Source organism: Molossus molossus, unplaced genomic scaffold (assembly GCF_014108415.1).
Source record: "Molossus molossus isolate mMolMol1 unplaced genomic scaffold, mMolMol1.p scaffold_m16_p_19, whole genome shotgun sequence".
NCBI classification, from domain to species: Eukaryota; Metazoa; Chordata; class Mammalia; order Chiroptera; family Molossidae; genus Molossus; species Molossus molossus.
In genome coordinates this window covers 26,221,517-26,365,695 of record NW_023425354.1, presented here as the reverse complement: position 1 = coordinate 26,365,695, position 144,179 = coordinate 26,221,517, and the positions used below count along the sequence as shown (strand labels likewise).

Sequence of the window (144,179 nt, the reverse complement as noted above, 5' to 3'; positions counted from 1 at the left end):
GGTGCGGGTGCAGCTCCGGGTGCGGGGTGCGGGTGCAGCTCCGGGTGCAGGGTGCGGGTGCAGCAGCACAGGCCGGGAGGTGGGGTCACTGGTGGCCTGAAGTAAAGAAGGGGCCACAGGGACGACAAAAAGAGGGCATTCTGAAAAGTTCCTCAGAGCACACAGGGTCGGTGAGGGGTTCAGGGGTGACTAGCCCTGGCCCAGAGCTCCTGGGGGTTGGGAGGCAGAGAACCTTAAAGACATTATACCAGAGATTTGCCCCGCCCCCTCAACTGTGGAGAAACCCCGTTTGCCTTCCTCCAGCTTAACCTCCACCCCTCTTGCTCCATTTCCCCTGTGAGGGCTAATGAAAAGGCTTCGCACGCTTCCATCTTTAATGTGGCCTCCGAGGGCTGCGTGGGGCCCTGCCAACTCCTCCAGCCACCCTCCTCCTCCCCCCACCCCGCCATCTGACGACTCTTCAAGCCTCCATGACCCACAGGCTCAGGCACATGCTGTCCTTTCTGTCTGGAACAGTCTTTCCCCCTCTTTTCCAAGTTACCTCCCTGTGCAGCGCGCCTTGGGAAGCTCTCCCCATGCTCGGGGCCCACGTCGGCCTTCTTGATCCCAGGTCCAGAGCACACCACGCCCACTGCTTTCCTTCAGACCACTTATCTCTCTGCAATTAGGCACCCGTCGGAGCGATTATCTGATTACTGTAAACTCCAGGCAACCAGAGACAGGGTCTGGTTTTGCTCACTTTCTAATCCTCAGCACCTCGCCTGGCATAGAGCTAGCACCCAATAAAACTTGGTTGACCAAATGAGTGGAGTGCTCTGAAGCAGCCCTGTCCAATAGAAATAGAACGCAAGCGCCATGTGATTCTCAACTTTTTAGTAGCCACATCACAAAAGTAAAAAGAAGCAGATGAGATGAACTTATAGTACACTTAGCCCAGGATGTCCAAAGTATTGTTTCCACATGTAATCAATATTTTAAAATCATTAATGAGATATGTTACTTTTTTCCTACAAGTTTCCGAATTTTTTGTTCTTACAGTACATCTCGGCTTGGGCTGGCCCGTCGCAAGTGCTCAGGGGCCATATGTGGCTGCAGCTGTCACATTGGGCAGCTCCGGAGCCATCCTCCCAGAGTGGGACTCGGTCCCCAGTGGGCTTGGAGGACAGATAGATGCCCTCTTGCTTCCTCCTGTGTCATCAGTCTCCTCGGGCCTGAGGCCTCTAGTTCTCCCTTTCCACCCCACCCGCCACCCCCAAGGCCTCTCTCCTCTGCTCAGGTTGGGGAGCCTTTCTTTGTCTCTTTCATTCTCTAGGCTAGAGGGCGAGACCTTTCATCTTAGCTGGCCCATCAGAGCCCCGTCTCTTCCCCGAGTATCTCTGCCCTCTTTCGTCCAGTGCCACGAAACCGAGATGAGACTTGGAACGATGTGAAAACCCTCTTCATCCAGAGAGAGGGGTGTGGTGGGGGGCACTAAATGTGTAACTCTGTGCTCCAGGGAAAGAAGGGGCTGGGCCAGAGCTGGGGTCAGGAAGAGACATTTCCCATGATGCTCCTGGCTTGGGGGTCTGCTGACCATATGTCTAGGAGACGGGCTTCTCTGATAATGCAAAGCAGATTGCTCCCTAGTTTTGTGGCAGCTGGTGGGCAGAAGGCCAGAAAACAAGACTGAGCTCTCAGAAATCTGGGTACAGGGGAACTGAGGCAAGGAGAACTCCTTCAGCTTCATGCCCCACATCGCTGACTCCCCCCAACACCCTAGCCCCATGTTAACCGCTCCCAGTTACACCAGGCTCCAGTTCAGCAATTTGCCTGCCCTGGGTCTTTCCCCAGACCCCGGGTCACTCTCTAGCTCCATCCCAGACCCCCAGTGCTCAGCACAAATCCTTGGGGGTCTCTGATGTAACACCTTCATTCAGATAGACACCCAGTTCTCTTCCCAGGGCCGACTGAGCCGCCCTTTCATCCCCACACGCAGGTGATTCCTCCCAGGTTCGTCTGAAAGTTCGGGCTCCCCATTCTGCACCTCAATTCTACCCATTCTGGTCCTCCGGCCATGTCAGAGGAGAGGCCAGGAACATTGCCCTAAGGCTCCATCATGAAAGACCATTCAGGAACATTCCAACTCTCACCCCTCATCCCTCCCAGGGAGCTCAGTCCTGCCGTCTTCTCCCAGCATCCGGGCAGTTCCCAATCCCTGTGCTCCCTTCCCGGCAATCCCTGCTCCAGCCGTTTCCAGCTACATCCCCCAGGGGCTCCTGGGGAAGGTGGGAGTGGGTCTCCTCCCTGTGCTGACTGCTCCCTTTGGAAAAGTCTGGGAATGTTCCCTTCCCTCCTCCCATATTTAGGCAGCGCTTCATCCTGACGCCCCCCTGAGAAGCCCTCAACCCTCTCGGGCCTGGGCCTGAGGTCAGCGTCCACATTCCGGGGAGCCAGCCCTACCTCAGGGCCTAAGGCTTCAATCAGCAGTGCAGGTGGTTCTCGTCTGCTCCTGCGGACGTGGGATGCCCGCGGGCCACCAGGTATGCGGGCCAGGTTTCCATTCCTCCACTCGGAGCTGAGGGAAGTCACACCATGACCTCCGGGAAGACGATGCCAAGACCCAGAAGCCGGCCGCCTGGGAGCTCCCCTCTTCTCAGCCTGTGTACCGGTTTGGAGTCTTTGTAAGGCAAGAAGGAGAAAGCCCAACCCAGGGTGGTCGAGGGAATTTACTGTCGGCGGAAGTGAAAGTCCAGGGGGTTGAGCTGGCTCTAAGCCCAGCTTGATTCAGAGGCTCAAACAACACCCCAGTTTCTCCGTCTCCATGTCTTGCCTGCATCTCCTCCCATAGACAATTCCCGGAGGCGGTAAGAGGGGTGCACAGCTTCGGGTTCCAGCTGAGGGGAAGAGAGCCTCAAGCCCTAGAATCCCAGCAAAATTGGTTGAAAAAGGCGTCCTTGGTTCTGATTGGCCCATCCCCAAGGATGTCACTCCTTCCCAAGGCTTCACTTCCAGGGCGAGAGTACGAGAGTGGGAGAAGTTGAGGTATAGTTATGAAAAGGGGTCCCTCCAAACAACAGATGTAGCCCCATCCTAGATCAACAGTTGGGCTCCTTCCTCCTCAGCAGGCAGTCCGAGCGACACTCCACCCCAGACCCAGGTGTGTCTTTCTAGTAAGAATTATCATGAAACGGCACAGACACAGGGGCACACGGGCATCCAGGAGGCACTGGGGAGCTGAGGAGGAAGTCCTCAGGGCTGCAGGACCTGGGGAGAGTCCTGGACAGCAGGCCTTGATCTGAGTGTTGAAGGATGGACAGGAGTTGGATTGTGGGGATGGAAAATGGGTGGGGAGAATATTTCCAGCAAAGGAAACAGCTGGAGCAAATGTACAAGACTGGGGAGTGAGGAATGGTTAACTCTGACCAGCATAAATAATGATGGGAACAAGGTGACAATCAGGCCAGATCTAGCAGGGACCCGAATGCCAGGCTGAGGAATTTGGACTCGGTGGGTTGATACTGAAGTTGTTTGAGCAGCAGAGTGTTCTGGAAGGAGGAAGAAACTAGAGGCAGGAAGTTGGTGCTTCAGGCACAGAAACTAGCAGTGGGGAAGGACAGAGGGAAGCGGTTCAGGACACAGGAAGAAAGGAGAATGAACTCGCCTGGGCACTGGATCAGAGAGGAATGAGCAAGATAGAAAGGAGTCTCCGTGCCTCCCAGTCTCCGGCTTTGGCAGCTGAGGAGAGACAGAGCCCTGGAGGAGGAGCAGGCTTTTGTGGAGCATCAAGAATTCCCTGTTGAGTTTGAGAAGAGCAGGAAGCATGGTTGTACAAGTCAGGGCCTCGGGAAAATTCCAGGGCTACAGGAAATTCCCAGGATGTTTTATAATCATCTGCCAGCCACTGGGTGAGGTCCCCACGGGCAGAGGGAGAGAGAGCCCTTGGGCGAGGCCTGCTTAGGTGACCAAGGAGAATGAGGCGGCAGAGATGATCAACAAGGGCCAGTCACTGAGTTGGGGACCTGAATCTTGCAGAATCCAGGCAAACTAAGAAAGGAGCAAGGTTCCAGGAGGAGGCAGCAGGTGATCCCCAGTGCAGGTGCTGCGGGGGGGTCTGGGAGGGAGAAGGCTGGGAAGAGCCCCTGGATTGGACCATGGTGGGTACAGGTGGCAGATGGCTGTGGTTGGAGGAGAGGGTGGTAGGTGAGATAGTAGAGACACCCCTGTATGTGAAAAGTTTCTCCTTGAAGCTTTGCTGAGAGGGGAAGGAGATAGGGCATGCCCCAGGACGAGGAGGACTTCATGGGGGAAAGAGGAGGGCGGGTGTGAGCTCCGTGATCAGGGAGGTTGAAGGTTTCAAGCTGGATGACTTGAGCCATCCCTCTCAACTAGGACTTCACAGCGCAGTTCCAACTAGCCAAGCCCCTCTGTGTGAAATTCCACAGCCCTGAGGGGCCACGCCAGCTTTACAGGAGGTCAGCCCCGGTCCTCAGGGTCCCACCTCTCGCTGTCTCAGCCATCTCGCCCTCTGCCCCACCCACTCTGCACTCCCCTCACATCCACCTCAGGGCCAGTGGTACAGGACTAATCAGCAAGGACCAGGGCCTTGTCCTCAAGGAGCTCAACGTTCAGTTAAAATGAAGAAGGAAACTGTCTGAAAATCTAAGTGCGATTGGATTCTACCAAAAGAACCACAACCTAGGTCTCTTGTCCAAGTGCCACCTCTGAGAGTTTACTAAGCAACACTTAGGCCCTGGGAGTGAGACCCTCTCTCCATCCCTTCCAGAGGAGGGGCTGAAGGCCAGTGCAGAACTGAAGAGGCTGCCAGGACCGCAATGGGTGCATGCAGAAGCCACCTCGGCAGCTCTGGGCACCAAGCCCCCCTTTTGCTGGGGTAACATATGGGCTGGGCACGTGCCCAGAGAGTGCCACATGCCTGTCAGGCTGGGGCCTGTCTCATGCCTCCCCAGGGAGACTGCCAGAAGCCCTGGAGCAGGGCAAACCCAGAAGAGTGACTCAGGTGAGGAGCGGGGGCTGGGAGGGAAGGCTACAGGCCAGGCCAGTTTGTGGCTGCCCCCCATCCAAGGTGTCTGATTAGTCAAGGAATAGGGGAGGGAGCATGGGTGCCAGGGGTGAGGGCTCAGCTCCCCCATCTGGGAGCATGGCAATGTCTCTCTTGGCAAGAAAGAAATTTGCTCGGCAGAGTGGCATAGAGACTGTCGCAGGTTGACCCAAGCTCAGATTTGATGCCCAAGTGCCAGGCAGCCCTCCATCAAGGAAGGGTCTCCTTTAAGGACAAAGGGGCAGCCACAGTCTAAGGCCTGCAGTGAGGATAAGGGTCAGGGTGGGGGTGTCCGTGGGAGCCATAGCTTGCTTTCTTGGACTTTGGCCCCTGGTTTGGCCTCAGTCATGGAGAGGACCTGGAGACCCTAGGGGACCCTAAGGGACGGGGACTAACCACAGCCACTGAAGTGGGTGAACCAAGCAACCCAGCACCTATTAATTGGGCCTCTGGAGACACCGCCGAATGATGGCAGAAAACATTTAAAACTTTGCAAACACCGTCACCGCTTTAGTTTCACAGGACGGTCTCACTAGCCCTACCAGACAGGTATTATTGGACCCGCTTTATAGATGAGACAGCCGACACCCAAAGATTTGCCCAAGGCCCCCTGACAGGAAGTGGCAGAGCCAACCTGGGAGCTGTGTCTGCCCCCCCCCCGCACCCTCATCTCCTGTCCCCCCCCCCCGCACCCTCATCCACCGTTCTTCCTCCACAGCGGCCGAGTTTGCTGAGGGTGGGGTGGGGATGAAGGGCAGCACGAGGGGCTGGTGTGAGCAGGCAGGGAACCCGGGGGGGTGGGGGGGGCGGAATGCAGATGGGGAAGGAGGTTAAAGATAAGCTGTCCCCACTTGGGTGTTTCCAAAGGTTCTTTCCCCTTCCTAAATCCCCTGGCCCCTCCTGCAAAGAGTGGCAGGGACAGCTGGAACCCACAAGGGTAAGAAAGGGGATCCCAGTTCAGAGCCTGGCGTCTTAACCTTGGTGCCACCACCAGCCCCCCACCCGGCTGCAGGAAGCCCGCGCTAGTGGGAGCCTGGCACAGAGCCACACGGGCCAGGCCTGCTGAAGGTCAGCATGGCCACACTGTAGCTGAGTCTCATCCTGGGGGCCCCTGGCCTGGACCCCTGCCATCCCCAGCTGCCCTCCGCTCTGCCCGTCCACGGAGATTTCTCAGGACCCGAGACCTCAGTCCAGGATTCAGACGGGCCTGCTTTCCCGGGACACTCCCTGCTCTGAGCTCCGCTGGACCCTCCGTGTCCTCGAAATGGAGCTCCCAGGTCCACCTGCGAGAACACGTCCCACTTCTGCTGCTGGTTGTTCCGGCCTCATCACCCAAGGACACAAGTGGAAAGGATGTGAGCTTAAGAGTCACACAGTCCTGGGTTCAAACCCTGGCCTTGCCCTTCCCAGCTCTGGGGTCTTGGGCCAGGTAGTCACACATGGTCACCGAGCCTTTGTTTCTCAGTAGAATCAAAGGAAGAAATGGTAGCTCCCTGGGAGATTTGCTGTAAAACTCAAAGCTTTAAGGGTAGACTAGCACCACCGTGCATCACAGTGGGTATTTGAGTCATTGTCATCCTATCCTGGCATTAGAGACCCCGTAAGAACCCCCACATGCTCTTCCAGCCTGTCTCCCACCCTGCAGCCAGAGGGGGTGGCTTGTGTCCCTGAGCACAGCCCGCGCTTCCCACTGGGCCTGTCCTGCCGCACCTGCTGCCGTGCGGCCGCTCCCCAGCCCTGTGGCCACAGCCTTTCCCAGCTCCTCCGGGAAGCCCTCCCGGATCCCCTCTCATATTTCCATAGGGTCTCCCCAGCCCTTCATAGAAAGGACTCCATCCTGTTTTGAATCCTTGCTTTATTAAATTATTAAATTAAATTTATTAAATTATAAGCTGATTCATCTCTGCCACGCTCTCCCCCCATCCAGCGCCTCCCCCAGCCCCCGTGCACATTGGTACTCGGGAGCCCATGGATGCTGACTGCGTCCCTCTTCCGTGGAGCAAGTTTCCCGGCAACCTGCTCGGGCCCACTTGCCCACAGAGCCTGCACGCCGTCCAGCCAGGACAGACACTGCTAAGGAAGGAGAGCCTGGGGCCTAACTACTCAGACAGAAAGATGGAGAGTGGGAGTGTGCAGAGAGAGAAGCATATTAATGGGGGACCAGCCCTGTGACTTAATCTAGCTTGACACGGTTTGGCAAAGCCATTCACGTCGTCCCTCTGACTCCAGCCAGACCAGCAGCTCACGCCTTCCCCCACTCCTGGCCGACCACGTAGAGAAGGGAAGCCACCCACAGACACCGACTGTGAGACAGACACAGCTTGGGCCCCCAGGCAGGACTTGGAAGAAGGCTGTGGGGGGGGGTGGGCGGGGGGGAGTAAAGTCAGGACCGATGGCTGAGCTTCGCTGCCGCTGACACGGGGCTGGAGACGAACGTGTCAGACACCTGTCTGCCTTCTGGGCTGTCCTCCTGTGCACACCCCCCCCCCATTTAGATTTCTAGTAAAGTCTCTTCTTCATTTCACCCGAACTGTAAGCTCCTTGAGAACAGGGGACTGGCTCTTCCTAATTAACCCCCCACACCCCGGGCTGTGCCTGATGAACAACTAGTAGTATGATCATCCCGCTGTCCAGATGAGGAAACTGAGGCTCAGAGAGGGTCTGACTCTCAAGGCCGCACCATGACTGCACAGCCGACGTGACCCATTTGAGACCTTGGGCCCCCAAATACCCTGGACAGTCCCCTGGCAAGAGATCCACAAACAAATCCCAAAGCTCAGCACATTCTGGAGGATTCAGAGCAGAAAGCAGGCTCCTTGCTCCCCACCCATAAACGCCCAGGTCACTCCCAAAGCGACCTCCTAGCTTAGGAGGCCCTGGGCAAGGTTCCTTGCCACTGACCAGAGGAGCTTCTCGCCCAGTTTTGCAACAAGCCCCTGCCTCCCCACTTCCTTGGCTGTCGTGGTTCCACCAGGACCCCAGGCCCCGGTGCAGTGAGGCGGCCAGTGGAACACACGGTCAGCAGCTCAGGGGTCTGACTCCCCGGTTCCAGTCTTTCTCGAACTCTGAACCATCCGTGTATAAATAGCAAAACTCTGCAGTCTCCCTCTGCCTGCTTGGGTCCGACTTCAGAGCCTTCAGCTATTTAGAGCAGATGAAATTGCCCTGAAGAAGCCCCTGAAGAAGCCCCCAGACTGATGGGAAAGGCACGGCTCTTGTCTGCTCAGCTCCCAGTCTGATGGTGGAAACAGGGCACACTTGGGGGACAGTAGAGGGACAAAGGGCAGTGGGCATCGGCGCAGGGCATTTCTGGGGAGGCAAGAGGAAAGTGACATGTCTGGGCAGGACTGGAGGGGAAGAAAGGCTGGTTGAGGGGAGAGCTTCTGGCCAGAGGAAAGGCCTGGGGGAGAAGGGGAGACCCCTGGGGGTGGGGGTGGGGGTGGAGGCCGCCTGCCAGGACTTGCAGAGGGAATCCAAGTGGCTGATGGGGTCGGGTGTGGGGCCAGGACCCCTGGAGGCCCCAGATCCTGGACTGGGCTGCAGCAGAGAAACCTAAGCCTGTGGGCCCTCCCCCTTCCCAATCCTCCAGTGCTAAAAAGCCCACGACATTTACGACTTCAGGAGGGTAAAGAGCCTGAGAAACAATCGCAGACCATATGGGTTTGTTTCCTGGGTTTTTTTTTTTTTTTTTAAATCCCTCTAATTAGGCCAGGGAAACGCCATTGGCCTCTGTGGTAAGGCCCCTGGATTCAATTACCACTCAGCCCCCCACTAACTCTGTGGCCCTTCCCACCCCCTCCAGTGGGGCTCAGGGTGGTTCCCTGCTAAGGGGTGGCCCAGGGAAGACAACAGGAGGGGTAGGGACCAAGGCCAGGAGCTGATGAGGGAGGTGGGGGAGGGGCTCAGTGTTTTTACTCAAAGCTGATAAATTCGATATTAAATCCCCCTGCGGCTGTGTTGAGCCCTCAGCGCCCAGCCCCTCTCCTCATCCTTCCCAGGCATCAGGTCTTGGGACAGAACTCCTTGTATTCCCTTCTTCTCTCTGCCAAGAAAAACTTTTTTTTTTTTTAAGAAAAACTTCTTGACATCAGAGGAAAACAGAATTGTTGAAAAGGTGAGAGGTGGAATTACAGGTGTTTCCAAAAAATTTTTATTGGTGTAATGCTGTTTCTACCATAAATGGAAACAATCCATGAAAAAGTCCTCAGTCCACCTGTGCTCTGGGTCCTCCCTGAGGACTCTGTCCCCTCAGTCTAGAAACAGCCTCCCCCTTCCTTCGACCCATAAACACCTTCTCTGAACCTGCCACACTCTCAGACCTCAGTCCCCTTGCCTCCCCGGCCAAACTCCAGATTCAGGGGAAAAGAGGTTCACCCCTCCCCCTCCCACCCTCACCCAACAGCACCCTGCTCTGCTCCAATCCCCTACCCCTGCCACCCACGCTGGCTTCCTTCCTGGTGGGACCCAACTCTTCACTCCCAGCCTCACCCTCCCTCCCAGCCCTCCGAGGAAAGAGAAGCACACCTCCCCAGGAGAAACACTTCCCCTTCTGTGCCCTCCCCTCTCTCAGCCTCCCTGTCCCCCACCCGCACTCTGACAGCCCAAGTCTGTGGCCTCAGCATCCTTCTCTCCAGACCCCGCTTCGGTTGCCCCCCAGACCTGCCGGCGGAATGTTCCACCCACGTCGCAAAAGCAGCCCGCTCAGAATGCAACAAGAATCCATTCTTTATCAGCACCGCGCCTCCCCAACCAAAGCAATAACCAAAGTTCCTCCCCCAGTGCTCTGTTTTGTGTTTCGTTTTGTTTTGTTAATTAATAAACTTTATTTTGTAGAGTAATTTTAGATTCTTAGCAAAATTGAGTGGAAAGTGCAGAGAGTTTTTGTGGGGTTTTTTTTTATCCTCACCCGAGAAACATCTTTTCGGGTTTTTTTGTTCAGATAGAGTGGGAGGGAGAAAGGAAGAGAGAGAAACATCCACGTGAAAGGGACACATTGAGTGGCTGCCTCCTGCACGACCCCAACCAGAGCTGGGGACAAATCACAACCAAGGTACGTGCCCTTGACTGGAATTGAACCCACGACCCATGGGTCCGTGTGCCGACACTCTAACCACTGAGCAACCGGCCAGGACACAGAGTTTTTATAGGTCCTCTGTCTCTGTCCCCCAACGCAGTCCTCCCCCCCCATGTCCTGCACTTCAGTGGTACGTTTGTTACAACTGATGAACCTTCACTGACACATTGTCACTGAAAGTCCATGTTTACATCAGAGTTCACTTTTAGCGTTGTATAGTCTATGGGTTTGGACAAACATATACTGACATGTATCCACCATTGTAGCATCATACAGAACAATTTCACGGCTCTAAAAATCCTCTGTGCTCCCCTGTTCACCCCTTCCAACCCCACCCCCTGACAACCACTGGCTCCATAACTTTGCCTTTTCCAGAATATTATGCAATTGGAATCATACAGTATGTGGCCTTTTCAGATTGACTTCTTTCACCTAGTTATGTGTATTTAAGACTCCTCCATGTCTTTTCGTGATTTGATAGCTCATCTCTTTTTAATACTGAATAATATTCCATTGTCTGGTTATGCTATGGTTTATTCATCCATTCACCTACTGATAAACACCGTGGCTGCGTCCAAGTTCTTGGCAATTATGAATATAGCTGCTATAAATATCCGTGTGCAGGTTTCCATGCAGATGTAAGTTTACAATTCACGTGGGTAAATACCAAGGAGCACAACTGCTGGGTTCTATGTTAAGAGTATGTTAGTTTAATAAGAAACTGCCAAACTGCCTTTCAAAGTGGCTGTACCATTTCGCATTCCCACCAGCAATGAATGAGAGTTTCTTTTGCTCCACGTTTCCCCACATTTGGTGTATCAGTGTTTTAGATTTTGGCCATCCTAACAGGTGTGTAGTACTCTCTCATTGTTTTAATTTGTAATTCCCTAAGAACGTATGATGTTTAATACCTTTTCATATGCTTACTTGCCATCTGTATCTCTGCTTTGATGAGTCTGTTATTTTGCTCATTTTTTAATCAAGTTGTTAATTTTCTTATTGTTGAGTTTTTAGAGGTCTTTGTGTATTTTGGACAATAGCCTCTTATCAGGTATGTCTTTTGCAAATATTTTCTCTCAGTCAGTGGTTTGTCTTCTCATTCTCTTGGCATTGCCTTTCACACAGTAGATTTAAATTTTAATGAAGTCCGGCTTACCAATGATTTTTTTTTCTCTGATTGTGCCTTTGGTATTATATTTAAAAAGTCATTGCCATAATTAGCATAACAGATTGATTCATTCAGAGCCCTATATGTCCCGGCAGTATGCTAAGCACTTGTCATGCTTTATCTCATTCAGTCTTCTCAAAAACTATAGGCAGGTAATGAATAAATAAATAATTTGCACAAGATCACACAGCTAGTCAGTGGTGGGACTAAGATGTTTAATTTTAACTCCCATATTTCTTACTAACTGGAAAAAAAAGGTAGGCAACCAAGATATTATAACAGTGTTTCTTAAATATGAAGAATGTGTGAACTCTGTTTAAAGTTCTTATAGAGCCCTGGCTGGTTTGGCTCAGCAGTAGAGCGTCAGCCCTCAGACCAATGAGTCCTGGGTTCGATTCCAGCCAAGGGCACATACCTCGGTTGCAGTTCGTACCTGGCCCTGGTCTGGGTCATGCGGGAGACAACCAATCAATGTGTCCCTCTCACATCAATATTTTTCTCTCTCTCTCCCTTTCTCTCCATCTCTCTCTACCTGAAGATAAATAGAAAAATATCCTTGGGTGAGGATAAAAAAATAAAAATAAAATAAAGTTCTTATGGACACCCCCATCACTCTATCCAGGGTCAACCTGTGACTGTAAAGGAACAACATAGTAGACCTGATAAGCTCCGGAGGCCACATGACAGGACTGACAAGCTAAGTGACCAAAATTAACCTCACAGGATGTTCCGATTATAAATTTCTAACTGGGCAGGCCATGGTGGGTGGTCACATCCCAGGCCTACATCTCCCTTAGCAAAGGTCAGTCAGCTGTAAGTAAAGCTTGTCCATTGTTCCTATGCATCTAAAATAACATACCTTTGAAATGTCAAAGTAATTTTCGCTTCCAGACCCCTCAGAGGCACAACCACGGGCACCAAAGGACAAGACCATGAAAGTCCTCATAGTTACCCTGTAAATGTTCAATGTTAACTGTCTTATCCCCCACCAATGTAAAAGAAATATGTGTGTGTCCATTTTTACTCAATCCTAGAGATTACCCCACTCTGCTTTCCTCTGCCTCTCCAGTCCATCACCAGTGGATTTCACGTGCCTTCCTTATGTCCTCTCATTTGATTCTAAATCCATAAAAGGAAATGCAAAACTGCCACACACCAAAAAATAAGTAATTGTCATAACCAGTCAGTTAGGTTTTCTGCTATGTTATCTTCTAGGAGTTTTTTGGGTTTTTTTTTAATCCTCATCCGAGGATATTTTTCCATTTATTTTCAGATGGAGTAGGAGGGAGAGAAAAAAAGAAAGAGAGAAACATTAATGTGAGAGAGACACATAGATTGGTTGCCTCCCGCACTACCCTGACCAGGGCCAGAAACTGAACTGCAACGGAGGTACGTGCCCTTGGCTGAATCAAACCGCAGACTCATTGATCCGCAAGCTAATGCTCTAACCCCTGATCCAAACCAGCCAGGACTTCTAGGAGTTTTACAGTTTTGCATTTTTACATGTAGGTCTATGATTGATTTTGAGTTAATTATTGTGAAGAATGTGAGGTCTGTCTAGATTCAATTCTTCGCTCATGGATATCTAGTTGTTCTGGCACTATTTATGGAAAAGACTACCTTTTCTCCATTGCATTACTTTTGTTCCTTTGTCAAAGATCAGTTGATTGTATTTACATGGCTCTGTTTCTGGGTTGTCTATTCTGCTCCTTGATCTATTTGACTATTCTTTCATTAATGCCACACTATTTTGATTACCATAGTTTTATAGCAAGTCTTGAAGAGTGATATCAGTCTTCCAACTTTGTTTTTCTCCTTCAGTATTGAGTTGGTTATTCTGGGTCCTTTCCTCTACATATAAATTTTAGAAACAGTTTGCTGGTACCCACAAAACAACTTGTTGGCATTTTTATTATGATCACATTCGACCTATAGATCAAGTTGGAAAGAATTGAGATCTTGACAAATTTCATTCTTTCTATCCATGAACATGGAATATCTCTCAATTTACTTAGGATTTGTTCATATTTTTTATCAGTTTTGTGGTTTTCCTCATATAGATCATGTACATGTGTTGTTAGATTTATATCTAAGTATTCTACTTTAAGGGATGCTAATGTAAGTGGTAAAGTGTTTTTTAGTTTCAAACTCTACTTGTCCATTGTTGGTATATAGAAAAGTGATTGCCGCCCTGGCCAGTTTGGCTCAGCGGTTAGAGCATCGGCCTGCGGTCTGGAGAGACCCGGGTTCGGTTCCCGCTAAGGGCACGTACTTCGGTTGCAGTTTGTCCCCGGCCCTGGTTGGTCGTGTGGGTGGCAGCCACTTGATGTGTCCCTTCACGTCGATGTTTCTCTCTCTCTCTCTCTTCCTCTCTCTCCCTCCCACTCTATCTGTACAAAAAATGGAAAAATATCCTCGGGTGAGGATAAAAAAAAAAAAAAAAAATAGAAAAGTGATTGCCTTTTGTAAATTAACCTTGCTATAATCGCTTATTAGTTCCAGGAGGGTTTTTTGTAGATTTTTTCAGGTTTTCTGTTTAGATGATCATGTCATCTGTGAACAAACACAGCTTGATCTTTTCCCATTCTCAATAACTTTTATTTTCTTCTTTCATCTTACTGAATTAGCTAGGACTTCCGGTACAATGTTGAGAAGCAATGATGAGAGAGGCATCCTTACCTTTTTCCTCATTTTAGTGAGAAAGCTTTTAGTTTCTCACCATTAAGTATGATGACAGCTATAGGCTTTTTTGCAGATTTTTATTATCAAGTTGAGGGTATTTCTCTTTATTCCTAACTTACAGATAGTTTTTTGTGTTTTTTTTTTTTATCATAAAGGAGTTTAATTTTGTTAAATGCCTTTTTTCTACCTACTGATAGGATCATGTAATTTTTTTTTTAACCTGTTAAGGTGATAGATTACATTCATTGATTTTCAAATATTGAACCAGCTCTGCATGCTAGGATAAACCCCACTTGGTTTTGACACTGAACCTATCTGATTTCAGTTTTTTTATACATTCTTGGATTCTATTTGCTAATATTTTGTTGAGGATTTTTGCATCTATGCTCGAGAGATTTTGGTCTGTGGTTTCCTTTTCTTATAATGTCTTTGTCTGGTTTAGCTACTAGGGTGATGCTGGTCTCAGAGAATGAGTTGGAAAGGATTCCTTCAGCTTCTATCTTCTGGAAAAGATTATAGAGAATCAGTATAATTTCTTCCTTAAATATTTGGCAAAATTCACCCACCTGGGCTTGAGACTCTATCTTGAAAGGTAATTAATTATGGATTTAATCTTTAAATAACATAGGCCTTTTCCGATTGTTTTTGCTCTGATGACACTTTCACTCATGCAGGCTGAGAAACTTGTTGGTCACTGACTACATTTCACCCCAATTTCTAACTATAAACCAAATGGCAACTACCTTAGTTCAGGTCTCCTCCTTCCAGAGTGACTGAGGGTTTACAAGCCAGGCTCCTGGAAAAGTGTTGCTTCAATTTTACCACTCACCAGCTGTGTGACCTTCAAAAAGACACTGAACCTATCTGATTTCCATTTTCCTATCCATAAATTGATGAGGGTTGGTTGTCATGGTCACATTGTATCATAGCACACCACTGGGCTGGCAGTGAACTATATTTACAAGGCCAAATGCTCTTTGTTGGTTGTTGTTGTTGTTGTTTTAACAAGGATCAACTTTTAGACAAATCACAGAAGACTTGTCTATGGTTATAGCCTAGAAGGTAAATATTAATGACTTGATGTCAAAAATATAGTTCACAGTAGCTGAGGAGCAGAAGGAAGAGAAAAGAGATGGGGACCAATGTTCTCACCTCCAAAGTGGAGAATCAAGAGATACCATCTACAGTGGGCTAAATGAGTAATAGACATAATCCTAATGTGTGATGTTTGATGTCACAGGAATGACTTGTGGAGGGTCTGAGAACAGTGGAGTGTAACCACATTTGGGAGGAGAAGAGGAATTGGTAGATTGAGAGCTTAATTCTCATCAAACCTAAAAGGCAATCAATTGATAATGTCTAAAGTTGACAAGTCAAGGAAGAGGAGTAAATAAAATATTTTAAAATAACAGTATACAATTTAGAGATAAAGGCATGGAGCTTTCCCCTGGGCATCAAAATATCTAAAAATAAAAATGGTTAACACACTTACTTGCCAGAATGGCTGCCATCAACAAATCATCAAACAGCAAGTGCTGGTGAGGTTGTGGAGAAAGGGGACTCTGGTACACTGCTGGTGGGAATGCAGACTGGTGCAGCCACTATGGAAAACACTATGGTGTTTCCTCAAAAATTAAAAATGGAACAGGCATTTGATCCAGTGATCCCACTTCTTGGAATATATCTTAAGAAGCCTGAAACATCAATCAGAAAGAATATGTGTACCCCTACGTTCATAGCAGCGCTATTTACAATAGCTAAGATCTGGAAACAACCCAAGTGCCCATCAGTAAATGAGTGGATAAAGAGATGTGGTGCGTTTGCACAATGGAATACTATGCAGCTGTAAGAAAGAAAGACCTCTTACCCTCTGAGACAACATGGAAGGACCTGGAGAGTATTATGCTGAGTGAAATAAGCCAGTCAGAGAAAGACAAGTGCCATGTGATCTCATTCATTTGTGGAATATAATGAACAAAATTAGCTTATGAACAAAATAGATTCAGAGATATAGCAGTAGGGAACAGACTGACAAACCTCAGAGGGAAGGGGGGTTGGAGGGCAGGAAGAGATAAAACCAAAGAACGGATTGCATATATGCACAACCAATGGACACCGACAACAGTGGGGGGGAGGGGTCAGGAGGAGGGTGTCAATGGGTGAAAAAGGAGGGACACCTGTAATACTTTAGACAATAATGATAAATTTAAAAAGATAAATAAAATGTACAGAAAAACTAAAATAGCAATGCTTAAAAGGTTTCCCTGGGGAGCAGGACCCCAGGTGGGAAAGGCAGAAACTTTTCACTTCGATCTCTTCTTTGCCATTTAATTTTTTAATCATATGCATATATTACCTAGTGTTTCAATAAGTTGTTTTAAGTATAAATTTCAACACAGGGTTCTTTCAGTTATAAGGTTTCTAAAAAAAAATCAGTGAAGTATATTTTACTTATAATAAATTGCACATATTTAAAGTGTACAATTTGATCATTTTGACATGTGTACACACCTGTTCACATCTGTGAAACTCTCACCTTCACTCTGCCTCTCCAGGAGCCTCCCAGAGTCTGCCTCAGTCTCTCTCCTTGTGCCAGAGGCTAAAGCCCTCCCCAGAGGGAAGCTGGGGGCGTGGGGCCCAGCTCATTGTTCCACCTCTCAGGGATTACTGACCTTCAGTCTGCTGTCCGGTGCCTTGATACGCTCATTGCACATTTTCCGTCTGATTATTATTATTTTTTTATTCTCGCCCAAGGTCATTTTTTTCCATTTTTTGTTCAGATAGAGTGGGAAGGGGGGGGGGGGAGAGAAACATTGACGTGAAAGGGACACATCGAGTGGCTGCCACCCACACGACCGACCAGGGCCGGGGACAAACTGCAACCGAGGTACATGCCCTTAGTGGGAACCAAACCTGGGTGTCTCTGGACCGCAGGCCGGCCCTCTAACCGCTGAGCCAAATCGGCCAGGGCTGATTATTTTTTTATTATCTTGAGAGAGAGGGCAAATGCAGTCCCTGTTACCCCATCCTGAGCAGATACTGAGACTAAAGGATTTTCAAGTCTCCTCCAGCTTCAAATCTTGCAGTCAAGTAGACTTCTGGTGGCTTTCCCTCTCCACTCGTTTCCCTGCTAAGTCTAAGGTGACCCTGCCAGGGCACAGGGGGCAGGAACACATCGGGCAGAGCAAAACGTGCGGGACATGGATGAGGGACTGCAGGACAGGGTCTGTTTGGAGACAGTTGGGCAGGAACAAGAAAAGCAGAAGTGAACTCAGGGGAGAGAAAGTCTCACGGCTGGAAGGGCAGATGGAAGAGGAGTGGGACCCTGAAAGGGCCAGGGGGTCACCCCAGGGCACAAGCCAGGGCTTGGCGAAGCCAGACTGAACCTGGCTCTGTGTGAGCCGGGAGAAAGCTCTGAGCTGCCTGCAAGCCTGCCTGCTGCAGCTGGGAGCTGGGAGAGACGCAGCGGAAGGGGCCGAGCGCGGGGTCCAAGCCAGGGCCCCTGCCTGAGGCTCACAGTCCCCAGGAGCAGCAGACGGGGAGAGCAGACCTGGATTTCCTGGGTCCGAGGGGCTGCTTCTCTAGGGGGCTACACGGAGCGCCGGAATCCTGAGAGGCTCAGCCCTGGGGGTCTCACAGGCATCCAGGGCTCTTCCCGGTGTCCTTGTGGTGCTGGGGGCTAGGGGCAGGGGGCAGCTCACAGTGGGTACATTACTGTTTTCCTGGAGATTCCAGGGCAGGGAGTGGTATGGCCCTGCAGTGTCAACCTGGCAACTTGCTGAATGTGCCTACCTCCCCTCCCCCCACCCCGGATTCCCATTCAGGTCGCTGGGCTGGGGCTGGGCCAGGTGACTTGCTGCAGCTGGTCTGGGATTCTGTCCTGAGAGGCAGTGCTCCATGCAGTGGGCGTCTTTCCCCAGATTGTTGCTGGGAAGGTAGAGCCTGATCATCTCAGGGTTCCAAGAACCCCCCAGGCAGGCCCCACGGGAATCGAGAGCACTGGCAGGGGTACGCGAGGGAGCCTAGGCAAGCAGGCAGAGGGGAGCTGGGGGGGGGGCTGTCGGCACCCCTTTAAAGTCCCTTGTGCCCTGGGCTCCCTCCCATTCCAGATCTTATCTTTGGGTACCTGTCCCTGGATGGAACTTTCTCTGGGGCACCTCAGGACCCCCAGAGTAGGAGGAGGGGGCAGATCAAAGGGCAAGCTCCCCAACAAGGGAACCTGAGATGCCTTCTTTGTATCCTGCAGGGGCCCAGCCCGAGACAGGACGGATGGGAGCCCTGGGCCAGCGCTGGGCTGGGGGTGGAGTGTCAGCGGAGAAACCAAATCCTGTTGTATTCATTGTGGACAAAAGGAAGGGTTTGAGCGGGGGTCCGGCTCCTCTCACCAGCTGCTCTGGCTGGAGGCTTCTGGCAAGGTCTTGGGACATCTGAGTCAACTTCTCTTCAGGGGCAGAAAAGACTCAGAGCAGGTGGAGTTTTGTACCTCTGCCGGCTGGGGACCTGGGTCCACTCACCAAGCCCCACTTTAAGCTGATTCCACGTTACTCACGTCCAGGAGGGGGAGCCCAGGAGCAGAACTAGGGGGGGGAGGGGGCAGCAGGAAGTAGCCCCCCCTTCTCCATTCCCAGACACCCCCTGACATTCCTATGCCTCCTGGGAAAGCAAACTTACCACTTGGGCGTAATACTATCCGCAGACTCTAGGCTCCCCCACATCTGGAGCCCCAGCTGCCAGCCTGCCATGGAAGCTGTGAACTCTTCCCCTTCAGCCTGCCTGGTCCCAACAACCAGAGAAGAGCCATGGGGAACAGCAGCTGTCTGTTGGGGGCTGTCTGGGCCACAAGCAGGCGCCTGGGCTCCGTGGAGGGGTGTCAGCGGGGAGGATCTGTGTTTCCCCTGCCTCTGTGGTAATTTGGGGCTTTACGGTTGGTGTTAGGACGGGAGGGGGGTGTTTGTGATATGGTTAGCTTTATCCCAAATTTGGTCTGAATTCAAAGACACTCAGAGACTAGGAACCCCAGACCACATCTCCCACAAGTCACCCACTGAGACCAGTTGGATTCCACGTAGACTCACAGGCCAAGTCCCCGATATAGACAGGCCAGGTTCAGAGGTGGAGAGGGGTGGGTACCGAGCCCACCAGGGTGGCGGGCATGTGGAGGCCTGGATTTAGCCTCCCAGGGTGCTCTCACGCCCCAAGACCCTCCCTCAGCATTGCGTCCTGAGGCTAGTTGTCTCAAGCCCCTCCGGTTGCCCAGTAAAAAATCATCATAGATTTAGTAGCTTAAAACAACACACTTTTTTTTTTTAATCTCATAGATTCCATGGGTCAGAGTCTGGGTCCAGCTTAACTGGACCGTCTGCTGAGTCTCACAAGGCTGTGGTCAAGGTGTCGGCCAGCCTGCATTCCTTCCTGAGTTCAAGGTCCTCCTCCCAACGCACAGTTGTTGGCAGTATTCAGGTCCTGCAGCTTCGGTACTGAGGTCCGGTCTTCTCACTGGCTTGCTCTCGGCTCCCAGAGGCTGCCCACGGCTCCCTGCCATGTGGCCGTCTCCTAAGCCCTCTCACTACAGGGCAGGTTACTTCTCAAGCCCAGCAAGAGGGTCTCATGACCTCAGGAAGGGTCTTAGTAACCCTTTTAAGAGACTTCACCTGATTAGGCCAGGCCCAACAGAATCACCTCCCTTTTGATAATTCAAAATCAACTGACTTGGAATCTTCATTCCACCTGCAGAACCTTTCACATCTGTCATATCTGTTGGCTAGGAGTAAATCACAGGTTCTGCCCACGCTCAACCTGATTATATGAGGGTGTGACCCGCTGGGGAACACCTTAGTGTGCCTCCGCCACGCCAGCCACTGAGGAGCTTGGTAAGGTCACTGTGCTTCCTCCCACAGACCTCTGCCGTCTCTGCACTGTGAGACAATGAGTCTGCTGATAGACTGGCGAGGGGCCAGGTACGGCCCTTTCTTTTTCCACTTCCACTCAACAAAGGGCTGCTGAATGTTTGCAAAGCATGCTGGGAATATGCAGGTTGGTGAGGCCGTAACACCCATTCTCAAGAGGGAGGCCAACCCTACATAAAGAAGCCACTTTAGACCTTTAGGGGAGTCCAGGAAAGCTTGTCAGGGGAGGGATACTCTGAGCTGGCCCCACTGGGATTTCAAAGACAACCACAGTGGGGGTGGGCAGGGGAAAGGGCTGTTCCGGCTAAAGGACAGCTTCGGGGACATGAATTTGGGGAACAATGTGGCTGTTGACTGCAGGCCTTTCAATCAGAAAGCCGATGAGGGAGGCTCAGGGAGCCATGAATGTGAAGTTGTGTGAGCAGGGGAAGCACATGATGATATCTCGTCATGGACACCTCTTGAGAGCCCTGTCTCCCTGTCTATACTGAGCTCCCACTGCGAGCCAGACACTGAGTTTGGTGCTGGGAATGCACTATTAAATCAACAGAGGGGGGACCTCGGGGATCTTAGAGTCAGGGACACAGACATTAACCAAATCATCAATTACATCTGGAATATGAGCTGGAAAGAAAGCGCAGGGTATTGTACGAGCAAAGAGCAGGGGCCCTGACCTAGTCTGCAAGTCCTCGGGCCTGGGGTGGGGTGGGGTGGGGTGGGGTGGGGTGGGGGTGGGGTGGGGTGGGGAGGGCCGTGGCTGTGGCCAGTGTATCACAGCCCAGCAGCGAAAAGAGAAAGCACCTGCGGGCGCCTCGCCTGCTCCCGTACACGCACATTCAGTCTGAAAGCAGCCTCCCTGGTCTAATTCTCATCCTCTCTCAAAGCAAGGACCACAGACACGTGCCCCTGTGCGCCCAGCTCCGAGCTCTCTCTGCCTTCACATGCTGTAAAGGAAAAGCACCCTGACTCTCCTGCAGACATGGAGACCCTCAGTCAGCCGGGGGCACATCCGCGTGTCCTCGTGATGAGAGCTTCCGTGGACCTTCACCCCTCTGCTGCCACGGCAGGCCCAGGGGAGCCTACCCCGCTGCCTGGCCGCTCTGCACGCCCAGCCCAGATGTTCTCACGCCCCATCGCCCCAGACACAGCCCCAGACAGCTGCACAGCTGGCTGTCCGGCTTGTGGAACAACGGGCTTGCCAATCGCCTTGAGAAGGAGGGCAAACAGAGGACACCTCAGACAAACAGTGGACTCCCTGAGCCAAAGCATGCACCCGTCAGAGGCCTGAGCAGGCAGGCTGGTGGTGGTGAGGGGCGACTGCTTAACCCCTTCTCTCCCAGCACAGCTCCAAGGAGTCCCCTGTGTACTCATCACTGCCATCACCTTGCCCTCCAGCCAGATGCCCCTGCCCCTCAACCATCCCAGCAGACTCTTCTGTTGGACAAGAAATGTCTTTCTTTGCTCCCCAGGGAATACAGTGATACCTCGGTTCTCGAACGCCTCGGTTTTCGACCAAATCGGGATTCGAGAAACTTTTGTCTCGGAATCCGAACAAATATTTGGAACTCGAACTTCCGAGATGAGCCGAGTTGAGCCGAATGGCGTTCATTCGGCCCAGCGCGCCTTGCTCGCGTCATCAGTGTGAGTGCAGAGAGAGAGTCACGCTTTGGGAGTCCGCTTTCCTATTGGGTTTCATTGCTTCGGTTCTCGAACAATTCGGTTCTCGACCGTCCTCCTGGAACGAATTATGTTCATTCATTCATTCATTCATTCATTCATTGTTACAGAAACAAGACACAAGGAAACAGGGTCTGGAAGTTCTTTCTGTTGATGGACTTTGCTCCCACTCTGATTTGGCCACCACTGTTCATCTGCTTTGGCAGCAGCTGACTGCCCTTCTTTGATCTCCTGTCCCCTCTCAGCTTCTCCGCAGAGAAACGAGAAATGGGTCAGGACCGGCAGGAGCAGGAGAAATGCTGTTGGGAGGTCTGGAGGAGGCTCTAGCACCTTCATGTCCCAAGGGTGTTGCTTTGCTCCGGGAGCCATGCTTGAAGCCTGGGCTCCCATCACAGCCCCGCACCACTAACCTCGCATCCCTGGACAAGTCACTGGGGTCTCTGCAAATCTGTTTCTAAGGGGTCGGTGAGTGTAGGAGCTGCCTCGGCTGGGCTCAGAGGATGAAAGGAGGTAGCCCGTGCAAAGGCCCTGGCTGGTGCCGGCGCACAGACCTGCTGCGTCAGTGTTACCAGCTGCTGTCCTGACAGCCCCGGCCAGGCAGCTCCAGCTAGAGACAATGCCTGAGCCATCCTGAACTCACACTTAGTGGCCCAGGCAGACAATGAGTTTGTAAACAGTCAGCAAACAACATCATCCCAGGCTGTGACAGGTGACAGGAAATAACTCAGAAGGGGTGAGCCAGAGTCTGGACAGATGGATAGGAAGCAGCGTGGGAAGGGCTGGGCTGTTCAGAGTGGCTGTTTGCCTGTCTCTCTGCAATCTGTGTCTTGATGTGCAGACAGGTTCAAAGGTGAGCAGCAGCCAGGCCCTGCACCCAAGACCTTGCAGTCTGACAAATGTTCGGAAAGACCCAGGTTACAGGAGCACAGCGCAGGCTCCCTTCATCCGCGGGCAGGCAGAGGGAGAAGAAAGCCTTGGGGCTATTGGAGAGAATGTCAGAGGCTGGGGTGAGGTAGGGAAGCCCTGTGGGACCACATGTGAAAGGAGTTGGGACATTCTCCTGGGGCACTGGGGAGCCAGGGAAGGTTTGAGGTCCAGAAGTGACTTGTTCAGAGGTGGGTTTTAGAAAGATCACTCTGGCTGCAGTGAGGAAAAGAGATTAGAAAGGCTGGCCCAGGGGAGACAGGGAGCCCAGGCAGGGGCCAAGTCTGTGTTTAGGAGGAAAATCCGTAGCCGTTGGTGGCTGTCTGGACCTACAGAGGTGCGACTGGATTCTCCCTGGGAGCTGGCCTGTGAGTCACCCTGCACCATGCAGTTCAACACATCTCAACAGTCTGCTGGGGGCCAGGCATCGAGGCACCATGAACAAACCAGATGAGGGGTCTCAGAGAGATGCCAGCCAGTGGCAAAACAGACATTAAACACCTCACGGGGAGAGATGTCTTACGAATTATGAAGGGAAAGTGGACGGGCTGTCTGCTTTAGATCTGAGCTCCTGAGGGCAGGGTCTGTGTTCCCCTTGCACCCTGGAGATGTCTGACGTCAGGGAGCTGGAGGCTCCGGAAGAGAGGGTCCGTTCCACCAGGTGCCTGCCGGCTCCCACATCTCCAGGAACAGAGGGGAGCTGGGCGTGTCATCCTGAAACACTCACTGGCCACCCGCCATTTCCTGAACTGAGCCCACTGCTCCCCAGCAGCAGGGTCCCCTGCACCTTCTCAGAAGCACCTCTCAGGGGTGCGGCTCCCACAGAGGGTCTCCCTCGGCCTGAGCCCTGCTGCCGTTGCCCTCCCCCGCTGTGGACTCACTCAGCGGCTGAGGTCAGGGATGACTGCTGCGTGGGGCTCCATGGGCACTGGGCAGAGGCCAAAGGTCCACACTCACCCTCAGGAGGGGCCTGAGGGCAGCACCAGGGTTGGAAGAAGACCCAGGAGAGGTTGCTAGAATAAGCAGGGCCTAGAAAAAGGGTCCTTAGCCTCTGCCCTTAATTCCTATGGGCCTTGAGCCAGTCCCTTCTGTTCTATTGGCCTGTTTTCCCATCAGTGATGGGCCTGGGACAGTCACTGCAGACCCTCTGGACCTCACTTTTTTCTTTATTCCAGTGGGGACAATACATCTTGGAAAACTGAAAGGTCAGGAGTTAGTTACCACATGTGAGAGTCCGATGAAGTCAAATGAGAGAAAATGCCACAGCATGAGATAGTCAAGGCTGACACTAAGAAGGACTTCCAAGAAGGAAGGGATATAGGCCTCTGGACAGGCCCTGTGTCACTGTTTTCCGTGGCTCCATCTGGCTGGACAGCAGAGTGGGAGGGACCTGTGGCCAAGGCAGCATCAGGGGATACCTCCTGCCCTTGTAGCCAGGATGGGGACTGTCCTGGGTTGGTTGGATTTCCCTTCCAGGCGCTCAAGAGGTCTGACTTTTGACCTATTCATGGAGCAAAGCTGTTTGTCCACTCACCCCGCACCACTAGGACTGTGCAGAGCCAGGTGCTGGCTTCGAGGGTGGCGGCAGTTTATCTGATGGGCAGACACAGCCCCTGCCTGCAGGAAGCTACTGAGAGTGGGGCAGGCATGGGCCCCAGGGAACTCCAACCTGATGGGGCACACAGCTCTTGTCTTCAGGGACCCCCGGGCCTGCCTCAGGGAAAAGACCTGTCACATGGAGAAATGACCCAGAAGGCAGGGAAACCCCAAGTCCCCCACTCTGGAGGCAGCTGGACCCCCAGCTGCGTGTGAATCTGAAACTGGATCAGGGAAGCAGAGATGGCAGCATACCCCACAGTATGTTGGGGAGCTCATGAGGGTGAGAAAACCATGCACACCCGGCATGTGCATAGGTGTAAGAAAGAGGGGTGAGTCAAAGCCCGGTTGGAGCCTGTGTGCACATCTGTGGGCAGATGTCCTGCTACCTGTGCTCAGGCCTGGAGGGGAAGGGAGTGCCCCGGTGCATGGTCCTCAGTGCTAGCGAGCATGCTCCACGCAGACGCTACGCAGTCTGCAAGCGTGTGAGGTGCAGGTGTGCGCACTACACGAGCAGCACATGCGTGAGTCAGGATGCCGACCCCTGGAGAGGGAGCCTGGGCCTGGTCTTTGTCAGGGTCTCGGCCCCAGGAAGTCATGCTGGGCGATCTGCAAGCCCTCCCTGGGTCATAGGTGCCCTGCACACAGGAAAGGGTGAGGGCCGAGTGAGGGCTCCCCGGCTCCATCCCATCGGTCTGTGCTCTGAGCCCAGGGGAAGCCCAGGGGTCCTGAACACCCACCTCCAGGCCTTCTGTCTGCCCTTAATCCCTCGCCTTGGCGCCCAACAACTGCGCCTGACCAGCGAATGCAGGCCAGGCCAGCTGTCACTGTGACATCCATTCTCCATGGTGAGTCTGGGAGCTCCCACCCAGCTCTCCCAGCTCTCCCACCTTCTCCCTCACAGCTGGGAATTAGGCGGGTGGCACCTGGGAGCTTCTGTGGCCATGACATCTTTCAGGGGTTTGGAGCCTTAATCCACAAACTGGGAAGGACCAAGGTGACAAGGAGGAGTCCTACTTCCAATTTCCCCTGCCCCCAGGGCTCCATGAGGACTCCTGGGGCCTCAGCCCAGGATAGGAAGTGTGCTCATTTGCATATCACTTGCATCTGATTTGCATATGCCTCCTGTTTGGCCATTTCTAAGCAACCCTGGAATTCTGATCTCACAGGATGCTGAGCTTTTTCCCAGGGTTTGCTTCTTTCCATGCCCCCCTAGACCAGGATCCCTCCTAAGGGCTACCACACACGCACACACATGCATGCACACATGCTATTTCTGTCCCTACAAGTACCTGAACTTATGTACACGCATGAGAGTATACTGGCCTCCACCAACATGCAAAAACTCAGAGTCCTGGTCCTATCCCTGGGCTCTCACCTATGCCCTGTGGGAGATGATTATACACTCACGCGCGCAACTGCACAGATGTCCACACACACTAAAATTTACACACATTTGTCTACACTTGTCCACACACATGACCCCACAGCTCCAGTACATTCTGCACACGCAGATTAGTGCCCAAGCATACACAACTCAGTTTCACCTAGGGGCCCAGGACTTGCATGGTCTATGAGCCGGGCTGGCTGCCAGTGAAGTACTCTAAGCAGGAGATGGCATCCAGACCCCCAAATGGGCAGGACTGGCAGGGGTCCTCCTGAGTGCTGAGCAAGTGGCTATTTTTAGTGGCTTTACCACCAATGGCTCCTGGGACACCACAGTCAGAGTAGCGGTCCTTTCGGTCAGAGCTGTTTCCACCGAGATATGCCTTCACCTTCCATTTTCTCTCAGCTCAGAGCCTCCCTCCCAGGCCTCCTGCTGTCATTAATCTCCAAACACAGCTTCCTTGGGTGGCCTTGCCTTCTGACTTTATTCGCCCTGCTCCCCACTAAGAACACCTCCCTGACTCCCTCCACTATTAACACTCACAACTCTTTGCCTTTGCATACTGTTCCCCCTTCCTAGCTGGCTTCCCTCCCTCTCCACTGGGCACACTCCTATACATCCTTCAAGTCCCACTTCAAATGTTACCTCCTGGGTGAATTCTTCTCCAGTCTCACCAGGCAGAAGTAACTGTTCCTCACCCCACACATCCAGGGCAGAGCAGTGAGGTGGAAAGACACGGCTGGCCCTGAGTATCTGTACAGGAGTTGGGAGCTGCAATCCTTCATTTGTGAAGAGGGGCCGAGAGACTTTTCTGAAAACCGTAATGACATAGCAAGCACTTTTGTTTAAATTATACCTGTGTTTATTTGGGGAAGAAAAGCATGGGCACCAGAATCAGACAATGCTGCTTCTATCCTTTGTGCTGTGTGCCTTTGAGTGAGTATTGCAGCCTCTCTGGGCCTCAGTTTCCTTGCCTGTAATATGGGCTCACCATGGGGGATTATGTGGACCCAGTTAGAACTTGCACATTTATGGCCTGAATTCTCATTTCATTGACAAGTTCAGATTAATTTGGCTCAAAGGATTTTTATCTCCACGCTGGACTGGAAGTTCCATGAGAGCAAAGGCAATGTCTCCATCTACAAAATGGGGATAACAATCGGGTGGACCTCCTATGCTTATCATGAAGATTAAATAAATTAATTCATGTCATCGCTTAGAAGAGCTCCTGGCACTACATACTGTGTTTGCTATTATAGTTATTATTACATATTCTTATCATTTAATTGTTACAACAGCCTCGTGTTGTTGGAGATATTGTTATCCAACTGCAGAGGTGGGGAAAGCGAGGCTTGGGGCATTTAGGGGGTTCCTTCCCAAAGATGCACTGTGAGCAAGTATCAGAACCCACATTTGAACCTGGATTTGGCAGACTCTTAACCATACGTCAGAATGTGACAGTTCTAGGCAAACTGATCAAATGTTAGGCCCAGGACTGCCTGATACCACTGATTGACACATGGCCACACCCCTTACTGTGTCCCTATAGCACATAGACCTGTGCTCCATCTGGTCTCAGAAACTGATGACAGCATGGGACACCCTGAAGAGGAGTTGCCCGTTGGCCTGATCCCGCAGCCAACTGAGGTTCATGGATATCATCTTGAGAACAGGGTTCCATACGGGGAAGGGGAATCAGGATGGGGGTCTGGGGTCTGGGGTCTTTGTCTACACTGGCTCAGGGTGCTGGTCAGTCAGACCCTCCCCACATATCCATTCGACATCCCAGCCCAGAGCCCCGGCTGGAGAGACACTCTCCACTCCACACTCACACAGTGATCGAGGGGACCCTCCTCCTGGGAAGCTTGCCCTGGAACAACTGGCCAAGCCTCACTCACACCACCGCCCACCACAGACAGACCCTGGGCCAGCAGCCTAAACGGGCCCTCTGTCCAGCTGGGGAGAGCTCTGGGGGCAGCAGAAAGCCACAGAGGTGGGGACACGTGCATTTTCCGTGGCAGCTGGGCAACAGCCAGGCCAGAGAGTGATTCCTTCACATCACACACAAGTCTGGGCCTGCCCAGCTTCTGGAATCAGTGGGAGCCCCCTTCCCCTAGGGCCTACCGGGGGCTTGGCCAACAGGCAGCCCGAGTCCTCAGTGTCCTCCTGGGGGCCTAGTCCCAGCTGTATGCCCAGTCAGCTTCAAGGGAGGGTGGCCCGAAGAGCCAGAATCCCAGGAGGGACAAAGTAGACATCTAAGAGGCTGCAGAACTTCCTCTGAACCTGGGACAAGACATGCCCAAGAGCCTGCCAGGCCTGAGATGGCAGAGTCAGAGAGGCATGGAACAGGGAAGGAGGAACTGTCTTGAGACGAGATGAGGCAAAACAGGAGTGAGAGGCATGCAGCTCAAGGATGATCCTGCCCACAGATGTCCCGGGCTGGGCCCAGCAGGGGAGGCCTGCGGGGTTGGGGGTAGGGGGGGGGCTGAAGGGGGTGGGCAGAGATTAGAGGCAAGGGCATGGCAGGAATGACTCCTTGAGCTCCTTCAGGCTCCAGATCCAGCCTGCCCTCTTCAGCCCAGACCCAGAGAAGTGGACACTCGAGTCCCACGGACACTCTGGCATACCAGAGCTGCAGAGAGAAGGATCCCATGGACAGGGAGGCAAGCGGTGGACGCCAGGGCACACCCAGGACCGCTACAGCCGCGAACCGCTCAGATAGGTAGGTTCTGAGACCGGCCGAAGCGGCGCTACCGCAGCGCCCTCTGTTGGCCGGAGGTGGAGGCCGCCAGTTCAGAGCTTCATGTGGGTGGAGGGATGGGGCTGCCTGCAGGGCTGGCAAGTTCCCTGGAGTCTCAGGAGTCAGCCCCGACTGGGGCGGTTATCCGAGTCGGGAGGACCTTGGAGACTCCCGTGTCAATCCCTACTTTATTGCTGAGAAAACTGAAGCCAAGAGAGGGGAGATGACTAGCCCCAAAAGGGGCTGGGGCCAGGGATTGGACTAAGGGGTTAAGTGCCATTGGTGGTGCCATAGGACGGACGGAGATTCCCTAGTCACCCCACCAGCCATGCTCCCCACCAATCACCCCAAATCAACCCACATCTAGCCAACTCCAAACAGGTCTCCCAGCCCAGCCTCTGTCGCCCACCCCTTCTACCCAGATCCGTCCTTTGACAATTCTAGAACCTCCCTGTCTCCCTACCAACCCCCTCCCAGCTACCTTACTCCCAGGCCTCTCCAGCCCATCCCAACCTCCCAGCCTCAGACACCTGTGCTCCCAGCACGTCAATTTCCCACACAAAGCCTTCTGCTTTTTTCTTACTTTTCCCCAGGAAATGAAAACCTTAATTTCTTTCCTTTTTTTTTATCCTCACCGGAGGACATTTTTTCATTTTTTGTTCAGATAGAGTAGGAGGGAGAGAGAGGAAGAGAGAGAGAGAGAGAAAAAAACATCGATGTGAAAGGGACACATCGAGTGGCTGCCACCCACACAACCCAACCAAGGCCAGGGACAAACTGCAACCGAGGTACATGCCCTTAGAGGGAACCGAACCCGGGTCTCTCTGGACTGCAGGCTGACACTCTAACCGCTGAGCCAAACCTGCCAGGGCATCTTTCTTTTCTTTTTTAAATTAACTTCATTGGATTTTTTTTTTTTAATTACAAACCATAGTACTACATGTTCTTTGCGCAGCTTAAACAAACTAGAGGTATCTAAAGAAAAAGTGGATCATCTCCTCTCTCCTCTTCCAGCCCCACAACCCCAAGATCACTAACGTGGCTGAAGGAGTGTTGTTCTTCCTTGTTTAACACAGTTCACTCAACAAGTAAGAAGCTTTGAGACCTACTATGCCCTGTGCTAAGCCTGGCTACTGGGGCAAATAACACAACAGCTATGGTGCCCACTGCCCTCATGGGGCTTACATTCTAGTGGGGGAGGGGAGGCAATAGACACTGAATTAGAATATTTCAAATAGTAGTGCATGCTCTTGGGAGTGGGTGGGAATGGTGGGGTGAGGGGCTGGAGTGATGGGGCCTGGGGAGGGACCAGGCTGCTTTCGGTGGAACTGCCTGAGGTGGGACATTTGAGTTGAGCCCCAGTAGAAGGCACTGTGGGCCACTGTGAGGGGTTTGAATATTATTCTAAGGGCACCAGAAAGCCACTGAGAGCGGGCAGAGGTTGCACAAGGACCCTTGGGGTGTCCACTGGGTGGAGAATGAATTGAAAGTAGGCTAGTGTGGATGCTGGGAGACAAATGGAGATGGGTAGGTAGGGAGGTAGAAAAATATATAGATAGATGATAGATGATAGATGATAGATAGATAGATAGATAGATAGATAGATAGATAGATAGATATTCCTTCTTTTTATATAAAAATGGGCTCAGACATCACACATGGCTCTGCCCCTGCTCGGTTCCCTGCAGCTCTGCCTCCAGGGGGCAGGCAGCTCACTCGCTGGGTGGCCAGCACCCACAGCTGCCTCAGCCCTGGCTGTTAGTCTTTTCATTTTTCCAGTCTGAAAGGTAACAAACTACATCACAACAATTTGAGGAAAAAAATAAATAAAGTGGTGGTATTGGATTATAACCCAAAGCATAAAATAAATATTCATGAGCCCATGTTGATTTAAATATGTGGATGATCGCCCTGGCTGGTTTGGCTCAGCTGTTAGAGCATCAGCCCGAGGACTGAGGACCGAAGGTTCTGGGGTTCTATTCCCGGTGAAGGGCACATGCCTCAGTTGCAGGTTAGAACCTCAGCAGGAGATGGCTAATTAATGTGTCTTCACCTCTCTCTCTCTCTCTCTCTCTCTCTCTCTCTCTCTCTCTCTCCTTCCTCCTTCTGTCCCTCCCACTCTATTTAAAAATCAATGGAAAAATATCCTTGGGTGAGGATTAGATAGATAGATAGATAGATAGATAGATAGATAGATAGATAGATGATAGATAGATAGTTGAGCCCGTGTGGCCCAGTGGTTGAGTATAGACCCATGCACCAAGAGGTCACCGGTTCAATTCTGGTCAGGACACATGCCCAGGTTGTGGGCCCGATCCTCAGTGGGGGGCATGCAGGAGGTGGCCAATTGATGTTCTCCCTCTCCCTTACTCTCTCTAAAATAAATAAAGGGGAAAAAATGAAAAAATTATATATACATATATATATATATGAATGATTGAATGCATTAATAAATGGGGGGAGAAGAAACAAATCTCCCTTGCAAAAGAATTCCAAATAAAGGATGTGGAGAGGGGGCACATAACGCCCCCCCCACACTGATTGACTGTGGGCTGCACCTAACGATTTCCTTCAAAGGAAGACAGTATAGAAAGAGGTGGGCTGGGAAGGTAGGGGAGACTTTTACAGGGAAGAAACCTGACAAACACTACTTCAGCAGGTGATCAAGGTCAACTTCAGTATCATAAAGCATATTGACGGTAGGTAGCCTGAGATGATGTGATGAAAGTGGAATTTTATCTCTGTGGTCACCTTCCCCAAAACCCATAACCCCAGTCTATGAAAAAAATACAGCAGAGGAGCATTCTACAAAAATACCTGACCAGTACTCCTCAAACTGTGAAAATCATAAAAAATAAGACAAGTCTGGGAAAAGATCACAGGCAAGAGGGGCCTAAAGAGATTGTAATGAGGTATCCTGGATGAAATCCCGGAACAAAAAAGGACATGAGATAAAAACTAAGAACATCAGAATAAACTATGCACGTCAGTTAATAACAACATGTCAGTATTGGTTCTTTAACTGTAACAAAAGTACCATTTGTAAGTTATTAATAGTTGAGGAAATTGTATGGGGAAGTAGACTTTGGGAACTCTCTGTACTTTCTGCTCTATTTTTTTCTGTAAGTCTAAAACTGTTCTAAAAGAATAAATTCTATTGATTAAAAAAATACACATCTCATTTTTTTTATTTCTCTTTCCCTGACTCTTGCTGAGACTGAGTCTCTTTTCATATGGATGTCAAATGCTTTTTATACTTCTGCACATTCTTTATTTGTCTTTTCCTTATTTTGTAAAAAATGTCTCACAGTAAGGGTATTAACCCTTCGTTATACATGTTGCAAATATTTTTTCAATCTATTGTTGGTCTTTTTATTTTGTTTGTGAAAACTTACATCAGTCAAAAATACTTCTTTTCCATAACCAAACCTTTCTTTTTCTCTTTTTTATGGTTTCTGGGTTTCCTGTCCCTTTAGATTAAAGAATTATTCTTCTAAATTTTCTTCTACTATTTTTAGTTTTTATATTACTTTACATTGTTAATCCATCTGGGACCTGTTTTGGCATGTGGAAGGGGAGAATTTGGCTTTCTTTTCTTCCAGATGGATCACCAAGATGACAGCATGGTTTATCAAATAAAGCAATCATCCCCCTCAATTGGCACTTCTGTTTGACAGATAATAAACTCCCGTGTAGATCCTTGGATCTGCTTCTGTGAGACCCTCTTCCCCAGTTCCCCATGCTGTCATCAACATCCAGCTCAGAAGTCCACACCCACCTTCTCCTTGAAGGCTGTAACCACCTGCCCATTCCTCCGCTGGACTTGGCCTTTCCACTTCCTGCCCTCCCCCATGGAATTCATTCACTGCCCACACATCTACTGACCTCCTCCTGGGTGTCAGGTGCAGGACCGGGGGAGACTGTCCCTGTCCTCTGGGGAGGAAAGAAAGAAGAACAAAGTGCAATAATGTGAGGTCAGGTGTCTCTGGGGGTACAATGTTAGGAGTGGTCCATTTCAGGAAAGTGTCAAGGAAATGATGCCTGAGCTGGATGAAGTCACCAGTGGTGAGCAGATGTTCGCCAGACAGCCAAGAAGAACGGGGAGGTTGGGTGGAGAGTACAGCATGTCCAAAGCACAGAGGCAAGGCAAAGCCTGGTGTGTTTTGGGAGCTGCAAATGTTTCAGAGGCCACAGCAAAGGAGAAGGCAAGGGAAAACGAGAGGCCGGCCAGCAAGGTAAGCAGAACCAGAGCTCTTGTAATCACCATGAAGACGTTGAACTTTCTCCTAAGAAGCAGTATGCTGCGGAGAGTGTGTCAACAGTCATTTCTCCATATCTACATTCCACCTGTGTTATCATCTTACCACTTTTCTTTCAAGTAGCTACTTTTTTCCCTAAAATAAATTCAACTTAAAGGGATGCATGTCACTTCCATAAATGGGAAATCAGTACCCCTTGCTAGAAATCAAAGAGAATAGACAAGCCTCAAAAGAAACATATTTTCATACAAATTAAAATTGTTCATCTGTAATAATAAAAGGAATCTCCCAGCCAACACAACAAATACCTCACTTCAGGATACGCTGGTGCAGTGGCTAAAAGCATGGGCTCGGGAAGCCTGGCCTGCTGGGTTCAAGCCTCAGCTCTGAAGAGTATTAGCTGTGGTCTCTGGGGAAGTCATCTTGTCTCTAGAGGCCTCCATTCTCTCATCGGTAAAATGTGGCAACAATAGAACCTACCTCATTGGGTGACGCAATAAATGAGAATTTGGCTAACATTCAGTGAGTGCTGTCAGTACATCTTGGCAAGTTTGGGGCCACAGGAAGCCTTCTAAGGATTTGAAACAGGACAGGGACACCATCTAGTTTGCATCCTAGACATCGGTCTCCCTCTGGCTGTGGGATGTGCAGGGACAGCTGGGAGAGAGCAGTGCAGGACTGCTGTGGTCCCAGTGACAAGGATGGGGTCCTGAAGCCTGCAGTGAGATGGAGCAGATATAACTGGGTATGGGGGACGAGGCCAGAGGCAAGGCTGCCACCAGGATTCTAATGAGGTGGAAGGTGGGCTCTTCCTGGAGTGGGGAAGCTGGGAGACCACAGGTCTACGGGGCAGAATGTGCCGAGTACATTTTGTGTACCCTGAGCTGGCGGAGTCCGTGGAATCCTGTTTGGAGGTGGCCGACTTTAGGCCTAGCGTTGAAGAATCAGTAGGTTAAGGTGAGGCCCCCACCAGCCTGCAAGGGGTCCTGGAGTGGGTGGGTGCTGAGTTGGCAGCAGGTGCGGGCAGCCGTAATTCCATGGTGGTCCAGGCGGAACAAGGGTCAGAAAAGCATTTCCAGGTGGTGTCCTTCCTGCTGCTTCTCCGCGTCTTCTGCTGGGCTCTAGGCCTCTGTGGTTGCAGATGACCCTCCTGGGAGCAGCCAGGACTGAGACTGTGGCCATCCCCAGGCTCATTTCTCCCCATGTACTGCCCTACATTGTCCCCATTGAAATCCTGGGGTGGAGGGAGCTGGGGCATCAAAGTGAAACAGCCATGACCCCAAATGGGGTGGAGGGAGAAAACTAGTGAGGTCTTCCTCCTTAACTCCCTGGTATGTCATCTGTCTACACCCCAAACCCTGGCCCCTCCTCAGTGGGCCTTGACTCCCCCCTGCTCCATCTTTAGTCTGATTTAGGTGTAAGAGCCTAGATTCCATCTCCCCAACACAAGCCCAGGTCAAGGTGCCTCTAGGAATCCCTTCTACCTCCCGGATTCCCCTGATGTGTCTGCTCCCTCCCTCCCCCCTCCCCCCTCCCCCCTCCCACAGGTTGTGAAGGGCTTCTCAGAAGGGGTTCTTCGAGGGGTGGAGGTCGCGGTTGTGCTTCCCTCTGCCGCCAGGTGTCACCATCCGCCTGGAAATGGAAGGCGCAGCCGGGCACAGTCACCAGAGAAAGAAGCCGGCGGCGTGGAGACGGAGACCGGGACGCTCCGGGAGGGAAAGTTGGACCTCTTGGAGGTGGTTGCCACTTGGGGCTTTAGCCCCAATGTCCACTGGGGGTTCAGAGGGGCGCAAGCCCCTGGATTCGGGCCTACGTGGACGGGTCTCACAAGGTAAACCCGAGAGCCAGGGGTGCGGGACAACTTGCGGACCCTGGGGTCCCTGCCTCTATGCCCATCCTGCCCCCCTTCAGAGAAGAGGAAGCGGAACGTCTCACGACATGTGTTATATTGACTCGCTTTACAAATAACGGACCCAAGGCTTGTTTCTGCGCCCCGGTTTGCAGGCACCCTCCTATCCCCCTCCCAGCCGAGGCTATTTGCACTACAGAGCTGCTCCCCACAAGCCCCTGACGTTTGAGATCTGTGGTTGAATGAGTGGCAACGCTAACAGAGTTTACTGAGCACTTACTATGTACCAGAGGCTGTTCTCAACAACCTTCTACGGGGATACTTTTATTATCCCCATGAAGAAACTGAGGCACAGAGAGGTGAAGTAATTTGCCCAAGACACTGGCAAATCCAGGATTATGACCCTGGAGACCTGGCTCCAGAGCCATTCGTTATTTTAAGGAATCTTTACTAAGCGCCTCAGCGCCGGGAGAGTGGAGAGGATCTGAGCCCCGGCAGACTCTGGGGGACCGCGCTGCGGTGGGTTCCGCCTCTCCTCCTGGCTCCAGCAAAGCGCCTGCAGGAGGCGCCCCAAGTGCTCACCAGGTGGCGCACGAAACCCACTAGCTTCCAACGTGCCACGCCCGAGCGCCTCTCCACCGCCCCCTGTGGGAGTTGGCGTTGATCACAGCGACCTGGGCACAGCCGACTGGTGACGGACAGGCCGGGTGTCGGCTCCAGGCCAGGTATCAGCCTCTTGCCAGGTCCCCTGCAGTCTGGTGGCCCAGCTCAGGCCCTGCTTTCTCGCCCCTTGCTTCTCACCTGCGAGGCAACCTAAAATGTAGCAGGAAGGAGCACGACCAGACTTTTTTGTTCTGTGTCACTGTTTAAAGCCCTTTCTACCAGCACAGTTCAGACAAAAGACCAGGTGGTACTGTGTGCCCAGTAGAGAGCCAGACGCTCTCACATTTAGCACGTCCTTGCCCTGAGATGAGCAGTATGACCCCCCTTTACAGACAGGGAAGCTGAGGCCCAAAGATGACTCACCCAAGAGCACCCAGAAGGCAGATCTCAGAAGCAGATTCCCAATCCAGGGCTGTTGGATCCCACGTCCTCACCCTTCCCACTCTACAAGAACACGGGTGGGAACCTTGTAGGCAGGTCCCTCCTGCTGGTGACTCCTGTGAGGGGCAGAGGCACGGACACACGACCTCCCAAAGCCTGAGGTGTGCACAGTTCAGGATGTTAGTGGGCAGCTTCCTTCTGGACCTTCAGTCCAGGGGTCTCCCCTCTGCTTCCTTCGCTCCCTTGCCCCCTCCCCATGCCTCCTCTCTCCCCTCACTCCTTTCTACATGACTGGCCCTAGCAGCCCCATCTTGCACCCTCAAAAGATGGGTCCTTTGCAAGCTCTTCACATTTTCACCTCTGATGATCCTTGAGGTCCATATACCTTCCAGTCTGGCCTGCAGTCAGAACTGCACTCTGCACCCAGCCATTCAGCTATGCACCTGGGCTGCCTGAACCACCTACACTCCACCCGTCAGGATGGGGTGCTGCCTCTCCCCTGCAAACCTGTTCTTTGTCCTGTGTCCGCAGGCCAGAAAGCTGGAGGTCATCTTGGACAACTCAGTACTGTATCCTGGAGTCAACCCCTCTCCATTCCACCCCTTAAACATCCTTCAAGGTCATTGCCTCCTCCCATCCCGATGGTTTCTGCCCTAATTCAGGCCACCGGAACCCCCGCCGCCACTCTCACCCACCCTCTCAAATGTACCCTCCACACTTCAGCCTGGGTGATCTTTATAGCGATTGTTCTACAGTGTAAATCTGACCCCTGTTTGAAACTTGAAAAAAGAAAAACACCTTAATCTCAGGATGAAACCCCAAATCTTAACTAGATCCATAAAGCCCTAGATCCACTCCCCAACCACCTCTTTGGCTCTCTATCTCACCCTCCACCCCACCTCCTTCACTATACTCAGTTCCTTCACCTCTTCCAAAGCACTGCCGTCTTCCTAGTCTGGGGTCTTAGCAAGCACTGTGCCCTCCGCCAGGAAGGCCCCTCCCTCGGCTCTGTAGCCTCCTTCAGATCTCAGCTGAGGTGTCACTTCTCTGAGACTTTTCCCGGACTCGTTCCGGGTAAATTAGGACCCTCCTTGGTTTCTCAGGCTCAGAACTTGCTGTTCTTCCTTCATACCACTTGCCAACACCTCCGAGTCTGTGTTTTCTTGTGCTTAGCTGTTTAATTTCCGCCTCTCTCAAAGCCCCAGTTCTTCATGCGAACAAGTACTGCAGCCTCTTTGTTCGCAGGTGTACCCCCACACCCAGCCCGGGACCGACATAAAAGTAGACACCTGATAACTATTTGTGGAACAAATGATCCTTACATCTCGTCCTCATCAGAACCCCATTCCCAGGCTTGCTTTCATCTCTAGCCTTTGTATGAATTGCTTCCTGTCTGGAAGGTTCTTTCCTTCCCCTCCCATCTGGGCCGATCCACATATCACAAGATAATTTCTCTGGGATTCGTCCTTGGCCCCTATTTGAATTAGGGTTTCCCTCTGGGCTCTGCTGGTCCCCTCTGCATAACACTCTACAGTAACACTTTAAAATTGCAGATTGCAGGTAAACATGAATGGCTATTAACAAAAATGACCTACTCCCACCTCTCCCCCTGGACTTCGCTGCTCCAGCTGGCTCAAGGGCATCCACTCTCTACCTTTCAGACCATCAGGAACTCCATTTTCCATTCATTAAATAAGCACCTACTGTGTTGTTTTCTTTCCCGCGGCACTGGAGGCACTGGAGAGGCAAAGAGTGGGGGGAGGGGGAGGATTCTTCTAAGGGTGAGACTGAAGCAGGTGAAGGCATCTGAAATGCTAAGCAAATGCTCAGCCAGTCCACACCCAGGGTGCAAATGGGTGCTGAGGAGGCTGGGGGTGGGCTGAGGGGTGGGACTGGTGCACTGAGTCCCATCGGTTCGTGAAGCATCTGCTGCAGGGTGCAGGGGAGGGAGTTGGGGGACACAGAGAGGTGAGCCTGAATGGACCTGCCTGGATTTACCTCCAGCACAGCTGTGCTCTGTTTTCCCACCCTCGGAGCAGCTGGAGGGACTGAGATTGGGTACAGTTGCTGGAGGAGTCTCAGCCACACTGTGTTCTCTGTTCTGTCTCTACCTTTCCAGGCCACTCTGCTCTTTTGAGCTGCTTCTCATTCCCTCTTTCCTGATGCTCCCCACACACCAGTTCATCAAAATGAAAAGTCCAGAGGCCTCCTCCATCAACATCACCTGGGATGGGACAAAGGCTTATAAAAATACATGGTTCTGGGCTCTTCTACTGACTAAGGTGCCCTGGGGTGGGGCCCTAGAATCTGTGTGTGCAATAACTCCCACTCTACATGGTACACTTTTGTGAGTGTGTGGTTGTTTTTTTTATTGATTGATTTTAGAGGGAGAGCGAGAGAGAGCTAGAAAGATGGATGAAAGAGAACATCGATTGGCCGCCTCCTACATGCCCCCCACTGGGAATTTGGCCCACGACATGGGCATGTGTCCCGACCAACCAGGAATCAAACCAGAGACCTCTCGATGCATGGGTCGACGCTCAACCACTGAGCCACCCCGCCGGGCTCTACTTGGTACACTTAAATGGGAGAGCCCCCTCAACCCACCTGCCCTCCTTGCCCCTGACGGCCTGTTCCTGCCCAGGGATCTTTTGGGAGTTGTTCTTCCTTAGCTCACCCCTTAAATGCTACAGAGCCTGGGGCTCCCCCATCCAAGCCCCTTGCTCCTGCATATCCACACCCTGAGCACCCAAGGCTAGACTTTCTTCTGCCCTGGAGTGGCTGACAGCACCCAGACCTGACATGGCCAAAGTTGACCCTGCCACCCTCTCTCCAGAACCCACCCTCCTTTCCTCACCTGCGGTGCCCATCTCAGCAAGCACCCGCCTGTCGCCCAAGCTAGAAACGTGGGTATCACACCCGACTCTCTTCCTCCCTTCCTCCCTCATCTCAGCAACAACCAGATCCTGATTATTTTACCTCCTAAAGATGGTTTGGCCTTTCCAACCCCTCACCCCAGACCATTGTATTTATCTCCTAACTGGTTTCCTCCCTCTAGTCTCTCCTCTTTCCGGTGAATTCTCCAAAAGCTTTCTAAAATGCAAATCTGACTATGATCACAAGCCCCCTTATTAGAACCCTTCAAAAAATCCTAATAAACAGTAGTCCTAAACCCTTGACCTGACACATAAGACCCTCCATCAGCTGGCCCCAGCCTTCGGCCCCAGCTTCCTCTTCTCTCTGCTCCAGTAGCAGCAAACTGCTTCTGCTTCTGACGTCCAGACCTTTGACCAGTCAGTGTCCCCTGCCAGGAATAGTCCTAGCCTGGCTGATTCCTCCTCACAACTGTGCATCACCTCCTCCAGGAAGCCATCCCTGACCCACCCTGCTCCTGTTACCATCCTTGGTGTATCCACAATGCCTGGTACAGAAATCTGTTAGTCCACTCACCACACTGAGTTATAATCATTGATTTCCATGTCTCGGTTCCGCACTAGCCAGTGAGATCCTTGAAGGCAGGGATGGTGTCCCATTCATCTCTATCCCAGCCCCTGGCCTGGTGCCTGACTCTGAGGACAGGCTTGGTTAGTGGTTGATGGATGAATGCTGAGGGGCAACTTGAAGGAAGTGAGAGCCAGGCATGGCCAAGAGAGCAGTGAGGGCAAGCCTGGCAGGAGCGACAGACAGTAAATGTGTGGGAAGTAGAAAAGCAAGAACTTCCCTTTATTGCACTCCCACGACTGCCTGCCAGCCATTGTGCCCGCGCTTTGTTTGTACATCTCGTCTCATTTAGTTCTTGCAACAACAGATCAGGAAACTGGCATCAGAGAACCAAAGCAACCTGCCCAAGGTCACACAGCTGAACCTGGAATGGAATCCGGAGCTGTCTGGCCTGCAAAGCTGTTCTCTTTCTTCTGGCCCACACTGCTCTCCTGGGGGCAGGGCCTTCTGGAGACGTACAAGGAGTGGGCCCAGCTATGCCTCTGCTTAGCTGTGCGCCGGAACCAGCTGCCCACGCTCAGGCCGACAGCTTCTTCCTCCCAGCCGGACCAGAGGCTCTGAGGCCGACAAGGATTTAGCTGTTCCTTCCGCCCCTGGCTTTTGGGGTCTTTAACTAGACATGCACACTCCCACTAGGGAAGGACTGCTGCACCTGGTACTGCCCAGGGTACCTGAGGAATGCAGGGGGCTCTGTGGTCCTGTCTGGGTTCTGCAAAAGCTGTCTCCCTCATTGCATTTGGCCCAGGCTGGCATTAAGATTCATCTGCATTCTCAGCGCACCCGCCTGGCAGATGGTGGGGGAGGAGGCTAGGTGCCTGCTGGGGGTTGCAGCTAGAGACCAAGCTGGTATTCGAGGGCCACAGAGTAGAGTGCCCACCGATCCGACCCCATGGGCCCAGCCCAGATTAGGGCCACTCCAAATGCGGGGGTACTTCCTTGCCCTCACAGCCTTCAAAGGGTGCTAGGACCTGACGTTTGCTTTTTCTAAGGACTAAAGGGGCCCTAGATTCCAGGAAGGAAATACGGAGATTAGCGGGGGTAGAGAAGGGTCCCACCTTTGGGAATCTCATATCAGGGTCCTGTTCTTCCTTCTTGCCCTGGAAGTTTGTAGAGACCAGAGGTAACCAGGGACCCGCTGAAATAGGAGACCCATGTCCCAGCCTAGTGACTGCCTGGGTCACAGGGTTAATAAGGAGTGAAGAACAGAGGAACAGCCTCCACGGAGTCCTTGCCCACATCACTACCCAGCTTCTCAGGAGGCTTACCCCTGACCCAGCCCCAGAATCTAGCCTGACCCTTAGCAGCGTTTTCAGCACTGGGCTTTAGCCAAAAGTGAGTGTGTGTCTGTGTGTGCTGGGGGGCGGTGGAGAACAGTTATACCAACCCCTCGGAGTAAAGTAAAAGAGGAAAGGAACTGACATTATAACAAAAGGAGTACAGGCTAGACACCCAGAAGAACTTCCTTCAGCACAGAAGCTGGACTTGCAGACAGAAGGTGGACTTTCGACTTTGGGGAGAGGTTGCAATAAGGAAGTTGTTTTGTTTTGGTTGCTGGAATGGGTTTGGAAAAAATGATCTTTCCAAATTCCAGGTCTCTTGGGGTTGAGGACAGAGCAGCAGATGCCTAATGTCCTGCTAGAGGGATGGGGAAGGTAGGGTCCCTAACTCCGGGCCACCACCCTCCTGCTGCCTCTCTGCCCGCCCCCCCCCCTCCCCCGGCCTGCGGGCCGGCAGGGTAAGAGTTAACTCCGGAGGTATGGGGGGTGGGGGGGCAGCTCACCGTACCTGCCGCCGCCTGTAGGAGGGACGAGGAAGCGGGAGCCGCCTGGGCGCCTGGAGCGCTCCAGTCTGGCGGGTACAGCGCGGGGAGCGGCAGCCGGGTTCGGCGCAGCCAGGGGCGTCCGCCAGGGGGCGCGCCCCGGCGGGGCGGGAGGGGCCGTCTGGTCCGGGGAATTAGCACTAGGGACGGGCGCGCGCGCGGGTCCCCATCACATCTGGGCGAGAGCGGCGCCGCTGGAACTGAAGGGGGCGCCGAGCGCAGATCCAGAGCGGCAGAGCCACCGTGCAGCTGGGGCCCCTCGAGGCGCTCGAGGCGCACATCTGGGACCTCGAGAGGGGACCGTGAGGCGCTCAGCGGGACCAGGGAAAGGGGGCGGCGGCTGCACAGCTGGACCAAAGGGGGCGGGGTCGGTCCCAGGTGACTGGCAGAAGCCAGGGCCGCGAGTCCCCGGCCACCGGAGCATGGGACGGCGCGCCTGAAAAGAGCAGGGGCGAGGCAGGGGCCTGGGACCCCGAGAGGAAAAGAGGCGAGAAAGGGGCACGAGAGCAAAGGAGGAGGATGCAACTGACTCGCTGCTGCTTCGTGTTCCTAGTGCAGGGCAGCCTCTATCTGGTGAGTGGTCCGTGGGGAGCTGCGCGGGGGGCAGGGGCTCAGAGGACTGGGGGAGAGCGCGGGAAGCTTCCGAGCCCGGAAACTTTCTCCCTTCCCCCCAACATCCCCGGGATGGAGGGAACGCCTGGAGGCTGGGGGGAGAGGGCGGGTCCGAGGCCGAAGAAGGCACAGGAAGCGTTAATAGGGGCGGGGAGCGGGTGCTTGGCTGGCCCACCCATTCGGCCGCTGCGGGCGGGAGGTGCGACCAGCGGGAGGGGAAGGCTGGCAGCCGGGCCGCCAAGGGTCACCCGACCCCTGCTAGGCGCCCGTGTCGCTTGGAGGGGCAGTGAGGATGGGTTGTAGAGCTTGTGACCCGCCAGGTCCGGGGGCTCGGGCTTCATCCTGATCTCGGGGACCCAGAGAGCCCCGGGCTGTGGGTCCCCCAGCGCGCGGAGCTGGTCCAGGCGGGGTCGGCCCCCGCGTCCCTTGCTCCCGCTCCCTCCTGCTCCCGCCCTCCCCGCCTGTTGTTTTCCTCTCCTCTCCCGGCTGCGCGCAGCCCGAGCCCCACAGGACCTGGGCAGGCGGCTCCCGCCCCGAGCGCTCGCAGCAGCGAGGCGGGCGCCCAGAGCCCGCTCCCCATGCTCTCGCTCGCGGCAGCCTGGGGGCCCAGGACACCGGGGAACCCCACTCCAGGCCCCAGCCCAGGCTTAACTCCCCACCGACCCAATGCCCGCCGTCCGCGCCCCACCCCCTTTCCTGGCGTGGAGGAGCTTCAGCCCCACATCTGGATCTGCCCCTTTCCTCAAAACAATAATCCTCTGCCGTTCACTGTGCGGAAGAACCCTTCTCCGCTCGCATCCCACCTGCGGCCCTTCTCCCCAGCCTCCACCCAGGCAGCTGTGATCCTTCGGGCCAAGTGCACGCAGGTCTGCAGCCTCCAGTCCAGCACCCAGGAACCTCCCCTCCTGCTGCCCTACCCTACCCCTAGCGCCTGCAGACAGGACCACTGCACACTTCCGCGGGCATGACCAGGGCCAGAACAGGGGGCACCAAGCCCCCAAGCCCCTTTGGAGCCCTCCAGACCCTAGTCCTCAGGCATCCCCCGTCCTCACCCCAGGGACGCCAGCAAATCCAGATGCCACCCAGCTGTGAACTGGTGCCCCTCGTGCTGGTAACTTAGACACATAGGGTGAGTGGTCTGGGCAAAGCTGAGCAGACACACAGCCGGCGGCTGCCCTCAGGAAGCCTGTCTATCCTGGATGCCCTTCAGAGCTGTTCGGTGCTTGAACGTGGTCGGGCTGTCCTGCTGGTCCTCCCACAGCTCTTCCAGGAAGCCTCCCGGGGTGTCATCTGTTGCCAGACCTGGTCCAGGAGATTTGGGGTGGGGATGGGGCTTAGATAAAACCTCTATTAAAGGACACATCTGGTCTGTGAGGCTGGGAGTGTGGTGGTGGAGTGGGAGGACTGACCCTATGTGGCTGAGCCTTCCAGTGATGTAACCTTTGAGTGCTGGTGTCCTCATCTGTGAAACGGGAATAATAATAACTCCTACCTCATGGTGCAAGTAATGTTCTGGCATGTCATCATCAGCGGTCCCTGTGGGAGTGTCAGGCGTTCCACGTCCTTGGCCATCCTCAGTGTGAGATTCACGCCAGGTCTCCCCCTCGTCCTCTTGCATTTATACTTGAGAGGAATGTCACTGGGCTCCGTTTTCTTATTCCATTGTCTGTTGGTTCTCACTGCCTTTGAGGGTAGAAACTGTCCTAGGATAGCATGGTGTCTCACCCAGCAGACTAGGAAGTCCCAAAAGTCAGGGGCTGTATCTCTCCTGTTTTTGTTTTTGTTTTGTTTTTTTGTTGTTTTTTTATCCTCACCTGAGGACATTTTCCCATTTTTGTTCAGATAGAGTGGGAGGGAGAGAGAGAAACATCGATGTGAAAGGGACACATCAAATGGCTGCCTCCTGTACAACCCCAACTGGGGCTGGGGACAAACTGCAGTGGAGGTCCGTGCCCTTTAGCGGGAACCAAACCCGGATCTCTCTGGACCAAGGGCTGACGCTCTAACCGGTGAACCAAACCGGCCAGGGCTATCTCTCCTGTTGAATGGGGGGCTCTCCCAGCATAGGGGTGGAGCTCTTCTATCTGACTTGGGACTCTGAGGGCAGAGACTATGCCTCCCCTGTCAGCTGGGATTTCAGAGGCAGGGACTACCTCTCCTGCATCTTCGGGCTGTTAGCACAGCTATGCTTCTGAAATCAGACAGTAGCTCTTCCAACATCAGGAGCTGGGTCTCCCCCATCAGATGGGGCACTCCGGTAGGGGCCACGTACCTCTGGAGCCCTGGCACTGAAGACACTTCTCCTCCATCCTTTTAGACTTTGAATATGACCGGAGGCAAGACAGTGAGGAGAGCAGGTGGGGGTGGGGGTGGGGTGTGACCTTCATGTCAGAACATGAGATGGGACCGTGACACAAGCCAGAGTGTACACCCAACTCCCAGCATAAGTGGGCAGTGTGCAGGGGCCCCTCGCCCCAAGTCAGTGGAAGAGACAGGAAGAGAGATGATGCTGGCAGTGCGGAGCAATGGACCAGAACTTCTGGGTTCTCTGGGGACAGAGCACTCACACTCCTCTCAACTCCCTCCACAGGTCATCTGTGGCCAGGAAGATGGTCCTCCTGGCTCAGAGGACTCTGAGCATGATGATCATGAGAGCCAGCCCCGGCCCCGGATGCCTCGGAAACGGGGCCACATCTCACCTAAGTCCCGCCCCATGACCAACTCGACTCTCCTAGGGCTGCTGGCTCCACCTGGAGAGGCATGGGGGGTCCTAGGGCAGCCCCCCAACCGCCCGAACCACAGCCCCCCACCTTCAGCCAAGGTGAAGAAAATCTTTGGCTGGGGTGACTTCTACTCCAACATCAAGACGGTTGCCCTGAACTTGCTTGTCACAGGGAAGATTGTGGACCATGGGAATGGGACCTTTAGTGTCCACTTCCGGCACAATGCCACGGGTCAGGGCAACATCTCCATCAGCCTCGTGCCCCCCAGTAAAGCCGTAGAGTTCCACCAGGAGCAGCAGATCTTCATTGAAGCCAAGGCCTCCAAAATCTTCAACTGCCGAATGGAGTGGGAGAAGGTGGAACGGGGCCGCCGGACCTCCCTCTGCACCCACGACCCAGCCAAGACCTGCTCCCGAGACCATGCTCAGAGTTCGGCCACCTGGAGCTGCTCCCAGCCCTTCAAAGTCGTCTGCGTCTACATCGCCTTCTACAGCACAGACTACAGGCTGGTCCAGAAGGTGTGCCCAGATTACAACTACCACAGTGATACTCCCTACTACCCCTCTGGCTGACCCTGGGCGGGCCACAGAGGCCAGGCCAGGTCTGGAAGGACAGGCCTGCCCACACAGGAGGCCATCTGTCTGGACGCTGGGCAGAGAAGGGGAGGGGCCTCAGGCAGGGAGTGGGGTGGAGAGAAGGAGATGCCAAGTGGAGCCAGGACCAAGTCTCACATGTTGGGGAAGGTGTCCCAAGCGGTGGCCCCATCCTGAGGTTGTGGAGCGAGCAACTAGGACACAGGTGCACTGGAAGGGGAGTGGTTCTCCACACAGCCTCACAGGGAGTCACCACTGAGCGACAAGCTGCTGCTGTGTCCAGGAGGCCCCTGGGGCTAGCAGACCAATGTGGCCTCAATAAAGTCATGGAGAGGAGCCTAAAATCTTAGCTCCCTCCCTGCCATCCTGAGACAGGACAGCAACAAGGAGAGGGGTGTTTCGTCAGCGTGGACACCGAGCAGTGGTGAAGGATGGCTGAATGGGGCCTCCTGGGAGCCAGCACTGGGGGGCAGAGGCAGGGGGAACTCTCCAGGCCCGCTCCGTGGGCAGCCCTGAGCCCCTGGACTGTGGACTGAGCTCAGCTTGAGGCTGAAGTGGCGACTTTGGAGTCTTTGATGTCGTGACAAATAGATCATCTGCCCCTAGCCAGGCCACCCCTTGCCCAGATTCCTTCTCCCCAGAGCTCCTCCACCTTCCTCGTGCTGATGGGGTACTTCCTGCAGCTGAGACAGTGATCGGGGTTCTCCCAGCACCAAGGCCATATGTAGAAGCCCACCTGTGCGCTGTGTGTCCCTCCTTCGTCCCACCCCCTGCTGGCTCCTCGGGGAGCATCCTTGTCCAGTGAGCCACCCTTCAGTAGTCAGTCTTGCCTGGCAGATTGGGGCTGGATGGCAATGTTGCCTCCCCTCTTGGCTGCGGGGCTGGGTGGGCGAGGCCAGACTCTGGAGGGCGTGCTGGACCTGTTCCGTGGTGTCCGTCTGTGGGTGGGTGGGGTGGGGTGGGGTCTTGTGAAATCACCTGATTGTCAACTTCTGTGTGCAGAATCTTGTTATTGGAGCAAGGAATAAAGCTTTCCTGGGGCACTGGATTCTTGGCAGGGGGAAGGGCCCTGGGCGCCCCGCAGGCCGGCCAGCATTTCTCAGATGGTGGCAGGACGTGTCCTGGAGACTGGAGCTGCAGGGCTCGAGGAGCTCAGCGAGCTGATGGGGGTGGCATCTGCAAGGCAGCTCAGGGAGGGCGAGCTGGTCGGTGAGATGGGACACAGGGCGTTTCAGGATTGCCGTCTGGGTGGGCCCAGTGGGGGTCCCAGGTCTGTCAGTATTTTCCCTGTGGTCTTGGACAAGTCCACTGTCTCTGGGTCTCTTTCTGTTCCTTCCCTATAAAATGAGGCGCTGGGCCAGCCCAGAGGGTCTCCAATGTGGATAGGCCTCTGAGCACCAAGAGGGTTTGTTAAAACAGATTTCTGGGTCCCATTCCCAAGTGGGTTTGGTGGGGCCTAAGAATGTCCCTTTCTAACCAGTGTCCAGGCAGATGCTAAAGCTGTTGGCTCAGGGATCCCACTCTGAGGACCACTCAGATGACCTCTAAGATCCTGTCTGGCTCTTGCTGCCTAGGATGAGGAGACACATCTGATGCTCTCTCCCAGCTGTGACTTGTACCTGCTTCTCCTGGGGAGGTCTCCTGGGAAGGATCCTTTCAGAGAACCAGGGGTGTTGGGTTTTCAGTCTCATGACCTTCAGTGAAGGAACAGGCCGGGATGGATCAGGGACAGATGGGTACTTGAAAGCAGCCGTTCCCCTGCCGCAGTCCATAGGAGCGCCTCAGAATGGATGGCTGCCGGCGGCACATGGTCTGGGAGTTAGCTGGGCCCTTTGGGGCTCAGTGAGGGGAGAGCTGGGCCCTCAGTTCCCAGATCACAGTGCCCTCTCTGGTCTTGCCACCCCGAGCCTGTCTCCCCTGCCCAGCGGCACTCAGCACGGACCGGCCCCCCTCACACTGCAGAGCAGAGCAGAGCTGAACAGGGCCTTAGCAGCCACCTTGTATGAAGTGACCTAGAAAGGGCATGTGAGGAGCTCACACTCCCGTCCCTGCACCTCGTTTTCTGGGGCTGTCTCTTCCATGCAGAGACTTGAGACACTCCCCCACTCCCTTCCCAACCTGGGGACAGCTACTTAGTGTCCAAAGAGGCCCAGGGGGCCCGGGCTCTGCCGCAGGGGACTTGGGGTGGTTGTGCCACCCACAGATGCCCACCCACCAGCCTGGACCCCCTCCTAAGTCCTGTGGGTACTGGAGGACTAGAGTGGGGGAGCTGCAAGTGGTGGTCCTGGGGCCCTCCTCTGTCTAGCCCGCTGACCTAGCCGCAGGACCTGGGGGCACTCTGACCCACCCCTCTGGCTCCTCTCCTCCTGTGGAGAGCCAGATGCTGCCAACAGCTGGAGGGCTGGCTTGCCTGGCACAGAGTCCTGCCTGGGCAGGGGGTGGGTTCATTTTAATAACTTCATTTCAGCCGCACGCACACTCTTCCGCCTCGTCCTGCTCCGCTTCCCCATCACGCGGCTGCTCTTCTCAGCTAGGATCTCGCTGACAGATTTCCTCCAAAATCATAATTCTTTTGGAGTCGCCCTCTGGGCCCTACTATTCTTGCCATCATGATACTTTCTGCACCCCGTTGGTCTTCACAAGAGTGAGGGGTCCATCCAACTGCCTCTGGCTGCAAAGACACCAACCTCTGCCCCCTGCCCCATGGTGAGCAATGGCTGTGGCATCCCCCTGGGCGCCTGGCCCCGTTCGCTGAGATGAACCCCACCCCTTACCATTCAAGCACCCCTGGGAGAGCAGAGTCCTCAGGAAGGAGCTTGTGTCTTCTCCCGGAGAGCAGCTCTAGGTCCTGCCTTCACCTTTGGCTTCCCCCACCACTGCCCTTCGGTGACCAATCTGCTGCTCCTCCAACTGCCCAGACCAGCTGGGGGCTGCCCCAGGGCAGGTCCTCGTCTCCTCCATCCTAGAACAAGGATGGGGCTCTTTGAGGTCGTGGCATGGTATCTCCCCATCAGACCAGGGAGCCCTGGGGCCAGGATCCGTGCCTTCCTCATCAGACTGGAGTTTCCCTGAGGGCAAGAACTGCAGTGTGGACATGGGGGGAGCAGGAGCTTGTTCTTTTTTGAGCCTCAGAACACCTGGAGGACATCGCTGCCCTTTGGACTTGGCATAGGCTCTGTTTGGGCCTCAGCGGTCCCACCCCTCATGGGGTGAATCTTCCCAGCAGTCTGTGAAGCAAACTGGAGGGAATACACATTAGGTCATCCAGCAGCAAGCTGAGTCTTCCTCCCGGGGAAGCTTGAGGCAAAAGCAAATGGGTGTCTGGGTCCCTCCCCCCTCCTGCCTCCTTCCTCCCCCCTCATTCTCCTTTCCTAGGATGAGCAAGCGGGAACTGAGTCACCCCCTTCCCCCTCCTTGGCAGGCATGCTGGTGACCTTGCAGGCAGCAGACTCCTTTGGCACGGCCATGGCTCAAAGATGCATGAGGCTGTGGGTGGGTCAGATGCTCAGGAAGGGCGTGTATGGGGGGTAGAGGCAGCCAGAGGTCGTGGGGTGACCAGGGACCTGTATTATCGAGTGGATATGTGTAGGGGTCGTGGGGAGGATACAATGAACCATTTGCTCTGTGTTAGAAAGTGATCCAATGTCATGGCTGGGAATGGAAGAGAGAAATGTTACTTCTGAAGACTCTGAGTCTCAGGAGAACCGGGGGCTGGAGTGATGCGCGAGGAGAGGCACCGCCAGCCCCACCGGGCAGAGGCAAGATTGGGTGGGGGCAGCACCTGCCAATTATGCCAAAGTCCTAGAGCTGCAGATACTGCCATCACCAAGGCACAAATGCCAGAGGAGACCTGGCACTCAGCAGTGGGGCCTGGCTTCCGGTCCCACAGGGGACCCCGCTTCCCGTTGGCCTGCCAAGCTCAAAGCCTGACCTGATAACCATCCGAGTGAAGGATGCCTGGTTGCCTGGTTCAGTCTCCCAGTTCATCATCTCAGAGCCACTTTTGCTGGGTGGTCCCAAGGGACAAGCTGGCACTTCCTGAACCACAGAGGCTGCCAGTGAACAGGCAACATGAGCACTGTAGGAAGATATATCTTGGTCCCAATCCTGAGTCTGTAATTTATTAGCTGGGTGGCTTGGACAAATGATATAATCTCCCAGAGCCTCCTTACGTGAAAACTAGGATCTACCTCCCTTGGAGCATTGTTGGGAAAATTAAACGAGCTGCTCAGCAAACGTTACTCCTTCATCTTTGTTTCTGGAGTTGAGTTGATGCTCACTTCAGCCTTGCTCCTACGGTGGCTCGTTGAAAGGGTCCAGGCTAGAGGTAGGAGACCTGGGTTCTTGTCCTGGGTTCTGCTCATAATGCATGTGGCAGAGACTGCTAATTGTTTCATAATATTCATTCCCCCTGTCTGCATAGTAATTAAATCCTCAGTTTTTAGCTGGGCACATGGCTGCATGAAATAAATGCATCTCTCTGCCTCCCTTGTGCCAAGATATGGCCATGTGACTAAGATGTGGGTAGTGATGTAGCAAAAAGGTTATTTGGCAACTTCCAGAAATCTTAAGACAGTTTGGTCCTTCTTTGTTCCATCTTCCAGCCTGCTGCCTGGAATATGTATGTGATTGCTGGAGCTCTAGCTGCCATTTTAGGCCACGAGGATAAGAACCATAGCCTAGAAATGACTGGAAACATCTTTTTCCCTGAAAAATTTGTGGGATAGAAATATCGTACCAGCCCTTGGTTGCCTACCTTCAGACTTTTACATGAGAGAAAACTCAAATTTCTATCAAGTTTCTATCTTAGTGGGTCTCCCTTTCCAGCAGTGAAATCTAGTTCCACCTGATTCAATGGATGTGTTTGAGCACTTCACTTCTGTGGACCTGTGTCCTCCCCTGTAGAAAGGAGATAGTGTTCACGCATCTTGACGCACTTCGGAGGTTTCATAGACTCACAGACAAGAACGTGGGAAAGTGCGGGTCCTCCGCCCTCTCTCCAGCATCAAGGCACACAGCTTCCGTTCGGAGGGGGAGCAGCTTGCTGCATTGCAGGGAGCTGCTGAGGGGCTCAGAAGGATTCTTCACCCCTGTCTGAAAGGCCTCTAGTCCCCAAATTTAGCCCCCACACATCTGAGTCCCCATCCACATTCTGATATCGGTGACACACAATCCTCGTTAAGGGCCTGACTGATCCCAGCCAGATGGGATCCTAATTTAATTAAAACCCTTTAATTACCTGCGACAACACAGCTTGGGAAGTCCAATGCAGAAGGGGGCCTGTGGCAGGAGGGGAATGGTTGACAGGGCAGAGTACTGGCTTTCCTTGCACCCCTCGGGGACTTCGGGGCTGGGAGGCATCTCTCCCACCGGGTGGGCACAAACAGCAAGGAGCAGCCAGCGGCACGTGCTTCTGGCTTGGTCAACAGCCAAGTGGTGGAGTGGGACAAGCCAGGCCTCTGGGAGCAGTCAGCGTTGAGCCTGAAGCTGTCAGCGTTGGTTTTATGCTCACGCTGAGACCGGCACAGACTGTCTAAACACAGATCTCAGTTCTCCTAGCCCAGGACACTAGGCAGGAGCAGGTATGGTTCTGATTCCTTCCGAACTGTCCTAGCTTAAGAAATAGGGGTACCTGTGTACCCACCAAAGAAAAACCCTGCCCCTGCAAACAGGGACTGTCCTCAAGGTGTCATCCACCTGAGAGTGGGGATGAAAGGGAGTGACTAGGTGGGCTTTGGAGGGGCCATGTAGCTTCTGGAGACTAGTAAGGACACCCCCTCCTTGGTGCTGGGCCTCAACTGGCTCCTCCCTTAGAGGGCAGAAGGAAGGCGCCCAGGCCAGCCCAGTCTCGGCAGGAGCAGATTCTGAAACCCAGAATTTCTGAGCTGGGTGGGCTATTTTTAAGCCTTGTGGACATCATACATTAATACCCGTCTGTTCTCTTAGTACTTATTCATTCAACAAATATTATTTAATAAAGCCCCGATAAGTTCCAGCTGGTCTCCACGGTGCCAAGAGAATGGGAAGAGGTTTCAGTTCACATTTGAGCCACTGCCTAAAAGGAAATGTTCTGCTGGGGCCAGTGTGATGTCAGTGGCAGAGCTGAAGGAAGAAACCCCGAGAGGAAAGAGAAACTCAGGAAGAGGAGTCACCAGGCCCCGCTACTCCCAACCCAAAGGCCGTCCTTCGGAAGCCGAAGCCAGGAGGCTCTGTAGTTTGCTCTGTTGAACACGCCCCCCAGGCTCAGGCCTGTTGGTCCCCCTTCCCGCCCCATCCTCTCTTCCAGCATCTGACCGCAAGGCCACACTCACCTTGCTTCCTCTGTGACCCCCTAACATCCACGGCCTTCTCTAAAAAGCCTGACTCAGGTGGAGTGCTATGTACCTGCCAACTGGGGACGGCAGAAAATGTGGACTTTCCCACCCCTCGACTAACAAGAAACTGGACACAGGAGCTGTATCCCCCTCAGACTGGAGGCTCTGAGAGGGCAGGGGCCATGTGCCCTGGTCCAGCGGGCCCGGAGGCTCCCCAGAGGCAGGAGGTCCTTTCTCTGAGGTGTACCCAGTGAGCTACCCGCACACCACACTCTTTGTGAGGGGTCCTCCCCAACAGGCCCCGGGGGACGTGGGGCCAGGGTTTGAGCACAGCCTTCTCTCTGCCAGCTTGGGAGAGGAGGCGACGGGAGGACAGGCTGCTGCACCTCTCGCATTCCATCGTGCCAGGTTCCAGCCAGAAGACACCAGGTTAGCTCCTGGGGTACCATGGGGATCACTGAGAGTCAGGAAAAGCCAGGGCCTCTGGCTCCTAGCCCAGGTGCTGCTCTTCCCTTCATACTAGGCTTCCTGGTCCCACGTCCCTTCCATGGCTTATGGGGTGGCCCAACCTGGGGAAGAGTGGCCTGCTCAGTCCCAAGGAGGCTGGGCTCCCCCACCTTGGGGGTCAAAGCAAGACCACGCCCAGCTCTGATGCCTTGAAAGAAAGCTGGGCTTGAGTCTTAGCTGTCATGTGACCTTGATCTAGTCGCCTCACCTCCCTGGGTCTTGGATGGCAGTGCCCCCCACCTGCTCATGGGTGCCTGTGAGGAGCAAACGGGCTCTGTGGACGCGGCATCCTGTCTCTGTGGGGCTATGGCAATGTAGCCCCACCCCTTCCCGGGGCTCACGGCTCACCAGGGCCTCCTGGGAAGGGAGAGGGCTGGTTTCTCCTCCTTTGCAGGATAGGCTGTGTAGCCGAGTGATTGCGAACAGGGTTCTGGAGCTAGGCTGACCCTGGGCAAGTGACTGAACACCTTTGTGTCTCAGTTTCCCCATCTGTCAAGTGAGGATGATCTTTCCTGCCAGGGGGCTGTCGTGAGTTGGAGCATGTGAAGCAGCTGGAGCTGCTCCCCAGGGGTCCCACACTTCAGCCCTGGCGCCTGGCCACGCCTGGGTGGGCGGGAGGGAGCATGGCCGCCGCACACATCCCTTGCTGCCGGAAGAATGCAGGGAAAACTTATAGGGAAGGTTGGAACTCTGTCATGTCTACAAAAGATGCCACTTACACAAAGGAATCTACTTTTGTTTTCCTTGATTCTGGCCAAGAAGCTTGGCCCTTGATTGCATTCCTACTGCTCCTGGGGCCCCGAATCTCACTTCTACTGTCCAGAGGCCCCTGTGGCATACTGAGGGTTCATGTGTACAGTCCCCCCAGAGCCTCTACCCGTAACCGTAACACAAGGCTCAGAGAATGCACGTGGCCAAAGGGTCTTTATTTAGAAGCACTGACCCAAGGCCCAGAGCAGTCAGCAGGGGCACGCCCCAGGCTGAGGCTGCCTGCCACCACTGAGGGCCCCTGCCCTGGTCCTGCCCCCACCCCACCCCACGCACCCTGATTTCTCTCCCTGCCCTGTCTTCAGGTCACCGCCACCCATAGATCAGTTTCTCATCAGCCTGGATGGCCTGTGGTCCCTTGCGTCACCCCTGAGCACTGTGCATGTGAAAAGTGCCCAGTTTGGGAATAACTGGGCACAGAAGGAGTCCCTGAGGACTGGGCCTCGTGTGACCCATTTTTTCCACACTTTGAGGAAGGCCAAGTGCATGGGGTACACACAGGGCCTGGCCAGTAAATCTTGACTCATGGATTAACTCTGAATTCAATTGCCGGCGTGGGTGTCTTTCACAAGGACAGGGAAAAGGGAAGACACACAGGTCAAGCAGCAGCGAAACCCTGCAGGGCGGCGTCTGCAATCCATGAGAACCGGGCTGGTTTGGGGAAACTGGGGGTAGGTGAGGGATACAGGAGGGTGGAAAGGTATATAAATGCCCCATTTACCAGTCTTGGCAGCTCCCAGGCCTGGGAGAGGAGGGGGTCTGCTCAGCCGGGCTCTGCCATCTGCCACATCTCAGCGGAGATCAGCACTGGAGGGCTCGTTGTAGGCAGTTTTTTTTTTTTTTAATGCGGCAGGATCAGGCTCAAGATGTCACTCTAGCGAGCAGGACTGGAGAGGGGGGAGGGAAATGACTAGGAAAACAGGAGAGAAATAAATGGAAGCTCCCATGCACCAGGAGGGAAGATCGGGGGCAGAAAAGGAAGGAAGGAAAAAAGAAGTCGAAGAAGAAGAAAAAAAGTGTAGAAGAGATGGGCTTGATTTAGCAGGTATGCAAACAGCCTGAGAAACAGGGCTCCTGGGTCCCGTGGTTACTTCCCTCCGCTCTCCAAGCCTGATTTCCACACCGAGAAGCCGAGGTGCTTCTGCCCTGCCTCTTGCCTCCCCCGTCACTCCGAGCCTTCGGAGATGATAGCAGTGACAGTGATGATCATAAATGAAGAATGAAAGAGTTATTCCAGGTGACTGAGACTCTGCGCAGGCTGACACAGCTCTGCCTCCCCCTCCTCTGCGTGTTCGAGCCGTGAGAGCCTCAGAGCCCCGGGACGCTCCTCCACAGGTAGCCCTGCTTCAGGATTCCCACGCTCCCGAGGCGCTCGTTTCAATGTCTCACTGCAGATTCACATTCCATTTCAGGAAGTCCTAAAGGGGAATGGACTCAAAAGACTGCGGATGGCTTAGGTTAGGGCCAACCTAGAATGAAATAGCAATAGCAATAACGTTCGCATCAGTGTACCTTTTTGGAGCCCTTGCTCAACAGCAGTCACTGTGTTAAGGACTCGACACGTATTTTCTCATTAATTTCCCAGAACTCTCTGTGATACGCCCATTTTGCAGATGAGAACACGAAGGCTTACACAGGCAAGTCGGTACTTCAGTCAGATGGTGAGTGTGGCGGGAGGTCGGAGCCAGGTTCCCGGACTCCAGATGCGGTCAACCAACCTGGGCTGGACCGAGTGCCGCCTGCACTCCTCCCCCTCCTCCCCCTCCTCCCCCTCCTCCCCCTCCTCCCCCTCCTCCCCCTCCTCCCCCTCCTCCCCCTCCTCCCCCTCCTCCCCCTCCTCCCCCTCCTCCCCTCCTCTCCCTCCCTAAGGCACCCAGCCCTCTCCTCCCAGCACGCTCTCCACTGCGCCTGGAGGCTTCCTCTCCCGTGGACCCTTCCTACCAGCTTTAAACATGCTCACACCACTTTCATGCTATGGGAAAGAATAAAACACTTCCCTCTATGCCAGCGGTTCTCAACCTGTGGTTCGCGACCCCTTTGGGGGTCGAACGACCCTTTCACAGGGATCGCCTAAGACCATTGGAAAACACATATTTCTGATGGCAACTCATAACAGTAGCAAAATTACAGTTATGAAGTAGCAATGAAAATAATTTATGGTTGGGGGTCACCACAACATGAGGAACTGTAATAAAGGGTCGCGCGGCATTAGGAAGGTTGAGAACCACTGCCCTATGCATTTCCCTCCTCTAGTTACTGCTCCAACTTCGACCCTCCCTTACAGCTCTATCTCAGAGACTTGCCTGCACTACCTGTGCCCTGTCTTCTTCCTCACCTCCCACCCACTCCTCACCTCATCCCAACCAGGGTCCCTTCCCTAAAATGGCGCTGAATTTTTTTTTTTTTTTTAGTTTTTTAAATGTATTCATTTAGCCCTGGCCGGTTTGGCTCAGCGGTTAGAGCATCAGCCTGCAGTCCCGAGAGACCCAGGTTTGGTTCCCACTAAGGGCATGTACCTTGGTTGCAGTTTGTCCCTGGCCCTGGTCGGTCGTGCGGGTGGCAGCCACTTGGTGTGTCCCTTTCACATCGATGTTTCTCTCTCTCTCTCTCTCCCTCCCACTCTACCTGAACAAAAAATGTCCTCAGGTGAGGATAAAAAAAAAAAAAAATGTATTCATTTATTTAGAGAGAGAGATTTGTCATTCCACTGATTTATGTATTCATTGGTTGATTCTTGTATGTGCCTTGACCGGTGATGGAACCTGTAACCTTGGAGAATTGGGACGATGCTCTAACCAACTGAGATGTCTGGCCAGGGCACCAATGACTTTCATGATGCTAGCTAGCTCCAATGGGCATTTTAAAATTATTTTTCCTATTCTACTGCATTTGATACTTTCAACAATTTTGTATTGGTTCTCTGTTTATATATTCTCTTCAGATCTTTGGCCACTTCTCCTTTGTGGCTTATCTTCCTTTGTCAGCCTTTAAATGTAAGAATTCCTAAGGTTTAGTCCTGGGTCCCCTTCTCTCCTCACTCTGCACCTTATGGAGATCCAACCCATCCCAGGACTTCAATTACACCTATAAACCAGTATCTCCCCGGAGCCTTCTCTCCAGTCTCGACCTCTCCTCTGGTTCTAGGCTCATAAATTCAACAGCCCACATGACACCTCCATTTGGATTTCTCAAGGCAGCTCATCATTAAGTAAAGTAAAACTAGTGATCTAATCTCCATCAAGCCTGTTCATATTCCCATTGATCTCTACTTTGGGGAATTCATCCTAGTCACCTCTTCATCCTTCCTCTATCCAATCCATCAATTTCTGCCAAATTTGCCCCCTAAATTCTCAAATATGTCCACACTTTTCCAGCTCTGCCATCTCCCTCATTCAAGTTGCATGATCTCTTGCCTTCCTCCATTCCTACTCCCAGCGTTAACTTTTCTATACTCTAAAGACCTTATTAAATGAAACTCTTGTCACCCCCTCCGGCTTAAAACTCAGTGATTTTCCCACTGTTCTTAGTAGAAGACCTATGAGGTCTAAATATGACCTATGCGGGTCCTGCCAGACTGGCTTCTAACGTGCTCTCAGGCCCCTCCACACCCCAGCACCCCGCCTCCTCTGGGCGCCTAGAACACACCAAGCTCCCTCCTGACTCAGGGCTTCTGAGGAATATGCCTCTCCAACATTACCACCTCGACAGCTTCTCATCCTTCAGCTCTCACTTCCAAAAGCTGCTTTCTTTGGGAAGCCTTTCTGGACCTCCCGGATGAGGTAAGCTCCCCACTCGCAGGCTCACTGTGCCCCCCTCCCTGTCTTTGAGAGCATTCACCATGGGTGGGCATTGTCTTTTGGGGATTACTAAAGACATTCTCTCTCCCATTAGATGCTAAGCTCCAATGAAGGCAGGGAGAGTTTCACTCACTGTTTATCCCTAGAAACTAGCACAGTCCCTGGCACACCATATAGCACATGTATAAATGGAATACTAGCAAAGGAAACAGAAAGACTTCTAAACATTAATGCTTAAAAGGCCAAACCAAGGCAGCGTTATTAAAACTTCGGTGGGTGTAATAGACCCTAAGGATCACCCACTCATTTGCCAACCACACTTAAATGCCATTTTCTTTCTTTATTTTCCTCTTTAACTTTTGTGCAGAGGTAATGAGGGCAGGAATGATACACTACGGAGACCACAACCCCCTGGAATGACTAAGGACTAGATTGGATAATGTGTCAGGGGATACACCTATTTTTCATTAGTGTTTCAATAAAATACACATTCTAATATTGGTTAAGAGATATAAAAAAATATTTATTTAACAAGAGATTAAAAAGTGCAACATGACTACTGGTTCATTCCCTGCACCAAAACATTTCTGGTTGGGCTCAATCCCTGGTAAGAGGGTATGCAGGAGGCAGCCAATTGATGTTTCACTCTCATGTCGATGTTTCTTCCCCCCCCCTTTCTCTCTCTAAAAAGTCAATAAAGATCTGCCCTGGCCGGTTTGGCTCAGCGATTAGAGCGTTGGCCTGCGGTCCGGAGAGACCCGGGTTTGGTTCCCGCTAGGGGCACGTACCTCGGTTGCAGTTTGTCTCTGGCCCTGGCTGGGTTGTACGCGTGGCAGCCACTCGATGTGTCCCTTTCACATCTATGTTTCTCTCTCTCCCTCCCACTCCATCTGAACAAAAAATGGAAAAATGTCCTCGGGTGAGGATTAAAAAAATTCACCTCTTCCTAATTATTTTATACTTTACTATTATCTGTGTTCTTGAGGTTATATATACCATCCCAATTCTGCACCCAGGAACGTCACCTTGGAATGGCGGAATGGGCCATAGTGGGAGGGTTTACACCATGGAAACTGAAAAATGCTACCAGTCAGGGCTTGGTACCAATTTGGGGAAGTGAATGTTATACCTTTAGCAGCACACCACTGAACCAAACCACTGGCTCATAAAACATTTTTTTTTTTTTAAATCCTCACCCAAGGACATTTTTGCCTTTCAGAGAGAGCGGGAAGGAGAGAGGGAGGAAGAGAGGGAAACATCCATGTCAGAGAGACACACCAACTGGTTTCCACCCACACAATCCCAACCAGGGCCGGGGACAAACTGCAACTGAGGTACGTGCTCTTAGCAGGAATCAAACCCAGGTTTCTCTGGTCCACGGGCCAACGCTCTAACTGCTGAGCCAAACCCGCCAGGGCTCATGAAACATTTTAAGGGTTTATAGTAAGCGTGAAGCAAAGTTTTACTTGGAAGACGGATAGGTTGAAGAAGTATAGAAACACGTGTCTGTCTTTAGGAAACCAATCTCAAAATTGTGTTAGGGTTAAAGGTGATTGTTTTCTTTCTCAATTTAAAGCTATAATTATTCTATAAACATGACTTTTATTACAAATACCAGTTATGAAAGTGTCTGTAACTTTATGGAACAACCTGTATGCCATGACTTCTAGACAAAAATAAATGTGTTGACTAAATTGAGACATAAGTTAAGAGTGGGCGTGAGAAATTCCTTTCCTTACTCCCTGCCAAACTTCTGGAAAGAAGAGCTTATACTCAATCTGTTTGCTTACCTTCTCATCAGTGTTGGCTGCTGCCTCCATCATTGGACAGAAACTGCTCTAAGGTAACCACTGACTTCCTTATGGCTAAATTCAGCATCTTTTCAGTGCTCAATGCCGTGGCCTCTGCTTTGTTTGTGTGCCATGCCCTGCCTCCTCCACTGGACTGAATTAGCAGGGCGGAAATCCTACCCTCCACTGCAGCCCTGGCCTCCCACAATGTTTGGCACCTTCTAGGTGCTCAGCCACTGTTTGCTGCACCAGTGGCCTGAGTTCTCATTTCTGTGACCTTGAGTACATCATCTCTCTTTTCTGGAGGTCTGTTTTCTCAGACATGAGGCAAAGGTGAACTAGGTGTGGGAGGCCTTTTTCCCCTTCAGTTTGTCAAGAGCTCACCTTTAAGTGTCATGAGGGGGCCGAAACTCTCCCCACTTCAACTGAGCAATAGGAGCAGGTTATGTCGTCTTTACTGCCTGGCACACTCCTGGGTTTTCGCTTTCTCATTGGTCCTTGGGCCTACACCCCAAAACGATTCCTTTGCCTTCCGCTGCTTCTTGGCTCAGAGCCAAGTTGAGTGACCTTGAGGAGGTTACATTATCACCTTCCCAAACTATACAGTTGGGATGAAGGGGAGCTGCACAAGACAAGCCCACAAGCGTTCAAAACTCCTGAGATCTGTGAGCTGTGGGCTGGGCGCTCCATTCCCGTACTTGAGCTACAACTATTTTAGCTTCATGATGTTTTCCCCCTAGAGTTGATCCTCTTCAACTCGCTCATCATTTCTGCTGCTTGTATTGAATTCCCTCACGTCTAAACTTCTTTTCTCTTAGAGTTGCAGGAATCAGAACGAGACAGTATTCCACATAGCAGTTTCCACTCCAGCGTTACAGGGTTTACAGAGGGGAGGGATCATCTCAATACTGGCTTTAGTGGCACCAAGATCCCATCAGTCAACAACATTCAAGTTTCCACTCTCATCTGGAGGTCAAAGCTTCTGGTTTGCCTAGCTCATTATCCAAAATACTGATCACCCTACATTTGCTTTCTTGCTCATTGTCTCCATGAGGTGTCCACCTCCCTATTGGGTCAAAGGCCCCAGTGTGGCGCAGTCACCTCTGAAATTAAAAGGGGAGAAACGCATCTACCCTGTGCATACACATACATAAAGAGCAGTCCAACAATACTCACCTGAATGTTAGATTAGTCAGCAAACCATTAGAAATGAATCTAAATGATGTGGGGCAGAGTTCAGTGAAAAGTCATGAGATAAAGAAACACACCGGGCCTAGGCTGATTAAAAAGATAATTAGTTCTGGAAAATAAGATTGGGCTCCAGCCAAGTATTTGTATTTGAGTGTGTGTGTAAGAATTTGTTTTTCACACAGATAAACGAAAGGATCCAATACAGTCATGTAGAGGGAATTTAGTTGTTCTTTTATAGGAGTTAAAGAGCCAGAACAAAGCAACAGTCAGTTTCAAAGTGTGGCTCAACTCCCCGTTTGTTGTTCTGTTCATAAACATACAAGCTGTTTCCTTTCATCTGCACAGGGCTCACACAATATGGAGAATCCATAATAGGTTTAAACAAGATTTATAAATAAATACATAGAGTGGCGGTCAAGCCAGAGATCTTTTGGCCTAAGAAAAGATCTTAATGTCCCTGGGCTGGGATTTTTTAAAAAAGAGGAATCTCTTTAAGGGCCTAAAAGGCCAGCTGACTTACCAGCGATAAGGAAAAGAGGCATCTCTTACCTAAATCGTTAAAACCCATAAAGGTGTTTGAGACACCCAATAACAACACGTAGGCTTAATCTCCATGCAGGGAATGAGAACAACTCTCTGTGGATGGCCCACCCTCTCCATGTCCAAATAGAGGGGGGCTGACAACAGGGGAGGAGGGGAGCTGGGGAGTGACGCCAAACACTCTATCTGGACCTGAAACAGCAACGCCAAAGGTTCAGTGAAACCACTTGCCTGAAATATTGTTTTGATAAATAAGCCATATCCGTGTGGAATTGAAACCTCCAACTGTTCCACTGGCACGGACATCTCTGCAGCGGCAGCACATGCCCCAGATTGTGGAGTTAACTTGAATTAAATTTCGGACGTGGGGGAGCTGAGGGAGGGAGTGGTGGCGGTGGGAGGGTTAGGAACAGTATGCTGGGGCTCTGATGTTGTCAAAACCAGATGGCTTCAACTGTATCATTTAAACAAAAACAAACACATCCAGAAATAATGTCAGAATGACAGAAACATGGAGTAGTTTCACCTGTGCCTGAAATCCTAACAGTTTTGTACCCACAGTAAAGCCCATGTCGGAAATTCCATAAATACTGGAAAATACCAGAAGAGACCTTCATCCTGCCAGAATTGCTATCCCCTCCTAAGAACACGGTCCCCGAACCCACCAGCCCCAAAGCCACTTCCTCTGTGAATGAGGAAGTCTGGCTTGTCCTCCTGGAACCTCCGGAGAGCAAGCCAGGGAAGGCCTCTTTCCAGAGCTTTGCTCTTGCTGTTCCGGCAGCAAGGAAGCTTTACCTCAGATTTTATACCTGAACATTTCAGAAAAGAAACTTCCTACAGTTACTGAGAATCTTTCCAGGTCGACATGAGAACTGTCACGCAACAGCTGTGTGATTTTAGGCATGCCGCTTGATTTCTCTGGATTTCAACTCCTCTCATCTACAGAATGGGAAGATGCTATTCATCACTTGTCTTACCAAACTCGGGACGGTGCTGGGGTTCGAAGGAGATGCTGTGCATGGAGTCTCGCTGAAAGCTGAGACCTGCTGCGCGATGCAGCCAGCTGAGGGGCCCCGGGGAGGAGACCCTGTGCATGCCCAGTCCTGGGAGCTGTGTGCTGATCCGGAAAGTGAGGACCAAGGAGCACAGGGACAGCAGCCAGGACATGCAGAACTGGGCACTTCCTGGAGGACACTGGAGTGCAGCAGAGCAGTCCCACTTCCTCCCCACACTGCTGAGGAGGCAGAGGAGGAGCCCCAGGGCATTCTTGTGAGCTTGCTGGGAATTCAGACATCACATCGTCCGTGACAGAAACAGTCAGAGATAATAATTTCCCTTTATTTAAAACCACATTCATGCCCCCTTGATCTTTTTATATTTCACTAGAAGGGACACTGATAGTAGGTCTTAAAACATGTAGGGTGCAGAAAGCCCACTTCCATTACTCGCCTTGGCCGAGGTAGGAGCCTGGTCCCCATTAGGGTGTGGATGTGAGACAGTCAAGAGACTGGCGGGTGCTGGCAGCTCACCAAGGAAACGTGAAGTTAGGTAGATGTAATAAACCCCACAGCTCAGACATTTCAAACACTGTCTCTGCAAGCCTCAGGATCAAACCAGGCCTTCAAAACCCCTTACGGAACTCAGACCCAGAAGACAAATCAGGTGAGTGAAACAAAAGACAAGAGATACCACACAGTACAAAATAGTCATTATTTATATTTTCAAAAAGAAAAAAATTAACATTTGGAAGTTCTCCCCTATAGGAAGAGGGGCGAATTGGAAGGAACAGGACTGGCTCCTATTGCAGGCGCAGGTACGAACAGCTGAGCAATCGGCGCTGGGATTTTTTTCACACAGCATTAATAATAAAATTTCCTTTTCTTTTCTCTTCTTTTTGTTTGTGTTTTGTTTTGTTTTTTAGAAAAGGGGGGTGGGGGTGGGAAGGAAATGAAAAATAAAATCAGAGAAAAATGCCAAAAAACATTTTCCACAATATCTAAAAACAGAGAACTATAGTTCTTGTCATGACAGTATGAATTCTGGGTGAATTATTTTTGTCCAGTTTTCAACACCAATAAAGATTTTTTGCGAAAGCCACCACATCAGAACACTCATCTTCCAGATCAAATAACCTCCTTCCCTTTTTGCCTTCACTTGTCTTTTTTCATAAAGGGATAAAAGGATGTATTCTGTTCTTGCAAACAATAAGTGCTAACAACAAGAGAGCTCTTCTGATACTTGTATGGAGGTGAGGAGTTTTCACAAATATCCAAGTTTTTGCACAGTTGGATGGACTGAAATTTCTCAATATAAATAGTACTGGAGTCCACAAACTGATTTTTAAGAAATTATGCAAAAATCCTTTCTTGTTTCCTTTTCTTTCCCCTTCGCTTAAAACTAAATGTCCTTCCTTTTTTTTCCTTTTTGCTCCAGGCACCTGACGATTTGTTCTGCTCAGTCAGACGCAGACAGGTTTCTCCAAGTACCACAGCTGGGATGTCCTCAGGGCCAGCGCCTGAACCGAATCCCACAGGATCAAACTAGGCCAGGCCAAAGGGAACACAGTGACGCAGCAACAGGGTTTTCATTAGGTTGAACAGCCCCGAGTCCCCGGCCCTTCCCTCCCCCCATTTCCCCCAAGTTTATTTAGTGCTGTTTTAAAAGTCTGGGGCCACGGTGCAGTCTTTCCCCCACAGCAGAGTAAGAGCTCCACAGATTGCGCTGTCTACCTGGTGGTCAGTGGCAGCAACAGTGGCTGCTGCTTCTGGAAAATAAACGGAGTCTTACAACAGGCAGGATCTTAGGACTGCTTCAGGCGCTTGCGAGGGGGTCCCAGAAAGGGACACTGTGCTGAAGCCAAAGAGCGGTATGCCTCAGCCACCAAGTGGGGATGTGACACCACCATTGACTTCCACCCGGAGGTCTCCAAAACATCCGAAGCATGACTAGGAGAAATGTAGAGAGATGCGTTATCACAGGAGTGAGTGAAGGAGGAATTAAACAGCCACCTAGGCAGCCTAATTCCTAGAGTTTGCTGTGAAGGGTGTCAATGTAAGAAACACTAAGCCAGAACATCCTTAATATGCATGAGAATTCACCTGTCAGAGGGTATGCAGAATGCAGACCAGAACGTGGCTCTTTTAACTCTGAAAACTCTGTAGTTGAGCCACTATATTATCAACTACAAGGTGAAATGTTCCTCAGGCTCTTCTCTACACTGTCAATGCTCTTAACTTTTAAAAAAAATCCTCACCCAAGGATCTGTTTTTACTGATTTAAGAGAGAGGGGAAGGGGGTGGGGGAGAGACAGAAACATCAATGTATGAGAGAAACAACGATCGGTTGCCTGCCATATATTTGCACTGGGGATGGAACGCACAACCTTTTGGTGCATGGGATGAAGCTCCAACCGAGCCACATAGGCCAGGGCTGTCAATGTTCTTTATGTTGTTAATTAAGACACAACTCTGAGCTTCTATCTGGCTTTGCCATTTACTACTATCCTAATCACAGAGCAGGTCAGAGTCTGGGGCCTACCTGGTTATAAAAAGGATACTAACTATACTTCATTGAATGGTTCAATCTACAGAGCATGAAGCAAATGTCTAGCAAAGACCAAGCACTCACTAAGACCAACATTTTGTGGTCTCCTCCCTCTTTTGCCTTAATTGGTAATTCCTTCAAAACAATGTGACAAACGGACTTAGAGGGCATTGTTTCCTGGTTTTTTTTGGGGGGGGGGCATTTTCTGTGTTGAATAATATAGACCTGTCTCACCCCAGAACTGCTGTTGTGAGGGCTTTATAAGGCCTGCTCCTGTGCGTTGGGCTTTCTCCGACTGTTGTTCTCCATCAGGCAAAGGAGTAGAATATGCCCCATTAAAAATTATTTCAGAAAATAACATGGCAGGTCATTTGTCATTTAAAGTCGAAGGAACAGATCTACTGGAATGAACATTTCTTTCTCAAAACAGTATTTAACAACCTCATCTACTGATGATCCCTTCTCTTTTCCCCATTCTACAATGGACCATTAGATATATTTTACTAACTCATAAAAATACACTTCTTCTGTTTACCCAGAGATCTACATGCCTTTTATCATGCCAGCGAATGTGCAGTAAAGATGCTATCATTTGGGGAACACAGCCTTTTCTGGCCAGTACATTATCATCTTCATCAATCTGATCACAAGGAGGTAAAACATCTCATTCAGCAATCAAATTAGACCCATGAAAGCAAAACCATTTTCCATACTGTCAAGATGAAGGGAAAGATGAAAACTATACTTACTACTAAAAGGTTAATGACGCTTCTCGTCTATTTCTCTAATTCAAAGTCTTTCTCATTTCTCTAGCTATCCCAGCTACCCTGAAAGAAGAACTTTGAAGATGCAAACTTACTAGTTGATGAAATCCACTGCCTGAGTTTTCAATTGATCTGCGCTGTGGAGGTCAGCCAAGATGAGGATTTCTGCGGCGTTCTCCACGGAGAGGTTACTGCAGAGGGCATCCTCACACATGACCTTTAAACGCTCCAGGGCATACTGTAAAACACAAGCACTGCTTGTCAGAGCAGGACTCGCTCTGGGCTGACCGCTACTGAAGCTGTCTTCTGCAGCTGCACCATCATGTAATGGATACCGGAACAAAACTGCACAGACTGTGAGAGGGCTACTACTGCAATTATAAAACATAACCGCACTCCAAAGGCTGAAATAAAGACAGCTAAAATAACTTGCATACCTACCATTCAAGTTCTACAGTATAACTACGAGAAAAATGGCAATTATGAAATAGAGCCACATCCTCAAGTTTACCCTGTTCCAACTATGATTAAAGTATTTCTTAAACTATCACCACCTACCCTTACAATGGGGCATTACTATGCTTCAAGTCACCAGGGACAGTACATTTTAATTTCTGAAATCCTTTTCTTTAGAGTCACACTAGGGTGAAGCACAGCCCTTTCTACTTAAGTACTGTCACCAGCTTCTCTGCTACCAGTTGTTCCTGAATGAACACAGCTTCCTTTCAAATAGAGAAGGATAAATGGAGTCCTATTTTATTAGGGTTGAGGTTAAGATTCTCAGGGTAGAAGAACAAAGCAACAAAGACCCTGGATCCAGTTTCAGTCTGAAAACTTCTTATCTGCCAAGTAAAGGGTATAAATGTTTTAGAAATGAAAGTCTAGGTGAATATTGGGCACGTTTGATTCAGTCTATTTGTTTTGATGCAACTATACTCCTTGATCTCAAATATGAGATTATGAACTTACTAAGGAACTTCAAGGATAAGAAGGAGGAAGGCATAAAAGGAGGCACAAAATAAAATGTCATTCCATCAGTTCACAGAAAGGGGTTTGACTGAGGGTATCCAGGCTCCATCCAGGTCCCAGCTTAAGGGACCTCAGAACTCAATGACACAATACTTCTGCAGGCTGAATCACGGCAATCAAATCAGGACAATTTTATTTTTATGAATTCTGTGTGAGGAGGCATATCTGCTGGCACTGTGATCTCCTGCAGCAAAAAGAGAGTTTTATTGGTTTTGGTGCAGCTTTAATTTTTTACATTTGAGTAACTGGAAAACAGTTTCCATGGAAAACAGGAATGACACTAGACAAGCAAGAAATTTAAAAGGCTAGAAAGGGTTGAATAAATGTTCAGTTTTTATACAGTGCTGCACAGAATATTCCTCTTATCCTTTCTCAATACATTCTTTTAAAAGGACTTTTACTGTGAATAGCTCTGATCCCTACTGCATAATTAGACAAAAGTAGCCACTCTTGTCCCTTGAGGGACAAAGTTTTTTTCTTAATTATACTTCTGAAAAACCTGCCTAATGGCAGTACTTACCCAAGAGATTGAAATTGTGTCCCCCAGGCCTAGCCAACGTGTTTTGTTTTGTTTTTGGTCTAATTACACATGTCCCCAGGAGACTGGAAAAGCTCAGAAGAAGCTGTTGCAGCCTCTTGAGTAAATTCTAGATGTTTAGATCCTTCCATGAAAGACTTCTTATTCTCTTTTCTTGAAGCTCACAAGGAGGTATAAAGGTAAAAATGTTTTTAAATAAGCTAGGAGCAAAGAGTGTCTAATGGGAAATTCTGAATGAAATTTGAAAACACACCCTTCAGTTACTTTTCATTCATAAATTTAAAGCACCACTATGATTTAACTGCTTTAGCTTTTAAAATCATAAGTTAACACATTGTACCGAAAATACCATCCTCAGAATGTCACTTCAGGCTGATCCCCATGCTCTGTGCATTTACAGTAGGTTGCCAGTTGGTTGGTTCTCTGGCTAAAGGGGCAGAAATGAAAACCCAGGGACACACTAAAATGTCTAACCCTGGCTCTGAGAATATACTCTGAACCTTAGTATTTCTGTCTAAAAAGTGGGCCTTTCAATACTACTCACTCTTATGGAAGCTAGAAGACGACAAGAAGATAAACTTCTGGTGCCCTGGCCAGTTTGGCTCACGGTTAGAGCACTGGCTTGCAGACCAACGAGTCCCATGGTTTGATTCTGGTCAAGGGCACATACCTCGGTTGCGGTTCGTCCCAGCCTTGGTCCAGTCATGCAGGAGGCAACCAGTGAATGTGTCTGTCTCACATCAATGTTTCTCTCTCTCCCTCCCTCCCTTCCACTCTATGTGATGATAAACAGAAAAATATCCTCAGGTGAGGGCTGAAAAAAAAAAGTAGGTATTGGGCTGTGTGTCAACTTCCCCAGAGCTCACAATGTATATTTTCCTACTGTCTCCACTGGAAGCAAGTTTCCTCTGGTCAGAATTGAGCTAGACTGTTCACATTGCTTAATTGTACTAATAAAGTCTTGAAAAGCAATAAGCAGGATACAGCTATTATTCAATCCTTTTCATCTGTAGCACTGATTGGGTTTATATGCCTTATCCTCTACCGAACACTTCAAAAGCTGATCAATAAAGATAAAACCTCCACTGTAAACACAAGTACTTTTCTCTGCCCTCAGGGGTGTAAAAGAAGATGGAAAGAGACTATTCGCAGAAGCAAATCCTGAAAAGGCTCTAGTGCCCTTAAGTCAGAGCCAGAGCCAGCTTTGACCTCAGATGGGTGCTAAGGCATCCTGGCAGAAACAGGAGGCACTTCCAGTGGAGAATCATCTTTCTCATCTTTCTCATTATTGGCTGGGTTTAAGCCCTTTCACATCCTTGCCTCAACCCCCCTTCCCAACACAAGAAAAACTTCCATAGGATAAACAGTAATGTCTCTCTCTGTCTCTCTCTCTTTCTCATACACACACACACACACACACGCACATTGTATTTCCTTAGACCACAGGGCCTTGGAGGACAGACAGGTCACTGAGATCACTTTGATATATTTATACAATGCAAGTCAATTTCTCAAAGTGTGTTTTGGGGAACACTAATCCCAGGGGTGATCCTTGAAGAAAAGAATTCCAGAGTTAACTAAATTGGAGAAATGTTATCATATTCCCTTTCAGAAAATTCACAGTGTACATGAACATACTAAAGGTTCTGAGAAATCCTGCAATAAAATAGCAACACACAAACTCCCACATCTGACTTCATTAAACTGAGTGTTTTAGTAACCTTTCCCTCTGAGCTTATTTTGGGAATCACTGGCCTATTGTTTTAAGTAGTCACTATAGTTCCTTGGTAAAATCCACATTTTTATTTTTACACTTTAACGTTTCTGAGATCAAAATATATCTTACAATCAAAGTATAAATTTATTGTAGTAGTATCTCTTTCTTCCCAAAGAGCTATTAGTCATATAATTCTGAATATTTCAATAACTACTTAGGAGAAAGTTAAAAATGCTAACCAGCACACTGGGCAACAGATTATTCTCTTATTGAAAAAGTTCAAATAAAAGTTAATGAACTTGCCCGGCTGGTGTGGCTCAGTGACTGAGTGTCGATCCCATGCATTAAGAGGTTGCTGGTTCGATTCCTGGTCAGGGCACATGCCCACGTTGTGGGCCAGGACCCCAGTGGGGGACATGCAGGAGGCGGTTAATCGATGTTCTCCTCATCGATGTTTCTATCTCTCTCCCCTTTGCCCTTCCTCTCTCTAAAATCAATAAGAAAAAAATAATTTTTAAAAAAGGGTGCTATGAATAACTGTGCTGTAACACAAGTGTAAACCAGGACTGTCCAGCCAAACTAAGATAATGTTCATGTTATAGACAAAGCAGCATAGAAGCCCAGTCGTGAAACTCAGGAGGTCACAGAACTCCTAGTCTTGTGATTATTTTTCCATTCCTATCTCACCTTGTCAGCAGCTGCCAGCAAATCGTCAGCCATTTTGTCCAGGTTCGGAGCCTTCCCCGTGTAAATGAAGCACATCATTTCCTTAAAAACTTCAGGCTCCACATCATTGATTTCAACCCGATTCTACAGCAGAAAAACAGGAAGTGAGAAACATTTCCTAAACAATTTTCATGATTTTAAGCTCTGGTGAGGAGAGAAGCTTGTATCACTTAAAACTAAACGTGAATGAAAAACTGCTCTTTGCTGTATTTGATTATAATAGCCTTTCACCGTCGTATGTACCACCTTTGTCTTCTCAACTCCAACAGCAAAACAACTATATCTTTCATTTTTCACCTTTCTTTCCTTGAGTAGAACCACATGTCTAAAACCCTCACCCCAAACTGTTTGAATGATCTGCCTGGGAGTGAGTCTGCTTTACCTAGAATCCTCCGGATCACCTCTCTCTGCTCTCAGAAAGTGTCTGCTGAGGGAATCTGTACTCAATTTCAGTAACACAGTAAGAAAAAATAATTAGGAAAATAAATCTGCTGCCAAATAGAAAAAAATCATCTGAATCTATTACCTAGCTAAAAGACATATTTTAAATCCTGATACATACCTTTTTGCTCTCCTCCATTTCATGTTCAAACATGGCACTAAAAACTGGAGAACGAGCTAGAAAGTGAAAGGCAACAGAAACAGATGTAGTTATCACATTGTAATCTCTTAGTTCTTCTGTTACGTAGAAGAGGTCATTTTCTTTCTTGTAGTACTGATACAGGAAAGGGTCTTGGCCTCAAATTATACAAGATTTATAAAATTCTTTTCTTCTATCATACCAGTAAGTGAATAATTATAATACAAAGGGGAAAAATTGCAATATTCAAAATATTACCTCAATTCCAAAAATTCATATTATAAGGAAATTACTCAAATTATTTATGTTGGATGACAGTGATATTCTCTGGGTAGATTTGGTAGGATGCCTTGATACCTAGATTTTTTTAAAAAAATATATTTTTTTCTTTATTGGTTTTAGAGAGAGGAAAGGAGAGAGAGAAAAAAATATCGATGAGAAAGAACATCAAATGGCTGCCTCCTGCATGCCCTCCACTGGGGATTGGGCCCACAACCTAGGCATGTGCCCTGACTGGGAATTAAACTGACAACCTCTTGGTGTATGGGTCAATACTCAATCAGTGAGCCACACTAGATTTTTGCCTGGAACAATGACACATACTTTCCCCACTTCCAGGGACCACACAGCGAGGAGGTCAAGAACAGGATTCAACAGCATTCACTAACTAGATGAAATGCATGCTTGTTTATGGCAGGTTTTCTGTTCCTTCAAACCTTGCATTCTTAACAGAGATGATTAACACCCCAAAGATGAAAGGTGGAAAAAAAAGAAATCTTAGGTATTACAATCATTTTTGGCCCTTCAAAGCTCAATCCTACCTAACAAAATCTTATTCCTTAGTATCTAATGCCTCTCATTAGGGATAATTTAATTTTTTTCCTTAGGGGTGGGAATAATAATAATAAAAAAAAAGGCTGAGAAACAGTATTCTAAGTCATGCCTAATTCTAGTCTAATGAACACTATAAATAAGTAAACTTAATTTCAAACATGAAAGTAATAAAATGGCTAAGAACTCAAATTTTATCATGTCATCCAATAAATCAGACATTTGGGTGAAAATTGAGACTACCAGTCTCTACCTGAGAGAGGAAGAACAGATTCTGAATATATAGTAGGGATTTGAGTAACAGGTAACTGGAATTTTGACCTATAGTTTATGTCAGAAAGGACTAATTTTAGCTCTGCCATTTTTTAACCACATAATCTTGGGCAAATCACTTAACCTTCTGAGGCTCGATATTTTAATCTATTCCAAAGGAAATTAATTCTCATTGTTCTTATCTCAGAAGGGCTACACACTAAAAGGTATTAAATAAATATATTACAGAAGTTGAAGACTAAAGGGCTGGTGCTTTAATAAAGAGAGAAGGGTCCAAACCAGTGATATGTTTAGAGGATCTTTAGTGGATAGACAGAAGCTGGTATCATGAGAATAAGTAAAATCACCTAGGGAGAATAAGTAGAGTAAAAAGAGATCTTGAGGGAACACAAATGCTTAAAGGGATGGGTGAAGAAGAGGGAGGCCAGGCATTAGAAGTAGCCAGAAAACCAGAAGAAAACTAGAAGAAAGGAGTCAAATGATATATGAACCAGAGTCCCTCAAATTTAAGAACAAGCAGGCCATATAACTTTAGAAAGCTGCTTTCACTGCATGAAGGTGAACTGAGGAAAAGTGGGAGAAAAGAAGTAGAGACAATGAATGTGCTACCTTGCCTTAAGAAACTTAGCTCTGAAAATAAAAGAGAAAGAGATAACTAGAGAGAGAAGTGTAAACCTGTTTAGAGGCTAAGAGGAAACAGGCAATAGGAGAAAGAGATACCAGATAACGAGGGTGTAAGTGGCTGAGTAAGGCTTCTGAGAAGGCAGTATGGAATACAAAACAGAACAGATATAGAAAGAATGTGCTCTGGACATAAGGAAGAACACCCCTTCCGCTGAGAATGCAGGGAAAATGCAGGTAAGGTGAGAGGCAAGAGCTAAGAGAAAGGGTCTCAATATTCTCTTGATAGAAGTAGCAAGATCACCTTTTAGGAGTTGGAAGATAAAAGGAGAGTGGTAAAGGTTTGAAGTACCTATTGTTGAGAAAAAGAAAGCTGACTAATTGTAGAAAGAGTTCTTGGCAGTGTCGAGGGCCTAGCTGAGTATGGAGCGCTAACCTAAGAGTTGATGACTTTCTTAACAATACACAGTAACATCTAGTTGAGAGAGGGAACAAAAAATGATTAGATTGAGCCAGACTGAGGTTTTGCCAGGTGCCTATTTTAGAATAACAGAGCTGAGGGTCTTGGTAAGAAATTTGTTGCCTGAAGGTTCACACTGTTTCCTTTTGTCTTATGGCCTGAATAGAAGTTTGTGGCTGACTGCTATGCTTTCACTGAGGTAGTCAGTCCTGCCTTATCAGTTTCTCCTCTGTGCCAGTCTTTCTACACTTAAAGACAAAGGGCCTATTATTAGAATAAGACCTGCCCTGGCTGGAGCGTTGGCCTGCGGTCTAGAGAGACCTGGGTTCAGTTCCTGCTAAGGGCACGTACCTCGGTTGCAGTTTGTCCTGGGCCCTGGTTGGGTCGTGCGGGTGGCAACCACTCGATGTGTCCCTTTCACATAGATGTGTCTCTGTCTCTCTCTGTCTCTCTCTGTCTTTCTCTGTCTCTCTCTCTCTCCCTCCCTCCCTCCCTCCCACTCTATCTGAACAAAATATTAAACAATGTCCTCGGGTGAGGATTAAAAAAAAAAAAAAAATTAAGACCTGATCCTCCATGTCACTGACAACCTTCTCTGTTATATGGAAGAGAAGGCTAAGACCTCTAGGGCTGGGAATTTAGCTAGATGGTAGTTTAGTCCTGAGTCCAGAATCTTCTCCGTTACATTCTAAGTCCTTGTCTAGGCGCTAATACTTGAACAGTGTTTTGACATCTGTTTTCTAGGTGCAAAGTCATTTCCTTCAAAATGGTGGCCTACGTCCACTACAGAGAGAAAAACAGAAATGCCATTTTTATGGAGAACTGCCTTTTTGGTTATGACAACTAATGTCACCACAATATAAAAATATATTTAGTTGCACCCAGCTGGTGTGGCTCAGTGGATAGAGCAATGTCCCATGGACTGAGAGGTTCCGGTTCAATTCCCAGTCAGGGCACATGCCTGAGTTTTGGACTCTATCCCCAGTTGGGGGTGTGAAGGAAGCAGCTGATTGATGTTTTTGTCTCACATTGATGTTTCTTTCTCTAAAAAATCAATAAAAACATATTTTAAAAAATATGTATGTATATATATATATTTAGTTGCAATTTTTTCTGCATTAGTTCAAAGGTTGAAATTATTTAAAAGGTGATCACGCAGCCACTGTTTTTCCTTGTTTCACCAAAACTAACGCTCCCCATGAGTAAATACTAACCTGCTAAGATAGCTTTGTGAGCCTGGAATTCCTGGCCAGCGACACACAAACAACAGTCTGTGAACCGGGAATTCTCCCACAGTCCTCCTAACTCATCAGCCAAACGGCACTCGGGAACCTTCACCATATTCATGGTATTCTGGCCAGAAATGTTGACGGAATCTTGCACCACACTCACCTGTGAAGACAAGGAAACAGTCCAAAGCTTTGTTACCAGGAATTTTTTCCCAGCAGGAAGAGAGATGAATTTACCTCATTGCTACAGTACATTCAGATACTAATGCTAGTCATATTCTCTTGAAACCACCCCCACAAATCAACGCTTTGTCCTGTGGATCAAATAATTTCCAATCTATCACAATCATACTTAGTTTATACCATCTCAGAAAAATGGAGAGAAACCCACAAATCTCCTTCTCCTCCAACATCTAATAAGCTTCACCTCCCTTTCCCTGAAAACCTGGGCAAAGCTATTCAGAGGGTAAAAACTGACAGAAACAAATACCTCAAGTATTTACCTTATTCTGCCTTAAGCAAAAGGTTAAATTCAAAGAACTCCTATAGAAACTACCATTTAAATTAAACTCTTTAGAGAGAAAAATCTAGTAACTCTAAAAGCACTTCACTTACTTTTAGTTAGGTCTGGAACATGAAAATAAAATGCAGCTCCAACAGGGCCTAGTAAATAATTGGTACTTGCTTACAAATGTTAGTTTAATGAACAGAACTGGGCTTGGAAGATCTTTCTGGTAGTGATAACTGAGTGGGTATCTCACATCATTTATACCCTTACTGAGTCATTTGTGACAATGATATACAAGATGGAAGGCTCCCCCAAGACATGCACTTATAGCCTTGGAACAGAATGATGAGAACAGGTTTGAAGAGGGATCCAACTTGCCACAAGGCTTCAGCATCCGCATGTTTTAACCAGTTGAATTAATAGTTCGGCTTATATTTAATAAATCAAGGTAACTTCTAGATGGGTCAGTGAAAGTCAGGTAAGTTTGTTAGTATACCAAATACAAGAATTTATAAATTATACAATATAAAGTAAACGTAAGTTACCAAAATGAAGATAAGACCCAGCAGATCAGTCTTCTGCCTAACAACTACTGCTATGCTTTATCTCCTACACTGTATTAGGTTAGAAATGTTAAAATCAAAGCAGAATTCATAAACCTTGAGAATCAGTTCCCCACTCTTGCTATGCCTATGAGTTAGAAAGGCAGCTTAGGAACATCCTAAGTGATACAAATTTCATTTAACCTTCAAGACGGAAGTCATCCCTTAAATGCAGTCATAAACCCTGAGGCAAAGTTAATGCCCCATCCAAATGACACGTAGTCTCTTCTGTGCAGGAGTGAGGTATTTACTACCAGGTCAAGAAACTTATTCATTTGTTTAAAACGAGCTGTTATAGTCTTGAGCAATGAAGCAGCCAAGTTAATAAATTATGAATGCACTTGCATTAGCAGCACATTTATCAGAGCCATATTATAACATTATTTTAATAGCCTGAGACCCAGCACAAGCTACTGCACAAAGAGTATCTCTTGTCCTGTGTAAGTTATCTAATTTGTTTCAGCCACTCTCTCACATTAACACCCTTACTTCTTTGGTATAATATTAATATCAAAAGTAGAAATTGCTGGTTTTCAGTTATAGCTTCAAAATACTGCTGATTTTATTGTTAATCTTCACCCGAGAATATTTTTCCATTGAATTTTAGAGAGAGTGGAAGGGAGGGAAGGAGGAATGGATGAAGGGGGTGGGGGAGAGAGATATGGATGTGAGAGGGACACATCGACCAGTTGCCTCCTGCATGACCCCGACCAGGGCTGGGGATTGAACCTGCAACCCAAGTACGTGGTCTTGACCTGAATTGAACCCAAGACCCTTCAGTCTGAGAGCCAACATTCTAACCGCTGAGCCAAACTGGCCAGGGCTGATTAAAAAAATTTTTTTAAAGAAAAAAAAACAAGTAAATCCAATGTCCTCAGAAAGGTAGGAATCTTTTGGGATGACCAATGAAGGGAATGGAGAATGCTCCTGGCACTATGTCATAAGTCTGAATTAAACCAGGCTGAGAGGAACCCAAAGTCATTAACACTTGATGGTAATTTACTAGACCGGGTAAAATGAATTGGCAAAAGATAAGGTGAATTTCAAACTATGGTTACCAGTGGACCCTCTGCTGTTTAGATGCATACTTGGTAATTAGTGGGGTCCAAAAACTGTGACTCCTCTCGCAGGGATAATTCCTCTCTCTAGACACAGACAGGAACGCAGCAGGAAGGAGAATGTACCTTTACTGTCTGAGCCAGACTTGTTCTGTAGATATATGGATGCCTGGAGTCTCTAGAGCTCTAAATGTCTGGCACCTCTTACCAACATTAAATACGCTTAATTAAAAATAAATTTTAAATGGCATTCACAAATGAGTCTTCAGAGCCCAAACTTTTAACTTAGAAAGGGATTGTTTTCCTCTGCAAATGATGCTGCTAAAATGAAACCATTTTGAGAAAAACTAAAGATTTTTTTTAATGCCTATAAAGTTGCCTATGGAGACTCATTCAGAATTACAGCTGTGAAGATGACGTGACTGTGACATTTATGTCGTCTTACAAATGACTGCATGAAAATGTCTCAGGAAGGCTGTATAACCCTCTAAATTTCAAGTTGTAAAAGGGCCTCACTTTTAAAGTTAATTCCTTTTCTTAAAAAAAAAAAATTCATAAAAGACTCCAGATTGTGCCAATTATTGTATATTTTACCTAAACATAAAAAGTCAAAATAAAACCAATGGAAATATATTTAATTCTATAAAATTAAAACAATTGAGGGGGAAAAGACTGTATATAGATTAATTACAGCAGCAGCAGTATTTCTAAGACTAGTAACAATCTAAATGTCCATCAACAAGAGAATAAATAAACTTGCATGTTCACACAACTATTATATAGCAGTAAAAATGAATGAACTGTAGTTCCAGCCACAATTTAAATTTTAGAAGCATAATGTGAAAAGAGCAAGTCTTAGCTGACTACATAAATTCTGATACCAATTTTATAAAGCTCAAAACCAATCAAATATAAGTAATATATTATTCAGGCATACAAATAAACAAGGGGGTGATAACATACAATCCAAAATAGCTATTTATAATATCTTCTGAGGTGGGAAAACAGGTCTAAGGGATAGGGGAGAAGTATACAGGTCAATTCCAAGATACTGGTGATGTTGTTGGGTTGGGTTGTAGGTTTACTACATTATCATATCTTATATCCTATAATAATGTTATATATTAAATCACCATTTTTGTAAGATAAAAACAATCAAATATTGGCATTTTCAAACAGTTCAACTAATATATCCAAATAATCCATTAATAAAATAATAAAAAGGAAAAAAATGAATAGATCCACATATTTAAAATTTAACAAAAATCATATTCCCAGGCTATGATGGAAAGGAGTGTTTCATGAGTTAAGCAGTATCTAGATATTTCATGTTTCCTATGGTATTTCATATTTCAACTTTAACGGCACATTATATACAAAGAAATACTGGAATCATCTACCTATGAAAGGCATATACAGTGAAGGTGGAATATATTCATCTTCACTGCTAACAGCTACTTGTTTCAATATAAAGAAATGGAGAGAAGGGTCAACAGAAGCTAAAACATTTCAGGTAGATTTTCTATGGTCCAAATTATTATAAAAGTGTAAAGCTTTCATGATTCTGTTTCATTACCAAAGTAAATACTCTCTGTTAAGAAAACTTGGTAGAGCCCATGCTTCCCTGGGTAAATGGCATTTGGCTCCACTTAGTGTGGCATAGCAGACTAGAGATAGGAGGAAATGGAGAGCTGACACTAATTTGCTGCACAATGTTAGGAAAAAATTACCTGACCTCCCTAGGCACTGCTTCTCTCCTCAACAACATGAAATGAAGATAACAGAACTAACCTAGCTCAAAGAATTGTGAAAAGAGACAATTCAAGGAATGCTTTGAAAATGCTTCCAAATACACTTAACTAAACAGTATCAACTTGGAAGAATCACCACATTTCCTAATAGTCAGACAAAAACATCACTGAAAATTGAAAGTGAACCCAGGGCAGCACATTATAAACAAGACCACCCATTCGGCATTTTCAGAGTTTGCAATCAAAATTCATTTAAATACTTATTAACAGTAATATTGCTAAAATAAAGCCCAAACATACAAATGTGTTATTCTCAGTCTTATACCTTAGGATTGATTCCCTCTTGTGGCCTCTGGGAACATCAGAAAAGAAAAGAAAAAAAATCATGGAACAACTCTACTTATTGCATCACAAGAGGACAGAAGTGTCTGGGCCAAAGGCTGAGTGAGAAATGGAGTAGTGGAGTATTCATAGTCTAAAATTTATATGTGGACATCAACTTCATAAAAGCCTCTAAATAATAATTTAAAAAACTAACTGAACCAATAATAAATAAAAAGAAATATGAACTAAAATAAACTTGTATATATATTTTCCATTGATAAAAGGGAGCAACAGGTCAAAGGGATAGAACTTGCACCAAAGAATGATCTAGCTTTGTAAAATACTAAGAACTCAGATGAGCTGCATACATTTTTAAAACCCACACATCCAACACACACTCCCACGCAACTGTCTTGCAATGCTGAATGCTACTAAGTCCACAGAGAGCCTTGGAACAGAAATGAGTCTCACTAGGCACAAGCCCAAGTATGAGAAGCAACACTTAGCACCTGTGGCCAACAGAGAAGTGTGAGAGGAACAGATGGCATACCTGGTCCGATGGTAAGAAACCGATAGCATCAGCAGAACCCAGCAGACGTTTCCCTGGTTCAACATCTCCTCACTTCCAAAGTGTCATCTCACTTCCCTTCTAAGTCAGTAAGGCAAATCTAAACTTAACCACAGGATTTCTCCTAAGAGAATTTTATACGGGGAAGCGAAGGGAGAGAGTGCGCCTCAGTCTTAACCACAGGACGAGAGATTGCCAAGTCAGGGCAGGACAATTGGTTTCTAAATCGAGAATGTCAATACAGGGGTTGGAGAGGATTAGGGGAGGGGAAAACATATGAGGCTGGACCCACTGTGGACTTGAAAATACTGCAATAAAGGTTAAAATACCAGATGCAATATTTAGAGGAGATATCTTTCTTCAGAGAACAGTTAAGATTGGCTTTCATTTCTAACAAAAATTAGAATTTTCCATTATTTTAAAATTTTTCTGAAATTTAGGTCTTTAAGATATGTGACGATGAAATGGATGGTCTGTATACATAACATCTAATCTCACACAAAACCACCTAATTGTTTTCATTTCTTACTTGGGCAACTGAGTATGTAACTAGTTAGATCTACATGGAATTCAAATTCAAGTTCATCAGACAAAAAACAACTGCAACAATTTCTGTATTTATCTAGATGTCGTCACATTAGCATTTCCTTCTTTTATTTAGAAATGTAAAAGGAGAGAAGGTAGTCAGTATGCAAACTACATTTTATATATTCACTGTGGTATTTTAATAAATTATATCCCCAAAATTTCCTAACCACCAGGAACTATACTGTGGAAATAATCAATGAGCTGTGACTCAGAAAAGAAGCCAGCTACTATTGGCCAGTCCTCTTCTACAAAAGGACAAGATTCCTAAGGGACACCTTTCCTGGCCACACAGGTGGTGACATGCCTTTGGAACTATCATTAACTCCCAGTGTGATCCTACTATTTGACAGAACAACTGTAGGAAACTTGCCTGCACTCTCGTCATGAAAATAGAGTGGTCATTCTCATCAAATGGTACTGCTCAGGAAGTGGTTCCCTGATCATACAATGTATAGGAAACATTGACATCTAAGTTGACTGCAGGTTTTATTCATTTGTTAAATTGTGAGCTTATGAATATTTATAAATGTACTGATAACAGCATTAAATGACTTATTTATATATACTCATTAAAGAAACCACTTTCCAACTGACGCTCAGTTTGGGAATTTTACTTCAAGGCTTCTCTTGTAAACCTAAGAAAGGCTGACTACATGACTACGGATAACTCTCAGCTAATATCAGTTACAGAGCTTTACATAACCTTCACTCTAGAAAAGAGGGTTCTCACCTTCCTATTTCACAATGGCTCTAGCAAGACAAACCAGAGACATTCAACTCCTGATAAATCACTTAGTTCAAAGAGCAGAAAAGAAAAGTGATCTATAGTCAAACATAGGTGCCCTTCATACTCAAGGAGAAACCATAAGTTTAAGGAACAAATACATGTATGTATTTGCTGGCCATTCTCCTCAGCTTGAAGTAACAGTCCTTTCAAGTGTTATCTGAAAAAACCCACAAAGAAAAAGCCAGAATCCTAACCCAAACAATTAAAAAAATCGTAAATACCAAGATTGTACACAATCTTTGTGTAGTTTTTTGTTTGTCTGTTTATTTCTTTATTTTTAAACTGATTTTAGAGAGTGGAAGGGGGAGAGAAAGAATAAATGAGTGAGTGAGAGAGAGAGAAACATCAATTGGTTGCCTTCTATATTCACCTTGACTGGAATTGAATCCATAATCTAGGTATGTACCCTGACCAGGAATAGAACCCTCCAACTTTCGGTGCATGAAATGATGCTCCAATCAACTGAGCCGCACCAGCCAGGGCCACAGTCTTTGTTTTTTTAATCCTTACCTGATGATATTTTTTCCATTTATTTTCACATAGAGTGGGAGCAAGCGGGAGAAAGAGAGAGAGAGCGAGCGAGAAACATCGATGTGACAGAGACGCATCGACTGGCTGCCTCCTGCATGACCCCAACCAGGGCCAGGGACCGAACTGCAACTGAGGTACGTGCCCTTGACTGGAATCGAACCTGGGACTCTGGTTCGAGGGCTGATGCTCCAATTGCTGAGCCAAACCAGCCAGGGCCACAACCTTTGTTATTAAGAACAGTAACAGCCCTGGTTGGTTTGGCTCAGCGGTTAGAGCATTGGCCCGTGGATCAAAGAGCCGCAGGTTTAATTCCAGTCAAGGGCACGTACCTCGGTTGCGGTTCGGTCCTGGCCCTGGTCGGGGTCATGCAGGAGGCAGCCAGTCGATGTGTCTCTCTCACATCGATGTTTCTCTCTCTCTCTCTCTCTGCTCCCTCCCTCCCACTCTACCTGAAGATAAATGGAAAAATATGCTTGGGTGAGGATTTAAAAAAAAGAACAGTTAACAAGTGGAAAGCTGAGATGTTCAACAACCTTGAAACCATGGCAGTTTTCAATCAGTCACATAAATAACGTTTGTGCAGCACCACTCCACTTGGGGGTTCTTCTCCCTCTCCATCTCGATACAATACAATTAAATCTACCAATACTGATCAGGCCTCGGAATTGCTAGTCTCACAGCAGGGTAGAAGCACTCACCTCACAGAATAGGGTAAGCTTGTCATCAGGGAGAAGCCCGTTGGCTTCATCCAAGAGAAAATCTCTACGGATGAATTTTTTGAATCCCCAGTCTTTGCCTTGCACAAACCTATATGCCCGTTGACTCTCTAAGGTGAAAAGAAAAGTCATATTTAGGGTTACTCAAAAAACCAGATCAAATCTACAAATTGTCACAGTGTATGAAGTTGTTGGATGTGAAAATAAAGAATTGAACAACGAAGAGAACACTTACCCATAGCTTTGGTTTCTTCTCCCTTGGCATTCAGGATGGAGAATTTGAATTTTGCCCGAACTTCACTCTTTGGACAGCTGACCAATAACAGGTAAAGTGACAGGTAATCTTTGCTTTCTTCATCTAGCCCTTTTGGGTTTACTCTCAAACACCTGCCCAAAACAGGGGGAAAAAATGTTGAAAACATCCATAAGTATAGGCTGGTAAAGCGACAGAAGAGAACTAGAACAAAATCAGAATCAAAAGAGGGAGATGTTTACAAAACAAACTCAGGCTCTATAACCAGGAAATTCTGATTCAGTAGAATGACTTACTTTGGAATTACTTTTTTAGAGTAACATGAGTCAATTTTTAAAAGTAAACAACAAAAATAAATGGGCATTCTAAAATCTGACAACGCATCCCTTACATCTCTGCCCCTTTCCTCATAATCTCTCAAATCACCCTTTTTCCCTCCTAATATATTTTAAAAATCAGGCTATTCTAATCCTCATTCTCAGGAGAGGTGGCCCTTAATTTTGTTGAAACCATGAAAAAAAAGTGTCAACAAGCCCTTTAATATCACTTGGGGAGAGAAAAAGTATTTTGGAAAAAATATGTGAATAGTACCTAATCTGTTATAGATACTTTATCAATCTGACAATAATATTATAAGATTAAAATAAAGGAGGCAGTATGGAAGAAGAATAGATCAAAGTAAACTTCTAGGGTATAGCTCTAAGATATCTAATCAGAAATGCCAATCTGTTACCAATTAATCAAAACAAAATTCAGACAGAAATTTAATAGGTTCAACTGAGTTAAGTTGTAAATGTCAGTTGAACTGCATGTGGTTCAGACACTGCTTTTACCAGATAGGCCATATGTACGTACCCTAAGGCCTTGCCAGTGTATGACACCTCTATCAAACAGGTGGCTCAATCCAATGCCTCTCTAGGGAGTGCATATGCCATTTATATCACCATACATTGTGATAAAGATGTAGATTTAAATACAATGCCTAAGAATAAGCATTCTCTCTCAGCACCTAGTAGCACACTGCTTAATGTACAGAGTAAACAAATACTAAATGGGGAGCTACCAGAGGTTACCAGAGGTCAAAACTGGTAGTTCACAGACGTGTTCTGGTCTCTGCAGTGAGCACATCATTGCATCCTTAACTGCCTCCTCCTCAAGAGGATACATGGTTTGGATGGAACTAGCCCCCACTCAAATCGTATTCCCCTTGCCACAGGGAATTATTGAGGGAACCCAGACCTAAACCAATCAGTACATGTATGACATATTCTTAGCCACACAGTTAGTTCAGAGAAAGTCCAAAGACTTCTATTGGATGGTACTGGGTTATCCCCATTACTAACGCAAGTCATCCTTCAACCACAAGGGAGATTAGACTTGAAATCTCCAACAGTGTGGAGAGCAGGGCAGAGCAGAGAGATGGGGTCCTTTATCTAACCACTAGGCTGCTGGATCGAACTAAGCTTCAAAACCATCCTACACCCTGGGTATTGAAGTTACATAACCAAGTAAGTTCCTTTACTTTTTAAACACAGGTAATTTAAAAATCAAGAGATTGTATGTTAAAATCAAGATTTTTTGCTTTTCTTGAACAATCAGAAAATCTGGCAATGGTCATCCCTTGTTCACACATATCTATCGTCAGCTGGATTTCAGTAACCACTGCACCTTTTAGAAGGACACTCACCAGTTTGCCTAGTAGCCAAACTTACACCAGATATGGATATTTTTTATAGCACTGGCCCTCTTTACTTATTCACATTACCTTACAGCCATTTGAGTTTGCAGATCCCTGATATACTTATTAAATTAATTCAACAATTACATAGCAAGTACCTATATGTACCAGGCACTGTTCTAGGCACTGGGGAACACATTAAGTACAAAGTCTCTGTCTTTAAGGATCTTACGTTCTAGTCTGTCTCCCCATAAAACCAAGCAAAGCAGGCAACTTTTAGAAAAATTTTTATAGCTAGATGTATTCTTCCTCACCATTTCAGTTTATCATTGGCTCCTGATGAAAAGGTTGAACTTTTAATGACTTCACCCATTTCCTCCCGGCAAAAGCTAAAGTTATTGATGGTCCACATGTAGGAGAATTTCACTACCTTGATCTGTTGATAGAAAACCAGGAAGTAATTAAATAAGAAGTGGGCGACCTAAAAAACAGGCTGAAGATCAGATAACTGTTTCCCTTCCCTCCCTCTGCATGATCTCCAGAGGCAGATAGCACTGTTTGGCCAGCATGGAAGCTCAGCATTTTTCTCACCGTAGGTCCCTCATCCACATTTTAATTATTTTTGTGTTAATCGTCACCTGAAGATATTTTTCCACTAATTTTTTTTAGCTAGAGTGAAAGGGGTAGGGGGAGAGAGAAGCATCGATGTGAGAGACACACTGACTGGTTGCCTCCTGCTCGACCCCAACCAGGGGCTGGGGATTGAACCTGCAACCCAGGTACATGCCCTTGACCAGGATTCGAACCTGCAACTCTTTGGTCCACGAGCTGACACTCTAACCACTGAGCAAAACCGGCCAGGGCCCACATTTTAAGATATCTCCCAGTGACCAACTGCTTTCATAACTTTTCTCAGCTTCTGAGAAATACTGAATGGAAAGTGAAAAAGACATGGGCAGGGTTGGGAAAGCATATGATAAAGCCATACCTAAAACGAGCCTCTGTTCAGAGCAGTGTTTGACTACTGAGATGCTGGTGGGGTTGCAAATCTCAACCCTAGTTTCCTTTTGAGTTGCCCAACAAAGGAACACATTTCTATCAAGGAGGATGTAAGTGGACCTAGCTTCAAAGAGTTCCTCTTTCAACTTCCAGTGAAAAACACTGGCCTAGCATATTAAGATTCTACTTGGAGAACCAAAGAATGGAAAGCTGACAAGTACCTCATCTATCTGCTATTTGGCAGTTATGTTCCAGAGAAAGCAGGCGACCCAATATAGAAAGAAATCTTATTCCTTTCATCTACCAAATCCTCCCAAGATGCCAGAATTACAGAGTGAAAACATGAACTTACCTGTGTGTAGCACCAGCTCTCAGCTACAGGGCCACTCGACATTTCTGCCGGAGGTGGAGGACTTGGAACCCTTGACATCGCCAGTTTGAAGGCTAAACGAGATTTCCAAAGTCAGGTGACAAAGATTTCTGTTCTCTCTTCACCCTGGTCGACACAAGAAACAAGAGATGTTTTAGATTAATGGCATATGATCCTACTATTTCTGTTTGACCTTCCAGAGACTGTAAACTTTGTCTCCTGCCTAAAATCCTCTACCCGTATCATTCAAATAGTTGCTTACAATTCTGATCCCAAATTTAAATGTTAACCTCGGAGATCACCTAACCTAATCTAGTGTCCTAGTCAACTATATCACCCTATTTTAATCCTCTGCACAATACTTAATATTATCTTAATTAATTAATTTACTCAATGGGTATAAAGTACATTATGAAAAGGCTGTCTGAAGAGGAGACAGCATAGTGAACATCACATACAGCTATGCCACTAGCTCCTTCACTTGGGACACAAATACTCTACAAGAAAAATGACCTTGTTACCTCTCTAACTACTGTCTCATCTTCTCTTACACTTCAGCACAAACTAATGAAGAGTACACTTCTATTCCTTAACCCATTGCCAGCTGCTCCTTGAAGGGCAACATTTACCCCTTTCCTTAGATATGTTCCTTCCCCTGCAGCAGAGATCTCTCCCCACTCATACCCCATCACTATTCAATTTTCCAGATTCTTCTTCTTGCTCTTGCCCTCTGTTTTCTGATTATTCTTCAATCTCTTTCGTTGGATGCTCTTCCTCCACTACTGTTCCCCATGGTTTAATCCTTGGTCATTTTCTCAATCTACATTCTCTTTCATGGCAATTTTATCCATCTGAACAATGTCAAATTTCTGCCTTTACAAAAATATTTCCAAAATCTCTCTAACTTTGACCTCTCTCATAAGCCTCAGACCATTTTCAAATAACTGCTATACATCTCAGCAAGGTGTCCCAGCAGCAAGTCATATTCCACTCAAAATTCTCCCCTTCAAGGCTTTTCTAAACACAAAAGCTACTCAAAAAATTGGTGAATTTGCCCTTGCCAGTTTGGCTCAGCAGTTAGAATGTAGCCAACAGACCAAAGGGTTGCGGGTTCGATTCTGGTCAAGGGCACGCACCTGGGTTGCAGGTCTGATCCCCAGCCCCAGTCGGGTTGTGAGGGAGGCAGTCAATTGATGTGTCTCTCTCACATCGATATTTCTCTCTCTCTTTCCCTCCCTCTCTTCCACTCTATCTGAGAGTGGAAAAATATCCTTGAGTGAGGATTAACAACAACAACAAAAATTGGTGAATGTGGTTATAATTTTTTAAGTACCATAGAGAAAGTCAAACTGAAAAAAAAAAGCTTGCAACACATGACAAAAGAATAATTTCATTAATATACAAATTGATATATAAATTCTTTCTACAAAATCATTAAGAAAAAGGCCAGCTACTCTACAAAAATATCGTTCACAAAAAAAGGAAAGAAAATCGCTCTAAAACTTTTTACACCTATCAGATCAGCAGGAAAAAAAATCAACCAAACCATGTATGGGGATATGGGAATTCTCATACACTGTTGGTGGGAAAGTATATTTTGGATGGGAACTTGGCCATATTTTGTGAAGTTGAGTGTATGTATACACTAAGACTCAGCAATTCTACGTTTAACTATACTATTAAACTAGAATATTGGTTCTCAATTTTTAGTGTGCATCACAATCATCTGATAAATATGTTGCTGAACACCACCTTCAGAGTTTCTGATTCAGAGGTTTGGAATGAGCATGGGAATTTGCATTTCTAACAAAGTTCCCAGGTGATCCTGCTATGCTGGTCCTAAAACCACATTTTGAGAGCCACTGCCCTACACAAACTGCACATGGGCACAAGAAGACAAGGACGCTCAATGTAGCATTGTTTATAACAGTGAAAAACTAGAAGCAAACATTGAAAGAAGTAAACTACATTGGGTTATTTCCATATAATGGAAAACTATATTTTAGAATTAAAATTAATTAACTAGATCTACAGCACCATGGAGATGAGATCAAACACAATGCTAACAAAAAAAAAAACAAAAAAACACTTCTGCAATGTTATGTGTAGTACATTATTTATACAAATTTAAGATGATATATTATTTACAGATATATGCATGCAGAAGTAAAAAAAAAAAAAAAGACAAGCTATGCATCCGATTCATGTTGGGAGACCAAGGGAGAACAATGAGGCTGGGAAAATAATATAAGACATTTCAAGTTGATCTCTCATATTTCTTTTAAAATAGAATGATCAGAGGCAATATGACAAAACAGAAGTCTATTCGGTTTGGGATGATAACTACTTGAGTATGTACTATTCTTTGTACTGTTCTGCTTTATTTTATTTTTTAATATACTGTATTAATTGTAGGAATAAAGTAAGGATGTGTTCCATTATATCACACATTCTCAGGTTTGTAATATCCAAGGGAGAAATTTACTTCCTGAATACTGGTTTGTTTTTAGCTATGGGCAGACAATATGAATCTTATCATGTTGCCCTCTTTGCTTGGCTAATAAGAAGCCCTGAGACAAATTTGTGACTTATCTCTTAAAACTATAGGTTATTCTATAAGCTATAGTCTACATAGATTCAAATGCTCATTCTATTTAGCTTTATTATTTACTTAATGTTATTCCCTTTGCTATAATTTCTTCAACTGATTACTCTTTTTTAATATATTAAGTATTTTTGGAAACTGCCTTAAATCATTTGGAGAAAGAGGTATAAATGAATAACAAAAAAAGTCACTCAATTCATACACAGTCACTGACAGTTAAGTAATAATCATGGAGGAGGAGTAGTAAGATTTAGTTGCACACTCACAGAGTAATACCATTGGTATTACCAGAGTCCCCAAGGTTTTATTTTATTTTATTTTTTATTTTTTTTATCCTCACCCGAGGACATTTTTCCCATTGGTTTTACACATTATTCTACAGGTATTTAGAACTAAAGCATCCTATGTAATCACAGATGGAGTTAACAGCTTTAAACATGATATGCTATTTCACTTAAGCTAGCAAATTAAGCACTGCATTGGCACTTGAACCTCCCTGGTTCATGCAATTCATGATTCAATGATAACATCAAGAAAAGAGACCAAATGCTATACTTGATCACCTATGATCAAGGTAGGCTTGCACTTGAGGGAAAACACATTCTCACAGAACTGTTTATATGTCTAGTAATGAATAAATAAATGTACCTTAGGCAGTTTTACAAATCCCAGTTACCATTACTGCCAGTAGAGACCAGAATGAAATTTTAAAATTTCTTCTTAAAACTATCTTTTGGCAGGCTGACAATGAAGATGTGAATTTTAATGTCAGTTAAGAGCATAAAAATTGGCTCTGGAGGTGTGGGGTGCAGACTCAGCTCTATATTGAGCGATCATAAAATACTAATTTCAGTTTTTACTGTGAAGTTTTAAAAATATTACAAATATACCTAACAATAATCTAAGAATTATCTAGGTCCAAGAAAAGGGCAAATTTAAAAACAAGTTTATTTTAATGGCTTAATTATTGCTATGGAACCATGGTTCATTATCACAACCAGGAAAAAAAAATACTACTTTGGTATGGGACATTTTTTTCTTTTTTGCTTCTCACTCATTTCGTAGCCAAGTCTTTTCTGCTGTTGTTTTTAATAATATCACCTTTCTTCCAATTTTTAAAAAAATGTCCAACCTAGAAGCTAGGAGAACTGCAGAATCAGCCTTAGACTCTGAGGAGCTCTAACCACACAACCTGCTGAGAGGGAAATTGACTAGGATAGCACAAGTCTAATTAATTTCACTCATAGCAGGCACCATGGGCAAAGTGTTCATCAGCAAAGTAGCCTGGTGTTACATGAACTCTCCAGCACTTTATGCCAACTGCTGCAGATACCTATCAGAAAAACAATTTTAGAAAAGAGGAGGTATATTTGAGGGTCATGGTTTGAGAACTTTTGTGGGAGACAACTAGCACCAAAATATATTGTTCCTGACTTCAAACAAGTTAAGACAAACTGTCCAAGTTCTCAAATGAGAAATTTATTCTCGAAAGCCTAGCAAACTTCCCCATATGTTGACAACTCCGAGGCTAAACATATCCGTTATATACCACCATTTATTTTTCTGTTCACTCTATTAAGTTCCGATTACACCTCTTCTGAGTCACACCAAGAAATATACTTAAAATAACTGTTGACTATAATACTACTCAAATTCCAATGAAGGTAATATCAGTTAGCAACGAATAATAATCTTTAACAGAATTCTTCCTAATAGATATTAGATGTACAGATGCTTTCATCAAACCTACACAGTGCACTTCTTTTCTACCTTCTTTTACACTTATGAACACTGCTGTTGCCTCTAGTAGACCCAGTTCCTTAAAAGGAACTTGCAACTATTCTTTGTATCTCCTTTACCACATAGCACAGCCTACTTGGAACAAGGCATTAAGCAAAAAGGCTTTGATGACTGAAACATTTATCCCTTTGCATTCAAGCTCATTAACTGTTCTGTTTGTTTCTTTCACATATCTCTAAAAGAGCCCTTTGAACATTGCTGAGTATATTAGATTTGAAATGTAATGAAATCATTAATTTTTACTTTTGAGTGAGTTACAAACAAAACCAAAAACTCCTAGCCTGGCACTATAAAGTTTCAGCTCTGGTAAAAGTTAAGTTTTTCATCCAGTATTAAGTGTGTCTTCATTCTACATGGGGGAAAAGACTGGTTATCATTCGTTTTCATTTTGAAAACACAAATCAATAATTTGAACTAAACTCTTACATAATCAGGATTCTTTAAGGATAAAGGATAAATTCCCTTTACAACAGGGGGAAATGTTGCAACAGTTTAACCTGCAGTATATGCAGAGCTAGAATAGCACACTCTCTGAAAAGTGTTATATAAACAATTTATGCAGTTATTTTTTCTTTCTATTATTTTCTACAAGAATTCCTCCATCTTTGAACTAATCCAGTCATCCGGAATTTTTTTTAAATCAACTAAAACAAGCATATCATACACATGGTATCTATGAGTTAGCCTTATATCCATCAGCCTGAAAATTACAGGAATAAGATTGTGAATATATTAGATTGAACCATGTAATTGTTCTGTAGGCCGAAAATAGCCAAGTATTGGCAATTTCATGCAGTTCAACATAATATGCAACATGAACAAGCTAGATGGCTGGGAACATAGCTTCTTGCCAAAGAATGGTTTGTTAGGGGCTTTTCAAAAGCCTTTCACTTTCTTTTCTTTTTCTTTTTTCTTTATTGACTTTAGAGAGAGAGGAAGGAATAGGGGGAGACAGATAGAAACATCGATGAGCGAGATCATCGACCGGCTGCCTCCTGTATCCCCCCACTGGGGATTTGGCCCACAACCTGGGCATGTGCCCTGACCGGGAATTGAACTGGCAACCTCTTGGTGCATGGGTCGATATTCAACCACTAAGCCACACTGGCTGGTCTATTTTTTTTTCTTTTAATTTAAAGACTTGTACAGTTTCCAAGTAAGGAAAAATCCCAATGTCATAACTATTTTAAACCTGAGAAACGTTTGCATTTTCCAAAACAGAAGAAGCTAAAATGACTGTAGACATCTGAGACAGAGAGACAGAGACAGAGACAGAGAGAGAGAAGGAAGAAACTAAACTACAGAAAGACTTGGGGCCCTGGTCAGTTTTGCTCAGTGGTTAGAGCATTGGCCTGTGGACCAAAGAGTCGTGGGTTTGATTCCGGTCAAGGGCACAAGCCTTGGTTGCAGTTCGATCCCCCGCCCTGGTTGGGGTGGTATGGGATGCAACCAATCAATACATTGATGTTTCTCTTTCTCTCTCCCTCCCTCCCTATCTGAAAAATCCATGGAAAAATATCCTAGGATGAGCATTTAAAAAAGAAAAGAAAGAGCCCAGCTGGTGTGGCTCACAGGTTGAGTGTTGACCCATGCACCAAGAGGTTGCCAATTCGATTCCCGGTCAGGGCACATGCCCAGGTTGTGGGCCAAATGCCCAGTGGGAGGCATGCAGGAGGCAGCCAATCAATGTTCTCTCTCATTGATGTTTTCTATCTCCCTCCCTCTCCCTTCCTCTCTCTCTAAAATCAATAAAGAAAAAAAAAAAAAAAAAGATGGGACTTCCGGTCAAGATGGTGGCGTACGTAAACGTGGTATCACGTCCTCCCACAACCACATCAAAATTACAACTAAACTACAGAACAACCATCATTCAAAACTGCCTGAAATCAAGCTGAATGGAAGTCCTACAACTATGGGATTAAAGCAGCAGCCACATCGAGACTGGTAGGAGGGGCAGAGGCAGACGGGCTGGTCCCACACCCACGTGTGGCGGATAAAAACCAGGAGGACACCTCAGCTGGGAAGGTCCTCTCTGAGGACTGAGGGGTCCCCATCCCACACCAGGCACCCCGCTCAGGGTTCCAGTGCCAGGAAGAGAAGTCCCCATAACTTCTGGCTGGAAAAACCAGCAGGAACTGAGGCTCAGGGAGGCTGAGGCGGCTGGAGCCCCAGGCAGCTCCTCTTAAAGGGCCCGCGCACGGGCTTATTGGACTCTCTCCCTCTAAGCTTGGAGGGGAGGCAGCTCGAGGGGCACCAGAGACATACAGGGAAGAACTGAGCTGTTTGGCATTGGAACGAGGGCTGGAGAGGGGGCTTTCTCCAGGACAAATGTGCTGTCAGAGGCCATTGTTCCCTTGGTGAGCCCTTCCCTGGGGCGGCAAACAGCCGCCATATCTGGGACTCCAGCAACCTGGCTCACACTGGTTGCCTTGCCCTGCTGATTCCCTGAGGCCCCGCCCCACCCAACTTTCAGGCCCATCCAAGCTATTGCCAGTTGGTTTACCATAGGATTGGCCTGTCTTGGATCCTGCTTCAGGTTTTCCTAAATTCTTTCAAAAAAGCAGCATCTGGTCTCAGCTAGCCCCGTATCTCTCGTTAAGTAATACACAGAAACAAACACAGGGAGGCAGCCAAAATGAGGAGACAAAGAAACAGGTCCCAAATGAAAGAACAGAAAAAATCTCCAGGAAAAAAACTAAGCGAAATGGAGATAAGCAACCTAACAGATGCTGAGTTCAAAATACTACTTATAAGGATGCTCAATGAACTTAGTGAGAACCTCAGCGAACTTAGTGAGGGCCTCAAGACCATAAAAAAGGACCGGTCAGAAATGAAGGATGCATATTCAGAAATGAAGGAGGCACTAACTGAAATAAAGAATAATTTACACAGATTCAATAGTAGAGTAGGTGAAGCCAAGAAGCTAACCATTGATTTGGAATATAAGGAAGCAAAAAAGCACCCAATCAGAACAGCAAAAAGAAAAGAATCAAAAAAAATGAGGATAGTGTAAGGAGCCTCTGGGACAACTTCAAGCATGCCAACATTTGCATCTTGTGGGTGCCAGAAGGAGAAGAGAGAGAACAAGAAATTGAAAACCTATTTGAAACAATAATGGCAGAAAACTTCCCTAACTTGGTGAAAGAAACAGACATACACACCCAGGAAGCACAGAGAGTCCCAAACAAGATGAACCCCAAGAGGCCCACACCAAGACGCATCATCATCAAAATGCAAAAGGTTCAAGACAAAGAGAGAATCTTAAAAGCAGCAAGAGAAAAGCAGTTAGTTACCTACAAGGGAGTTCCCATAAGACTATCAGCTGATTTCTCAGAAGAAACTTTGCAGGCCAGAAGGGAGTGCAAGAATTATTCAGAGTGATGAAAAGCAAGAACCTACAACCAAGATTACTCTATCCTGCAAAGCTGTCATTTAGAATTGATGGCCATATAAAGAGTTTCCCAGACAAGAAAAAGCTAAAGGAGTTCATCACCACCAAACCATTACTATATGAAATGTTGAAGGGTCTTTTTGAAGAAAAAGATAAAATATATGAACAAACAAAATGGCAATGAATACATATCTATCGACAATGGAATCTACAAACAAAATGAACAGGCTGAACAGAAACAGACTCATAGATACAGAGAACATTTTGTTGGTTGCCAGATGGGAGAGGGGTTGGGGGAATGGGTGAAAAAGGTGAAGGGATTAAGAACAAATTGGTTGCTAGACTGACAAGCCTCAAAGAGAAGGGGATTGGGGGGGTGGGAAGAAATAAACCAAAGAACTTATATGCATAACCAATGGACACAGACAATAGTGTGGGAAAAGGCAGGAGGGGGGCAGGAGTGGGGAGGAGGAGGTCAATGGGGGAAAAATGAGGAACATCTGTAATACATTCAACAATAAAGATTAAAAAAAAAAGACTTGGGTACTCATTTTTGTGAAACTGATGTGACTTCAAAAGAATGTTTGTGCTCCTTCCATTACAGCGTCTTCAATCATATAAAGTCCAGGAGGTAATAACTTCTTTCTCATTTCTCAAGGACAGATTATTATAGGTCATACTGACTTTCTCTGTTGCAAGGTTTGAATGACTTTTGAATATTTGTTAAGGGTAAACTTTTTGCAGTTCAATTTGGTCTAACCAAATACAAAATGCACTTAAAAAATTTTCTAGATACTTCTTAAAATAAAACCAGGAGCAATCAGAAAGAGACCTCAATCAGCAAAGGAAATACTGGGTTTCTCTTATGTCCCTTATTCGGTTCATGCTTTATAAAACTTATGTTAGCCCTGGCCGGTGTGGTTCAGTAGTTAAGAGTGTTGGCCCGTGCACCGAAAGGTCTCAGGATTCAATTGCTGGTCAAGGGCACTTACCTGGGTTGGAGGTTCGATCCCCAGTCCCAGCTGAGATGCATGCAGGAGACAGCCAATTGATGTTTATCTCACTCTGTCTCTCTCCCCCCACTCCTCCTTTCCACTCTTCTCTAAAAATCAGTGGAAAAAAATATCCTCAAGTAAGAATTAACAAAAAAGTTAAAGGTAACTGCTTTTTAAAAAACTGAGATATAACCTGACATATAACATTGTGTTTGTTTTCCAAATCTTTAAGAGATGTATTTAGTATTAAGTGAATCCAAAGATCAAGAAGAAAAAAAGTCAAAAACCTAAAAGAAAAATGGGCCAAGAACAGCCAATAGTTTACAGAAATGTTAACACCACTGGTTCTTAAATATGTGAAAATATGTTCAACTTTCATTCATAATACGATAAATACAAATTAAACCACACGTTGATTCACCCAGTGAATTGGCAAAGATAAAAATGTTTGATAATATTTGCCTAGGGTAAGAACATTTCTGATTAGAGCATAAATTGTTACAAATCTCCATGAAGGGAAATGCATATACCCTTTGATCCAGCAATTTCACTTTTATTTATTTATTTATTTATTTATCCTCACCCGAGGACATTTTTTCCATTTTTTTGTTCAGGTAGAGTGGGAGGGAGAGAGAGGAACAGAGAGAGAGAGAGAAACATCGATGTGAAAGGAACACATCGAGTGGCTGCCACCCGCACAACCGACCAGGGCCGGGGACAAACTGCAACCGAGGTACACGCCCTTAGCGGGAACCGAACCCGGGTCTCTCAGGACCGTAGGTCAACGCTCTAACTGCTGAGCAAAACCGGCCAGGGCCAGCAATTTCACTTTTAGAAATTCACCCTAGCCCTGGCCAGTTTGGCTCAGCGGTTAGAGCGTCGGCCTGCGGTCCGGAGAAATTCACCCTACTGATACATTTAATTAGATAAATATAAAATGTTTCTCACTATAACACTATTTTAAATCACAAAATAATGGAAATAACCTAAAAGTCCATCAACAGGAGACTGATTAAATTATGATAAGATAGACAATGTAATAAGCATCTGTTTAAAATAAAGGAATGAAAAAGCTCTTTCTATTTAAAGAGGCAAAAATATTTGTTTCACCATACAGGGTGTCTATGGATTCTATTACATTTTGAAAATAAAATGTATCTTAATAAACACTGGCTTTATAATTATTCAAAGTTGTGTATACATTTTTTGGGACACCCTATATATATTAAAGATATATATCTATATTTATATCTATATAGCAAAGCTTTCAAGGAAGGAAACTGGGAACTTGATTGGAGAAAGGAGAATTTCCATTGTATTTCCTTTTGTGCTTTCTGAATTTTGAACTATATGACTATATTACCTTTTCAAATAATAAATATAAACTTAAAAAAATTTTTTTAATTGATTTTAGAGAGAGAGGAAGGGAAAGGGAGAGAGAGAAACATCAATGAGAGAGAACATCGACTGACTACCTCCTGCATGCCTCCCACTGGGGATTTGGCCCACAACCTGGGCATGTGCCCTGACCAGGAATCGAACTGGTGACCTCTTGGTGCATGGGTCGATGCTCAACCACTGAGCCACACCAGCCAGGCTAATTACATACTTTTTAAAGGAATAAGCAGCACTTACAAATAATTCTTCTAACTTATGAGATAGTTTATAAATCTGACCCTTATGAGAGTCAAGACAGAAGTTCTTCAGTGGCTTCCACAGCTATCCAAATAAAATCTACCTTCTGCCATCAGAGCCAAGGCCTCAGTGCACCTCCCTGACCTCATCTAACACTCATCCTTCTCAAGCACCATGCTTCAGTCACTCAGGCCTTTAATTCTACTTGGTGAATACATCAGGCTCTTTCCTCCACCTGGAAAGCTCTTTCTTCCCTCAGTTCCTTTCATAGTTGGCTCATTCTTGTCACTTAGATATCCTATCAAATGTAATATCTTCAAAGAGGTCATCTCTGACCACCTGATCTAAAGCCCACTTCTAGTCCATCCCTTTCTTCATATTATCCTATTTTATTTTCTTCTTTATTACCACCATCAGAAATTATCTTGTTTTAATTTTTTTACTTGTTTACTGTCTTCCCCACTAGAAGTTAAGCTCAATGAGAGAAGAACATCCCCCTGTGCCTAATGGTACAACAGGGACTCAATAAATATCTGTTCAATAAAATTGTTACATAACTAGACTTACCATCTTTTGAAATCATATTTTTCCTTAATGAACTCTAGTTAAAATGTTAATGTTTGGGAGTTGCTGAATAAATAACAGCATACAAACCCAGGCACAGTTTTAAAACAATAGAAGATTAAATAAAGAAAATTATCAGTTCATCTCACACCAATTTAAAAAAATTCATTGAATGCATTTCAAAAGTATACTCTTTGATAAAAAAAAAAAAAATCCAAGAAAGCTTGGGAGAAAAGGAAAGCCTGCAGGGCTAAATGAAAAATTTCCTGAATCCACAATACAACAATAATAAGCACAAGTAGAAAAAGGATAATTGCCCTGGCCGGTTTGGTTCAGCGGTTAGAGCGATGGCCTGTAGTCCAGAGAGACCTGGGTTCGGTTCCCAGTAAGGGAACTGCATATCTCGGTTGCAGTATGTCCCCGGCCCTTGTTGGTCGTGTGGGTGGCAGCCACTTGATGTGTCCCTTTCACATCGATGTTTCTCTCTCTCTCTCTCCCTCCCACTCTATCTGATAAAAATATGGAAAAATGTGCTCGGGTGAGGATAAAAAAAAAAAAAGAAAAAGGATAATTAACATGAAAGAAAATACACACCCACAACACACATACACATAAACATAGATATATCTTTAAAACATGTCTAGATACATAACTAAGTTTTTCCTATACCAGGTTAAGATGTAGAACATATTTTCTGCCACAGCCAAATAGTTATCTAATCAAGAGCTGAATTTTATTGCAATTGTTGTATATAAGGCAAACTGAGAAACTAGAATTATGTAAGCATGTCAGTATCTTTAAGATCCTTCCAGTTTACAGATATCTCTTAGGCAAGCATAGACTCTAAAATGATTGTGAGAATTAGATATGCTTTCATACATGGAATGGTTATTTTTCCTTCTTCTCCTCAATTTAAGTGTTGTAAGATAGAGTTTTATCCTCTAACCTGGCTAGTAAGCCTCATTCAGACAAAGTCAAGATGAACAAGAAGGTACATGAATCTCGTCATGGAAAGTAGTGGGATAGCTAACAAAATGCTCCCACTGACTCCCATACCTCAGTGTGTGCTGGCTGTTTAGTCTTACTGCCCTTTTCTACAGATTATAAATAACTACAAAGTGTCCTTGTCCCCAAGGAGACCTTAGCTGCCAGCTCAAAGGTTAAAATATAGAATAATTCTCACTTTGGATGCATCTTTTCCAGGTAGCAAAATAACCAAAGACCTTTACATTAAGGGCTAGGGAATCATTCCCTTCCACTGAAAACTATCTACTATGTAAAAGTTGTTGACATAGACATATTAGCATAATTCTCTACCCCACAAATACGTCTGGGGGAATGCAATGCATGCTCTGCTCCAAATGCAGAGTTCTCTCCTGGAAAGAGACAGGCAGATGCCACTCAATAGCCTTGTAGAACTGCAATCTCCTTAAACCTTAAAAAGACTTTTTGAGTTTTATTTTTGCTTTTAAATTTAGACACAAATGACTATTGAGCTAAATACATCTACAAAACAATATTGGAAGAAAAAAATTCCTGTCTCCACTTGTATGGAGGATATAGCAGTATAATCCATGGTTACCAAAACACAGATTTCATAAGACCTGGGTTAACACCATCAGGTGATGTGCTGCTCTCGTTAATTACAGAACACCTGCCAGGAAAAAGAAAAACTCCTCCAACTGTTTAAAAAAAAAAAGGGTACACAGGGTTCATCAGATTAAGCTTCTCCTCATCACTTTCAAAATCTATCACTTGGGAGATGTCTGAAGTGGAACGACATGAATCTAAATCAGCAAATAAACCTGATTATAAAGGGGCTATTTCACTTCAAAGTGGATCTCAGTTCCAAAGGAAAATACCTTTAGAAATGAAGTTGGATAGACAAAAACAAACAATCAGCAACTTCTCTCTTGTCACAAATTATAATAATGTGTTGATTCCACTGAATGGCCTGGGTGAAAATCTCTAAGGCCACAAAAGAGCAAAGTTAAGAAAGATGAAGATTTTAACACATCCCATGTGTTATCAAAAATTTCTCCTCTAGGTTGAGAAAATTTATTCTAAATTTATTAAAAAGAAAGAGGGGGCCCTGGCAGGTTTGGCCCAGCATTTAGAGCATCAGCCTGCAGACCAAAGGGTCTTGGATTCAATTGCGGGTCAAGGGCACATACCTGAGCTGAAGGTTTGATCCCCAGCCTCAGTCAGGGTCATGAAGAAAGCGACCTATCACCCTGGCCAGCTTGGCTCAGCGGTTAGAGTGTCAACCCTCAGACCAGAGTCACAGGTTCAATTCTGGTCAAGGGCATGTACCTCGGTCACGGTTTGGTTCCCGACCCTGGTCAGGGTCATGCAGGAGGCAGCCAGTCGATGTCTCTCTCTCTCACATCAATGTTTCTCTCTCTCTCTCTCTCCCTCCCTCCCACTCCATCTGAAGATAAATGGAAAAAGAGTCACAGGTTCAATTCTGGTTAATGGCATGTACCTCGGTTGCGGTTTGGTCCCCGGCCCTGGTCGGGGTCATGCAGGAGGGAGGCAGTCAGTCGATGTGTCTCTCTCACATCGATGTTTCTCTCTCACTCCCCCTCCCAGTCTATCTGAAGATAAATGGAAAAATATCCTCCAGTGAGGATTTTTAAAAAAGAAAGAAAGCAACTTATCAATATGTCTCTCTCATATCAATGTCTCTTCTCTACCCCCCTCCTTCCACTCTCTCTAAAAAAATCAGTGGAAACATATCATCTGGTGAGGATTAACCAAAAAAGAAAGAAAAAGAAAGGGGGTGAGAAGGGGAAAGGAGGGAGAGAAGGGGATAAAAACCTTATGGTTAAGAAGATTCTATTTATATATAATTATATTCCCAAAGTTGTATTGAGATTTGAGAGGTTTTTTCACCCTTTCCCTTCCACTACAACTATGAAGAACCTTATGAAATCCAAATAGTAAACAGAAGACAGGCTTGGCCCTAATACAATTCAAGTGTGTCCAATCTGCAAGGAATTCAAAAACAAAAGAGTCATTTAATGAAACAAATAGGGAGAGGTTGCGTAACCCCAAGGGGTCCTCTGGCCTTTATAGAAGCCAAATTCAACATGTGGTTCTTTTTGGCCATCTATACTTTAACCAAGCCATTTAAAAATATTTCTTGTTAACACAATTTGACTACAGAAAGGGCCCAAGGAATATTTATCAAAGAAGAAAGTCTAAATTAGTCTTAAGATATACAATTTGGAATAAGTTTATTAATTAATTAATTTATTTATTTTTATCCTCACCCGAGGACATTTTTTTGATATTTTGTTCAGATAGAGTGGGAGGGAGGGAGGAAGAGAGAGAGAGAAACATCGACGTGAAAGGGACACATCAAGTGGTTGCCACCCACACGACCAACCAAGGCCGGGGACAAACGGCAACCGAGGTACATGCCCTTAGGGGGAACCAAACCTGGGTCTCTCCAGGCCGCAGGCCGACACTCTAACCGCTGAGCCAAACCAGTCAGGGCTCTGATGATAGTTCTTTATGTGAGACACATAGACCTCAATCTAACTATGAGAGAACAAGGTATACGTATACTTTCATCTCCTTTAAGTATGGTCTTAACTGAAAAAATCTGATGACTGTTTACATGGATCCTTTCTCCTTGCCTAGCAATTAAGTGGCAGGAAGTAAGTTCTTTCTTCTTCTAAAGTTATTAAAGTAAGCCATTTTCTACATAAATGTGAAGGTTCTAACTAAACTAAATGGAACAAAAGATGGGCAGAAAGTTCTCAGTTTTAAATGTGCATTCCAAAATTCATGACACAAGGAAAAAGTAAAACCACAGAGGCAGATAAAACAAGGGAAAGTTAGATAAGAATATTTGTCTTAACAGAATTTCCTGGTTCCCAATGATTTGTGTCAGAATTTAAAAGATTAACATGCAATAATAACACCTGTTTTACCCACTAAAACCCTGCAAAAACATACATAAGCATTTGAGGCAGGAATCTCATACCACAAAGTAAAAGTTTTAAGATTCTAGCCAGAATGGTAGATTTTTTTAAAGTTACCCACAGAGAGATTTTTTAAAGTTACCCACATACACAAAGCCAATTGCTCAAAATCAAACTCCTTTTATGGAGTAAAACAAAACCCATGAATTGCTTTAAGGTGTCTCCTTTTCTAAACTGCACTTCCAATTTCCCTGAAGACCTTTTCTAGGGAGAAAAATAATCTTACTCTAAGATCTCAAAATCATGTATTATCAAAAGTTTATTAAAAATTTAAATCCCAACATCTCTCCTCCACCATCAGTACAAAGCCTAATTCTGTCTATATATAACAGTTACCAGCGAAGATCTGAATAATTCTGGTTTACTCCAGGAATGTATATTTAGAATAAAACTTTAAAAAAAAAAATGTTTTTATTGATTTTTTTTTTTTTTTTTGAGAGAGAGAGAGAGGAAGGGAAAGAGAGAGAAAAACATTTATGTGAGAGAGAGGAACATTTCCTGCACACCCCTGGTGGGGAGCGAGTCTGAACCCAGGCATGTGTACTGACTGGGAATCAAACCAGGACCTCTCAGTCCATTGGACGATGCTCAATCCACTGAGTCACAACGGCCGGGCTAGAATAAAACTTCTTTAAGGCATTTATAAAAATGTTTCTTTCACAGTTTGTAATGCTCATTATTTGTTTTTAAATACCACCTTACATGTTTACCTTATACGACTTACAACTTTACATACCATTTGCACTGGAATAGTAGATTACACTCAAGATGTGCATTTTTTAAAGTCATGGTAAATATGTCTATGCATTTTATTCCGCTTTTTCCCTCATCATCTTAAAGTATATTTAAAATAAAACTATGTAAAAACTCACCAATTTAAGTCAGTAGTAGGAAGACGAATTTGTTTTGTCTGACAGGAAATCTCTGTTGGAAATAGAGATGATGAATCAGACTTAACTAGATTCTGAATCTCATGCAAGTCCTTACTTTGCCTATTCTGAAATGGGAAAATCTTACAAAAGCAGGTGAAACATCTGCTAGGATTTATAAGTCAAAATTACCATTCTTTTATCTGTAGTCCTGTGTGCTCTATTTTTTAGTCATCTTACAAAAAGACAATACTTAGAAATTAAAGTAAGAAAATCCAAGCTAATTCGTCTAATGAACTGGCCTATGAATGTAGCAAAATAAGTGGCTTGCCCGACAGGAACAAGAGAGGAGTGATCACTTTTGCCAGCTACCTCACAAAATATTGAAAGAATTACTATGACGTTTTTATGTAAAATACCCCTTTTAAAAAGTGCTCTATGGGTCAATTACACCAAAGCAAGATGCATTTAAACAAAGCCATGTATCCTAAGGTTTTAATAAACAGCTGTCACACTGAAGTTCCTGTTGAAGACTGGTGAGATAAACCGGCTAACCACTACCACTACACCACCCTAATAAACTACCATATCCTATGAAGTGACTCAAAACAGAAACAGAAATAAGAGTGGCTGCAAGTCTTCTAGGAGCCTCATGTACATAAAAAATTCTGGCGCTATCTTCCTTTTGCAAGAAAATGAAGTACTGCATACACTGGGGGTAATTCTTTAAAAACAATGTTTTCATGGAAATGTAAACACTATCTTTAACTGTTACAATGGTACAAATAAGCTCTTATTTTGGTAAACCAAATCTGGTTACTATCAGTAATGGAACGAGCCCTCACTAAAAACTGTCTAAACTACTGTGGTTAAAATGGGATGTAAGAGTAGCAAGAGTCAGGCTGAGTTCATTTAATAAATACTGTACACCAACTGTGCAAGGCACTCTTTGAGATATAGTGTTTTAAAAAAAAAAGAAAAAAAGACAAGCCCTGGCCGGTTTGGCTCAGCAGTTAGAGTGTCGGCCTGAGGTCTGGAGAGACCTGGGTTCCGGTTCCCGCTAAGGGCACGTACCTCGGTTGTGGTTTGTCCCCGGCTCTGGTTGGGTCGTATGGGTGGCAACCATTTGATGTGTCCCTTTCACGTCGATGTTTCTCTCTCTCTCCTTCCCACTCTATCTGAACAAAATATTTAAAAATGTCCTCGGGCGAGGATAAAAAAAAAAGACAAGGTTCCTGATCCTCTGAGGGTATAGACAGATGCATGCCTTTAAGACTTTATAAGTAACTACTCATTTGGCAAAAGTTATCCACTAACTTTAACAAATAAAAATGCTCTGAATATCTGATTCTTAAAGCTCAAACCAATACCTTTAGTCCATTACTCTTTCTCTCTCTTTGTTTTAAGTTTAAAATTTTAGTTTCTTAGTTAATTTGCTAGAATGAAAATTTTTTAGCCCAAGGAGTAGCAAAATTTAAAGAGTCTGATCATAGTGGTAAGAACTAAGAGGAACAGGACACTTTCACACTTTTGGTAGGACAAATTAGTACAATCACTTGGAAAAACAGTTTATTATCTAATAAAACTAAAGATCCAGCAATTTCACTCTCAAACATGGCCCAGAGAAACTCCTGCACATTCTGTCAGCACACATAAAAAAGATGTGCATAGCAGCAGTGTTCATAAAAGCCCAAAATATGATCAACAGTAGAATGGCTACATAAATTGTGGTATATTCATATAACTGGATGCTATATGGCAATGAAATTAAACTACAGTTCTGCATTAATGACATGGATGAAAGTTACAAACATACTGTTAGGTTCAGAAAGAAGACACAAAAGAATACTTACAGTACTATTCCATTTACATAAACTGTAGGATTTGCAATGAATAGATGGTAAAATTACAAAGTAAGGAAATAATCATAAATGTCACACTAATCATAACTCTGAGCAAAATTATGGGACATAAGCCAGGAGAGGTACACAGCAAACATCTTCAGAGTGCTAGCAATGATATATTTCTAGGTCTTCTTATTGGTGGTTATATAGGTACTTGTTTTTTATTTTTATTTTTTATTATTATTTATTAACCTCACCCGAGGACATTTTTCCACTTTTTATTCAGATAGAGCAGGAGGGAAAGAGAGGAAGAGAGAGAGAAACATTGACGTGAAAGGGACACATCGAGTGGCCGCCACCCGCACAACCCAACCAGGGCCGAGGACAAACTGCAGCCAAGGTATGTGCCCTTAGCGGGAACCAAACCCGGGTCTCTCCAGACCGCAGGCCGACGCTCTAAGTGCTGAGCCAAACCGGCCAGGGCGGTACTTTTTTATAATTAATCTTTATACAGCTTTGTGTATTTTTCTGTTATGTCTCATAATGAAAACATTCAAATCATGTTAAAATAATCCAACGGAGTATATACATACAGTTAACTCTTGAACAACAAAGTTTTGAACTGCAGGGCCCACTTATAAACAGGATTTTTCCCAATAAATACCATAAATGTATTTTTCCCCTTATAATTTTTTTTTCCTTTATTGATTTGAGAGAGAGAGACAGAGAGAAACATCAATGAGAGAGAACATGGACTGGCCGCCTCCTGCATGCCCCCCACTGGGGATCGGGCCCACAACCTGGGCATGTGTCCTGACTGGGAATCAAATCGGCGACTTCTGGTGCATGGGATGATGCTCAACCACTGAGCCACACCAGCCGGACCCCTTATGATTTTTTAAAAATGTTTTTATTAGGTTGTGTTTTTTTGAGAGCAAGAGGAAGGGAGAGAGATAGAACCATCCATGTGAGAGAGAAACATCGATTGGCTGCCTCCTGCAGGGATCGAGCCCAAACCTGGGCACATGCCCTGACCAAGAATCAAACTGGGACCTCTCAGTCCATGGACTGAGGGCTCAATCCACTGAGCCACAATGGCCGGGCTCCTTAAGATTTTCTTTTTTATTTTTATTTATTTTTATTAATTAATTTTTATTACAGATGTTTCTCCTTTTCCCCCCACGGATTCCCCCCTCTTCCTCCCTCCCTGCCCTTTCCCCAGTTTGTTGTCCATGTCCACTGTTCATGCATACATGCAGATTTTCTTAATAACATTTTCTTTTCTCTTGCTTACTTTATTGTAAGAATACAGTATATAATACATATAACATACAAAATATATGTTTGACTGTTATCAGTGAGGCTTCCAGTCAACAGTAGGCTATTATTAGTTCAATTTTGGGGGAGTCAGCCTGGCCAGTGTGACTCAGTGAACTGAGCCATCAGCCTATGGACTGGGAGGTCCCAGTTCAATTCCCGGTCAGAGTACGTGCCTGGGTTTCCGGCTCGATCCCCAGTAGGGGGTGTGCAGGAGGCAGTCAATTGATGTTTCTCTCTCACATTGATGTTTTTCTCTCTCTCCTTCTAAAAAATTATAGATAGATATAGATATGTATTTAAAGAAATAAACAAAAGCTTCTAAAAAAGCAAAGCCAGGATACAAATATTTTTTGGTATTACTATTTTAGTTTAATCGTGGCCTCTGATGACATCTCCAATGAGTCCCCATCTCTGAGTAGAAGCCAAAATCCTTACAATGGCTGAAAGGCCCTGCACAATCTGGACGTCATTACTTCTCCTCATCTCCAATTACATTCTCCTGAGCTCACTATGTTCCAGCCACACTGTCCTTCTTTGCTGTTGTTCCTCAAACAGAATAGGTTCCTGCCTCAGGGCTTTGTACTTGGCCTTTTCTTTACCTGGATAACTCTTCCTGGAGGTATTCTCTTGGCACACTCCCTCACCATTGTTCAGTCTTTCCATAATGGTCACCATCTCTGTGAGGCCTACCCTGACACCCTTAAAAATGTAACCCCTATAGCCCCAATCACATTCCACCTTATTTTTTTCTGTAGCACTTAAAGCCATCTTACCTTACTGTATCTAGAACGTAAGAAGGTAAACTCTTGTCTGTTTTGTTGCTGTACCCCACCAGTGTATGGCACATGGAAGGCCAGAAATACTTACTTAGTAAGTGACTAAATTAATCTCCTTATTTTTTGGATTTCTATCCTGGAAAGATTAGACAGTAACTTCATATATTCAAAAAACATTTCCCCTCTCTATATGTCAAACTTAATAACAAATCTTGTTTTACTAAAAAGTTTCAGGTTTATGCTCTTATTAACATTATGAGTTAAAGATAAGACATGTAAAGATACAAAATAAACTGTATTTCCCCCTAACAATTGTGTAGTATCTGTTTGTTTGTTTTGTTGTTAATCTTCACCAGAGGATATTTTCCCCATTGATTTTTAGAGAGAGTGGCAGGGAGGAAAGGAGAGGGAGAGAGAGAAACATCAATGTGAGCAAGACACATCAATTGGTTGCTTCCCGCACATACCCTGTTCAGGGCTGGGATCAAACCTGCAACCGAGGTACATGCCCTTGACTGGGAATCAAACTCAAGACCCTTAACTGCACAAGCCAATGCTCTATCTACTGAACCACACCAGCCAGGGCTGCAATGCCTATTTTAATAACAATGCTGGAAGAGCCCAGAGAAACCTGAATTGCTGGTGCAGGTATACAATGGCATAATCAGTAGGGGAACTACCTGAAAAGATGCAGCATTAACTGAATGATTGCTTCCTTTACCAATACTTTTTGTTATTTTTTAAAGTTTTGCTTTTTTTAAATAAGCATGTTTTACTTTTATAGTCAGAAAAAGAGGTGATTTAAAAATTTCTGCAAACAGCCTTTGCCAATTTGACTCAGCAGTTAGAGGAGAGTCCGGGGTTCAGTTTCTGCTAAGGGCACTACCTCAGTTTGTCCCCAGCCGTGGTTGGGGTCATGTGGGTGGCAACCACTAGATGTGACTCTCTCCCATTGATGTTTCTCTCTCTCTCTCTTCCTCCCTCTCTCCCTCCCGCTCTGTTTGAAGATAAATGCAAAAATGTCCTCAGGTAAGGATAAAAAAAAGAAAAATTTTGCAAACTAAAGATAATTTCAAGAAGTTCTTTACATTATATTTTGACTAACATAGAAACAAAAAGCTTTCTTTTGTATATCCAGATGAAATAACCCAAGGAGACTACAGTTAGAAAAATAAATTATTGCCCTGGCCGGTTTGACTCAGCGGTTAGAGCGTCAGCCTGCGGACCAGAGAGTCTGGGGTTTGGTTCCCGCTAAGGGCACGTACCTCACTTGCAGTTTGTCCCTGCCCTGGTTGGGTTGTGTGTGTGGCACTCGATATGTCCCTTTCACATTGATGTTTCTCTCTCTCTCTCTCTCTCTCTCTGTCTCCCTCCCTCCCTCCCTCCCACTCTATCTGAACAAAAAATGGAAAAATGTCCTCAGGTGAGGATAAAAAAAAAAAGAAAAAGAAATTATTTTTTACTTAGCAACTAAAATTTTTATGGACAGTTTTCAGAGTAGAAGGGAAAACAAAACTCCATGGTGTATTCCATATAACATAATTTTATTCTAAAGAAAGATTTAATAGGAACATTTCTCCACAGCATAAAATGCAGGACTGATGTGATCAAATGCAGGTAATGAACTCCATTCAAATTTAGTGATTACAATGGCATAAGGAAGATAATTCACTAAACAAAGCCTACTGGGTGACATGATAGATACTTCAGAGCATACAGGTAGAGCTTTTGATCAAATACTTCACCCACGTTAAAGCCAGAAGAAGCCTAGATCCAAAGGTCACTTTCCCACCACAACACTTGTAACCTGAACCATATGCTAAGATACAATAAATCTGAGAGAAATAAACACACAGCCATGTCATGTTCTACAATTATATTTATTAGTAAGATTTCCATTTTAAGTTTTATCAATTGTTTTTTAAAATATGTAGCACAAATCCTTCTCAAATTCTTAAGATAGTTGATATATTCATGAGGTGAATATATCACGAATACATATTCATACATGAGGTGGCTGCCCAAACTAGTTAAGGAATTCCTACTCAAATACTTATGGCAGGCAGAGTGTATTATTAGAGAAGAGTAACAGTTTTCATTTGTAACACTTCAGCATTCCAACTGCTCAAAGCTCTGAATAGGATCCACGTTTAAGAGGGAAAAAAATGGAATATAAAAATTAAAAATATACTCAGCCTCACAATAATGAATAAAAAAGTATAGTGGATTAAAGACTCCAGAAAACTACTGGCCTTTGATATTTTTGGCCCCTGAATAAAATTTACCTGTAATAATTCTAATCTAAGGTGAAGTCTCATATTTTTTAAATGCTTAATTTGGCCAAGAAGACTACAAGAACTCTTTCATAAATATCAGCTAAATTTGCATCATGCTGAACTTACAAGGTAACACAAGAATTGCATGAACTGGATTGGAGACAGGTCAACATTTAGTGGGGAGGGAATGTTCTAGGAGTTAAAAAGTAGTAAAAGAAAACTTAGAAGGGAGAAGGGGAAAAGGTAAGTCGTTACTGACATTTATGGAAAACAGCTATTGGGTACAAGACCATAAAAAAAACCCCGCAAAATATTAGCATGCAAAGGTTGCCCAATTTATCAGATTCCAAAAAGAATCCATAGAATAAATTTTCAGAGCCTCTAGCCTTAGTAAAAGAAGATTAGCATTCCAAGTTATAGAAGATTTTCCTTATTCCTCCCTCTCCATCAAATGATCCCTCCCTCTCCTCAAAGTGGTAGACCAAATGGGAGAATTCAAATAAAAAGATACTTAGAACTGAATCAAACCACCAAATCAATGACGACCAGGAGGAGGAGGAGGAGGAGGAGGAGGAGGAGGAGGAGACCACCATAAGGGATTTGTATGAGGTTTTCATTCACTAGAGTTTTGTCTTTAATGGCAAAAAAACAAACAAAAACAATTTATATATTTATTAAAGGATTTTGGAAAAACAAATAGTCATATAGTGAAATAAAAATAAAATGGCTAAAATGAGGGATCTAAATCTATATATACGTATTAAGATGAACAGATGTTGAAAAACAAGAATGAAAAAAAAATGCCGTTTACAGAATTTATTTATATATTTATACACACATTTATATATTTCACACACATACTGCGCTTGACGAATGCACACTACATTTATGGTAACAAGTTGTCTCTGGGGAGTGAGCGTGGGAAAAAAAACAGAAAGTGAATGAAGAGGGCTTCAGCTGAAGGTGTTTATGATCTCTATTCTTGTTTGACTTTTTGAAAAAACTTTTCAAGAACAATGAATTCAGAGGAAAAGGTAAATTAGAAAACCTTCTTAAAAATCGACATGAGAGCCCTGGCCAGTTTGGCTCAGCGATTAGAGTGTTGGTCTGTGGACCAGGGAGTCTTGGGTTCAATTCCGGCTAAGGACATGTACCTTGGTTGTGGTTTGTCCCTGGCCCTGGTTGGGGTCGTGCGGGTGGCTACCAATCAATGTGTCTCTTACATTGATGTTTCTCTTTCTCTCCCTCCCACTATGTCTGAATATAAATGTAAAAATATCCTTGGATGAGGATTTAAAAAAAAAATTGACATCAGAGAAATATTGTAAGTAAATAATACTGCAATCGGAATCAAAAGGAGCCAATTAATTCAGTCCCTATTTTCTCAATAATGAAAAGTCTAGATTTTGTTGGTAAAATATTTTTCCTGGTTGATGGGAATTACATAGCACTGGGGTTACTTGAAAAGGGAAGGGGTAAACGGACTGACTTCATATACCTCAGGAAGTACATGTTAGCTCCAGCCAGTTTGGCTCAGTGGTTAGAGAGCTGGCCCGTGGACCAATGAGTTGTGGGTTCGAATACGGTCAAAGGCACGTATCTCAGTTGTGGTTCGTCCCTGGCCCTGGCTGGGGTCGTGTGGGAGGCAATAAATCAATGTTTCTCTCTCTTTCCCTCTCTCTCTCTCTCCCTCCCTCCCTTTTTCCCACTCTATCGGAAGATAAATGGAAAAGTATCCTTGGGTGAGGATTGAAAAAAAAAAAGAAGTCATTTAAAATAAAATACTACTACTACTCATGGTAATCTAGCATATCTTCAGAGAGACTGTAAATTCTCATAAGGAACCATGTTTCCAAAGAGCACCTTCTCTTTGCTTTCTCACCTTCTAACCTCTAGAGAACCTCTGTTCTATTCTACCTTCTAACCTCCTGTAGACTTGTCCTCCAACTTTCCCTAATTTTACTAATTTCCTAAGGACCAATCCCTCCCTCTTTAATCACCTCAAATTTTAATACCTATACTCAAAGACAGATTTTTAAAAAGAAAACTTGAGACTTTCTGAAATGACTTAAGCTTTTTCTCCTCTTTCAAATATTCTTTCCTCCCTCTTCCTTTACTTTTTCCATCCCCAACCTGTTTTTTCCCTTCCATTCTCTTGCTGACCAACAGTTGCCTTCAACTGCTAGCAAGCCTCTGGCACGTTTATACATTTCACTTCTTAAGAAAAGACACTCCAAGTAAACCAAAACCCATTCCACAGCCCAAAGGTCAAATAAAGGGGGAAAAAACTAAAGTAAAAAATACTAACCATATTTTGCTGCCTTTCATTTTGACATTATGGCTAGGGATAAAAGGTCTACCTTCCTAATGAGAGAGCAAAACCAAACTTCCTTGCACATTTTATCATCTTTATAGCATTTAAATGTATCTGGAGACCTCTGTTTCACAAGGCACTTGGATTAAGAATAACAAGGCCACTTAGAATAGGTCTGTACAGTTGAGTACTATAGCCTAGTAGAAACATAGCCTCAAGATTCACAGTAGAGGTACAACCCACACACTCCCCCACCTCATCCTCCTGGTCTTCTTTTTAAAAAAAAAACAAAAAAAAAAACTTCCAAGGTCCTTTTGGTTAAATACTTTAAATTATATAAGCATTCTCTTACAAGCAGTATTCAGTGCTTCAGAGTCTTCAAAGTACTTTGACATTCATGATCTTATTTGGGATTTTAAACAGCTCTGTGAGGCATGCAGGGCAAGTATTTTACAAGCAAGGAAACAGAAGCTCAGAGATTACAACCTGTCATGGTCACACAGCTATTAAGGGGTTTGAATTCAGAATTTAAGTCTTTCAACTCCTAATCTAATACGTTATAATTCATATGACTAGGTGATTCTTAGATCAGGTACAGTCTTTTATTGAACATGTAGGAATTGAAAAACTTTGAAAAACTATCTGAAAGAAGACATTCATATATCCTAGCTTCCAATTCTGATTTCATTTTTAAGTGGCAACTCTTGTAGAAAATTATGCTCTTTGTTCTAATGAATTCTGAGCACCGTTATTAATGGAGACCTGGGCAAACTGTTGATAGGCTCATGCCCATCTAACTTTCAAAACTGGACCCTGAGAACAGATCATATGTCCTCATACTTTTAGAATGACTTTCCATGCTTTAGTACCTAACCATCATTTATTTTTAAAAATAAAATGTCTAGCCCTGGCCAGTGTGGCTCAGCGGTTAGAGTGTCAGCCACCAGACTGAAGGGTCTCAGGTTCAATTCCTATTCAAGGGCACATGCCTGGGTTGTAGGCTCAATCCCCAGCCCCGGTTGGGGTCATGTGGAAAGAACCAATCAATGTGTCTTTCTCACATTGATGTTTCTCTCTCTCTTTCTCTCCCTCCCTTCCCTCTCTATCTAAAAACCTATCTAAAAATCAATAGAAAAGTATCCTCGAGTGAAGATTGAGAAAATAAATAAATAAATATGAAATGTCTACTGTTTTAACAGGCCAGAGTAATTTTCTAGTCTGAGTTTCTGAGAAACCAGTGTCTTTTTCTCTAGAGATCTCTATCTCCCTTTTGCCAAAAGATTACATAATTTAAAAATACAATTTCTGTCATTATTTAGCAATACTCATTTGAGATATCTAACATGACTAAATCACTAAATGGCACCATTTTTTACCCAACTGCTTGACCCAAAACCTATCTTTTTCTTTTTTTTAAATCCTCATCTGTGGATATGTTGTGTTTTTATTGATTTTTTTTTAGAGCAAGAGGAACAGGGCGGATGGGGAGAGAGAAACATCAATAGGCTGCCTCCCTCCCGTATGCGCCCTGACTGAGGTTCTAACCGCAACCTAGGTATGTGCCCTGAATGGGAATTGCACCTGCAACCTTTTGGTGTACAGAATGACACTCCAACCAACTGAGCCACCCAGCGAGGACCCAAAACCTATCTTTTCATATCCAATCAATCAGCAAGTCTCATCAGCTGTCCTACTCCCTAATATATTCCACATTTACCCATTTTACTTTTATCCATTTCTGTGCAGTTTTCTCTTACCTGAATCAGTGTTAACTGGTTTCTAATTGATCTCCCAGCTTCCTCTATAGCACAATCTATTCTCCACATAGCAGCCACAATGAATTTTTAAAAAGTAAATCAGATTATGTCTCTTCCATTTAACCACACTTAGAATAAAATTCAATATCTTTACCTGATCCTGTAAGTGTTTGCCCACTATACCAAATTTGTCACCCACCCTTCTCCTGCATCTCTAATTTCACTCTAAACACACTGGCCTTCTTTCTATAAATAAGTCAAGCCTGTTTCCATCACAGAGCCTTTGCACTTGTCTTCCCTCAGCCTAGAAGACTCTTTTAGATATTTACCTTGCTTGCCTCTTGTTATTCAGGTCTTAGCTCAAAAGTTAGCTCTTTTTTAAAAAGCCACCTCTTTGCCCTGGCCGGTTTGGCTCAGCGGTTAAAGCGTCGGCCTGTGTTCCAGAGAGACCCAGGTTCAGTTCACCCGAGGACATTTTTCCATTTTTTGTTCAGAGTGGGAGGAAGAGAGAGAGAGAGAGAAACATCGATGCGAAAGGAACACATCGAGTGGTTGCCACCTGCACGACCCAACCAGGGCCGGGGACAAACTGCAACCAAGGTACGTGCCTTTAGCGGGAACCAAACCCAGGTCTCTCTGGACCGCAGGCCAACGCTCTAACCGCTGAGCCAAACTAGCCAGGGCACCTTCTATGAATTTTTAAGGTAAATTTTTATGTGACTTAATCCTCCACATGGTCTACAGCCTACAGCCTGATCATCTCTTCTGAGTGCACTTATAATACTGACATTCTTGCAAAGCTGAAAATCAGAACCTAGATAGTGGCAGGCTCTGTAAATATAATGCCCAGTTCAAAGTAAAAAACTACACCCTGATCTTTTTCTTTTTAGCATCCAACAGAAATTTTTTTCTTTTAGGTATAAAATTTTTAAACAAAGCCATATCTTTGAAGTTTTTTTCCTATTATATCCATTTACACTTCTCTCTTTTTATATTGTGGGGTTTTTTTTTTCAATTTTTATTAATTTATTTTTGTTACAGATGTTTCTCCTTTTTCACCCCTAGACACCCTCCTCCCCATCCTGTATACTCCCCCCCCCATGCCCCCAGCATTGTTGTCCATGTCCACTGGCCATGCATACATGCATATAAGTTATTTGGTTCATCTCATCCATCCCCCCCACCCCCCTCCTCTGAGGTTTGTCAGTCTGAACCACACTCCTTTCTATGTCTCTGGGTCTATTTCCTTCATCAGCCTACCTTGTTCTTTATATTCCACAAATAGGTGAGATCATGTGGTATTTGTCTTTCTCTGATTGGCTTATTTCGCTTAGCATAATACTTTTGAGGTCCCTCCATGTTGTCTCAAAGGATAAGAGATCTTTCCTTCTTACAGCTGCATAGTATTCCATTATATATACGTACCACAGTTTTATGCTTCTCTTTTTAAAACTTGTAATATCAAATATCTAGGCTCTGTCATTATTTTTTATTTGCCTTAAAAAAATCATTGCTTTTCTGACCACCAAGCCTTACTCTATAATACACAGTTTATTTTCTATCAGTTAAAGAAAACAACTAATCATAATTGCACTGGGGATCTGGGATCTGTTTTCTGAGATGAGAAATTGGCTTACAAATAGAAAAATAAAGGTAGAGAGAGAGAAGAGCATTTTTGGAGATGGAGATGCAAATAATACCAACAATTTTAACAAATGCATTATAGATAATAAAAATCAAGAAAAGTTGCTAATACTGCTTAATTCTTTAACAATAAAAGGCTGAAGTGACTGAATAAAGTGAAGTCTTTACTATCAGCCTGAATAGTCTTTGAGGGCAGGGTCTTGCACCCAGAGCATCCTGTATTGTGCTTGGCACACTAAAGGTGCTTCATAAACACCTGGTAATAAAGAAGTTAGTAAAATAATTCTAGAGATATAAAAGACTCAATGAATATCCAGTTAAATTATTTTATTTTACAGATCAGGAAACTGAACCCCAAAGCGGCGTAGTGGCTTGCCCAATGTGATACAGTATACACAGGAGGCCAGGAGCAGAGCTTAGACCAAAATCCGAGCTATTCTACTACCTTCCTATAGTTACATTAGAAAAATCAGATGCTGTGCTCAAGAATTTCAATGTGGGTAAATGAACTGTAATTAAGGACATTTAAGTTCAATAATAATTTGAAATGAAAAAAAAAAAAAGACCTTGATGAGGCACTATAGTTACCCAATTTGAAAGTCCAAATGGATCAACCAAATTCTTCTCTCCATTATTAGAAAGGATACAGAAAACAAACCAGAAGACATATGTAACACTGACATCCTCCATCCTAGCTTTAAAGTCTTACCTAGTACGACTGTTCAAATTAAGTCAACTGTCAGATTACCCAATTCCATTGCTCATTCACAACAGAATTAAAATGGTTATACAAACTGGATTCCTCCCTAAGAACATAGGGTTACAAAGACAAATTTGCAACTCTATTTGTTCTTGGCCCTTTATAACCTTTTCCCTTTCAATTCAACTGAATCTTTACTGATTAAAACTGCACAGACATAATTTGACTCTCATTCTCAAAATGTGAAAAGGTTTCTTTACTCTATTTCCTAAAAACCTTTTCCTTCAAAAAGCAAAGATTCATCTATCAGTCTAATCAAATTATTATCAAATAGAGCGCCTATTTTGAAAAGGCCTATGGATTATATAAATTTTAAAAGAGTAATATTCCCCACTTATAAAGTATTAGAGTCATAAGCAAAGATAGATATTTTTTTTTTAAGTTTTTTTGAGAGAGAGGGAGAAACACTGATTCACGAGATCCCCTCCTCTGACCAGGAATCAAACCCACCACCTTCTAGTGTATAGGATGACACTACAACCAATGGGGAGCCACACTGGCTAGGGCAAACAAAGACAGATTTTTAACCTACGTCCAATAACCATAGAAAATATTAATTGAATGTAATTTAGATATCCAATCCCATGTTGAACTTACCAGTCTCACCACACTACCGATCTGTTTAGAATTACTTTCCAATAATTTGGTTTGAATAAAGAGAATATATTTCTGGCCTTAAAGAGCCAGGAAAAGACTTGACTTTTCGTTAAAAGAAGAACTGCTCCATATTTTCAAAAACTAAGAAATTTTCAATATATATAAATTTTCCTCTTAACTTTAAACAATTTTACTACGATCTTTTACAGTACACTGTGCCTTTATGTAGCAAGTCACTTAGAAGTCACAAAAATTATTTCTTCATCTATTCACCTCTGGATATTAGATTAACAAAAATTCAGTAAAATCAATTTTATAAATCTAGAATAGTCAGATATTCTAAACAAAAGGAAGTTTTGGACTCTGGATACAAATTCACTTCAAGTATTAAATAAAGAACTCATTAATAAATTCCCATTTAGGGGATTAAGTCTCCAAAGTTAGAAAATGTGGTTAAGAGTTACCATTACCAGCCCTGGCCGGTTTTGCTCAGTGGTTAGAGTGTCAGCCCTCGGACCAGAGTTGCGGGTTAGATTCCAGCCAAGGGCATGTTCCTCAGTTGTAGTTCGTCTCCCGCCCTGGTCCGGGTTGTGCAGGAGACAACCGATCGATGTCTCTCTCTTGAATCAATGTTTTTCTCTCTCTCCTTTCCTCCCTCCCACTCTGTCTGAAGATAAATGGAAAAATATCCTCGGATGAGAATTTAAAGAAAAAAATGTTATCATTACTACTTTATCTTTATTGCATGAGGTAGTGACTTGAAGAACTGTTAAGAAAAATAAACAAAAACTGTCTCCTTTTAAAAAGGTCAACATTTTATTGGGTCTTCCCAAATCAATTCTTCACAACAAGAAAAGGACATCATTTAAATAAACTGTTATAATAAGAACAGAACAAGTCAATATATTCATAAGTGTCTGCAGTCCTTAGGACCTGAATTCTAGTACAAGCTTTGCAGGTACTTCCTGAAATCTGAGTTTTCTCTTATTTATTTATTCATTTATTTTAATCCTCACCCAAGGATATATTTTTATTGATTTTTAGTGAAAGAGGAAAAGAGAGAGAGGGAGAAACATTGATATGGGAGAGAAACATTGATCTGCTGCCTCCTCTATGCACCCTGACCGAGGATCAAACCTATAACCTAGGTACGTGCCTTGAACAGGAATAGAACCCACAACCTTTGATGCACGGGATGACACTTCAATCAAGTGAACAACCCAACCAGGGCTGAGTTTTCCCAAGAAACTCTAAGGTCCCTTCTAGAGCTAATATTCTATGTCCCTTTGAAATACTGTTAAGCCTGGCCAGTGTGGCTCAGTGGACTGAGCATCAACCCATGGACTGAAGGGTCCTGGTTCAATTCCCAGTCAGGGCACATGCCCAAGTTGCAGGCTCGAAGGCTCGATCCCCAGTGGGGGTGTGTGTAGGAGGCAGCCGATCGATGTTTCTCTCTTACATCAATGCTTTTCTCTCTCTCCCCCTTCCTCTCCCTCTAAAAGCAATTTAGAAAAATATTTAAATACTCTTAAAATTGTATCTGCCTCTCTTTATATATGCTTTTTAAAAACTAAAAGCAGCTCTGGATGATTTGGCTCTGCGGTTAGAGCATCAGCCCGTGGACCAGAGAGTCTCGGGTTCGGTTCCCGCTAAGGGCATGTACCTCGGTTGCAGTTTGTCCCCGGCCCTGGTTGGGGTTGTGTGGGTGGCAACCAGTTGACATGTCTCTCTCACATCAATGTTTCTCTCTCTCTCTCTCTCCCTCCCGCTATATCTGAAGATAAATGCAAAAAAAAAAAAAAAAAGTCCTTGGGTAAGGATTAAAAATAATAATGAAAACTATAAGCAATACACAGACAGCATAAATAATTCAAAAGTTATAGACACCCAATCCAGACACCAAATTCCTCTTCCAAAGCCTAAAGATAACTACTATTTCTTTTGTATCCTCAGAAACACACAAAATACACAAAACCAAAAAGGGGTATGTACCAGCAATCAATCGATCTCTCTCTCTCTCTCTCTCTCTGTCATATTCCCTTACAGGTACACATATACTTCATTCTTTCTAAAGGTTGCAAAGAATTCTATGTACACTAATGTGTGGTTTTCAGGATTTTGCTACTGCAAAATCTGGCCACTTTTATCTGGAAATGGTTATCAGCACAGTAAAAAGTAAATTTAGTTCCTCACCTTTATCACTGGCAAATGATTCCTATTAATTCAGCTTTTTAACCCAAAATTAATTGGAATAGTGCATGAATGCAGAGGTGATAAGAGTGTTAATAAAGTACATAGGAAGCAACTCTTGCTGTATTTTAAAAGTGTTTTTTTAACTAGATAATTGAAATACTGCCTAGAATGTAGTAGATACTCGGTTAGTAGCTGTTAATTAAAATTATTCACATTATCCACTTTGAAAATTATCATCTTCTTTTAACAGGAAGTATTTGCAAAGGACCATGTGAACATCAGGCATCTCTAGGAATGTGTGTGTGTGTGTGTGTAAGAAAAAGAACCTAAGTTTCTAAAAACAAAATAAATATAGACAAAAGTCTTCATTTTACTGTCCTATAATTTGCTATTATAGCTTTGAACTGTGTGGATCTACTTATAAGCAGAATTTTTTCAATAACTATACAGTCAGCGCTCTGTATTCCCAGGTTTCGCATCCTCAGATTCCGTGGATGCGGAAGGCCAAGTTTATGCATTGCTCTACACCATTTTATATAAGAAACTTGAGCATGCAAAAATTTTGGTTTCTGCCCATGGGGGCTCCTGGAAGCAATCCCCCACAAATACTGAGGGACAACTGTAGTAAAGTTTTGGGGGAGTCAAAAGTTATACATGGATTTTCAACTGTGTGGGGGTCTATGCCCCTAACTGCCATGTTGTTCAATGGTCAACTATTTAGGTATTTACTGTATCTTCAGTTAGAGTATGTTTTCACATTTTTGGGGAAGAAAAAAAACTATACTTTGGTCTTACACTAAAATGTAAAAAATATTTTTAAAAATTTATAATCAAGGAAATGCTGTATATTAAATGCAGTAGGTTTGTTTCCAGCAGAAACTCCCTCTAATTTTATAAGAAAAGTAGGAAAATACAATTTAGGAACTCTCAATATGAGATTATTCCCAACACATTCTTTCTTCTCCTCATCCAAGTAAACCAACCATACCCTGCACTAATTCTCTTAAGAAAACTGCCCCCACTTTATATACACCTACACGTAAAACTAAACAAGCACACCTGGCCAGTTTGGTTCAGTGGATTGAGTGTCTTCCCATGGACTGAGAGGTCCTGGTTCAATTCCTGGTCAGGTCATATACCCAGGGTTGCGGGCTCGATCCCCAGTGGGGGACGTGCAGGAGGCAGCCAATTGATGTTTCTTTCTCTCGCTCTCAAAAAAAAAAAAAAAAAAACTAAACAAGCACAAGAAGTCCTATGTTGAGAGCCAGACATATTTCTTTTTTTATTTGAGAGAGAGAGAAAAAGAGAGAGAACATCAATTTATTGTTCTACTTATTTTTTTTTTTTTTTTTTATCCTCACCCGAGGACATTTTTCCATTTTTTGTTCAGGTAGAGTGGGAGGGAGAGAGAGGAACAGAGAGAGAGAGAGAAACATCGACATGAAAGGTACACATCGAGTGGCTGCCACCCGCACAACCGACCAGGGCCGGGGACAAACTGCAACCGAGGTACGCGCCCTTAGCGGGAACCAAACCCGGGTCTCTCAGGACCGCAGGCCGACGTTCTAACCGCTGAGCCAAACCGGCCAGGGCTGTTCTACTTATTTATGCTTTCATTGGTTGATTGTTGTATGTGCCCTAACTGGTGTATCAGGACAACTCTCTAACCAACTGAACTACACAGCCAGGGCCAGAAGCATCTCTTTTAAAATGAAGCAGTCTTCTCAACTCCTGTTCTGACTACATCACAAATGATCAGTGGGGCGCAATGCTGGACACTGGACTCAGAGCACATAGTTCCACCAAGGTATCAACTGGGAAAGGGAGGGGGAGTTTGAACTAAAAGGAATACAAAGTCAGATAAAAAGGTTACTTGGCAAGGGTCTTGCCTATGACATTATCAAAAAAATTCACGTGCAAGGTCCCCAAATTCTAATACTAATAAAGAAACCCTTTACCTGTAGGCATATGATTTGAATAGGCCCTTTAAGATTGCTTGCAGCTGAAGAAAGTCTTCTAGGTGCTGGCAAATTCTACTGAATGGAGTTCAATGTCCCATCTACCAGACTGAATTCCACAGATTTGTAGATAAAAATTTTAGGTTAGGAGTTTTCAAATAAAAATTATAAATCAAAGGAAAACAAATTCAAATCACACAATTAAAGAGGACGGCCTCAGACTAAAATGAAATAATTACATCCTTCAATACAACCCACTATTTCCAAGACACACTCTGTTTCTTGGATATGAGAGATTGGTACTGGGTGGCAATGGATGAAGGAGAGAAAATAAATGACTACTTGAAATTAATTCAAAATCAAATCTAAAGACATCCAATTTAACACTGAGCTTGCACATAAGTCAAAACAAACTAAAGCAGTATTTGGTTGGGTTCCTATGTTACATGGCAAGCTACTATGACATAAAAGAAAATAATGGTTCATGATTGGCTACAGACAATCTGGTAAACAAAGTGTATATTTATGGGTTACTGTCCATACTTGCCACAAAAGTTTATCCAGTCAAATCATGTAATGCAAATAATTTCCAAAAATAAGTAGTTTGGAATTTTTTTTTCATTGTATGAGTTTTTAATGACCATGTATTCCATATAATACACAGTAGTCAAGGCACAGTCCAGTAGAGGAATGAAGGTGTCATAGTCTATTGCTACATAAAAATTACTGAAATCTTAATGTCCAATGTCCTTGAGACTGCCACATAATTTATAATTAATTCAATCACTTCTATAAATATTGCATGTCTATAAACTCTGTTTTTCATAACTGATGTTAATTTAGCTACTTCAAAATACCTTTACATTATATTGGTAATAAAGATGATAGTTATCCTCATTATTCTAGAATAAAATTATAATCTTTATTTTAATTCTTACCATAATCAAAGATGAAAACTTATTTAAAAGTAATTTTTAAAATACTGTTGAGCCCTGGCCAGTTTGGCTCAGCAGTTAGAGCGTTGGCCCGCGGACGGAGAGACCTGGGCTCAGTTCCCGCTAAGGACACATACCTCGGTTGCAGTTTGCCCTCGGCCCTGGTTGGGGTCATGTGGGTGGCAACCAGTCGATGTGTCTCTCTCACATCGATGTTTCTCTCTCCCCCACGCCCCACCTCTACCTCCCACACTATCTGAAGATAAATGCAAAAATGTCCTTGGGTGAGGATAAAAAAAAAATACTGTTGATATCTATAGTGAAGTCATTCACAATTTATTGGGAGAGAAAAAAGACTGGCGTCAATATAGTGCTCACTATCCAATTTGTAGATTCTTCAGATTCTATGTTGCCTCCCTGTCTTCAAATAGTGATAATCAAATAGGAAGAGAATCCATAGTCAAGTCCACCCATTTTCTTATTTGTAAAGCTTGGTCAAAAAATTGGTGATAAAGTTTAGAGGAATCTGTTAAAATGAGGTTTTAGCACTATAAAAAAATTTAATCAGGTACTGTTTAAAAGACTACAGGAGAAGATCATCCACAGAACTCTTGAATAAACTCCAAATGCAATTTTTAAAAACAATTTTTATATAAAGTAAAATTTACCTTTTGCATAAAATTATACAGTCTGTGAATTTTGACAAAATCACATGTAACCACCACCACAATCAAAATAAAACAATTTTTGTGTGAATTTTAGGACAACAACCATAAACAAGAGTTATCTAAAGGGCTTACTTCAAAAGATGTCTACCAAGCAAAAGCAGATAAAACAGGACCTAAAAATTTAAACAAGGATTTACAGAAAATAGAGGAATACTGGCCGCTCTCAACTTTTACTCCCATCCTCTAGTAAATTCAAATCACTACAATCACCCCCATTTCTTTAAGTACCATGGCATCAGTTACTATGTACAAGTGTATCTCTTCTGTACCACAAACTAACTTCCTGCTGTGAGACATCTCGTGGCTCTCTCATAGGCATCTCAAACTCAGCAAGTCCAAAATGAAAGCCCATCTTCCTGCCCCGCACCCCCCCAAAAAACCTGTCTTCCAGTAATCCTACCATTCATCCAAGTGCTCAAACTAGAAACCTTGGAGTTAGCCTTAACTCCCTACTCTCCCACACTACCCCTCCACTTCCCACCTCCCAGTATAGGCAATCATCACGTCTTGTCTATTTTACTTCAAAAATACATCCCTAAATGGTCTATTTCTCTTGGTCCCCACAACCAACAACCAGCTTAATCAGTCAGGACATTAGTATACTGCAGTATTACCTTAATTAATACAATACTTTTTTGTTTCATTCCTGCAGAGCAAGATGTTTTTCCCCCACAGCATCTTTGTATATAGCGCTTCCTCTACCCAGAATGCTTTTCCTTTTTATCTTTGTAAACATCTATTCTAATCTCTCCAAGTAAAATTAAATGCTTCCTCCTCATCGCTCTCAATGTGTGAACCTCTTGCTTTTGTAATTATATGTCTTTTCCACTAGACTGAGAGTCCCAGAAGGGTACTTAACTGTGTTATATTCACCTTATAAGCCTGGTATCTAGCAGTGCCCAGCAAACAGCAGATATTTAATAAATGTTTAAAAAACAAGTAAGTGAATAGTGATCCGAATAAAATACTTCCTTTTGCTAAGATTCCACACTTACCAAGTGATTTTTGTTTAGTCCAACACAGTAGTTGTATGATTTCAAGCAAGTTACTAAAAACCTCTCTGTCTCTCAAACTACTCACCTATAAAATACAGATAAGAATAACTCCCCTATAAGGTTACTGTGACAATTAAATGAGTTAAATAGATATAAAATGCTTAGAGCAGGACCTGACACATATAAGTGTTCAATAAAAATCATCTACTGTTATTAGGTTTTTAATAATACCCAAATGCTAGGAGGGGAATGGACTGAGCAGACACATGTTTTCTTGGTCATGGAAAAGACTATCCCTCAATGTACATGAATAAAGTGACATTCTGGTTATCTGTCAGCCCCTTGCAGTTTGGTTAGCCACTTTTCCATGAGACCAATCAAATCTGGTGATGATGAAGAAATGGAGTTTATACTCAAAACAGGAATGGATCCTGAATCTTGAAGACCCCATCAAGTTAATAGCAGCCTGAGAGGGCTTGTAGGAAGAGCTAGTTGGTCACCTATGACACTTTAACTTGGTTCTCTCTAAAAGGCAACATTTGGGTCCAGCCGGTGTGGCTCAGTGGTTGAGCATCGACCCATGCACCAAGAGGTCGCCAGTTTGATTCCTGGTCAGGACACATACCCAGGTTGTGGGCCAAATCCCCAATGGGGGCATGTAGGAGGCAACCAATCGATGTCCTCTCTCATTGATATTTCTCTCTCTCTCTCTCTCTCACTTCCTCTCTCTCTAAAATCAATAAAGGGGAAACATTTTTTTAAATAAAAAAATAAATAAAAGGCAACATTTGGTCAAAGATAATACAACTTAGTGAAAAGAATGTGATATAGGAGTGAAATACTTAAAGTATGCCACTAATTAGCTTTGAATATGATTGTGTACTTTAAAGAGAAACTCTCTGAGTTTAAAAAAGTACTAGTCAGCTCTCAAGTATCCACACTAAAGGAAATAAAAAGTGGTATAAATAATTCAAAACAAATGTTAAAAAATAAATCCTTAACATTTTACTTTGGAATGTATTAATGTAATTTTGCCTACAGATTTATATCCAAAAATTGTATCTGGGCTGAACTAATAATAAAATGTATGTAAGCCTGGCCATACATTAAAAACATCATAGGAGTGAATTAAACATAAAAGAAGGAAGCCAGCATGAGATAAATTCCTACAGATAATTTACATGAGGATAATTTAAAACTGACCATTATTATACAATTCCTCTCAACCTCACAGCATCCTCTTGAGGCTCAATCTTAGCCATAAAATTCTTTCAAATGAAAATCTCTAAATGTCACTTAGAAATAAATGACGAGAACTGAGTTTTTAAAGGTGAATCAAGCCAGACCTGTGAAGCCATGAGAGAATCACCCACTTGAGGAGCTTTGCCCCTACAGATGTAGAGGTGCATTACTGTGCTTAGAGAGCCAGAAGTGAGTGACATTCTTAAATAATCTTTCAAGAATACCTTGATCATAAATGTCAATGACAGAAAATACTTCAGTGACCACGTTGTCTAACCCCTCTGATTTTATAGAAGCTGAGCTCCACAAAAGTTGCAACATGTCTGTCAAACTATATATTAAAATAAATATTTAAGTACTGAGAAGTTCATATAACTGTATTAGTTTTAGGTGTACAACATATGATCTATGTATATATTGTGAAATGATTACCACAATAAATTTAGTTAATGTCTATTACTATACATTACCAAAAAACATTTTTTTCTTGTGATGAGAACTTTTAAGATCTACAGGAAGTTCATTATGTAAATAATTCACTTATATAAACAAATACCTTTTATATTTCTTATAGAGACTTTAATGTATTCAGCTTGCTTAAATTGGGTCACATCGATATATCTGCTTTATTTTATAGATCCATACTGTACAACTTCAGATGTTCAAAAATAAAATTGATCCTCTGAGATATCACCTGAATCCCGTACAAGCCCCTCCAAGACACTGTACCATGAACCACCATCTTTCCCATTAGTCTAGACTACAATTTGTCAGCTGATATGTACAACCATGTGTCCTTCCCCCCCCCCCCCCCCGCGTGTCTTCCTCAAATTTGTTCATACAGTTCTGAAAGCCAGAAATGTCCTCCTACCTCCTATCTGAATATCACCCTTCTGGATCCAGGTCAAGTTCCACCTTGCCTTGAAGCTTTTCCTAATCACCCCAGTTCACTCTGAATTCCTATAGTATTTACTGTTACTTTCTTGGCAGTTAACAAATGTTACTTAGAATCCCTACCTGATAATTAATATAGGATGCCCAGAATTGTAACTGTTTTGAGTATATGTCTTTGTCTATCCCCCAAATTTTCTGTTGGTAGGTCTAGTGAGAGCTAGGAATAGGTACTTAAAAAACAAAACAGCCCTGGCCAGTTTGGCTCAGCGGTTAGAGCGTCAGCCTGTGGTCCCGAGAGTCCTGGGTTTGGTGTCCGCTAAGGGCACGTACCTCAGTTGCAGTTTGTCCCTGGCCCTGGTTGGGTTGTGCGGGTGGCAACTACTCGATGTGTCTCTTTCACGTCGATGTTTCTCTCTCTCTCTCCCCACCTCCCACTCTATCTGAACAAAATAGAAAAAAAAAAAAATGTCCTTGGGTGAGGATAAAAAAAAAAAAAAAAAAACAGCCCAGTTGATATGGCTCTGGTTGAGCGTCAACCTATGCATCAAGAGATCGCTGGTTTGATTCCCAGTTAGGGCACATGCCCAGGTTGTGGGCCCAATCCCCAGTGGTAGATATGCAGGAGGAGGCCAACCGATGTTCTCTCTTATGGATGTTTCCATCTCTCTCCCTCTCCCTTCCCCTCTCTCTAAAATCAATAAAGAAAAAAAAAAAAAAAGACCAGCTGGTAGAAGAGTAAAATTTATTTTTCCCTTTAGTAAAATGTCCTTAAATGCTGTTTAAATTTCCTTTTAACTATAAAAATACTTAAAGTTAAGAAAAAAATAGAATACTGAATACCCTTAACACAAAAATTCCTGATCAGCCCTGGCCGGTTTGGCTCAGCGGTTAGAGCATCAGCCTGCGGTCCCGAGAGACCCGGGTTCGGTTCCCGCTAAGGGCACGTACCTCGGTTGCAGTTTGTCCCCCCCGGCCCTGGTCGGTCGTGCGGGTGGCAGCCACTCGATGTGTCCCTTTCACATCAATGTTTCTCTCTCTTCCTCTCTCTCCCTCCCACTCTACCTCAACAAAAAATGTCCTCGGGTGAGGATAAAAAAAAAAAGAAAAAGAAAAAATTCCTGATCAGCATATAATGATTTATATATAAGGATGTTCATCCTATATCAAACTAAAGAGCTTCTGCACTGCAAAAGAAACCATCAACAAAATGAAAAGGGATCCTACTGTATGAGAAAACATATTCACCAACAATATATCTAATGAGGGCTTACTTTCCAAAATATACAAAGAACTCTTACAACTCAATACCAGGAAAACAAACAATCCAATTTAAAAATGGGCAAAGGACCTGAATAGACATTTCTCCAAAGAGTACATACAGATGGCCAATAGATTTATAAAAAAAGCTTAACGTCACTAATTATCAGAGAGATGCAAATTAAAACTACGATGAAGTATCACACCTGCCAGAATGGCTACCATCAATAAATTAACAAACAATAACTGCCGGCGAGGATGTGGAGAAAAGGGAACCCTAGAGTACACTGCTGGTGGTAATGCAGATTGGTATAGCCACTGTGGAAAACAGTATGCAGGTTCCTCAAAAAACTAAAAATGGAATTGCTGTTTGACCCAGTGATCCTACTTCTGGGAGTATATCCTAAGAATCTCAAAACACCAATCAGAAAGAATATATGCACCCTTATGTTCATAGCAGTGTTATTTACAATAGCTAAAATCTGAAAACAGCCCAAGAACCCATCAGTAGATGAGTGGATAAAAAAGCTGTGGTACAATTTACACGATAGAATACTATGCAGCTGTAAAAAAGAAGCTCTTAGCATTTGAGACAGTATGGATGGACCTGGAGACTATTATGCTAAGCGAAATAAGCCAGTTAGAGAAAGACAAATATCACATGATCTCACTTATATGTGGAATCTAATAAACAAAATAAACTGATGAACAAAACAGGTCCAGAGGTATGAATGTATAAAACAGAATAACAGATCTCAGCGGGGGGGGGGGGGGGGGGGTGAGGGGTAGGGGTGGAAGGGAAAGGAAGAAATGAACCAAAGATGCATATATGTATAACCCATGGACACAGACAAAGGCATCAGGAAGGACTGGGATGGGGTGGGGTTGGGTGGAGAGAGGAAAAAAAATGGGAGCCATCTGTAATACTGTCAACAATTAAAAATAAATGAAATAATTAATTTTTTTAAAGGATGTTCATAATAGCATAATTTATAAGCAAACTGGAGAAAAAAGAAGTCTGTTAGTAGGGAATTGACCAAATAAAATATGATGCATTTATACAACAGAATTCTACCTAATTACTTTAAAAGATTGTTTTTGGTAACATGACACTTTTAATTTTTTTCTTTATTTTTTCTATTTTTTTCATTTGTATTACAGAAGAAAAACAATTATTTTATTCTGAAATAATAGTGTAGATTTTGAAATTACACACAACTCTTTTTAAGAATTTTTGTGTAGCCCTGGCCAGTTTGGCTCAGCGGTTAGAGTGTCAGCCTGCGGTCCAGAGAGACCCAGGTTCAGTTCTGCTAAGGGCACGTACCTCGGTTGCAGTTTGTCCCTGGCCCTGGTTGGGTCGTGTGGGTGGCAACCACTCAATGTGTCTCTTTCACATTGATGTTTCTCTCTCTCTCACACCCTCCCACTCTATCTGAACAAAAAATGGGAAAGTGTCCTCGGATGAGGATAAAAAAAAAAAAAGAATTTTTGTGTATAGTGCATTACTCACATTTATTATTATCACCACCACTTAAGGAGTGACACTCTAGCTCATGAAGAGAAGTAGTCCCTAACAATGTATCCAAGTCTACATGCAATAAACTTCCCTGCTGTTTTCATGTTGTTTCTCCAAGCAAGAAGTTTCTGAAATAACTGACCAATAATCTTTGCTGAAGGAAGTTTCTCAACTATGCAGAATAGGTTTCCATAAGTGGTGACTGACTGGCAATGAGTCAAGTCATCATCAAGACAAGTTATATTCTGAAGGTCAACCATCACTACCACCACCACCACCACCACATCATCAGACCACCAAGGTGGAGAGGAACTACCACTGGTTGATTTACTATCTCTGGTCAACAGATTTGAGTACTGGGGTATACTAAGACACATGTCTTTGTGTTGACAGGACTTCAACTTCAGTGGCTCCCACAGATATTCTACTTCAGATGATCATTCACACTCATACCTTAGCAAGAATCTCTTGGAATTTCCTCTACTTCCCAGATACCAACTTCTGAATTTCTCCCCCTAAACTCCTATTCCCTCTATCAAGAGAAGAAATGAGTCAAGATGAAAAAACAGCAAGTGCAAAAGCCCAGAAGGAAGACCTAGCTGGTTACATTACTGGAAGAACAGAAGGAAAGTCAGTGCAGCTTAAACACGGTGAACAAAGGAAAACACTGTACAAGAAACAGGCAAAGACCATATATATCTCAGAGGTCTTAACAGATTGTGATAAAGATTTGGATATTGTTATTTTCATAAATTTTGCCACTTCCATGGTGAATCAATTTTATAGAAATAAAACCTAAATCTGTTTCAAACTTCATCTGCTCTTCCAAAACCCAGTGCAATAGATTCAACTGCCTGCCTGCTAGACTCTAGCCTCTCCTAAATGTCAATACATGCAAAGTCAAACACTATCTTTTTTCCCAAATCAGCTCCGTCTGCCTACTTTTTATCTGCTAACAGACCAATCGTTCACCGAGACTTAATATCGCAAAGCTATCTTTCATTCCTTCCTAATGTACACTACTACGAGATATGGGCTCCACAGGTCCTCAAATCTCCAACATACTCTTTTTTTTTTTTTTTTTATCCTCACCCGAGGACATTTTTCCAATTTTTGTACAGACAGAGTGGGAGGGAGAGAGAGGGAGAGAGAGAGAGAGAAACATCGACATGAAAGGGACACATCGAGTGGCTGCCACCCGCACGACCAATCAGGGCCGGGGACAAACTGCAACCGAAGTACGCGCCCTTAGCGGGAACCGAACCCGGGTCTCTCCGGACCGCAGGCCGACGCTCTAACCGCTGAGCCAAACCGGCCAGGGCCCAACCTACTCTTTCTGCCCTAGTCCCATTGCCACTATCCTAGTTCATACTATTACCAATTCTTGTTCAAATAATTGGTATAGGCTAACCAGTTCTTTCCCTATCAAATTTACCCTAAGTCAGTTACTTTTAAGATCACCAATAAACAGGTAATGTATACATTTATTAACTCAAGATCTGACTTCAAGCTCCACTCATAAATCTGCCTACTTAACATATTTATACTTAGCTTCATTCGAATCTCAAATTTAACAAGTCTAAAATTGAACTCCCGATTTCCGATCTTCCCTCCAAATCCTACACCTACTCCTCCTATTCCTCTATCCCCTATTCCCATCTTAGTAAGTGGCACCTCTACCCGTCCAATTGCTTGAGCCAGAAACCTAGGAGTCATCCTTGACACCTTCTTCTCCCTCAACTCCCACATTCAATCTATAATTAAATTGATTCTTTCTTTAACACACTTCTCAAATCCAACTACTTCTCTTATAGCCTCTACCACCAAATCCCACCTGCAAAGATTCTTAGTTAAGTGGTATGAGGTGCAGCCCAGGCATCAAAAATTTTAAAAGCTTCCCAGGTAGCCCTGGCCGGTTTGGCTCAGCGGTTAGAGCGTCGGCCTGCGGTCCTGAGAGACCCGGGTTCGGTTCCCGCTAAGGGCATGTGCCTCGGTTGCAGTTTGTCCCCGGCCCTGGTCAGTCGTGCGGGTGGCGGCCACTCGATGTGTCCCTTTCACATCGATGTTTCTCTCTCTCTCTCTGTTCCTCTCTCTCCCTCCCACTCTGTCTGAACAAAACATGGGAAAATGTCCTCGGGTGAGGATTAAAAAATACAAAAAAAAAAAACAAACAACCAATTAAAAAAAATAAATAAATAAAAAAGTAAAAAAAATAAATAAATAAATAAAAGCTTCCCAGGTAATTTTAATATGCAGTTAAGGGTGAAAACTACTGCTCTACAGTTCTGGATTCCCACTAACATCTCTAACCTCATTTCTACCATTTTCTCCCTTGCTCACTTAACTCCAGCCACACTGGCCTCTTTGTTGGTTTCTTGAACTTGCCAGGTGTATACATTCCTCATGGCTTTTGCCCTTGGAGTTCTGATTCACTCCTTCACCTTCTGTAGTTATTTACTCAAATATTACCATTCAAGTGATTTAATGAAACCGTGCCTGGTCATTCTATCTAAAACTGCAACCCCACACCCACCCCAACATTCTCTATCTCTTTCTCCAGCTTAATTTTTATCCTTGGGACTTACCACAATTTTTCTTTTTTTTAAATCCTCACCCAAGGACATTTTTGCATCTTCAGATAAAGCCGGAGGGTGAGAGGGAGGGAGGGAGGGAGAAAGAGAAACATGGAGTGGTTGCTACCCACACGACCCCAACCAGGACCGGGGACAAACTGCAACCAAGGTACTTGCTCTTAGCAGGAACCAAACCCAGGATTCTGGTCCATGGGCCGACACTCTAACTGCTGAGCCAAACCAGCCAGGGCGGGACTTACCACTTTTTAATATACCATATATTTTATTTATCTTGTTAATACACTTCATGAGAGCAGGGATTTTTTATTTATTTATTTATTTTTTTAATCCTCACCCGAGGACATTTTTCCATTTTTTGTTCAGATAGAGCGGGAGGGAGAGAGAGGAAGAGAGAGAGAGAAACATCGATGTGAAGGGATGCATTGAGGGGCTGCCACCCGCACAACCAACCAGGGCCGGGGACAAACTGCAACCGAGGTACATGCCCTTAGCGGAAACCGAACCCGGGTCTCTCTGTACCGCAGGCCGATGCTCCAACCGCTGAGCCAAACCGGCCAGGGCTTGTTTTGTTTTGGGTTTTGGTACATGCCCCTAGCAGGATCCGAACCCAGGACTCTCTGGTCCGCAAGCCGACGCTCCAACCGCTGAGCCAAACCGGCCAGGGGGAGAGCAGGGATTTTTTAAATCTGTTTTGGCCTTACCTATATCCCCAGCACTCAGACTACCATCAGACATAAAGTGGATAATTAATATTTAACTTCACAGCAAGGCCTTCCCAAATTCCCCCAACTAAATTTAATTTCCCCATTATCCCTCTAATACTAATTTATTCCTTTCCTTCATAACATTTACAGTAATTTTTAATTATATTTGTGCTTATTTGTTGAAGCTCCTTTTTCTGGACTGTAAATTCTATAATAAGGATATTCTGTTTCTGTTTGGTTTTCCATTATAGGTTCTACACCATTCCTTATGCTTAAGTAGCACAGAGCAACTATTTTATTTTTAAAGTTTTTAAAAATATGTTTTTATTTATTATTTTAGAGAGAGAGATAGAAACATCAATGTAAGAGAGAAACATCGATCAGCTGCCTCCTGCAGGTCCCCCACCAGGGATCGAGCCTGTAACCCAGTCATGTGCCTTTACCAAGATTCGAACCAGGACCTCTCAGTCTGTGGGATAACACTCAATACACTGAGCAACACTGGCTGGGCCACAGTACTATTTTAAACATTAGTCAACGAATGAATTAATAAATGAATGAGGTCAAATACATTTTTCTGAAAGCACATCTGATCATGTTATTTTTTTCAAACAAAAACTTTCAAAGTCTCTCCATCACTTACCAGGTTAAACCCTAACTGCCTGGGCTTGGTAGAAAACCTCCCATGTTCTGAACCAATGTACTTTCCTATCTTATCTCCCATTATCTCATGCACCTTTTGCTTCAACTATACTACACTTTCATTATTTCTGGTACACACCCAATACTAACAAACACTGCATTTCCCTACCTCCACATTTTTGTTCATGACATTCCATTTGCCTGAATTCCCTTCCCATTTCTGTCAATTAAAATTCCAGCTTTCAAAATACCTACCCTTCAAAACCCAGCTCAAATACAACCTTCACAAAGACAGTCCTGACTCCCACCCCAACTTCCCCAATTGAATGATCTCTTCAACTCTTCTAAACACCAAAATATATAGTACTGGTTTAAATTCCCTTCACTTTTCAGAACATACCCCTCCCCCACCTTTTACAAAACCTTTTGTTTATAGTCACTTAATAGATATTTGTTGAAATGAAGTCAGCTAACCATTATTCTCTTCTCTGTCATAAAACATACTTAAATTGGGAAGAGCTTTTAACGACTAAAAGGTTCAAAGCTGGAATGGCCTTCCCTTCTATGCTTTTCCTGAAAAGGCAAGATCTTCCCAAATGTAATTTTTGGAGGTCAGATTTTTAAATGTATTCAACTGCTAGAAAAAAATGCTAAGCTGCAATGTGCTACTATGATGACATAGATTTAAGCTACATTAAAATGGGTTACCCTAAGATTATCACAGACTTGAAAGAAAAGCTAGCTGAAAAACTGAATACCTAAAACTCTTTTGTCTGAAAACGATAATTACTAGAAAAACATATCTGTTCAACAAGAAGTCAGCAACATTTTATGATCTTTTAGTTATTTTTATTTTTATTTTTAGTGGTATGTGCCCTTAGCGGGAACCAAACCCAGGACTCTCTGGTCCGCAGGCCGACGCTCAACCACTGAGCCAAACTGGCCAGGGCTATGATCTTTTAAAATATCCCATCCATGCCTTGGTCAGTTTGGCTCAGCAGTTAGAGCCTGCGGTCCAGAGAGACCCGGGTTCAGTTGCCGCTAAGGGCACGTACCTTGGTTGCAGTTTGTCCATGGCCCTGGTTAAGTTGTGCAGGAGGCGGCCACTCAATGTGTCCCTTTCATATCAATGTTTCTCTCTCTCTCTCTCTCTCTTTCTCTCTCTCTCCCTCCCTCCCTCCCTCCCACTCTATCTGAACAAAAAATGGAAAAATAATGTCATTGGGTGAGGATAAAAAAATTAAAATATCCCATTCATGCCCAGCCGGTGTGGCTCAGTGGCTGAGCATCGACCCATGCATCAAGAGGTCACCGGTTTGATTCCCAGTCAGAGCACATGCCCAGGTTGGGGGCCAAATCCCCATGGGGGTGGAGGGGCATGCAGGAGGCAGCCAATTGATGTTCTCTCTCTTCTATGTTTCTACCTCTCCATGTTCTCTCTCTTCTATGTTTCTACCTCTCTTTCCCTCTCCCTTCCTCTCTCTAAAATCAATAAAGAAAAACATTTTTTAAAATAACATAAAATAAAATAAAATATCCCATTCATTTCTACATCAGGTTGTGATGTTAATTAACATCCTAGCAAACCTAAAATTCTACCATGAAACACATGTTATACCTCAAGTAACAGATCTTTGTTTCCTTACCCACACCCTCTCATAAGGTTGTGGTTCCCAAAGTGCAGTCTGTGCATCCCTGGAGGTCCCTTTCAAGGAGTCCATGAAGTCAAAATTATTTTCATAATACCAAGAAACTGTTTGCCTTTTCATTATGTTGACATTTCCACTGCTGGTATAAAATCAATAATAGGTAAAACTGCTGATGCCTCAGCTTAAATCAAGGTAACAACAGCATCAAACTACTAGTCATGTGTCTTTCACCACTATATACCGGTGATTTTAAAAAGTCACTTAAGAATGTTCTGGATAAAGCAATAAAAATTATTAATTTTATAAATCTAACTAAATCCTTGAGGTCTTTTAAATAGCCTGTGTAATGAAATGTGAAGTATGCAAAAAGCACTTCTACAGGATACTCAAGTACAACAGTTTTCTCAAGGAAAAGCACTTGTGACTCTATTTGAGTTGAATTAACTAACTGCTTTTTTCACAGAACACTACTTTTACTTGGAACAAAGCACAAAATTTGGTTATTCAGACATGACTATTTAGTAGACAATTTCTTGAAAATGAAGTGAGTCTGTCATTTCAAAAAAAAAAACAACTGACAGTATTTGTTGCCAATGATAAAATCAGAATTTTTAATAAAAAATTAGAATTTTGGAAATCTTATAACTGCTTGATAGATTCCAACAGCTTTTCTGATGAGAAGGGTGGTGATATTAACTAACGTGGTTTTCTGATATGGCACTGTAAAATGTGTCATTTGGGAAATCTGCGTAACTCAATGAACTAATATTTCCCAACCAACCAATGCATGATATTATAAAATTATGTATCGGTAAAAGATCCATTCAAAGTACAAGACAGACCAGTGGATTTTATTTATTTATTTATTTTATATCCTCACCCAAGGACATTTTTCCATTTTTGTTCAGATAGAGTGGGAGGGAGAGAGAGGAAGAAAGAGAGAGAGAGAGAAACATCGACATGAAAGGGATACATTGAGTGGCTGCCACCCACACGACCAACCAGGGCTGGGGACAAAGTGTAACCGAGGTACATGCCCTTAGCGGGAACCAAACCTGGGTCTCTCTGGACCGCAGGACGACGCTCTAACTGCTAAGCCAAACTGGCCAGGGCCAAACCAATGGATTTTAATGTAACAGTAACATCAATATGATTTCAGATTTCACACTGCAGCCTATAAGAAACTACCAATTGTCAAGATTTGGTGTAGTACTATAGAATATGCACAATTGTCTGAAAATACTCCTCCTTTTTCCAACTATATCTTTTTTTTTAATCCTCACCCAAGGATTGTTTATATTTATTTTAGAGAGAAAGGGAAAGAGAAAAACATCAATCGGTTGCCTCCCATACATGGCCCAACAAGGGATCGAAGCTGCAACCTAAGTATATGCCCTGATCACGAATTGAACCCACAACCTTTTGGTGTATGGGACAATGTTCCAACTAAATGAGCCATCTGGCCAGGGCCCAACTACATCTTTTGAGGCTACATTTTCTTCATATTCTTCAACCAAAACAATCTATTATATCAGATTAAATATAGAAGCAGATACGAGAATCTAGCTGTTTTACATTAAGTGGCTATTTAGGAGATTTGCAAAAGTGTAAAAAACAAATGCCACTCTTCTCACTAATTTTTTTAAGTTATTTTCATTAACATATATTATTTATGTTAACATAAGACAGGTTTTTTAAAGTAACAATATTTCTAAAAATGTTTTCCATTTTCATTTCTAATTTGGTCAATATTAATAGATATAAACCACATAAACAAAAGCTCTTTGGGATCCTCAATAAGTTTTAGGAGTATAGAGAGTCCTGAGACCAAAAAGTTCAAGATCCATTGCTCTAAAATAATCTGCCTCTCACTCTGGCCGGTTTGGCTCAGCAGTTAGAGCGTCAGCCTGCGGACCAGACAGTCCTGGGTTCAGTTCCCGCTAAGCGCACGTACCTCAGTTGCAGTTTGTCTCTAGCCCTGGTTGGGGTCGTGTGGGTGGCAACCACTCAATGTGTCTTTCTCATGTCGATGTTTCTCTCTCTCTCTTCCTCCTTTTTTCCCTCCCGCTCTATCTGAAGATAAATGCAAAAAATGTCCTCAGGTGTGGAAAATAATAATAATAATAAATAAAAATAAAATAATCTGCCTCTTATTCCAGCCACTCCCAACATTGCTGTTTGTACCAAACCTCCCTTCCCCATCCTCAACCACAGTTGAACCTGAGGCAAATATCCGGCCCAAGGGAAATCAAGCCTTAGAATGACCAAATCAGACATCGCTCAGGAATCTGAATTAAGCCTCATGGATACTAAGGTCTATTTATGGCAGAACAGTCAAGTCCATTAACTCTTACTGCTGAAGTCCTTGGAACTATACTTGTTCCAGCCCCTTCTGAAACCTGGTTACTCAGCTTTTCCTTGGATTCTATGACATACATGAGCTATTTAAAATAAGTTCATTTTCCTCCATTTGAAAGATCAGATCCCTATATAAAAATTAAAATCACTCTAAAAAAAACTAAAAATTGAATAGGAATTATAGGCTTATTCATAACAAGAGACAAACTTAATGATCAGATGCTAGGTAAGGGGGGCTTGATTTTTCTTTTTTGGAGAAAGCCATGCTATGTATCATATCAATATACTTTAGACAGCAAATGGCTTTGTTAAAATATACCAATCTGACAAGATTTTTCAGGGAGGTTGATAAACAGAAAAAGAATGAGGTTAGTGAGATTTGTCCTACCAGATATGAACAACTGTTACAAAGCTATAATAATTAAGATATTCAAACCAACTAATGGTACAGGGTAGAGAACACAAATGCAAACATTCATGTATTTGGAAACATAAAGTGGTAGGGGGTTGACATGACTATTTAATAAATGATGCTGGGGTAGTGGGTTATACTTATGGAAAGAAATTAAATTCCGACTTCAGGATTATCTTTATGGGAAAAAATCAGATCTCTATTTCACACCAAATATAAAAATAAATTCTAGGTGGATTAGAGACATAAGTGTGAAAAGTAAAACTTTAAAGCTTTTAGAAGAAAATATGTTATGCAACTATTACCTCAGTACAAAAGAAGAGTCCTTCATTCAGACACAAAAAAACACCACAAAGGAAAAACATAATAAATCTGACTCTGTTAAAGTTTAAAACTTAGTTTCACTAAAAGAATAAAGTTTTTAAAAAAATTAAAACACACCCAATTAGGATGACCACTATTAAAAAAAAAAAAAAAACAGAAAATAATGTGTGGAGGAGGATGTAGAAAAAATTGGAATCCTTATGCACTGTTGGTAGGAATGTGAAACAGAGCAGCCACTACAATAAACAGTATGGCAGTTCCTAAAAAAAAAAATTAAAAAGAGAATTACCATATGATTCAGCAATTCCACTTCTGGGTATATAGCCAAAAGAATTAAAAGCAGAGTCTCAAAGAGGTATGTTTACACCCATGTTCATAGTAGCATTATTCACAGTAGCCAAAAGGTGGGAAGCAACCCAAGTGTCCATTGACAGATGAGTAAACAAAATGTGGTATACACATACAACAAAATATTACTCAACTTTAAAAAGGAAATTCTGACACATGCTACAACATGGATGAATCTCATGGACATTATGCTGAGTGAAATAAGCCAGATACAAAAAGTCAAATGCTGCATGATTCCATTCATATGACATATCTAAAGTGGTTAAAATCATAGGAACAGAAAGTAGTACCTGTTTCTAAATACCAATAAAGAATTATGTAAACCTCAAATTAAGGAGATGAATTATTACATATACATATACATTTTTTCTTACAAACAAATAAACAGATAGGAGGCTTTCAGAAAACTACTTCAAGCCCTTCTTTGATGTAGCTGGTGCCACAGCAAGAAGATTTTATGCCAACAGCTTCTTAGAAAGAAACGGTTAAGAAAAAAGGTCTTCATGGTCAAATAAGGATTATTGTCTGAATGTTTAATCCCCACTGAGGTTTGTATCCAGCTCTCTCAAAGTGGCACGACCAGCTTTGCCACACTGAACAGGTAGGCAACTCCTGCTCTATTAACACGTGACCATAGCTGTAGGAATGAAGGCCCCAAGCATATCCTAAAGAGGCTATACTTTTTAATCTTCTTTCCTATAATGCTAGCTTGTCAGAAAAAAAAAGTAAAAGAAACTACTGGATTTTGGTAGCAAATGTGTCAGCATAGCCTTTTGGAGTGATTTACCATGCCAGAAAACAAACACAAGAAAACAGGTGTGCTTCCCTGAATACACAACCAGAACTTAATATGGGGCTAGTATTGTTTTATGAAATGAGGTTGAGAATAACCTTATAAAATCTGGAAGTAAATATGTCAAGATGGTAAAAAGAAATGTGAATTTCAGATAAATAATCAGAATACTGTTATTGTCAGGCTTTGAGTAATTTGGTATCAGTTTATGCAAATAAGATTATTCAAAACACTACTACATTGTAAGAGTCTAATAAACATTTTCTGCTAAGGCAGAAATTAGTCCAGCCCCTAAAACCAGCTTTAGAATACAGTTCCACTGTATCTTTCATTTGTATTAATCTTCATTAGTGTGATGGAATTTCAGAAAACACTGTGGATGCACTAACATTTCTCTTGAGTCTACAGTAAATAATAGAAAGCCACAGGATTCAGTTCCAGACCCTGAGTTAAAACAGCTAGATATTAGATAGAGTTCATGGCCTATCTAAAAATTTACCCTAATTGCCCTGGCCAGTTTGACTCAGCGGTTAGAGCATCGGCCTGCAGTCCACAGAGACCCAGGTTCGGTTCCCGCTAAGGGCACGTACCTCGGTTGCAGTTTGTCCATGGCCCTGGTTGGGTCGTGCGGGTGGCAACCACTCGATGTGTCCCTTTCACATCGATGTTTCCCTCTCTCTCTCTCTCTCTCTCTCTCTCTCTCTTTCTCTCTCTCCCCCTCCCACTCTATCTGAACAAAAAAATGGAAAAAAATGTCCTCAGATGAGGATAAAAAAAAAATTTTTGCCCTAATTAAGGACAATTTGTCTCATTTTTTTATGAAAATCTAGTAATAATGAAAAAATGCTATTACAGCATATTGTTACATTATACTCCAACTGTATGGAGAAATGCATGTAAATGAGGAAAAGAAAGGAAAGACAAATACATACTTGTGCGTGCATGCATGCACACACACACACACACACACAGATGTTTTTATATAACAATCAAAACCCCACATCTCTCGAAAAGCTTATAAACACAATTTCAGTCTCTAAATTTCATTTTGTGTACCTTTCATCTCAGAAAAAAGCAACGCTGCTCATGAGAGAAGAAATTCTCCAGTCTGTTCTACAGCTATCCTTATATTAATGGGGCAGGAGGTGAGGAAGTATGCTCTCTTCAGAGATACTACCTGTCTTTTACAGAGTATTCAAGACAAGGAATCTGTGAGATCTAAGATCTAGAACCCAGCAATACCAGTGGCACAGAAATGAGTCAAACACTAGGTGCACTGTGGTCAAATAAAGGCACCTTTATTTTTTAGAATTTGGTTCCAGAAACTCCAACATAATTGGGAGTTTGAACAACATAATTTATTAAAAGGAGAGAAAATGTGATACACACACACACAGAGGCAAAAGTTCCACATTTGGGACAGGAAAACACAAAGTGGGACAGGAACTTCATGTACCAAAAGGCAAGGAAGTACTCATACACTAAGTTTAAAGGGCTCCCAGAGGCCAAATATGGGACATCTTGAACATCAAAGAAAAGTAATTATTAGTAAAGCATAGAATAAATTAAAATCCATAAGCTTATAATGATACTAAAACAAAAAGCAAGAAAAAGAAACAACTTGCCACCATTAGAAGTGATTATTATTATTATTTTTTTAATCCTTACCCAAGGATATGTTTCTATTTATCTTCAGATAGAGTGGGAAGGGGAGAGAATGACAGAAGGAGAGAAGGAGAGAAGGATGTGTATGTGTATATATATATATATATATATATATATATATGTAGAGAGAGAGAGAGAGAGAGAGAGAGAGAGAGAGAAAGAGAAACATCAATGTGAGAGGTTCACATTGACTGGATGCCTCCTGCACAACCTGACCAGGGTCGGGAATAAACTGCAACCAAGTTATGTGCCCTTGACCGGAATTGAACCCGAGACTCTTTGGTCTGCAGGCCAATGCTCTAACTGCTGAGCCAAACCAGCCAGGGTGATTTTTTTTTCTTTATTGATTTTTAGAGGGAGGAGGAAAGAAACATTGATGAGAGAAAACATCAATGGGCTGCCTCCTGCATGCCGCCCACTGGGGATTTGGCCCACAACCTGGGCATGTGCCCTGACCAGGAATCACACCAGCGACCTTTTGGTGCATGGGTTGACACTCAACCACTGAGCCACACTGGCCAGGTACAGGTGATTATTATAGCATCTCCTTACTCAGAAAATTGCTAAAAGAAAAATTAAAAATTTACCTAAACTTTTTGGTAGAAATTATAATCTATTTCTGATGAGGGAAACTTTTACAGAATATTGAAGGAACGAGAATTAGAAAATTATCATCTGCAACAATCAAAGAAATAACTGGCAAGGATCATTATCATTAGATGAAAGGTTGCTAAAGAAGTATAATAATATGGTGCCAAAGTGTCACCACTCTGCAGATTACTTGCTAATTATAAATTTTAAAAAGTCTTTACAATGGAGACACATGGTGTTTATCATTCTTAAAAAATGATCAAACGAACTCAGCACCATTAATTGTGGGACATTACATTCCTCTTATTGTGATGCAATATGAGGTACAGAGCCAACACCTATGAAGTATTCTTATCAAAGATGTTTAACCCCAGCCCTGGCCGGTTTGGCTCAGCAGTTAAAGAGTGTAGGCCTGCGGTCCAGAGAGACCCGGGTTCGGTTTCCGCTAAGGGCATGTATCTTGGTTGCAGTTTGTCCCCAGCCCTGGTTGGGTCCTGTGGGTGGCAACCACTCGATGTGTCCCTTTCACATGGATGTTTCTCTCTCTCTCTCTCTCTCCCTCCCACTCTATCTGAACAAAAAATGAAAAAATGTCCTCAGGTGAGGATTAAAAAAAAAAAAATGTTTAACCTAAATCTAATCAAGTCTTTAGACTTCATTGCAAGTATACAGGAAATACAGGGATAAAAGAACAAATTAAATAAAACTGAGAAAACAATCAGAAAATTCTAGAAGTAACATATTCTAGATAAGATAAACAGCCTGGTCTCTTCAAAAACTCATAACATGTGGCTTCTACATAAACTGTTCTAGATTTTAAAAGAGACTAAAGAGACATGCTTGTAGAAAAAAATATCAACAGCTAAAAGATGTCATCTTCAAGACAACTGGGAAAATCTGAACATGAACTGGATGGTATTAGGAAATTACCGTTAATTGCCTTAACTGTGGCAATGTATTGTAAGAACAATTAAGTAAAATAATGTATTTTTAGAAGCATCTAATGTATTTAAAGTATTCAAGTATTAAGGTGTTATGATATCTGCATTACATAAAAATTTAATACATATAAACACACATACACATACATAAAGCAAATACAGTATAGTAAAATGTGAACAACTGTTGAATCTAGGGGATAACTGATATAAAGATGATAATTGTACTATTCTTTCCATTATTCTGTATGTTTAAATTTTTCACTTAAAACAGTTGTAAAAAGGGGGTAGGGGGGCTCAAATAAGGAATCCCAAATAAACTCTCTTCAAACCCTTAATCCCTTGTTTACAAAGTCCTCTCAGTATGGAACACAATGTATTAAATGTTCCCTTATTATTTCATATGTTCAGTAGATTTGGTTTTCCAACAAGACTGTAAGCTCCTTCAGGAACAGACACCTTTCATTCTTAGAATTCTATTTCCTCACAGCTCACAGTGAAGTATTCTGCAATCAGCAGACTTTTAAAAAGTACTAGTACCAACCTAGCCGGCTTGGCTGAGCAGTTACAGCATAGGCCTGAGGACCAAAAGGTCTCGCGTTTGATTCCCGGTATCTGAGTTGCAGGTTCCATCCCCAGCCCTGGTCGGGGTCGTGAGGGAGGCAATGAATCAATGTGTCTCTCTCATAGATGTTTCTCTCTCTCTCTCTCTCTTTCCCTCCCTCCCTCCCTTCTATTCTATCTGGAAATCAATGGGAAAATATCCTCCAGTGATAACTAAAAAAAAAATTTAAGCTACGTAATGAACTTTAAAATTTTAAATAAAAGACTGCACATAGATTAAAAATAATTTTTTTGTTGTTATTAATCCTCACCCAAGGATATTTTTCCACTGATTTTCAGATAGAGTGGAAGGAAGGGAGGGATGGAGAGAGAGAGAAAGAGACATTGGTATGACAGAAACACATAGACCGGTTGCCTCCCACATAACCCAGACCAGGGCCGGGGATCAAACCTGCAACCCAGGTATCTGTCCTTGCATGGGAATCTAACCCTCAACCCTTCTGTCTGTGGGATGATGCTCTAACTGCTGAGCCAAACTGGCCACAGGTAACAATAATTTTTTTTAAATCCTCACCTGAGGACATGCTTATTGATTTAAAGAATTAAAAAAACATTTTTTTTTTTAGAGGAAGGAAGGGAGACGGGGGAGGAGGGGCAGGGAAACATCGATTGGCTGCCTTCTGCACACCCCATACTGAATATTGAGTCCGAAACATGGGCATGTACCCTGACTAGGGAATTGAACTGGCAACCTCTTGGTGCATGGGATCATGCTCAACCAACTGAACCAACTGGCCAGGGCCATGCTTACTAATTTTAGAGAGAGGGAAAGGAAGAGAGAGAGAGGGAGAGAGAAAGAGAAATATCAATGTGAGAGAGAAACATCAACTGGTTGCCTTCCTGTAGGTGCCCTGATGGGGATCAAACCCACAACCTAGGTATGTGCCCTAACAGAGAATCAAACCCAAAACCTTTTGGTGTACAAGGCAATGCTCCAGCCAACTGAGTCACACCAACCAGGACTACATAAAAAAAATTTTGATAATACAGTGTTGGTAAGGAAAGAGGCAGATTCATATTCTTCTGGCAGGAATATAAACTCATACAAGTTTTATGGAAAGCAATTTAACAATATCTAACAACATTAAAAATGCATATTTCCTCTGATCCAAGACTTCCACTATGAATCCAAGAGACACCCATGTACAGAAAAAGTACATATAATAAATTAACTGCAGCTCTGGAAACAACGTTAGTATCCCATAATAAGAGCTGGATGAATTATGGTACATCTATACAATGGAATACCTGCCAACTTTCAAAAAGAGGTATTCTATGTACTGTATTAACTGATGGCCAAGATATATTAAATGAGAAAAGCCAAGTGCAGAATGGGTATAGTTTCTTACCATTTGCGTAAAACAATTTTTTTTAAAAGTACCAGAAAAAAGAGGGGACATTTGTAATACTTTCAACAATAAAGATTAAAAAAAAACAACACCAAAGAATAGTTGCATATGCTTGTAAAAGCATCATGTCCGGAAGAGTAAATAAGATACAGGTAACAACAATTTCCTTTGGAGAGGGTAAATAGATGAATGAAAAGAGGACAGTAGAATATTTTTCACTCTGTGTACCTTTTGAATTATGTTTCATATGTATGTACATGTGTTACCCATTTTAAAGAGTTATTTTTTTAAACATGGCCCTGCACCAATAAGAATTATCTAATGATACTCATCTTAATTCTAAAAGCATATCATGCCTTGGTATAACAATTTTAAATGAGGCTTCAGTAAATTCAACCAAATGAAATTTTCCACATAAAAACAAAGCAGCCTCAGAGAAAAAAAATGGGCATTTATTACCTCAATAGTTTTACTTCAAGATTTTTTACCAGAACCTGATGAAAGTCTGGACATAGCTAACATTAATCATCTCCAAGTACCAAACTAACCACTATGAAGAGCTCTAAAAGAAGCTCTAAGGTACCAAATGGACACCAACCACCCCCACCCTAAGTGTGGGACTGTCACAGTAACTTAATACTCCTCATGTTCACACAAGGGAAAAAAAGATGAATCTCCAGCTCTTTCCCAGGGCAAGGATAAAATATGCCCTTCAAACTCCTATGCTTCCTCTGTGTCATTTCTTGGTTCCACTGTAACCACATGGCAACAGAAAACAGCACAAAAGACAGCTGAACCATGCAAAGGCCAGAGTTAAATGAAGAAGTGAAAAGAGAATATATACTTTAAAGCCCAAGAACGTAAAGTCCTAGAATTAAAAATGTCAGCCAAAAAAAGCCTTGAGAGAATACCAAAGGAAAAACACAAAGGAAAGAGAACAGAAAATAAGGCTTACTAATATATCGCATTCCCAGTTATCCAGACAGGAGACATGGTTGGCAAAGGTAACAAAAACACAGAAAATACCCGCCCAACAATTTAGCCATTCATTTCTGTGCTTTTCTGCAAAACATCTGTTTGTAAGAGCTTATCATTTCCTCACCCTGTTTTGATGGCAGAGGTAAGAAACAGCAAAGTCTGCAAAATAATGGCAACACTAGAGCAAATTAAAGGACCATGGATAATCTGCCAATTGAAAACCCAGGGCCTAGATCACTGAAATATTACTGTACTTTTAAGTTCCTGGTTTTAAATTGCTGTTTGTTACTTGCACTCTCATTACTTAGAGTTAAAACCTCCACTGGGTAAGATACCGTCCACCAGTAGTTTCAGATTGCTTTTGTTTTCACGTGACATTCACAGAGCATCAATAATGTACAGCTAAAAGGAAAGCGCTAAGGAAGATCTTTTACAAAGAAAGAGGCAAATAGGTCACACAAATAACAGGTCTGGAGATGAGAGAATCTTGTTATCTTCATTAACAGCTTCTACTCTAAGCCTTATATTATGTGCTCTTAATCTATATCTTATCTAGTTCTGTGAAGATAATTAAGAATTTTGCTAAAAGGAAACTCCCTCTTTCTTTTCTATGACCCTTAGTCCTCCTCAGAAAGCCTTCCAAAATGCCCTGCTATAGTAACTGAATGGGTTTGGGTACCTACTCCAAAATTTAGGGGATGTTTGCATTAAAGGTACAGCATAACTATGGGAGTAAAGAAAAGTAATGCTAGACCTAGAAGTTGTAGTGACAGTTTCAAAAGAAGGGTCAACGTGGGGCACGTCGGCTCTGGGAAGCGTTTGTAGCGTGGGAGACTCAGGCAACACCGGATGCAAACAGTGCTTTGTCAATACGTCCCTCAGATAATTTAAATTCTCCCTTTTGGACAGGAGCAACAGGCTCACTATTTGGCAGCAAGTCTAGCTCACTGCCTGGGAAGAAGACGTGCGCGTGGTCAAGAGGCTCTTTATCCCGCAGGTCCCTGCAACACAGCGATGCGCATGCGCCCCGAGGGCAGCGAACAAGCACCCGGAGCTCGTTCACACTCACGCATGCGCAGTCACCCATCTCGCCGCAGGCGACAGCTCACTATTTGGCAAGGGGGATGGGGCTGGGAAAATTATATGGGGGGGTGGCTAAAGGCAGGGGGTGCGTCTGTGTCTCCTGAATGCTTCGGATTGGGAGAAGGAACGGTTGATTAGGCTCTGGCATTCACAAGCCACGTAACCCGGGCTGTGGGAAACGGGGCAGAGAAAAGTATATGTGTGCCCAGAGAGAGGGGTGGGGGGGAGTGGGGTCAGTCACCTCTTAAGGGAGGGGCCCCCCCCACTCCGAGAGGACAACCCTCTCCCTCGACTCTCCTCCCCCCCACTCACCTCAGAGCGGCGGCGACAGCTGCTGGTCCCCGTCCCACTGAGCTCGCCTCATACTGTCCGCAACATCCGGGACCTGCGGGACCGCCGATACACAAATACACACACACTCAGAACGCGCACACTCACACACACACACACAACCCGACACACACCGGCCGGGGCGTCATGGCGTCAGCACGTCAACGCAGCGGGCGCGCACCCGCCGGGCCCCACCCCACGCGGCCTCCGCCCACTCTACTCCCCTCCCTGTGTTCTCCTGCCCCTCCTCTCTCTTCTTCAAGACTCCGCCTACTTACCCCTAGTGCGCATGCGTCTAGGGGTCTCATTGGGGCCCGGAGATTTGAAGGGAAGGAGGGGCCTGAGAAGAAAGAGGCGGGAACTCGTAGGGGGTCGCATGCAGGGCCCCGCGGGCTACTGCGAGGTGCGAGGACCTAACAGAGGCACCCCGAGGGGAGGGAAGGATGGGCAACGTAACAATAAAGGCATTTAACAACCCCAACTTATATTTGCAAGTAATTTATGAATTACCAACGGTTTTTACATGCATTACCTAATTTTTTCTAACCAACTGTCAGTGAAATGTTTTTCCGACTTTATGATAAGGCTAGGGACTCTTTTAAGTGACTGTTTAAATTTAGCATTTGGAAACAAATAAGAAGGACCACTTTTGGGGGAGTGGAGTAGTAAGCATATAAATGACTTAACTGAAAGGAAGCTGATTCTGACAATTTGTTGTCTTGGACACCTGGATCCCCAGTTGACCTCATGTCCTATCTCCCAAGGGTCATCAATGATTCCTGAGTTTAGCAAAAGAAAAAAGTCTCAGAGCATCTTGGCTCTGCGAGGAAAAAAGTCATCTTCCGATTACAGTAAAAACGTCAGTGATGGGATATTTATTATTGCTACAATTCTTTTCTTTAGCTTAAACTTTAAAAATTATTCTTACTGAGTCAAGCCAAATAGTCCAGAGCAAGCATTGTATCTTTTACAAACTGAGATAGTATCATTATGTAGACACGCACACAGATGCCTGAGGAGGTATTGGACTAAAAAGAGCAACCAAATGAACCTCTGGGTCATGGGATGACAGAGTGTGGGCCCTGCCTTGGGAACAGCTTCCGGAAGTCCTGCTGCTGTGGAACTGTCTTCTGCCACAAGCATGCTGGTGCCAGGTGGCTGGTGAATCTATTCAGCAAGAAAGGCTGGGAGCCCCTGAACAAAAAGCCACAATGGTTTGAAAAGAAATCCTGGACAGTACCAGGCTGCCTTCCACTGTCTTTTCTTTCTTTTTTAAAATTTTTATTTCTTTATTGATTTTAGAGAGAGAGGAAGAAAGGAGAGAGAGATAGAAACATCAATGAAAGAGATAGAAACATCAATGAGAGAAAACATCGAATGGCCGCCTCCTGCATGCCCCCCACTGGGGATCGGACCCACAACGTGGTCATGTGCCCCGACTAGGAATCAAATTGATGACCTCTTGGTGCACGAGTCGATGATCAACCACTGAGCCACACCGGCCAGGCTCCTTTCCACTTTCAAATACACAAGCAGACCCTACAATCCCACAGCTTAAGATACCTGGGAATTATGGACAAAATACTCCAAACTTCTAGAGCTTGCCCAAACCAAATTTCAGTAAAATTGATCCTAAATTTGACAATGATGTGATACTTACTGTGCTTGCCCATCTTGAAACAAAAAGAGCTTTTGTCATCTATTAGGCTTATGCTTGAAACTTTCCAATGAGATTTCACTCAACATCATCACCAACAAATATTCATTCCTTTAGCTGAAGCCAGCAAGTCCTTGTGAATTTTAGTCCCTGTGAATTTTAGTCCTTGTGAAAATTCAAAGTGCCCTGCAGGCAACCCAGTAACCAGTTACTAGTAACTGTCTTCTAGTGTCATGAGGCTATTCGTTTTGATTTTAGATTTTACAGCACAGCAAAAAAGAAAGAAAAGGAGTATTCAGTCCTTGGAAGGAGGAGCATGGAGGTGGAGAAGGGGTGCAAAAAGAGGAAACTGGAGAAATAGACAATATATTTGAGCTACTTTACAACTTGAGCTAATCATTATAGTTTAGTTAGATTCTGCCTGGGACTTGGAAGGGAACTCCTCAGAGCTAGTGAGTCTGCCAACAGCTTGTCCAGGCTGGCCCTGATTCCCCAGAGATGTGGAAAGACATAAGAGTCCTATCCCCATCTGTAGCCTGGTGTGATGAGGCTCCCATTCTACTGTGGGGACCATAATGCCCACCTGAGATAAACCACCAGCCTCTGTATAAAGGACTTTGATTTGGTGTAGATTTGATTAAATGACTGTAGATGTCCTTGGAAGCACCATGTGGAAGAATTTTAAACAGCTTCTCCTTTTTAATATGCACTTCCTCTTCGGTTTTAATTATTTTGTTCCTACATTTTCCCTTTCAATTTACTAAAATCTAGAAATGTAATTAGAGCAGAGGCTGGGCTCAGAGAAAGCTGCCAGGATTTCTACAGCATGATTAAATATACTAGGCATCCCTTTCGTGTGGGACTGAAAAAATAGGATTCTCATTATTATCTTTCCTTATCCAGGGAAAAATCGGCACCACGTACAGATACAGATTTATTGAAAATGCAGCACTAATTAAAAACTCACCCAGCCTCTTGACAAGGTTTGGGGCGGGGGGAGGGGAGATGCAGTTATTTAATTATTTCCTCCATTTACTGTTTTGTTGTTGTAACCGCGAGCAAGAAGCCCCCCTCACAACTCTGTCCTCAGGAGGGACTTAATGAGGCTTTTATCTACGCAACAACAATCAAGCTTACAATGGCACCAATTCAATTCACTGCTCCTCCTTGTGATGGTAGGAAACATGCAGAACTCGTTTTCTTAATTCCAAAACACAGATGATGAAGTGTTCATTGGCTATCAAGAGCCAGGTCTGGTCAAGGACTGTGTCCCAAATGACCCTGAGATATCTGATATTTATTCTGCTGACAAAGAAGAACTTTGGCTCCATTTTTACAGTCCAGTAAGCAAAGGCATGGTTTCCCTTGAAGGTATAAGGAAGGTGGAGATAGACAGGATGATACAAAAGATGAGTACAAACTCCCATTTTGGTTGTAAGCACTGTTGGAAGATGAAGTCCTCTCCTCTCTATATAGTTATTCAGTTGGCCAGTCAATGAATGCCCAGCCCAGTGGCCTGGCCTGCCACGGTGGAGCCCCGCATGGACATCAGAGATGGATATGCAGGAAGATCCTTAGGAGGGGCATGGTCCTATGCTCTGGGGTCTTCAGTCTAAAGAAACAGAGACAGATGACAAACTCTGGGACACAGATGTAAGACCACACAAAAGGAAGCATGCCAACAAGAACATATTGAAAGCTGGGCCAGTGTGGCTCAGTGGTTGAGCGTCACCCATGCAC

At 44.8% G+C, this 144,179-nt stretch overlaps 2 protein-coding genes across 4 annotated transcripts; one reads left to right on the top strand and one right to left on the bottom strand.

The window, feature by feature from the left end:
• The first annotated feature begins 41,183 nt into the window (after positions 1-41,183).
• NXPH3 (neurexophilin 3) lies at positions 41,184-45,020 on the top strand. The gene is made up of 2 exons (XM_036269332.1): positions 41,184-41,237; positions 43,867-45,020. Exons 1-2 carry the CDS (start codon positions 41,184-41,186, stop codon positions 44,569-44,571), a joined length of 759 nt encoding a protein of 252 aa, XP_036125225.1. The 3' UTR covers positions 44,572-45,020.
• A 15,798-nt stretch (positions 45,021-60,818) lies between these two features.
• Positions 60,819-140,995, bottom strand: LOC118634160 (speckle type BTB/POZ protein). 3 transcript variants are annotated; one of them, XM_036268482.1, is made up of 11 exons: positions 140,765-140,995; positions 98,398-98,449; positions 82,526-82,669; positions 81,489-81,610; positions 79,479-79,630; positions 79,226-79,353; positions 71,796-71,973; positions 68,379-68,434; positions 67,778-67,900; positions 63,902-64,044; positions 60,819-62,444 (listed from the first exon to the last, which is right to left on the bottom strand). In XM_036268482.1, exons 3-11 carry the CDS (start codon positions 82,601-82,603, stop codon positions 62,300-62,302), a joined length of 1,125 nt encoding a protein of 374 aa, XP_036124375.1. In that variant the 5' UTR covers positions 82,604-82,669; positions 98,398-98,449; positions 140,765-140,995; the 3' UTR covers positions 60,819-62,299. The 3 variants fall into 3 exon arrangements, with proteins under 3 accessions (XP_036124375.1, XP_036124376.1, XP_036124377.1); XM_036268483.1 differs by lacking the exon at positions 140,765-140,995 and adding an exon at positions 115,834-115,927; XM_036268484.1 differs by lacking the exon at positions 98,398-98,449 and having other exon boundaries at positions 140,765-140,926.
• Between the last annotated feature and the right edge of the window lie 3,184 nt (positions 140,996-144,179).

What these genes read in the sequence shown, in the direction of transcription:
- LOC118634160 (XM_036268482.1), bottom strand. Translation starts at nt 82,603, where the DNA reads ATGTCAAGGGTTCCAAGTCCTCCACCTCCGGCAGAAATGTCGAGTGGC. An exon ending in AGAAGAAACCAAAGCTATGG is followed by an intron (nt 79,354 to 79,478) that starts GTAAGTGTTCTC and finishes TTTTCACCTTAG; the next exon opens with AGAGTCAACGGGCATATAGG. An exon ending in TCACAAAGCTATCTTAGCAG is followed by an intron (nt 68,435 to 71,795) that starts GTTAGTATTTAC and finishes TTCACTTTCTAG; the next exon opens with CTCGTTCTCCAGTTTTTAGT.
- NXPH3 (XM_036269332.1), top strand. Translation starts at nt 41,184, where the DNA reads ATGCAACTGACTCGCTGCTGCTTCGTGTTCCTAGTGCAGGGCAGCCTC. An exon ending in TGCAGGGCAGCCTCTATCTG is followed by an intron (nt 41,238 to 43,866) that starts GTGAGTGGTCCG and finishes CTCCCTCCACAG; the next exon opens with GTCATCTGTGGCCAGGAAGA.